At 35.2% G+C, this 120570-nt stretch overlaps 9 protein-coding genes, 1 long non-coding RNA gene and 1 pseudogene across 20 annotated transcripts; 7 read left to right on the top strand and 4 right to left on the bottom strand.

Moving 5' to 3' along the window:
• Positions 1 to 1057: 1057 nt before the first annotated feature.
• Positions 1058 to 2977, top strand: msl-2 (male-specific lethal 2). Of its 4 annotated transcripts, none has more exons than XM_066736903.1 (4): positions 1058 to 1754; positions 1830 to 1981; positions 2436 to 2633; positions 2702 to 2977. In XM_066736903.1, exons 1-4 carry the CDS (start codon positions 1175 to 1177, stop codon positions 2966 to 2968), a joined length of 1197 nt encoding a protein of 398 aa, XP_066593000.1. In that variant the 5' UTR covers positions 1058 to 1174; the 3' UTR covers positions 2969 to 2977. The 4 variants fall into 4 exon arrangements, with proteins under 4 accessions (XP_066593000.1, XP_066592997.1, XP_066592998.1 ...); XM_066736900.1 differs by having other exon boundaries at positions 1830 to 2062; XM_066736901.1 differs by having other exon boundaries at positions 1827 to 1981.
• A 1862-nt stretch (positions 2978 to 4839) lies between these two features.
• On the top strand, positions 4840 to 15512 carry LOC136779369 (uncharacterized). 4 transcript variants are annotated; one of them, XM_066736897.1, is made up of 7 exons: positions 6647 to 6977; positions 7095 to 7349; positions 7430 to 7622; positions 7704 to 7914; positions 8006 to 8148; positions 8246 to 10582; positions 10836 to 15512. In XM_066736897.1, the coding sequence occupies exons 1-7, from the start codon at positions 6655 to 6657 to the stop codon at positions 10887 to 10889; spliced, it is 3516 nt and encodes a 1171-aa protein (XP_066592994.1). In that variant the 5' UTR covers positions 6647 to 6654; the 3' UTR covers positions 10890 to 15512. The 4 variants fall into 4 exon arrangements, with proteins under 4 accessions (XP_066592991.1, XP_066592994.1, XP_066592992.1 ...); XM_066736895.1 differs by having other exon boundaries at positions 8246 to 11027; positions 11150 to 15507; XM_066736896.1 differs by having other exon boundaries at positions 8246 to 10707; positions 10836 to 10877.
• A 105-nt stretch (positions 15513 to 15617) lies between these two features.
• YME1L (ATP-dependent zinc metalloprotease YME1L) lies at positions 15618 to 19945 on the bottom strand. The gene is made up of 12 exons (XM_066736898.1): positions 19349 to 19945; positions 18985 to 19113; positions 18495 to 18905; positions 18193 to 18418; positions 17950 to 18044; positions 17640 to 17883; positions 17426 to 17558; positions 17110 to 17347; positions 16791 to 17030; positions 16564 to 16713; positions 16341 to 16493; positions 15618 to 16262 (listed from the first exon to the last, which is right to left on the bottom strand). Exons 1-12 carry the CDS (start codon positions 19373 to 19375, stop codon positions 16080 to 16082), a joined length of 2229 nt encoding a protein of 742 aa, XP_066592995.1. The 5' UTR covers positions 19376 to 19945; the 3' UTR covers positions 15618 to 16079.
• A 2386-nt stretch (positions 19946 to 22331) lies between these two features.
• On the top strand, positions 22332 to 23651 carry LOC136779346 (uncharacterized). 2 transcript variants are annotated; one of them, XR_010823574.1, is made up of 4 exons: positions 22332 to 22437; positions 22588 to 22742; positions 22887 to 23043; positions 23444 to 23651. It is a non-coding gene; the product is annotated as an uncharacterized lncRNA (long non-coding RNA). The 2 variants fall into 2 exon arrangements; XR_010823573.1 differs by lacking the exon at positions 23444 to 23651 and having other exon boundaries at positions 22887 to 23308.
• Positions 23652 to 23821: 170 nt separating this feature from the next.
• LOC136779325 (uncharacterized) lies at positions 23822 to 26860 on the bottom strand. Of its 4 annotated transcripts, XM_066736860.1 has the most exons (8): positions 26769 to 26860; positions 26545 to 26591; positions 25536 to 26348; positions 25271 to 25440; positions 25079 to 25195; positions 24891 to 24984; positions 24606 to 24816; positions 23822 to 24535 (listed from the first exon to the last, which is right to left on the bottom strand). In XM_066736860.1, coding segments are annotated over exons 1-3 (636 nt in total). In that variant the 5' UTR covers positions 26771 to 26860; the 3' UTR covers positions 23822 to 24535; positions 24606 to 24816; positions 24891 to 24984; positions 25079 to 25195; positions 25271 to 25440; positions 25536 to 25761. The 4 variants fall into 4 exon arrangements, with proteins under 4 accessions (XP_066592957.1, XP_066592958.1, XP_066592956.1 ...); XM_066736861.1 differs by having other exon boundaries at positions 24891 to 25001; positions 25271 to 26348; XM_066736859.1 differs by having other exon boundaries at positions 25271 to 26348.
• A 2172-nt stretch (positions 26861 to 29032) lies between these two features.
• On the bottom strand, positions 29033 to 30670 carry LOC136779364 (putative nuclease HARBI1). Its single transcript, XM_066736890.1, has 5 exons — positions 30643 to 30670; positions 30325 to 30544; positions 29921 to 30207; positions 29279 to 29825; positions 29033 to 29174 (listed from the first exon to the last, which is right to left on the bottom strand). The coding sequence occupies exons 1-5, from the start codon at positions 30668 to 30670 to the stop codon at positions 29165 to 29167; spliced, it is 1092 nt and encodes a 363-aa protein (XP_066592987.1). The 3' UTR covers positions 29033 to 29164.
• Positions 30671 to 49121: 18451 nt separating this feature from the next.
• On the top strand, positions 49122 to 54552 carry LOC136779363 (uncharacterized). The gene is made up of 2 exons (XM_066736889.1): positions 49122 to 49263; positions 53957 to 54552. The coding sequence occupies exons 1-2, from the start codon at positions 49122 to 49124 to the stop codon at positions 54550 to 54552; spliced, it is 738 nt and encodes a 245-aa protein (XP_066592986.1).
• Positions 54553 to 55501: 949 nt separating this feature from the next.
• LOC136779362 (general transcription and DNA repair factor IIH helicase/translocase subunit XPB-like) lies at positions 55502 to 86345 on the top strand (annotated as a pseudogene).
• A 2032-nt stretch (positions 86346 to 88377) lies between these two features.
• Positions 88378 to 89322, top strand: LOC136779361 (uncharacterized). The gene has a single exon (XM_066736887.1). The coding sequence runs from the start codon at positions 88378 to 88380 to the stop codon at positions 89320 to 89322; it is 945 nt and encodes a 314-aa protein (XP_066592984.1).
• Positions 89323 to 105157: 15835 nt separating this feature from the next.
• Positions 105158 to 105693, top strand: LOC136779350 (uncharacterized). The gene is made up of 2 exons (XM_066736878.1): positions 105158 to 105393; positions 105460 to 105693. The coding sequence occupies exons 1-2, from the start codon at positions 105192 to 105194 to the stop codon at positions 105615 to 105617; spliced, it is 360 nt and encodes a 119-aa protein (XP_066592975.1). The 5' UTR covers positions 105158 to 105191; the 3' UTR covers positions 105618 to 105693.
• Positions 105694 to 115900: 10207 nt separating this feature from the next.
• LOC136779360 (uncharacterized) lies at positions 115901 to 117940 on the bottom strand. The gene has a single exon (XM_066736886.1). It carries the CDS (start codon positions 117938 to 117940, stop codon positions 115901 to 115903), a length of 2040 nt encoding a protein of 679 aa, XP_066592983.1.
• Positions 117941 to 120570: the final 2630 nt, after the last annotated feature.

The following is a 120570-nucleotide window of genomic DNA, read 5'->3' as shown; positions in this document are numbered from 1 at the left end:
TGGCCATGATGAGCAATCTCCCGACCCCGACCTCCCGTGGTATTGTCAATGGACGTTTATTTTCAGGGGTTAGATCTAGATCTCGGATCAGACTTACCGCAGTGTCGCAACTTACGAAAAAAAAATACTTTATCACCCTAGACTAATCCGGATCTAGTGAGGAGGCTTTCGCGAGAGTGAATCCGGATCCAGATTTAAGTAAAGTAATTAGGGCCTATCAGGTGTGGAAATTTTAGCTGTCATTAGTGGCATTATTCTAATCAACAAAAGTTAAATATTAAATTTCCAATTTGTTTTGCTAAAGATAAAGAAAGAAGTATAATAATCATTAATAATTTTCACTTTTTATATAATATATTAACTTTCTTACGTAATTTCTCTTAATAACATTTTATTTACAGATTAAACAATGAATTATATGAATTTATGGAATATTTTATTTGAAAATAATGAGGAGGAAGATAATAATACATCATCTTCCTCCTCATTATTTTCAAATAAAATATTCCATAAATTCATATAATTCATTGTTTAATCTGTAAATAAAATGTTATTAAGAGAAATTACGTAAGAAAGTTAATATATTATATAAAAAGTGAAAATTATTAATGATTATTATACTTCTTTCTTTATCTTTAACAAAACAAATTGGAAATTTAATATTTACCTTTTGTTGATTAGAATAATGTCACTAATGACAGCTAAAATTTCCACACCTGAATAGGCCCCAATTACTCTACTTAAATCTGGATCCGGATTCACTCTCGCGAAAGCCTCCTTACTAGATCCGGATTAGTCTAGGGTGATCTAGTTTTTTTTTCGTAAGTTGCGACACTGTGGTAAGTTTGATCCGAGATCTGGATCTAATCCCTGAAAATAAACGTCCAATATTTTCGCCAACAAACTATACAGCGTACGGACTTGGCAACGCTGTTTCTGCCGGTCATAGTATACACTTGGCAACGCTGGGTTTACCCTACTGGCAGTAGTACATACTGGCAAAGTGGCAAACCCCTCTATAGTATGTATATGTTGAATAAAACATGCCGGTGTTTTGTTTGTGTGCGAAGGTGGTGGTTATGGACGTTATGGTTCTGGTTTTGATCGCGGTATTGTTTATGTTTTAGTTTCTGGGAACGGATAAATTAATTTTAGTAGAGAAATTAGAAAAACAATGAATGCGACGAGCCTTTATGTATCGACATGCCGGCTGGTTTTGCAAGCAGATGTGGAGGACAGCAATTCATGGACGGACCTGTATAGGCTAGTTCCGTATTTACGGCAAAGTCTCAGCTGTACTGTGTGTTCAAATTTGTTAATAGAACCTCATACGCCGACAGAGACCAACTGTCAGCACCACGTCTGTCGGGGATGTCGAGGTGGCCGCAAAAAACTTAAGCCCTCTTGTGGATGGTGCAAGGATTATGAGAAATACGTAGAAAATGTTCAGCTTAGAATATTGTTGCAGTGTTATAAAAAGTTGTGCGAATATTTGACAAGCACTACCGTTTATCGCAGTTTGTTGCTTTCCGTGTCTTCCAGTGCAACAAGTAATGGTGCTCCTACTATTGGTGCTGCCAGTCTTATGGAGCTTATTCAGGAAGGTGCTGGTTTTAAAGATGAATTCAAGAGTAACGCAGGATTATCCAAATCTGCATATAGCATTTTGCCATGTGTTTATACCAGTACAACTTCTACTCAAACCCAGGGAAGTTCCGTTCCAATACCTGATAATGCTACTCAAACTATACCTGGTATAAATTGAACAATTTACAAGTTTTTGATTACTGTTTCTTGATTTTAATATATTTTAATATGTTGCTTAGAAGCTCCTACAATAAGAACCGTATCTAATGGGTCGTCAATCTATTCTGTCATGTATGCTGGATCTGGTAACAAAATAACTATTAAAAGGAAAGCAGCTGCAGTTGAAGATACAGAAGTTCGACAACTGGATACGGAAGGAAGCCAGCACAGCTCGGTAGGAGGGTTAAAATGCATTCCATCTTCCCACCTTAAATATGGGACTCCTACTGAAAAAAAATCTACAAAAAACAGCAAAGTAATTTCAATAGATATTCGGTTAATCCTATACCTTATAAAATGTTTGTATTACACTATAATTATCATTTAAATGTGTGTGCTAAACAATTTTCACCTTCGTTAATGCTACTTGTAAGGTATATTCGCTTTTAACTATCCATTTCATTAGAAAATTTTAATCAATATTTAATAGAACATACTAATACTTATAATTATTAACTACTAACATAGATTTAGAATGATCTATTTGGTCCCATAAAAAGATTAATGCAGTTGAACTTTATTATTGGAAATCAATTGTTTTTCTTATTATTTCTGCATTAATCTCTTGTATACTCTTATTTAAATATTTGATGAGTATTTAAGATAACATATTGCTTTGTTGTGATCAGTCCTCGGGAAATTTTAAAAAACCAAGGTCAAGCTCTGCTAGAAGCAAACGAAAAGGATGCAGATGCGGTAATGCTACAGCAATACCTGGCAAACTAACGTGCTGTGGTCAAAGATGTCCATGTTATGTAGAAAGTAAGCCATGTATCGAGTGTAGATGCAGAGGTTGCAGGAATCCGCATACAGCAGATGGACTCAAGGTAATTAACATTTAAGTATTATGTATAGACAGTTAATAATATATTAAACTCTTCCATACATTTTCTAGATTCGACCTCATATACCAGAACTTCATAATTTACAATTACAACTATCTACTCCGTTAGATTGTGATCCATTGAATTCAGATCCTCTTGAGGCTCAATGCCTGTCCACATCACCTACCACAATACAAGTACTGAATGTTTATTCAACTCCAAGATTAGATATAGACAACGTTCCGCAAAATTTGCCAGCTGCATTATTAGTGGGAGATGATGCAATGGTTAGTACAGAAAGCGAAGCTGAAGATAGTGATGTACAAATTGATGTGTGACAGCGCACATAAGTGGTATCCAAAGGTATCACATTAACCATGACAAATTCAGTAAACATCTGAAAAGTTTAAACGATTGTAATAATGTGCTATTAATTTTTAAAACTAAAGACTAATACTTACATGGAAAATGAGAATTACGCTATTCGATAGTTAGGTAGTAAACAATGATAGATAAATTATATTGAAAAAAGAACATACAAATTAAAGTGTAAACAATATTTTATTAACAATTAAAATTCTTTTATTTTTAAATAATAATTCTCATTTAACCAGTGCGTAATTGAGTAAGTTTTAAGTCCTTAACTTATGTTTTATCTTTTTATTGTTACCTAAAAATTATACATTCAAATTAAAACTTATATAATTGTTTTATGCAAAATTAATTAATACTAAAAGACAACAAGATTAATTCAACTTAAAAAAAAATTACAAGGAAGGAAGGAGTTGCGACATTTTAACATTATAGAATGATTCATAAGTTAACTTTTATCTTTTAACATTGCCCTTTGAAGCTCTTTTCTTTTATTGAGAAAGCATTAATTTTATTGGTTAGTAAGGGCACTTTTTGTATTTTCAAGAAGTAAATGCTTTTACACTAAAAATATTAATTTATATTATTATTTACAAAGAAAGTATCATTTTCAAATCATTGTTTGAAACCTGTTGAAGTAGAAGGAATAGGTTTCATTTTTCACTAACCTTATGAACATCAATTCATTATTTATATAGTATGTTGATAAAATTTTCGGGAATAGTATGTATATTTGCTTCTTTATTTTATAAAAGCTATTGTACATATATTCTTTTAAAAAGTGCAGATTTTCAAGTAATCTTAAAAGTTGTACTAAATAATTATCACATATGTCTAAAATATTTGACCAAACACATCTGTAAAAGACCAATATTTCTTACTTTATTTTGCTTGATCCAACATTGAACATAAAGACAAATTCCATGCATATACATTAATAATTGAAAGTTCTGCTGTAATAATAACATTTAATTTATTAAATTTATCCAATAGCTATTATAAAACTCAAACTTAAGTACAAAGTTATTACATTAATGGCGCACAGCCTTTACAATTAATTTAATCATGCAAAACTTTTGTACTCCATGAGATTTTTACTCTAATTTTATTTAATTATAAGCACCTTATAATTTATACATTTTTTATATTTTTAATATTTTTCAAAACTTTAATGTATCTTTTTGTTTTAAAATGCATCCAAGTGGCAATTAAAGGAAAATAATATTATTTACATAAAGGCATCTGAAAGACCAATGAATATAAAATCACAGACTATATCATTTAACTGAATTAAAAAATATGTGAAACTAAAATTAGTACCTAAACATAATATCTAAAGCTTATCTATTTTATGTATACATAAAATTGTATGCTTTACTACTGCCAAGAATTTAAGATCGATTAATTATTAACATGATAATAATAATTATGTTACTTTTAATAAAACAGTAGAAGATATAAAAATGTTGAATGAGAAAATGTAGCTGTTTTTGGCTTCAAATCGACTTTAGATATAGTTCTATTTAAAAGAAGGATTTGTAGTTTGAATCAATCTAGTTATTCAATAAACAAATTTTGTTAGAAGTTTTGTAACGTTAAGGTCTAAGTGCAATAAAAAATTATTTATACAAGCATATTTTTCAAACATTAAAATACATAATTTTAAATAATATACTAGCGAGATGCATACAAAACATTCTTATATCTTCTAACAAAGCTTTGTATTTTTAGTCATTGTATTTGTGTATATATATGTTTGTATATAACATGTGTTGTCTACACTATATGATAAACATAAATATAAGAGAAATTACTTCTTGGGACCTAGAAATAGATTTAATTATAGTATATTCAATTCAAAGATTTTTAACAGCATCTTGTACAAATTTATTATTTCTTTTTATTAGTACTAATAAATTTTTTTACAATTAGGAAATTATTTTATTTACTAACATATATTGTTTAAGTGATTTTAAGATTTTTTAACTTCGCTTATATAGATTCACCATATAGAAATTCTGTAATGCAATTTGTTTAAGATAAGAACCACTTTTCAGCTCATTCAAAAATTTGTATACATATTTATTTATTATATTCTCTTGATTTTGCATTCAAAAATACTTGTACTATGTTAAACTCTAACAGAGAATGAAAAATATCAATGTTATAAGAGGTAATTTATTTTTAAATTAAATGATGTATATATATAAACAATAATTAATTTAAATATTATATTATAAGCATGAATTTATTTGATATGTATTAGTAGTCTTAAATCCATCTGTCTGGTGTAAGGCAGATCCAAGGAAATATAGTAGTTTCAGTGAAACACTGTTATATTTTATGTATGATGAAGTCTTGTTGGTCGAAGGATTATAAAATTTACATTATAAAAATAATCATAATGTTACACTGTAGTCCATCATGAATAATATAAAACACGTATTGTCAGTATACATACACAAGAAAAAAAAACAAATAAACCTATTTTATATACCAAGAATCTGTCTTAAATACAATTTTTTTAAATTAGGGACGATATAGTATTTCATTTAAAAAATTATAATTATTATAAAAGCAGTTTTAAATACTGAGACGTCTGAGACTACTGAGATAAGGAAAGAAGAATAAAAAGTCGATAGGAAAAAAAAATTATCATTGTAACTATTGTAAGAGAGAGGGAGAAAAATGATGAAAAAGTGGGAAAAGGGAGTAGAGTTATTTAATTAGTTTAAACAAACGACGAAATGGAGCAACAAGAAATGGCGGTAAATTAATAATGGGAAGCATTTGACCATTTGAACACACTGAACGGGTCTAACCTCAAAAGAGGGCAGCACGGGGGCAGTCTTGGTGGTCTTGTTTCTTGAGATAGACGGTCAAAACCGTCGAAATTGCAGGTGTTGAGATGAAATTTTCGACTGCCCAGGAGAAGGGAATTCTACAGTTTGATAGCGATTTTTGAGTCTGTCTCCTCTAAACCATATCTATATCTTTAGTTTCTCTAGAAGCTTGAAACTCTGAACGATTCAGTGTTCGAGAGAGAAAGAGAGAGAGAGAGAGAGAAGAGACGAGGCAGTACAAACTACAAAGCAGCGGGTGCAGAAGGGCCGATTAGCGCGCAAGAGCGGGTAAAACTTGGTAAAAGCGGGATCTCAACATTCTCAACACGTCAGGGCCGTTAGGGGACAGGGAAAGCCGGAGCCAGGACGATGTGCAAGTGAACAAAAATCACTTCCAGTAAGGATAAAGGCTAGAGTGAGTAAAGGAAAGTGCTTAGTGGTCAAGTGCGAAAAAAAATCGGATTATCCAGTTGAGAGAAATTTAAGAGAGTAACTCCTGGCTTCCTGGATTGAAGGATGTGCCCTAAATCGTTATGACAGATAAGCGCTGCAACTTTCAGCGGATTTTGGTGAACAGGTCGATTTGTATCGGTTGTTTGGCGCGACTCGCGCAACTCTAGAATGCCTTTGAGGCCAAAAGACCGGGATGCTAACTAGTAAACTGAGTAATTGAGTTAAAGAAAAAGAGAGAGAGAGAGAGAGAGAGAGAGAGAGAGAGAGAGTTAGAAAGTCCAGCTGACTGACTGAGCAAAATGGTAACGTGTTTAACGACTTGGCTTGGACAATAGAGAGCCTCGATAGGGCCTACCATGAGTACCGCTAATTATGAGTCTAAGCCCTGCGTCAGCAAAGCATCCTCGAGGCCGGTACAGACAACCGACGAGAGCACTTTTGACGGCAGGAAGATCAAAAGGGAAGAAAATGACATTTGTTTGGAAAATGGCAAGGAACCGACCAATACTGGCAATCAAACCAAGCAAATGCAGCGCCCGCCGTCTGGTCGACTCACCAACGGATTTCATGACGCTGACCTAGTCCAGGACATCCTGACAGCCAAGTTTACTTCACTCACCCATCATGCTTCTGCCCCCAAGCATGACAAGTTCAAACAGCTCATCGAAGATAGTATCAGGTTAGTTATTTTTCTACTCTCAATTTTGTGCTGCATTTAAAGTCTTTCTTCATATATATATTTTAATCTATACTTCAATATCTATTTGTACAACAAAATTGCTTGTCCATAATACAGCGAAGAATCAAGATTATGTGTCCATGAGATTTTTTCGCAAATCGAACAACTTAAAATAGAAGAGAAACTTCTATTGTACCTGAAACTTCCTTCATCATTGACCACTCTTGGAGGAACTAATGATCCTTTAAGGCAACCACTCAATCCTCTAGGAAATCGTTATGAAATTCATCAGACTATTATGTGGATTAAGACCCATTTGGAGGAGGATCCAGATGTTTCGTTACCAAAACAAGAAGTCTATGATGAGTATAAGTATGATTGTTTATTTACAAAAACAAGTTTATGCAGTAGAATATTGATATATTAATTATGTTTTTAATGTTTTCTGTTAGTATGTACTGTATAAGAAATTCTATGAAGCCACTATCAACTGCTGATTTTGGAAAAGTTATGAAACAAGTTTACCCACGCGTGCGTCCTAGAAGACTTGGAACTCGCGGTAATTCGCGGTATTGTTATGCTGGCATGCGTAAACGGATGAAGTTGGAGCCTCCAATATTGCCAGTCATAAGTGGAGTTCGCAGTGTAAATTTTATTTGTAATACTGAAAGTATGAGAAGAAAACAAAACATTAGTTTTTTAAACAAGCTAATGTTAAATTTTCAGGAGGAGGAAGAAGAAAATTTCACAGAGGAGATGCTAGGAGCAGCGTCCATGCTAATAAGAGAATGGGCAGAAAAGCTGTTAGGGGTAAAATTTTCAACACTGAGTGCCTTAGCACGTCATCTAGTAGACAACCTTTATGTTGATAAACGCTCTCTGGCTGCAGTCTGTATTTTATGTGCTTCGGGTAAACTTAATACTTATACAGATAAAGGTTAGTATATATTATTCAACTTATTAAATTCTCTGATTAATTAACTTTATCTTATCCCACAAGACTGATTTTATCCATTAAAAACTTTCAGAACTACCTCTAAATAAAACTGATACTCTGGCAGCTGCTAAGTCTGCAAAATTAAGAGAGGCACAGCTGCAATTACAGCGCAAATTACAACAACGCGAACATATAAAAGACCAAAAACATCGTTGCTTGGATACTATTGTTCAGGTAAGCTTAAGGCATTCAACTTAGAAATAATAATTAAGAAAGAACAGTTGGCAGAGGAAAAGAAACCTTATGATAAATGTTTAATCATTCATTGCAGAATCAAAGTAAAGAGAAAAATGTAGATACCAATGGAGGAGCAAACAAGGGTAGTAAGAAAGCAAGGTCTAATCGGTCACCTCAAGGTACAAATGCTTCAGCTGAACAGGCTACTGTTACCAAGATTAGCTTACCTGTTGCTATTACCGGCCGGCAGAAGAAGATCATTAGATCTATTAGCCAGCCTTCTAATGAATTCTCCCCAGAATCAAACTGTGATACTATATTAGTACAATCGAACGATGGTGTGCCGAGTAATAGCGCTTCAATATTGACAACGACGACGGCTACAACGACATTGACGTCGACGCCAACAGAAACTGTGATGACAACAGGAACAATGATGACGACGACGACGATGACTGCGACGACGACGACGACGACGACGACGGCAACGACGACGACGGCAACGACGACGACGGCTACGACGACGACGACAAATTGCAACGCGCAGAAAGTTGACGTAAAGTTAAAGAATTCCAGAAAGCGTGCCAATTCGAACGTACCGACAGAGACGTCCCAGTCGAGTCCGGAGAAGCAAACGAAACTTATCGATTCGCAGGTTCAAGAAAGCGTAGAGCATTCCAATGCGTTGTTGGCTAAGAAGCTCTCAAGCACGCAACGTCCCGGGAAGATATCGGTGATACTAGCTAGTAACCTAAAACCTAACAAGTGCAAAACCACCGAGGCTGCTCGAAATCAGCCTACCAAAAGCTGTGATATTAAGTCGTCAATATGCTCTGGGAATTGCGCAACGATGAATGGCTGCTCGCACTCGACCGACTCTTCCACAACGTATACAGGTTCAGTGGGTCCTACCACTTTGACCAAAAATCAAATAGAACTACTAGGAACAAACTCGAAAAACGAAAAACTTTGCACTATTGATACCGATGCATTTGATGATTACTTGAATGGTGGTAATAACTCCCAGGAGCAGGAGGAAGAATTGTTACAGTATTTTCAGCAAAGTAGCTCGTCCAGTTCGGACGTCGAAGCGAGTATTATTTCAGCGGAGCCCGACCACGTGTCCAGATCGGACAAGGTTTCGCAGCTTAGGTTAATATTGCAACAAAATTTGAAATCGAGCACGATACATCAGCCAATAGAGCTTATTCCGACCGCGATAATTAGGCAAAACATTATGGTGGATAAACGAGAGGTACCCCCAAAGCATACTCTGATAACACCGACCTTGGTCAACCATCACAATCAATCCAGTACAAGACGACGGGTCAGCTTTGAGACAAATGTCGTTGAGCATTCTCAAGACTCTGCTGGTACAAGTGCGACGAACACCATTCCCCAGAGTCCGAACACACGCCGAAGGATATTCAATTTCACACCTATATCTCCAGGTCCTCACTCACCGATCAATGGTCGTGCATCTAAATGCAACTCTGCGAACGCAAGCCCCTTCGTTTCACCTCGCAATACGCCGGTTCCACGATCTAGGAGCAATCTACAGGCTGGTTGTTCAAGATCCAGAATATCTCAGAAGGTATTGTCTCGTTCGATGTCGTGCAGCGTCCCTGTGTTCACCAGCAAGAACGACACGTTTGTCGTTCCTATCAGCAGCCATGATGTCATTAGACACATTTCCATGCAGCAATCCCAGTTGACATCCACTAAATCGTCGGAGGTCCAAGTTGGTACCAACTCGACTCCAATTCCCGTTGTCCACAAACAAGAGGAGACCACGCAGTGTCCTTCTTTCTTATCGTCGGATCTTACCCCTCAGAAGCAGCTGCTCATCAATTATCCAAGTCAGGAGAATTTACAGGAGATCAAGAACGTATATCAGAAGAATCAACCGACGGATCAGGAAATTAGCGAACTCTTTCACGGTAATAAGAGTTTCGTCAACGATCCGCTGTTCTATCGTTCGCAGTCTGTTCCACTTCATAGAATGGTCAACCCTGCGCTGATGTCACCCATATCCACGCAGCAATCTTTGACGAACTATCAAAGTCAGAGCTTTAATCCGTCAGCGGGAAGCTCCGTTGCACCGACGCCTGTACCCAGTGAATTCAATGATTTTGGAACGATAGGACAGTCTGAGGGCTCCTTCTTGCTAGACGACGTAGGCTCCAACTTCATAACGGAGGATCAGTCATTCTTGATGGGCGACAAGGAGATGACGCCTGAAAATATAACGAATATATTGAACATCTTGAGAGAGGGGGGTCCGGAGAGCTTACAAATTTTGCCGAATCAACCATCCGACGGTAACCACTTAATAGAAAGTGATGTAATGCCGTTGGAGGTGCTACCAAGTTCCAATTTAAACCTTTCCGAGGATACTATGATAGATCCAAATACGGTATTGGACACCTCGGTGAGTGGAACTTTGCAAAAGATCATTCAGTCTCGTTCTTATCCAAATACGCCGTTGCCAATGCCGTTGTCCACTACGACTAACACGTATACAGCCGCTTACACCGAAGACAGTAATGGCTCAAGGTCGTATCCTTCAACCCCTCTTCACACGGTTCAGCCCAGAGATGTTTATCGGGAGAGCAATGAGCCCATGCTATCCAGTCCTACCTTGAATTCGCTTAACTTGAACAACGATGTTGTAAATGTTACAGCTTCGAGTAGCATGTGTAGGAATGTTACCGATTTACTGGAGACCAGCTTTTTAGGAGAGGCCGATGGGGAGACGGACGAATTGGATCCTCTCGGTAATTTTGACGGCCTGCAAGACGTGGACTCATTAACACCGCTGTTCAATGAAGTAACCGAGCCTAATCGTTGAGGATCCTTATCGTATTTCGGCAAAGGTAATTTTTATCATTCGGTTATCTTTAATGTTATACCAAAGCTCGATTATACGTATATATGCTGTATCTGCACCGCCCTAATGCTTCATTAACTACTTGCAGTTTTTATTTTTTTATCACAGTTGTACACTATCATTGGCCAGTCTCAGTTCAATATTGTCAAAAGTGAATACAAATTTGCTTTAAACAAGTTTCTTCGTACACTTTATATCATATAAATTTTTTAAGAAACTATTAAATACAGCGCAAAGTATCTGCAAACTTAATTGTGCGTGCATACGCGCGCGCTCACAAATGGGGAAATAATATGATTGTTGTACATATCGATTATTTCATTTTGTAGATTAACAAATGAACAAAACATCTGTAAACTGCCAATTGTATTTTCTTTGCAGTTAAGGGCTTTTCATAATGCATAATATAAGGAATGAAATATTAAACATAAGACTATCAGATCCATTGGACTTGTAGAATTATTTTTAACCAATATGACATACTTATGTTTAATAATCTATTCCTTATGTTTTTCATTGTGTAGAGTCTTTTACGGCTCATTTTACAAAGCAGTATGAAAACTGTTATGTAAAAAAAGATTTTTACCTACGTATATATAAATAATTGTAAATAGTTATAAACACATATATATGAAATTATATATCGTGAAAATTAATAATTACAAAAATTGAATTGTTCAGAGAAATAACTTCTAAGATATAAAATAGCGTTGGAAATTACAGAATTGTAATTTTGAATTATTTAAATTTATCTAATTGTGAAATTGGTTTACAGAAATATCATTATTTATGTTTCAAAACTATGCGTATAAAAATAATCTATACTTCATCTATATCGGATTAAAGTTGTAGAGGTCAGGAAAAATTGTTATTAATAAAAGAAAATTTTGCAAGAAAGAAACAATCGAATTAACGCCGAAAAATGATTCGACGAAAATTAAATAAATAAAATACGTGGTACAAAACTTTATACAATCGAAAATTGTTGGCTATTACGTCTTGAAGTTTCATATTGCTTTGCATTTTACTAGAAGTACTACATTACATTAAGGACAAGCCTCTAACAGTGTAAAAGATTCTTTATTACGAAATCCAAGTTGTTGCACGAACGTCGGCATCTATTTTTCTACAACCATCAGATAGAGTTTTATAAATTGGATAGTTACTTACTCAAGTTTTTATTTACAAATTTGTTAAAGTTTAGCTTTTAAAGCAGCGAAAAATATTTGCAAAATTCTAAGTTTTCAATTATGAACTGTTATCCATTGTATAAAGAGTTTTATGATTTATCAAATGTTTATTCTTTTACAAAGACTATATTCAGAAATTAATCGGCAGTATTGACAACCGTTAATATATGAGAATAGTTACATGGTATGTGCAATAATGTCGATCAAAATCGTAATGTAGTCAAAGCTTTCTTGAGATTTCGTTATGTGAAAAGTGAAATTTTGAAAGAAAGTAAAAGTAAACAATTATAGCTGAGAAGTTCTAAAAGTTTAAAGTTAAGGTAATCTATGTTTTGAAAAATATTATCATGCCAGCACTTCAATCAACAATTATTTTTGTAAAACCATACGAAACTTTTCAAAAATTCTACTCTCAACACAATAATATAAAAAGAAATACAATTTTCTCAACGCATAAAAATCTTTTACAGTGCATCAAATTTTATATACGTGAGTTTTTAATTCCAGACTGGCATTAGAGTGATTATAGAAGAAAGCAGATTTGTAGGGGGATGTCTCCTAGTACTAAACACTTAAGCAATGCAATTAATGTATGCCCTTTCGTTAATTTGATAAAACAATAGCGTTTCGCGACATACATATGTATTACTCTCCTGCTTTATCCCTACTATGTAGGCAATTTTTCGTTTTTACTTATTTATACGGAGATACTGTATGTGTCCGGTACTAGAGGCCGTCCGGCGTTAGGGGACTTCTCTCTACATAGAAATTCAAAGATTTGAATGAATTCGTTAAATTATATTCCTTTCTTTGTCTAAATGGTGCTGCGCTACAATACAAGTGTTGACACTTAGTTGTTAGGCAACGTAAAATAATACACTTAAAAAAAAAATGGTTTTAAGCAAAGCAAAAGTGTAATAAGAGGTGTAAACAGTACATTATTATTAGAAGTAATATGTCATATTAATGCATAAAGCAATTTAATAGTCTTAAATTTAAAAGTTTGCTTTATGACTCTACTTTGTAAGAAAACTTGACACATTTTGACCAATTATTGAATATCGTGAAAAATTTCAGTAAATCATTAGTTATAAGTAAATAACATAAACAGTTATATTATTACTCAATATTATACGCACAAAAAGTTTACATAGTAGGAATTGTGTGATGTATTCGCGTATTCAGAATTAAACCAATGCTTTCTAATAAATTTAGATTATTATCTAGATACAGTTATCAATGTATAATTTTGTAAATGTATAAATTATTAGTACGCTGAACTTAAATTATAGCATATTAATAGTCTTTTTTATAATAGGTTATTTAGACATTTCCTAAAATGTACTTTAACTAGCGTTAAATACAGGGTGTCCCACGAACGATGGCCATGACAAAACCATCGAGTAGGGTATGAAATTCTAAGTAAAAAAGTTCTAAAAACTTTTTTCCTAGCACTTTTGGTTAAAAAGTTATTTGCAATTAAAGATTATCGATGACAGTAGCTTTTCTTAAAAAGGAAGATTGTTTGATTGTTTTGATCGCATTGTAAGACCAGAAATGCTAAGATTCTGTAAATTAAAATACTAAGAAAAAAACAAAGCCAAACATCCACTTGAGACTATTGTAATGGTGTGTTTATTATGTTTTGAATGTTTTTACGGCGCTCGCACTCAAAACTGCCGATCGGCCTTCAACCACTCCAATAAGTTCAAGTGGATGTTTGGCATTGTGTTTTTCTTAGTATTCTAATTCACAGAATCTCTTAGCATTTTTGGCCTTAAAATGCAACCAAAACAATCTTCCTCTTTAAGAAAGGCTACTTTAATCGATAATCTTTAATTGCAAATAACTTTTTAACCAAGGGTGCTAGGAAAAAAGTTTTTACAACTTTTTTACTTAGATTTTGGTCCCCTATCCGATGGTATTGGCAAGGCCATCGTTCGTGGGACACCCTTAATTATAGTTTAAATCCTACCTTTGGGAAAAGATTTCTAATAATTTTGTTACAAAATTAGCCATGTGGAAATAGTTAAGTATGAGATGGTAAATCGTGTATACTTAAGAATTCTTTTCTATTAAAATAGATACTTGTATCTAGATATGAAATAGCATTGGGAATTTTTTTAAAAATTCAAAGATCAGATAGATAATAATGACTGATAAATACGTAGTTGAAATGAATGGTCCCGTGCAATGTCCAAAATATGTCTCGTGTGTAATAGTCAGAGAAAAATGAAATAGAAAAATAGAGAAGATTATTTACAAGTATCAATAGAAATGCATGAAATAGATCAGTGAGATAAACGCAACAATACATATATACGAAACTATTATTGTTATAATAGCTTTAAAAAATAGACGTTATAATTATACAAAAATCAATCCAATTTCATTAGGAACCTATAATAAGGAAGCTTACACGTTGCATTATTATTTAATAATATCATTTATAATTACTTGCACTTAGCATTCCATATTGATTTCTTTGTTAATAGAATTGTTTCTGATTATTTGTTAAAATTTTTGAAGAAAACTCGATTTTGTGGCAGTAAAAAGAAAGTTTCATTATTGATCTCTCTCTCTCTCTCTCTCTCTCTCTCTCTCTCTGCTTCTTACAATCATATTTTCTTGCCATGGCCAATTGATTCAATTTCTTGTTATTAGAATTATCATTGTAACTTGTATTTCATATGAAAGGCAAAAATAATTGTAAGGTATAATTATTTAGAACCATCTGTCATATTTGCTATTATTTGTATAGATTCGATTTGTCCCCTAGAGAGAATTTTTTATTCTTTCTGTATTATTAAACGTACATTAATTAATACGAAGGGAATATGGTTTCTCTTTGTATGTGTAATTACCACCGACGTATCTTTTTACTTTGTAAATAAAAATCATTTCCAAAAAAAATCTAGATTACGGTTTTCTCTCTTATCTCTACCTGTGATAAAAATGATGGCTTCCTTGTTTTATGCTACATTCGACAGGTTGCCAAATTCTTTATTAGAGTGTTTTGAAAATCGAGAAACTTCTGTTTCTTCATTACTTACTTTTTAGACAAAAAATTCATTCAGTTATATATTCTATAATGTCAAATATCAGTTAGTGATAGCGAACTGTGATAATTTTGTGGATTAGGTTTTATTTTATACCTAATATTTTATATTGAAAAGAACAATTATATCTATTTAGATATTTATAGTTTAATTATATATTATTACAGTTTCCGAAAAAGCAGTAGTTTGCATTAATGACTGAAATAATTTTTTGAATTCTTCATAAAAATAAAATTGTAGACCGATTGTGAATGAAATCATATACGTTATTTATTTTCATTATTCAAAAGTATTACTAACAAATAATTTTTTTCTATCGCAGATAAATTACAAGTTGATATAAGTTTAGTATATACATTTATAATTTTTTATATGATTTATAACTATATAACGATCAATAAATTGATGGTATAGTTTTCCCTGAAATTATTATCGTTTTTTAAAATCCTCCCATATTTTAAAATTTTTTGTATTGTAGAAAAACATTATTCAGCTAAAATAAAACTGCACACTCATAAATATGTGTATGGACATATAGGTATGTTGAATTTTTATTTATCGCGCTTTCTCAATGAAATCATCTCATATGTTGTAACCCATGTCGTTTAATAAATAATTTAAGTTTAGCTAGCAATTAAATAAAAAAAAAATTATGCAAGTCTTTCCTATTCTTCAATTATTTATGTTTAAGTATTTTGAAATACAGAAGGAATATTAAGAAATTAAACCAAGGTTTTGTTTTTTTTGCTAGCTTTAGTAACCATCGTTAGCTGAATATCAGTCAGGTAATTACAATACATTGGTTGACGGTGCTTCTATAACAGGTTCCGAGTCATTACGAATATCTTTCCCATTTAATACAGCTTTAATTTCTTCTGCACTTAATGTTTCATATTTAAGTAAAGCATCGGCTAATAATTTAAGTTCTTTAGAATGAGTTTTCAATAATGCTTTCGAGCGTTCGTACGCTTCCTGAAAGGTAAATAATCATAAATGCAAAGGTATCAAAGATAATATCTTCAAAAATGAATAAAATTAATATTCACAAACCTGCAAGATGCGTTTTACTTCCGTATCTATTTGCTCTCTATAATGAGGGCTATAATCATTTTTAAAGTTTTCAGATTCCTTGTACACCCTAAATCCTGTTTTTTCAGACATTCCCCAACGCTTGACCATATTTTCAGCAATGTTCGTTGCATTCTGTGTTATAATCATATCATTAGAATCGATTATTAGATTTAAAAGTTCATTTTAAAAGAATAAAAGTTACTTGGAAGTCACTGTAAGCACCAGCCGTAACCTTGTCTGCGCCAAAGGTTAACTCTTCAGCTGCACGGCCTCCCATCATTACATCCAAAGTAGCCAATATTTCACTTCTCGTATATTCGGAAATACTCTCTTTTTTCATAAGGAAAGCAGTCTAAAAACAACAAATGATTTTATTATTTTCATATCAGTTTGGTTTGAATTTATTGCAATTATAATTAATGAACCTACATGTCCGCCTGTTTGACCACGGGGTATAATCGTTGCTTTATGTACAAGATGAGATAATTTTGTAAAATGAGCAACTAAAGTGTGACCTCCTTCGTGGTATGCTGTAATTCTCCTGCTTTCTTCATCTGAAAGTTTTCTTTTCTCAGGACCCATTTTTACTTTATCTCCTGCAAACTCCAAATGCTCCATTGTGACATAATCATTACCCACTATCGCTGCTCGTAAAGCAGCCTGGTTAACCTATACATAAATGATTTATGTTATCAGTATTTCTTTAATAAAAATACTATACAAATTAATAAAATCATTACAAACATACCATATTTTCAATATCTGCTCCAGTAAATCCAGTTGAGGTTCGAGCTAATATATCGATATCAATATCGCGTGCAACAATTTTTGATAAATACAATTGAAAAATTTCTTTACGTCCAGCATAATCTGGCGCATCAACGAAAACATGTACATCAAAACGACCAGGTCGCACAATTGCTTTATCTAAATCGTTATGTCTATTTGTAGCACCCAAAACAATAACCCCCTCATTTTGATGAAATCTACAATGAGTTTGTTACTATTTAATATAAAATACTATAATATATTAGTATATTGATAAGAAAACGTCTAAAATATACCCATCCATTTCAGTCAATAATTGATTAACAGTTTGGTTAGCATATGGATGAAGGAAGGAATTTGTACGCATTGATCCAACAGAATCAATTTCATCTATAAAAATAACACATGGTGCCTTTTCTTTAGCTGATTCTGTAAAGTAAAATAAAAATACATTGATATAATCTAAATAGGGAAAAACAAGTTTCCTGATGGGTAGTAAAAAAACCTTACTAAACAGCTCTCGAACTCTACGTGCCCCTTGACCTACTAAAACTTCATCAAATTCAGGTCCCGCTGAATGAAAAAATGGAACACCTGCTTCACCAGCGACTGCTCTTGCTAATAAAGTTTTCCCTGTTCCAGGTGGGCCAACCAGTAACACACCTTTTGGTAATTTTGCTCCCAATGATGTAAATTTTTCAGGATTCTTTAAGAATTCTACTATTTCCTTCAGCTCTATTTTAGCACTATCTACCTACAAGAATTACCAAATTGTATAAAATATTAAATTAAAATTATTTAAAACTCAACTTTGACTTACTCCTTTAATATCATCGAAAGTTGCATTCACTTCTTCTGGATCAATCTCATGTTTATTTGGAAATGTAATTTTAAATACACTGCTAGGAGCATTAACTAAATTTTCACATAAAAATAAAAATTATATGCAGAATTTTTTATAACAGATATAAATGGAAAAAACGTTTTAAATTTGAATAATTACATTGCATAAGATACCTATTATTTAAAAAATGTCTTTTACAATATTAATATATATACATACCAAAATAGAAAATAAGTCCCAGTGAAGCTCCAAAAATTAAAAATTGAATAAATTTAATTACAAGTGGACGTTTTATCTTTCTTTGTAATCCAGCTTCATATCCTTCTACAAAGGCAGTCATAATTTTAGTTTTCTCATTTGCTGTCGTGTTAGAGTTTTGTAACAAGTTAGTAATTTTCTCAACATCTGCTTCTTTAGTTTCTGATAGTATACTTGATTTAGTAATCTGCAGAATTATTTATTGTTTCAATATTCGGTATTTATTAAAATCTTAAAATATAGCTAAACTTCCTAAAAGTTACCGTGGAAGATGAATTATCTTTGAACCATTCTTTAAGACGTGTAATCATTGTTGGATTCCTTTCTGATTCCATTTTTATGTTATGTGCTGTTTTAAAATATCTTTCATGTTTGCTAGAGAGTGATTGTATCTTACCATGCTTACTGTGAAATGCCCTACATTGCTGTTTATTTAAAAGAAATATTGCTGGTAAAACAAGAGGTCTTGTTAATTCAGAGCAAGGAAAGTCTCTTTTGTTTTTAGAAAAACTCCAATGAGATACAAAAGATGTTTTCCATTTATTGGTTTTTTGAATTTTACATAAGGGTTCAATTAAACCAGGCTTGAATGTAATCCATAGCTCTTGATTTCTCATCTGCAATTTATTTATATTTATCCCACATGTCACAAACTCTGTGCTGTTACTAGCCAACTGAAATATGAAACAAAACTAATAAGCTATAACTACTCAATATATGTTAAAAATGTATCACTTAATCATTCATTATTACCTCTGTAGGATATATATCACACAGATCATCTGTACTACTTGAAGTAGTTTTGTTTCTCTTATTTTTTAATACAGCTTGCGATGGCTTTGAGCCAACTGCTGATGTAAATTGTGCTAGATGATAAAGCACCTAAAAGTTGAATTAATCATCGAAATAAATATATTAATAACAGCTTAACAAAAATGTAATTATACATATATAAAAAAACATACAAAATAAGATTGTGTTCAATATAGAGAATACTTAAAAAATATTTAGCATCATTTAATACTTTTTTATAAAGAGTTAAAATTAATTTTAATATCTTTTGATATCATAAAAATTCTGCAATACAAATAAGAACAGTATTACAACTCAGACTAACCTGATTATGAAACTGAAGAGTAATCATTATATGTTCTTGATGCAATAAATTATTTAAATTGTAATTTTGATAAGAATAAGAAATATAAGAAAAGTAACAGATGATTAAAATATGTGTGAATTTACTAATTAGTTTATGACATTATTACAATGGAGGCGAGAGAGAATTAGTTTCATCACAGCACAGAAAACGGAAATGTCTCTCAAACTTAACTTCCGTATCAGAATTTGTCTCTTATTGCTTTATTTTCATGTGTTTCATAATTCATACCTTTTAACTTGATTCTAAATAACTTTTCCCCGCCCTGTTCAATTATTGTTTAAGATTTCTAATTTTGTATAAGAATTTAAAGTGAAAGCGGAGATTGTTAGGAAATTATTATAGACAGCAATATTTCATAACAAAAATGGTTGGCTATTAATCAACAGGGGGGTTTTTCAATATTATTATATAAAATTGACGTAAGATTTAAAAATGAAGCTGGGGAGAGATTAACTATAATACACTTTTATTTGTTTGGTAGTTATATATTTTTTAAAAACAATTTCAAAAAAGGTCCAATCTTCATTATCGACACAACTTTATGCATTCGCCCGGCGGTCGTCCAGTCACTACTACGGTCAGAGATGAAACGGGAGATTGCTCATGCGAGGTCCCGAGGCAATCCCTACCGGTAGGCGGCGCTGGTGTTGGCAAACGCGCGTGTCTCAGGTCCATCTAACCCCTAACGCAATCTATCGGAAGAGACCACGAAGCACGAGCGTTAAGCTTAGAATAGGGTAAAACATATATGCATTGTTGCCAGAAAGCGGAATAAAGAGAGAGCGGAGATATTTTCTCGGACCTCTCTGTCTTTCTCGCTGTTAGTTTCTAGCAGAAGAGTCGAGGCAAAATCTTTCCGTTTCGCTTTGCCGAAAATCTACCAATATTCGATGTCATTTATATTTGCAGGCCAATGCCTTTATACATGATTTTTTCAGCATATTTATTTATCAGCATTGACTTATTTAAATCAATAATAAATTAAGGAAATGCGTATTTGATATATAATAATTATTTTAACTATAATTTCATCGTTATATTTCGCTTATTTCCGTAAAATCTGAATTTCTTTAGTTTATTATTGATTATTGTAAGTCAATGGCCATTAAAAAAAATTTAATCTTAAAAAAAAAAAGAAAAGTACCGTTCAGGAATCGAACCCGGACCCACAAATCGCCACGCGATTACCTTACCGCCTAGACCACGAGGCTTCTTCAGTGCACCGTAAACAGATAGTCTTTTTAAGGCCTTGAAATCTTCTTTTAAACCATATAAATAAACGAGCAACCGACAGCTTTATTCATTATTATTCTATCATAATGGTACACAAATTAAAGAATAATTATATAATGTAGATTTTCAAAAGCTTTTCCAATAACCAAGAACGGAAACTGCGAGCGTTGATTATTTATCTTCGTTCTTGGCTATTGGAAAAGCTTTTGAAAACTATTCAAAATATAAATATTCCTTAATTTGTGTACCATTATGACAGAATAATAATGAATAAAGCTGTCGGTTGCTCGTTTATTTATATGGTTTAAAAGAAGATTTCAAGCCCTTAAAAAGACTATCTGTTTACGGTGCACTGAAGAAGCCTCGTGGTCTAGGCGGTAAGGTAATCGCGTGGCGATTTGTGGGTCCGGGTTCGATTTCTAAACGGTACTTTTCTTTTTTTTTTTAAGATTAAATTTTTTTTAATGGCCATTGACTTACAATAATCAATAATAAACTAAAGAAATTCAGATTTTACGGAAATAAGCGAAATATAACGATGAAATTATAGTTAAAATAATTATTATATATCAAATACGCATTTCCTTAATTTATTATTGATTTAAATAAGTCAATGCTGATAAATAAATATGCTGAAAAAATCATGTATAAAGGCATTGGCCTGCAAATATAAATGACATCGAATATTGGTAGATTTTCGGCAAAGCGAAACGGAAAGATTTTGCCTCGACTCTTCTGCTAGAAGCTAACAGCGAGAAAGACAGAGAGGTCCGAGAAAATATCTCCGCTCTCTCTTTATTCCGCTTTCTGGCAACAATGCATATATGTTTTACCCTATTCTAAGCTTAACGCTCGTGCTTCGTGGTCTCTTCCGATAGATGGCGTTAGGGGTTAGATGGACCTGAGGCCGGTATTCATAGTCGTTACTTATATTTAAATCTGACTTAAAGTATCGATTGTCCTTTTTCACCTAACAGTAATAGAAAAAGATAACCTATGCTTAAGTCGGTCTTAAATATAAGTAACGACTATGAATACCGGCCTGAGACACGCGTTTGCCAACACCAGCGCCGCCTATCGGTAGGGATTGCCTCGGGACCTCGCATGAGCAATCTCCCGTTTCATCTCTGCTACGGTTAACGGTAGTACCGAAAGTACTACACTTGGCAACCTTGGTTCTAACAAACATCAGCGCCGCCTACCGGCAAGGATTATTTTAGGACCCTGCCATGAGCAATCTCCCGTTTCATCTCTGACAATACCACGCAATACTTTGTAATGCTAGAGCCCAAGTCTGACTTAAGTTGGTATAGTCCCCGTCACATTAAGGGCCTCCGCACACAGTTTCCGTAGCTACATTACGTTACGTTAAGGCAACTACAATAATAGTTGCAAAAATTCTTTATAAATATAAAAATATCACCTCAGACCTGTTTATTACAAGCATCCTGCCTCAAAAAACTTAACTTTAGCAATCTTTTGTGTGCGCTAAGCTAAGATTAAGTTTAATCCTGCCTTAACGTAACGTAATGTAGCTACGGAAACGGTGTGCGGAGGCCCTAACTATACCAACTTAAGTCTGACTTGGGACGCTTACGTTCAATGATCTGTTCGGGTTACGGTTCAGTCTAGTCACAGTGAGGCAACTGAAGAAAATTCCCTAGATGGATCAGATTTAGTGAGGAGGCTTCCGCGAGTGAACCAGATCTGATCTGGTTAAGGGAATACAGCAAGAATCTAATCAAACAAATACTGTCAATACCGTGGACCCTAATTTACAAAAATAAGCGGGCGGGATTAAAATTATCAGACAAGTAAGTTAACGGACATAAATGACGTAAAACTATAAAATTTACTAGCAATTAAAATAAAGGAAGAATTGTAAATATTATCAACAATTTATATTTCTTGGATAATATATTCTTATTATAGCTGTTTGACTAATTATCAATTTATATTTACAGGTTAAACAAAAGAATGGATTATTTAAATATTTGGAGCCTGTTATTTGAAGATGACGATGAAGAAGATAATCTCTTTTTATTACCTTCTACTAGAGAGAGTCATAGAAGGATTGAAAATTATGTTCCAGATATGATGCTTAATTATTCTTTGACAGGTAATTGTGATCATTCTTAACTATCTGTGTATACCCTGTATGATTTAATTATGTCAGCTAGTATTTTGTAAAAAATATTATGAATAATATTTTTAGGAATTATGATTTGCTTTTATATATTTTGAGACTATAATATTTTTGCAGACTTTAAATCACATTTCCGACTATCCAAAGTGACGTTTGAAATGTTATTGGAGAAAATAGGTCCATGCCTAATGCAAACAATTAATGGGCCATAAATTCTACCATTTAAACAACTTGCTATTACGCTATGGATATTGGGAAATCAAGAAGTATATAGGTATATTCTCTAATTTTAATCCTTGTTAGCATGAAGAATTCTTTCACTATTGTTTTGAACTTCCATTTTATTACCATAATAAAAAGAATTCTATCATCAATATTTTAAGAATTACGAATTTTTCTAAGATATTTGCAACTCTAGAAAGAATTTATTTTCTCTTTCATAAAAAGGACATCAAGCCAAATTCTTTGTGCTAGCTAGGATTGCACGATATCTTTTTGCATTCATTTGTAAGACTATGTACTGCGTGTAAAATATACAGTTCTTAAGAGTTAACCTATAATGTACATTATTTATTTATTTAAATTGTAGAAGTATTTCGAAATACAATATAATAAATAATAATAATACCTCAATCATTAATTATGTTGAATATTACCAACATACTCCGTTACAGATCTGTTTCTGATAGATTTAACTTGGCTAAAAGTAAAATTTGGAAATGCGTCTTCAATGTGGCATATGTTTTGCAAAATTACAAAACAGAATACATAAAATGGCCAGATCAACATCACTCAATGCGGAATATAGAAAAGTTTGCAGAAATAAGCAATTTCCCTGGCATAATGGGTGCTATAGATGGATGTCATGTGCAAATAAGTGCTCCCATTGACCATGCTAATAGCTACATTAATCGAAAAGGCTTTCATTCAATAGTCCTCCAAGGAATCTGTGATCCTAATAGGAAATTTATTGATGTTTTTACAGGCTATTGTGGTAGCGTTCATGACGCACGAATTTGGCAGCTTAGCAAAATTAAACGTGCTATAGACAATAGTCCACAACAATTTTTTCCTGAGAATACTCATTTATTAGGGGATTCTGCGTACCCACTGTCCAAAACTCTTCTCATTCCATATAGAGATAATGGGCATCTAAATGAAGTTCAAGTTAATTATAATAGAAAACTATCTGCTATAAGAATGGTGATAGAACGAACGTATGGTCTACTGAAAGCTAGATTCAGGAAATTGAAATATGTGTATATGTACGACACAGATATGATCCCTCTTATTATTTTAACTTGCTGCATATTGCATAACATTTGTATAGATAATGAAAAGGAACAATTCGATCCAACTGTAAATGACGAAGACGATTATAATGTAGAAATCGATAACAAATTTGTGGATGCTTTTGTGGATGGAGAAGAAAAAAGAGAGGTAATAGCCCACTTACTTTTTTAATATGCGAGAATATATTAATATTTCTTACATAGATTTGAACTCTCAAAAATTGTATGAGTTAAATTTACATATAAATATATTGTACAACCAGACATTCAACGCGATAGTGTATACGTTGAGTTTTACTTATTGACATTGTATATAACATTCCAGATGAAATAAAACAAGTTATGTAAATAAAATATTATCACTCAGTATAGGTTTTAAATAAGTACTTCCAAATTATATTGTTATAAGATTTGCGTTAAACGTGGCTGGGTTAGTAGCAACAGCATAATTTGTTTTTTGTTTGTGTTCCAATCCTAAAAAGGAAAAATAATGTATAAGATTGCTGAAACAAATGAATCATTTAATTTAACTGTTTTATACTACCTTGATTTATTATGTTGAAACATATTTATTTTAATCTAACTTGTTTATCAGCTACTTTTAATATCATCAAACTTAAATATACATTATTATGCTCACAGAACAAGAGTCATAATCTAGTTTTCAGGATGGTTCACAAGATGACATCTGTGCCTTGGTAGTAGGCAAAGGTGTTTCGTAACATCTTGTAACAACATTTAGATGCCACTGTTATCTACAGTAGATACAAAATATGTTTAATGTATAATGTTTTTAATACATATCTTGAACAGCAAAAGAATTTCTTACCTGCACTTTATACGGTCAGTCTTTTAATAGGTTTATCTCATTGCGTTAGGTCAGTTTTAATTAATATTTAGCTGCAATTTATAATTCTTTGTTGCTAGAATTTGATTAATCCTAATTTATTATATTGGGACGTATTTATTCTATTGAAACTTGTCTAATACAATATCACGAAACTTTATTATACTTACAAAGCAAGAGCCATAATTTGGTTGTTGTGAAGTTACGCAAGATAACATTTGTGCCTTTGTGATCAACTGAGATTCATCAAACCTTTTGCAATAATATTTAGATGCCACTTATGTCTTCTACAAATAGAAAAAGTTTATTAATATACTATAACCTATTTAATACACACCTTGAGCAATTATACAGTCTTTTACCTGCACCATATACAGTAAGTCTCTCATAAAGGCTTATATCTTTGAATATGATAGTTTTGCAAAAATCATATTTTTTTAACAAAATTTTAAAACAGTAGAAAGTAGAACGATGGTTTGACCTTTGACATGGGGCTAACATCTTCTCTGTTTAGAACAAAAACATAGGCCTCCTAAAAAATAATGCATGCTGTCAAATGGTGTTGGCCAACAATTAATTAATTTTTTCTAGTATGAAGAATCTGAAAATTTAATCGCTTAAAATAACCTGTCGTTAATCCATGTCCAATTAATGTTCCAATGAATTAAAATATCCACAATTGTTTTGTCAAAAAATATTAATAAATTAGTGTTTATGTACATATAGTTAAAAGTTCAAAATTTTTCGATAAAGGCAGTTAGTATAAATTAATGTTTAAAAATGATAAAAATTTGTAGATAATTATAATGAGCTTTCTAAACACAACATTATGCATACATATAGTCATTTTTATTTATTTAAAATGCTGTTTCATAATACTTAAAAATTCTTTTTTTAATTCCATATTTTCTTGATGATGCCTTTCTCTTTGCTCATAAATGTTGTCAATTGTTTTTTTGACAGTTTTAATTGACGTTCGTCTTCTTATGCTTCTCCTATCACCCACTTTCGAACAACAAGCATTATTATTAAATTCACTAGTTACTATTTCTGTAACAGGGTCATCTGTATTACTTATTTCTGTTACTTGTGGCCTCACTATGGAATCAGAAATACTATATGCTATTGATAAAGGGGTTACTTCAGGCATCGTATACATAATTTCATCTATTATTTCAAAATGCTCCCAATTTTCTCTGCTACCAGCACCAGTTCTGTTGCTATTGTCCTTAATATGCTTATACTTCTTTTTTAAATTTCTCCATTTTGTTGAAAATTGCTCCCAGTTTACTAAATATCCTTTGTTCACTAAATCTGCAGCTATTTCATCCCAAAATTTTTTTTGAAGCTGGTTCTTGTCATGTATGGTTGTTTTATGTTTGTGTAAGTTCTCTAACAACAATTTTGTACTCTGACTTGTCCAGGAATGTCTAGTCTGATCTGTTTAAGGTAAAAAAGTTAAATTGGTTTAGTATTTGGTTTTTAACTACGTGATATACTAGTGAAATTAAGTAGAAATTATACAACAAGCAAATATTTTTCATTCTAGGTATTCCCTTTTTGTAGCAGCAAACATAAACTTAATTATTATTTTTCATATTTCATGAATTTCCTACATTTAAAAGAGATAACATACCTACATATTTATTATGCGTTTGATATTGATTCATCTTTAAATAAATCCTGAAAAACAAGAAATAATATCAAACACAAAATACGTTTTCATCAATAAACAAAAGTTAAATTTATGACTTTAAATAATTCTCATTTTTCCATAAATTGTATTTTTTAAATGATAAATGAAACAGCAAAGAGAGAAAAGATAATACAAATTATAAAAAAAAATTATAATTTGCTTACATTTATATTAGTTTCTTGAATATTTCTGCTCTTATTACGTCTGTGTAGTCCCAACTGAAACCCCTTAACCAGATCAGATCTGGTTCACTCGCGGAAGCCTCCTCACTAAATCTGATCCATCTAGGGAATTTTCTTCAGTTGCCTTACTGTGACTAGACTGAACCGTAACCCGAACAGACCACTGAACGTAAGCGTCCTTGGTCTCTCTAGCCTAGGGTCAATTCGACCAAGTAGGCTTAACTTAAGTCTGACTTAACTAGTGGTACCAACGTGTGCAAGATTTTAATATTTTTGAGGATATAGGTTGGCAACCATGGATTTTTAATTTTACTATTATCTTCACACCATTTGTGTATTTTTTAGAAGAGCGTTTGCGGTGGGCATAAATTTTTGAATTTTATAATAATTTTAGAAGAATTGTAAGTCAATTTTGAATATATTATACACAATTATATGTCCATTTTATATTATATATATTATAGATTCTTATTATAGTTTTTAGATATGACTAATCCATATTCAGTAAGAAATGCCAATTATACCGCTGATGAAAAGATAGCCTTTACAGAAATTATTAAAAAATATTCTAACATTATAGAAAATAAAACTACGGATAAATTTGGACTAAGTGATAAAGGAAAGGCATGGAATGAAGTTGAGAAAGAATTTAGTTTAATAACTTGCAAAATTGAAACGCAAGAGAAGTTAAAGAAGTTATGGAAGAATCTAAAAGCTACCGCCAGAAAAAAATTTGCAGATTTAAAAAGGAACACATATATGACTGGTAATGAGTTAATAGAAGTGATTGTTGTACTCATGCCTTTTTTATAATTAATTAGTTAACTAATGTTATCCAACTGTGAGCTATTTTTAGGTGGTGGAGCTTATAATGGGAAGCCGGATGTATTGATGGAAAAGGTACATGAAATAATAGGATTATCTATCGATGGTTTAATAAATCCTTTTGACTCTGATTTCTATTATGGTCAAAGCACACCAAATAATGTATTCTCTGAAAATGAGGAAAATAATGACCCAGATGACCCTGATCCTGTATTTGAGGTAAATTGAAAGACATTCTAAATAGTAATATGTAGAATAGGATTAGAAGTAAAGATTGAATGATAATTAAAAACAATTTCTCAGCTCACTCGGAGTAGTCTAATGAATGCTACTTATTGAAATCATATAAGTGTGAGTTCTTTATTGTGTATAGTTTACTACAGATTTTATTCAGCTATTAAAATAAATATAGTATCAATTTTATCTTTCTTATTTAACCTAAATATCAATTGTGTAACTCACTTATGTACAGTTAAAATAAATTCCTTCATTAAAGTGTTTAGTAAAAGAGACCCTATAAATTTTGCCACCTTGTCTTATTGATTTTTTATTGACAAATGAGAAAACAATATAAGCACTTTGTTTATATTTTAATTTGCAATAACAGACAACTATTTTTTATTATCTACAGCACTTGGTTGAAAATGAAGAAGTGAGAAGATGGGATCATTGGAATGCTGAAATGCTGCAAACACCATTAAGTGAACCATTGGCCAAAAATATTGCTGCTAATAAATCAACAGAAAAAACAAATGCTCCTAATGTATGCTCACAGAAGAAACATCAAAATCATGACCAGGATGTATATACAGTTTTAATGAAAAGCAAATTGGAGCTAGTAAATTTAATGAAGAAGCACTTTATTGAAAAGGAGAAATTGGATAAAAAAATTCTTGAAACGCAACTAAGAAAAGAAATCTTACAGGTAGAAATTTTAGAAAAGCAATTAAAGAAAAGCAATTAAGATCCAGTATATGTTTTCAAGATATATTGCCTCTCATATAAAAATGTGATGATACTTGTGATAATGTTTTGATTTAGTTTTATCATTTTTGAATTTGTATTGATAATATACTTCAAGTACAATGTTTATAATATGAAGCCTATGTTGTATTTAAGAACGGAAAGTTATAAATTTACTAGTCATAATATTTAATAATTTAAAAATTATTAAATTATAATTTCTAAATAAAATTGTTATTTAGTTTAAATTGTTAGACTTTATAAAAAGAATATCTATATAGTTATATAAAGCTGCATGTATGTACCTTAAAGTCTATTCATGTTAAATACATTTCCAAAGTTTAATAAATAATACTGATATGAAAGTAAACTAATTACTACATTACTGTCGTATCAGAATGTAGTAAACATTATTAATAATTTTTAAATTAAAAATAAAATGTTTGTAAACCGAAGAAAGCTAAATTTGTTTTTAAGATGGCCACTAATATTGTTTCTTTTGTTAAAATCCTCAGTTAAGCATACAAAAACAATGAGATTGACCAAATTACACCCTATATTTAACAATTTTATATCTATATGCAGGATCTCTATAAAAGCCTGAAAGAAAGATACATTATTTAATGTAGAATTTGCTTAATACTTTAAATAATCGAATTAATTATACATGAATTCTGAAAAATAAAGAAGAGAATGGTATTTACTTTCGAAAATAATTTTCAATTAAATATGTTCGCTCGTTTGTGTGTAGATTTTCCTCTAGGTCTCTGATAAGATTATTATATCTCTCGGAATTATAATTCTCTACTGTTGCTGATAATCTGGATACATTATGTAAAACGGCACAAGCCATTATTAATGTTAACGTTTTCTGCGGTGTTCGGAAACGTGATCCTATTGACAGTACTGGGAAACTTCTTTGAAATATTCCAAAGCATCTTTCAACCATACAACGTGACCGTATAAGTGCTTCATTATATAAAACTTCCGCTGGCCTTTGCGGATTTTGTAGCGGTGTTAATAAGTACGGCAAACAAGGGTAACCGGAATCACCTAATAATAATCCATTCCCAAACATATTATTTTCAAACTGCGCTTTAATTCTGGAATTGTCGAATATGGTAGAATCATGCGTTGATCCGGGCCAACGAGCAACCAAATCTATGAATTCTAGTCTCGAGTTCACAATTGCCTGTACATTTATTGAAAAGTATCCTTTTCTGTTACGAAATAATTCGCTATTTTCTCCACCTAAAATTAAAATAAAGACATTCTGTTTAGTTTAATATTACTCCTATATTATATAAGTATATAATTATTTATAGAAACAATAGTATTTCTTTTACCAAAAGATTTAATTCGAACGTGAAAACAATCAATGGCACCTATTACGCGAATAAACCCAGAAATGTTAAAATTGCCTTGTTGAATTTTAGAAATTTCATCAGAATTAGATGGGAATTTAATAAATTCTGTACTTAAAGAAGCAATTGCTTCTGATACTTTGTGGACAAATAACTGTGCGCTAGTTTCGCTAATTCCACAGTAGTCAGCTACAGAAAGGAAAAATGAACCAGTGGCGTAAAAACGTAGAACCACAAGAAGTTGAATAACTGGTGGTATCGCATAATTTCTGAAAAGATACAAATTTTATAATAAAACTTACATATACATAATATCATTACAGCTACATAAAATAAATTAAAAGCTACTCCTGTTAATGTTTAATCTTATAAAACTTTTAATTCACCTGTCTGTTCCATGAATTAATCTTTGTTCGATTTTTTGTAATATCATAATAAAATTATCTTTTGATAAATGGAACCTTCTTCTAAAATTTGTATCATCATAAAGCTTAAACCAATTCATCCTTTGCTGGATGATTCTTGGTCTTCGGTACTCTATTCGACCGTTAATTCTTTGTTCATTTTCATTTCTTTCATCTCTAAGCAACCATTCTATAATATCCTCTATAAAATTAAAAGCAGAAAATATGGTGAAAATAAGGTTAATGGAATTTAAACATGTGTAACCTTAATTGTAATGTTTTTATCATTTGTATATTTACCATTCCTTATTGAATATTGATTATCCATATCTGAAAACTATAATACGTATTAACAATACATTAAATGTAAAATAGAAACATAATTTTGTATGGTATATTCAAAATTGACTTACAATTCTTCAAAAATTTAAGTAAACCGCCAAACGCTCTTCTAAAAAATACACAAATGGTGTGAAGATAATAGTAAAATTAAAAATCCATGGTTGCCAACTTATATCTTCAAAAATATTATATTTTTGCACACGTTGGTACCACTAGTTAAGTCAGACTTAAGTTAAGCCTACTTGGTCGAATTAACCCCTAGGGCCAATGTAACAGTCCAAAAGCAGGCAAGTCTCATGTACAACTTGGCAGACAAAAATCTGAATGCGGAAATTTAAGTTGGTAGCGGCCAAACGTGACGTTATTTTTGAAAGAGTAAGTTTTGGTAAAACGGGTAGTACAATGCGACTTTGACAGGTCTCCGTGCCAACTTCCAGCCGTGCTTTGTTGAAATGAGTGTAAAATTATAACAATAACCTTAAACAATGTGTTGTAATGTGCGGTTATAAATTAATAAATAAGGAAAAAAGTATTATAAAAGAAAGGTATATGAAATAAATTTATTTACTTTATTATAGTGTTGAATATATATATATATATATATGTATGTGTATTTTACCATCTGACAGATTTATACTACATGTATATATTGTAAAAAATAAATTTTAATATTATATCAACCTAGTATTATAATCTTTTTAATAGCGTAAATTCAATGGATTATTTAACCCACTCAGTTCTTGCTCTTAGTGTAAACTCAACGACATTTGTATTATAAGTGTTGTTTGGGCCACAAACAATTCTAGCTACATATTGAAAAGAATATCTTTTCCATCAATTATGAATACAATGACAATTAGATATTGCACTTTATAAGTCGTTCAATATAAAGCAGGAAAAAACTAATTTCTCTGAAGATATCAGATCCTTAATAATTAATTATATAGACAGATATAAGTTTTACAATAGTTACTATATATACACCAGTGAAAGGGAAAACTGATCTTATCGATTTTAAGGTTACGACTAATGCAACTGTGTTTCAGAAACTTCTTGCACATATAACCATATTGCTACATGTTTCTCCATAAACCTTCTGCACAAAAACTATCACTGCCATCAAATATACACCAATACTCTTAATAACAAATTCGCAAAGGCATAAAACTCAGGAATTGGATATTTTAATGTTTCAGAGCTGCATAGATAGCATTACTTTATATGTGCATATCTATTTGTAATAATAGTTTTAACCTACACAGTATATATTACAAGTAATTTTTCTATTTCTTCAACAGTCAGTGTTAACTGTAGTATCTCACAAAGCTTTTTCCAAGCTTCTTCATAGGTCCTTATGCTTTTCTTGTACATAATAAGTCTCTTCTGATCCAAAGAAATTACTGCAATTAATGAAACAATATTAGTAAAATAAATAGTAGGATCCCTTTTAAAATATTTTAGTAATTTAGCAAAAAAATACTAATATAAAATGAAAATAGCATAAGTTTACCAAACGACAAGTCCACTTCTTCTAAGAATATTAAAAACACATTTAGCATAAAAAAATTATTTTAAACAATGTTTAAACTTGAATCTATAAGTGTCCAAGTCATGCAGTAGACTGCTCAACATATAGGCGCGTTGCGCAACATAACAATATCAACGCAGAAAAAGCCAAATCAGCAACTTGAACAAAATATCTGTAAGAGAAATAATATTGATTGCATATTGTATGTAGTAGTTGAAGAAAATACAATGTAATTATATTATACCTCTTCTTTTTGGTAAAGAATGATAAAATTATAATAATGACCTAATGTCAGTTAAATAATTTAAATATGAACGACATATAAAACGAAGATCACCGTACTCTTTACTTATACCAATCTGAAGACAATAATGCATATGTATTAATTGATATATATTGCACATATATATACATCGTATATGTAAGTTGTATGTTTTTACCTTGAAAATACAATTTCGATTAAAAATTTACGGTCATCGTCGGTTGGAGATGCGTAGACCTCTTCAATATCGAAGTATCTTTGCATACCATTTTTACTTTTCTTTTTATCTCGGCGTGTGATGTTATATAAAATAGCAGTCGCTATAATAACATTAATTGTTCGCACAGGTGTTTTAAATCGCGATCCAATGGTGAGCACTGAGAACATACGGCCCCAAATTCCGAAACATCTCTCCACCTAAAAATCAAAAGTGCACTAATCATAACAATTAATTCTAATGAGAAAATAAAATATTTGTATGTGTGTTTGTATTGTTACATTTATTATATATTTACCATACAACGAGTTCTAATATGAGCCTCATTGTAAAGTATTTCTGCCGGTGTTGTCGGGTTAGCCAAAGGTGTTATCAGATATTTTCCGTTAGGGTAACCACGATCTCCCAAGATTACACAATTTTTTAATTCCATATTATCTAAGCGTTGCTTCAAACGACTGTGTTCAAAAATTGTGGAATCATGGGTAGATCCCGGCTACCTAACAACGATATCTAGGATTTCTAAATCGCTATTAACTAAACACTGCGTGTTGATACTAAAAAATCCCTTTCTATTACGCCAAAGTTCGGCGTCATCACCTCCTATATATAGACAACATGAATAAATAAATACAAAATGTAATGATACTGAATATAACTTTTTAAAAACTCAAACTTTATATTATTACCATATGATTCTATACAAATGTGCACGCAGTCGATAGCTCCTGCAACCCGTATCATTCCGGAAATATAAAAATTGTTTTTTGCATTTTCCATTATTTCCAAATCGCTTTGAGGTAACTTAACATATCTTTTTAACAGGTCTGCTATTGCAAATGATACGCGATGCACTATAGTTTGTGCTGTTTTCGTACACATGCCAGAAAAATCACCTATCATTTGTAAAAAGCAGCCTGTTGCGTAAAATCGTAATGTGGCTAGTAGTTGTATTACAGGTGGAACAGCATTATTTCTAGAAAGAAAAAATAAATACGTTTACTTTTATCATTGTCGAAACAAATATACGAGAAATAAAAACAGATTACAATTCTCTTTGAACAATTTTCGATTCAATTTGAAGCAAAACTTCTTGGAATTGAGTCTTGTTTAGACGAAAACGATATCGAAACTCTTCATCATTTAAAAATAACAAATGATTATGTCGTATATACACACGGTAAAGTCTTCGTCTCGCAATTTCATTATTTGCCATTCTATCTTCGTCCATATTTCTCAAGGGTTTTAACTGCAATATAAATTATATCACGGCGCTTGAAAGTTTCAGAACCAACGTAATAAAATTGAAAAACTTAAAATCCTTATTTATGGACACCGTGTACACCATAACAAAAACGAAGCAAAAGTTTGTATAATGTATATGTGTATTTTCAGCACTGGTGCTATCTATAATTAATTTTTATAAACTTTCAAATTTAGTTTTCCTAACATAGATTGTGTTATTCATTCTCACCTCGCTATCATTGGGTTATGTTGCACGATATTCAAAAAAAGGCCATCGTTGTTTCAAAATGAACAGAGACGAGCGTGAAATATTTTTAAACGTGATAATGAAATATTTTAAGACGATAGAAAATAAAAGAACTGATGGAACCACTCGTGCAGATAAAGAAAAAGCGTGGATTAAAATAAAGAAGGAATTAAACAATTTACTTCCAACAAAATGGTCCAAATTGTGCCCTCAAAGCGCATGGAAAAATTGTAAAGCAAAGGCGAGGAAGTATAAATCAAAGCGAATGTCAGAGCTTTATAAAACTGGTAATAAAATATACTATGTATTTACTATTTTTCATATTATTTGTTTGTAAAATAATAATTTCTATTCAGGAGGTGGCATATCTGAAGCTCCAGTAGTAGACGAATTTTTAGAAAAAATAAGCTCGCTATTAGGCAAATCTGCGGTGGGTATATCACACAGCCGTGATAGCGATTGTCTTCCATCGACGGCCATATATTCTACTGTAGGGCAGCTGTTAGAGACTGAGATAAATCAAGAGGATGTAGATGACCCTCAACCTATTATTGATGTATTAATAATACCAGAGATGAAACGGGAGATTGCTCATGCGAGGTCCCGAGGCAATCCCTACCGGTAGGCGGCGCTGGTGTTGGCAAACGCGTGTCTCAGGTCCATCTAACCCCTAACGCCATCTATCGGAAGAGACCACGAAGCACGAGCGTTAAGCTTAGAATAGGGTAAAACATATATGCATTGTTGCCAGAAAGCAGAATAAAGAGAGAGCGGAGATATTTTCTCGGACCTCTCTGTCTTTCTCGCTGTTAGCTTCTAGCAGAAGAGTCGAGGCAAAATCTTTCCGTTTCGCTTTGCCGAAAATCTACCAATATTCGATGTCATTTATATTTGCAGGCCAATGCCTTTATACATGATTTTTTCAGCATATTTATTTATCAGCATTGACTTATTTAAATCAATAATAAATTAAGGAAATGCGTATTTGATATATAATAATTATTTTAACTATAATTTCATCGTTATATTTCGCCTATTTCCGTAAAATCTGCATTTCTTTAGTTTATTATTGATTATTGTAAGTCAATGGCAATTTAAAAAAATTTAATCTTAAAAAAAAAAGAAAAGTACCGATCAGGAATCGAACCCGGACCCACGAATCGCCACGCGATTACCTTACCTCTTAGACCACGAGGCTTCTTCAGTGCACCGTAAACAGATAGTCTTTTTAAGGGCTTGAAATCTTCTATTGAACCATATAAATAAACGAAGAACCGACATCTTTATTCATTATTATTCTATCATAATGGTACACAAATTAAAGAATAATTATATAATGTAGATTTTCAAAAGCTTTTCCAATAACCAAGAACGGAAACTGCGAGCGTTGATTATTTATCTTCGTTCTTGGCTATTGGAAAAGCTTTTGAAAACTATTCAAAATATAATTATTCCTTAATTTGTGTACCATTATGACAGAATAATAATGAATAAAGCTGTCGGTTGCTCGTTTATTTATATGGTTTAAAAGAAGATTTCAAGCCCTTAAAAAGACTATCTGTTTACGGTGCACTGAAGAAGCCTCGTGGTCTAGGCGGTAAGGTAATAGCGTGGCGATTTGTGGGTCCGGGTTCGATTCCTGAACGGTACTTTTCTTTTTTTTTTTAAGATTAAATTTTTTTTAATGGCCATTGACTTACAATAATCAATAATAAACTAAAGAAATTCAGATTTTACGGAAATAAGCAAAATATAACGATGAAATTATAGTTAAAATAATTATTATATATCAAATACGCATTTCCTTAATTTATTATTGATTTAAATAAATCAATGCTGATAAATAAATATGCTGAAAAAATCATGTATAAAGGCATTGGCCTGCAAATATAAATGACATCGAATATTGGTAGATTTTCGGCAAAGCGAAACGGAAAGATTTTGCCTCGACTCTTCTGCTAGAAGCTAACAGCGAGAAAGACAGAGAGGTCCGAGAAAATATCTCCGCTCTCTCTTTATTCCGCTTTCTGGCAACAATGCATATATGTTTTACCCTATTCTAAGCTTAACGCTCGTGCTTCGTGGTCTCTTCCGATAGATGGCGTTAGGGGTTAGATGGACCTGAGACACGCGTTTGCCAACACCAGCGCCGCCTACCGGTAGGGATTGCCTCGGGACCTCGCATGAGCAATCTCCCGTTTCATCTCTGATAATACATCCTAATTCATATAGGTATATATGTTCCCGTAAAATATTTAAATCTCGTATTCCATTTTAGAATCTGGTAAACGAGGGAAACATTTCCAACTGGGGACATGGCGAGGGTCCAAATCTTTTAAGGCAGCCAATAAATGCATCACTGCAAAATTTTATGAGCCAAGGAAGAGAAGCGCTAAATGAAAATAATACACAAGCTAGAAGGGATGTAGATCAAACGGGAGCGAAATATAATATTCTAATAGAGAAGCAAATTGAAGCGCAAGAAATAAAAATTCGATTATACAAATTAAAAATTGAAATTGCCGAAGAAAAACTTAAAAATTTAAAGAGATTCAGGTGAAAAAACTTTTCGTTTTAAATTTAAGCAGACGCGTTTTATTTAAATTCTTCTATATATAGTTAACACTTTTATTCTGTTCACAGATCATAGACGTGTTATATTACTGTTGTAATCAGAATAAAATGAGATACATATATATATAATATGCATAAGAGATTATTCATGCTCTAAATGTATCAGATTTAAAATATACATATATATTCAACACTATAATAAAGTAGATAAATTTATTTCACATAACTTTCTTTTTTAATACTTTTTTCCTTATTTATTAATTTATAGCCGCACATTACAACACATTGTTTAAGGTTATTGTTATAATTTTACACTCATTTCAACAAAGCACGGCTGGAAGTTGGCACGGAGACCTGTCAAAGTCGCATTGTACTACCCGTTTTACCAAAACTTACTCTTTCAAAAATAACGTCACGTTTGGCTGCTACCAACTTAAATTTCCGCATTCAGATTTTTGTCCGCCAAGTTGTACATGAGACTTGCCTGCTTTTGGACTGTTACGTGTTACATTGGCCCCTAGAGTCCCTAGAATACAGAGTCTGGCGAACGCGTAGACTTCCTTTGATTGGATGAAGCTGAAAGCCCCTAAAAATGGCGGAAAAAGGCGGAAAATTTAATTTATAGTATGTAGACAAGAAATAAACAATTTTCATTAATCTTTTACGTAGTTTTTAAACACATGCATTTATTACATAAAAAAGGTAAATATAATATTATTTTATTACACAATGCATAGTCATAGTTTTGCTTTTATAATTTTTATTAGACAACTCTCTTCGTTTACAAGATATGCGAACTCGAAATATTATAAAACGTTTCATAATTACAGTAGGTATCTTATGATAGACTTTGTAAGGTTATTCCCGTCGGTGCGAGGGGCCACTCACACTACGGGTTTTCCCATTACCTTCGCCCGTCCTTTTCTATCGGTATCAGGGCGCCAGTTGGTCAGTTGGGTGGCCAACAACCCTACGTTATCAATTGGGTCCTTCGACCCCATTCTCTATGCATCTTATACGGCCCTGCGGCCATGCATATGGACGGTAGCGGTAGCCAGGGTTGCTCAGTATGCTAGGTCGTGGAGAGAGGGGAGGGTTCCTTACGGAAGTCCGAGCCTCGCAGACCTGCCTGCTGAGGGGCATACATTTCTCCCTCACCACCCACACACAGGTGGTGGTGAGGAGTGCGGGAACATGCGGTATCAATTGCCAAAGCATAGCGTTTTGCCAGGAGCGGACCACCACGGAGGCAATGTTCACGGCCCGTCCAGCCATAGCGCAAGCCTATGGGATTACGGAGGGCACCGGGACACATTCCAACGGGCTAACTACGCCCCTGCGCACCCCACCATGCATTGGCCGGTATCGAGTCGTGACGTACGTGCAGGCTGGCCTATAGCACACGCCTCACGTACGCGAACCGACCCATGGCTGCCTGAGTGCCGCGTCGCGCGCTCACCAGCACGCACGGACACGTCAGCACAGTCCCATGGTCGCGTTCCGACTGCCTGCTATGGCAGTCTGCGCACGACATTCGCGCAGCCTGCTTGACGCGCGTAACCAGCGTTCAAGCCAGACTCGATGTTCTATTTCCCCTCCTCGTGGGGACTTATAGACACTGTCATTGTTTTAGGACTCCCCGAGGCCGCTTCTCCTTATCTCAGGTTGCCTGGGTTGGTTGGCATGGCCCTGCCTTACTTCTCAGGACAACCTGGACATCGTTTACTGGAGCGCCGATCTTTTCATCCGGGCCTCTGCCTGTCAACGGGGTCTATCCTTGACGTTAGCTATAATCCACTCGTGAGCCTAACTCACGAGTCGGTAACGTAGGGATTGATAATATCCACTGTTCGGTAGCTTTTATGTTCTTTATTCGGTATCTCGTATACGTAACGGGGAACTTCGTTACAACTTTCATAGTACCACAAGAAATTCCACTCATTTTATTCATATAAAATTGTAAAAAATTACATTTATTATTTTGAAAATATGAAATGTATTTACGAATAATTACTTCCATTTTATAAAAATATTCAAAAGTCTCATTATTTACAAAAAACAGAGAATTCTGATTAAACCGTTTTAGGCTCACAAATTTCGAATATTTTTGGTTTGGATTGTAGCTGTTTGATTCTACAGAATTTAAACAATCTCGACATGTTTTATTACATCTTGAAATGCTATTAATGATATAACCGGCTATATTATATAAAACATTTAACTCTATGTTATCCATACATATATTTTCTTTTGGGATAAAATGATCGAAATTTTGTACTTCATTATTAATTTGCTTCTTAATTGGATTTTTTAGGAAATCACATATCATCTCACCATCATCTTTTTCGTAATTAGAAGTACGTACTGATTTAAAATATTTAGAAAGCAATTAATATATATTTAAAACTATGTTTAAATTGTAGCGCATTAGGCACAGCTTGTTTTACTCGCACTGCAGAAAATAGATTTTCCACACAATCTTGGGTCAGTGAAGACAGACTGGGTCTAAAATGCTTCCCCACTCTGCCTCCATAGACTCACTAACACGTAGAGCTATTGAATCGTCCGTGAGAGTACCCCACTACTGACTCTTCGAACGTTGCACGCATACCATCACTGCAGTACGTGCATGTTTCGGTGTCCTTCGTATAGCTCCGGTATATTTCGAGTACAAGAGAGAGCGGTATACTTTTCTCGGATCTCTCTTTCTCGCGCTCCTTCTTCGCTCATTTAGCCAACGAGCTTAAATGAGAGAAGCCGAGCTAGCCGAAGGAAATTAAGAAATGTCTTTTTCGCGGCCAGCTATGATAAAAGCTGAATACGCTAAATGTGAATGTATTAAGATAAAATATTTATAAGTAGCCGTTAACTTATTAAATTTTATAATAAATAAGGAAATGCGATGATATTACGTAACATTGATCAATTGTCTTAAGACTCATATGTTACGTATTATTGTTAAAAATATTTTATTTTCTTAATTTATTATCTAATCTAGTAGGTTAATGGCAATAAAAAAAAATCATGACGAAAAAAAAATTAAAAAAGTTTGCATGAGTCTGCGGGAATCGAACCCGAGCCCGCGTAAGTAGGAAGCAAGCACCTTACCATCTGCGCTACGGAACGTATCTATTAACTCTGAAGCTTAGTGGCCTGATAGAGCAATGGAAGCTTTCTCTATGAAATTCAATTTACAGAATAAAATATCAATTATAATCGTATATATATATATTTATTTCGTATGTCTTTTCCTAATGAAATAAAATATTTCTTTGCGTATTTCTAATCATTAATCACTTTAACAGCTGTAGCTTTAAAAAAAGACTCCAACATTACGAAGAATATTTTTGATGGCTGTGTAATTAAAAATAAGTAACCCAAGATTTGTATTTGGGATCTCTGTTGTACTTACTCAATATGTAAGTTATATATTCTGATAGCCTTTTAATGCAGTATATATGCTATATAAATACTTTGTTTGGCTACATCGTTTCATTTCTGTCAGTCATGCGCGTTTACTTGTCAAGAACGATGAATCATTTTTCTATATATGAGCTATTTCAAAATAAATTGATTGCAATAGAAATAATAAATTAAATCCCAAATACACAATCATGGGTTACTTATTTTTAATTCCACAGCAATCAAAAATATTCTTCGTATTGTTGGAGTGGCTTTTTGAAGCTACAGCTGTTAAAGTGATTAATGATTAGAAATATGCAAAAGAAATATTTTATTTCATTAGGAAAAGACATACGAAATAAATATATATACGATTATAATTGATATTTTATTCTGTAAATTGAATTTCATAGAGAAAGCTTCCATTGCTCTATCAGGCCACTAATCAGAGTTAACAAACACGTTCCGTAGCGCAGATGGTAAGGCGCTTGCTTCCTACTTACGCGGGCTCGGGTTCAATTCCCGCAGACTCATGCAAATTTTTTTAATTTTTTTTTTCGTCATGATTTTTTTTTATTGCCATTAACCTACTAGATTAGATAATAAATTAAGAAAATAAAATATTTTTAACAATAATACGTAACATATGAGTCTTAAGACAATTGACCAATGTTACGTAATATCATCGCATTTCTTTATTTATTATAAAATTTAATAAGTTAACGGCTACTTATAAATATTTTATCTTAATACATTCACATTTAGCGTATTCAGCTTTTATCATAGCTGGCCGCGAAAAAGACATTTCTTAATTTCCTTCGGCTAGCTCGGCTTCTCTCGTTTAAGCTCGTTGGCTAAATGAGCGAAGAAGGAGCACGAGAAAGAGAGGTCCGAGAAAAGTATACCGCTTTCTCTCGTACTCGAAATATACCGGAGCTATACGAAGGAGACCCAAACATGCACGTACTGCAGTATGGTATGCGTGCAACGTTCGAGGAAGCAGAAGTGGGGTGCTCTCACGGATGCTTCAGTAGCTCTACGTGTTAGTGAGCCTATGGAGGCAGAGTGGGGAAGCATTTTAGACCCAGTCTGGCTTCACTGTCTTGGGTAAGTCTACCAGCTAAAATATATTCATATTTGCGATGTTTAATTAAATAATTACTAAATTCAATAATTGATTTAGTAGTAACAATAATGCCTCTTTGGATGGGTTTAAATGTTGGCTTAGCACCAATCTCTATCTTTTTAAAAAGTTCAATGATAGCTTCCAAAAATTTAATATTTTCATTATATTTTATTAATCCCTTTTTATTACTAGTTTTTCCTAGAGCAATTTTTGGATTCCTTGCTGTTACTAAAGTAAACCACTTGGACATTATTTCAATAAATCCCGCCGTCGTATTTAGCTCTACTTTATCCCTTTCTTGTGCATAAAACTTCATTGCTTTACTAACATCTGTACTCCAAATTTTTGTTGCTGCACTAACCTTCATTTTATTGAAGGTGCTGCATTGAAAAGAATCACTATTAAGTTTAGGTGTTAATTTTAATTGAAAATTCTCTTGGATATCTATTAATTCTTGTAAATGTTGACATTTTACCATGGAGCAAGATAAATTATATGCATCAACAAATTCAGAAGGCAGTTTAATTATTTTGTTATTAATCAATCAAAATATTAAGTTTTTTAAAAGATGCGGAGCATCTGCTAAAAAATACAATTTCCTATCCTTATTTAAAGGATGAGATATAGAATTCATAAATTCTCCTGTCTTAGTATTGCCAATATCACCAAAAGCTCGCCACATATTTAAATTGACGGGTCCCATATCTGTTGTGATGCTGTGTAAAAGTAGACCTATTTCTTCAACTCTCTGAATAATTTCATAAATAATAGACTTTAAAGTTCTACCATCTAAACTTTCTGGTGTAAAATGATATGCAACAGGTATCTTCCACCTTATAAAAATTCCTCCCAATATAAAAACTAATGCATGCTTAGCTTCTTTTATTTGTCCTAAGCCAGATGCAAAAAGAAATGAATAGATTAGTGTATAAAAGTTAATAACATAATTATAAAGAGTGCAGCACATCCATGGTGTGAAAATATTTAAGTTAAACACTACATAAATACAAAAGATAGAAAAACATAAGAATTAGGTATATAAAAAATTTACACAATTATACAGGGTGTAACGAAACGACCGCATTTTCTCGTAACTGGAGGTTCGGGGTGACAAACTGAGTGCACGTGTAAAATTTCGTTCGAATCGTTCAAGGTGTTTAAAAGTTATTTACATTTAAAAATCACCCTTTTTCGGTCCTTTTCGAACCACTTTGATTGCACAATGGAAAGTGAAAAAACAATTAATGAACACCCCAATTAAAATGTAAAAGTTATCGATCGCACGCGATAATACTTTTGCTATTTATTCCATTAATCTGGCTATCAGATTAATTTTAAAAATAGCAAAATCCTTTTTTTTACATTTCCAATTCAATTCAGTACAATTATCATTGACTGAATTTATGGAAAGAGCGAGAAGACGCAATGAAAAGGAAAGTATCAAAAACTAAGATGTCGCGCGAACGCACTGATAATTTAATAGGAAACGCATGAGGGCATTCTCTTTCTACTAACAAAGCTAAAGAGAATGATTCAAAATCAATACATTGATGATAGAGAAAACTAAACTTACCCATTTAATGTTCTCCAAGTTCTTTTACATCAAAGTTTTTAAGAAAGCTTTAAACTGGCTCCTCGATAATTTCCAGAAAGCACACTATCACTGATTTTGCATTTAAAAACTCGCGAATTTAAGCAATTTAGGTATTAACCTACGTTTCTTCAAAACACCGGTTAATTTGACACTTTTGAACTGTTAGAAGTATGCTGAAGAGAAAGAGAGAGAGAGAGAGAGAGACACAGAGAGGAGAAATAATAAGTAATTCGTTTCGACTACTCTTAATCAGCCTACTTCAAACAGTTCAAAAGTGTCAAATTAACCAGTGTTTTGAAGAAACGTAGGTTAATACCTAAATTGCTTAAATTCGCGAGTTTTTAAATGCAAAATCAGTGATAGTGTGCTTTCTGGAAATCATCGAGGAGCCAGTTTAAAGCTTTCTTAAAAACTTTGATGTAAAAGAACTTGGAGAACATTAAATGGGTAAGTTTAGTTTTCTCTTTCATCAATGTATTGATTTTGAATCATTCTCTTTAGCTTCGTTAGTAGAAAGAGAATGCCCTCATGCGTTTCCTATTAAATTATCAGTGCGTTCGCGCGACATCTTAGTTTTTGATACTTTCCTTTTCATTGCGTCTTCTCGCTCTTTCCATAAATTCAGTCAATGATAATTGTACTGAATTGAATTGGAAATGTGAAAAAAAGGATTTTGCTATTTTTAAAATTAATCTGATAGCCAGATTAATGGAATAAATAGCAAAAGTATTATCGCGTGCGATCGATAACTTTTACATTATAATTGGGGTGTTCATCAATTGTTTTTTCACTTTCCATTGTGCAATCAAAGTCGTTCGAAAAGGACCAAAAAAGGGTGATTTTTAAATGTAAATAACTTTTAAACCTCTTGAACGATTCGAACGAAATTTTACACGTGCACTCAGTTTGTAACCCCGAACCTCCAGTTACGAGAAAATGCGGTCGTTTCGTTACACCCTGTATAATTAACACTATGGACGTGTATATAACACAATTAATAAAATTAGCATAATTCATTGCTAATGCACACAAAATAGGGTATTATATATTTTTTAATCTTTTACCAAATTTATCTGGCAGCGTTGAAAGACCATAATGTGTCATAGTAGTTGGATCAATTTGCTGTTCTTCCCTAATGCTCATTTCGTCAATAGCAGGCATGCAATCTCTTTCACAGTCATCACTAACTTCATTTACTCGCTTTTTTAATATTTCAAATACTTCTGAAATGATACCTGGCTCTAATTTTAGATTTTCGCATTTTTGCCTAAGCGTCCGTTCCGAAGGTAGAGGAATACCTTGTTTTATTAATTCTGCATATCCAGAACTACCACATGATACTTTTAACCTTAATGCTTTACTAATAGTATTTTCTGACCACTTAAAACCACGTGCAGATTTTCTATGTAAAATATTTGACTGATCTTCATTTAAAATAGTGCATTTATTCCGGTTTTGTTTTAAATCATTATTTTCTTTTCTTAACTTTTTATTTTCATAAGTAAGTCTTTTAACTTTCTTTAGCAATAAGATTTTTGAGTTTACCAATTTATTTATTACTTTATTAGCATTTTGTATGCTTTTGGAATCATGTGATAAAGAAACGTAACCAGAAATTGTTTCTGGCAAAACTGTACAAGGTTCGTTCAAAATTAAATCTCCTACTGCTTCAACTTCAGAGTTTTCTTGTAATACCATACAAGACTCAGTTGCACTTGGATTTCTTGCTGCTCTTATTTCAGTATGAACATGAAAATTTTGATTATTTTCTTTCTTAAAAATTGTGGGAATGACAGTACTCCTTAATTTTCTCTTGCCGTCAATTCTTACTTTTTCCCACATTTCAGCAGCAAAATGATCCTATTAAAAATATTAATTGTAACTTTAATTGAATTCAATCATTTTAGTAGTAAACTATAATAATAGACTTACATTGCATACGTAGTGATGCTTTGAATAATCTAAATCGCTTCTGTTTATGTTAATAAGCCATTGATGTCTTCTTTCTGATTCTTTAGGAATACAATGCATTGAGTGCCCAGTTTTAAATGAGTTACCGCATTTTTTTATACAGCAGTGGGGGATTTTATATTAAAATGAGAATAGCAACACAATAACATTAGTCACATATTAGTATTTATGTATATGTATGGTTTGCAAAGGTTTTTAATCATTTTTAAACCTTCCTTATCAAGCTTCTGTGTTTGTAAAAAATGAAATAAAATTAATGTTTTTATTTTATATCGTATTTAATTTAGCATAACCAATTTAGGAAACATTAAAACATTCAAGTCTACACGTAATTTTTATGTAAATTTAAAAAATAAATTATATTTATACATAATTTATTATATATGAATATATATATATATCAGTTTTATAAATTTAGTAATAGATTAAATAATTTTGAAATTTATTTATTTACGTTTGTTAAATTTTATAAAATTTTAATAAAAAATGTTAGCTTCTTCCACTGTAATGTATCAAATTTTTAACAAATAGATTACCTGATTACTTCATTTAGGTATGCTCTAAAACGTATTGTGATTATTAACCTTGGTCGTATCCGAACAACCTATTTCACAACAAAAAAGAACGGCCATTTTTAGGGCAGTTCGCCAGACTCTGTATTCTAGGGACTCTACTCTAGCCTACTTTGTCGAATTGACCCTAAGAGAAATAAGAGGTTATCTGGGGAATTCTGGTCGGCACCGTCAAATTTTAGAACGGTTATTCCTTTGACGTCAAAAGAGTTTTCAAAAGCCAAATTAACCTGTATTTTGAAAAAATACAGAAGAATAAATACTTTTAAAAGATAAGTAAGAGGAAAGAAATAAAGGATTTTAGTAAATAAATGAAGAAAAAACATCAGATGAGTATATTAGTTAATACGAAATGTTGAAATAATTGTAAATTAATAAGAAATATACTATGTGGTTGTTTTATTTCTGTTACAGATTAAATCCTATTCTGATGAGTTTAAATTACAGGAAAGGAATATTTATGGATCAATGAATAAAAAAGGACTAGTTTATGAAACATTTCTATGTGTGACATCGTCATCCAAATACTTGTAACCATATATTATGACAAGGATTTAAGGTATAGTTTTTTGTATTTAGTCTATAAATCATATTCAATCCAATAAAAAGAATTATTTTGTTTTCTATTTTGATAACATAATAGTATACATTCATTATAATTTCTCTGTATGGAAAGAAGTAGATATAGTTTTAGTTTTTCTACTGATTTTAGTAATCTCTGTTTTTTTTTATTTTTTTAAATTAAAGTGCGTGAGGAAATGCTGTTACGCATACCCTGGCCTTTCCAGACCAAGGTTATGTGGAAAGACCCCATTAAAGGTCAAGACTCCCCTTGGGGCAGTGGTAATTTGGTTGTCTTGAAAAAGACAACCGCAACCAAGCCGCCACCCTTGGGTATACCCACTAAAACCTCCTGCACTACAAGACTATATAAAGGATAGCTAAGAGGACCACAATGCAGTGACTGAAGCTAATACCGAATCGCATAACCATTGGAATTGATTACTTCATTCAAACGGTTTGGAACAGACTGCACAAGGTTAGCACATATATGTGGTTGAGTCAACAACTCCTCCCACATTCTTTTTACATGAGACTTAAGTGCCTCCTTTGTCCTCTCATTTTCAGGCCTCCAACGTTTGACCATGATGCCCCAGATATTTTCTATTACGTTAAAATTTGGAGATTTGGATGGCCAGTCAATTCTTTCAACCTCTGGGTTCTCTACAAACCATAATTTGGTCAATTTCGAGGTGTGCACACTTGAATTGTCCTGGACAAACTTGATTATTGGCATCTGCTGCGCTAGATACCTTCTTCTTACGCTTGGAAGCTTGCAATTTTCCAGGAGGTTTGTGTATATAGTCGAATTCATTTTGGTGTCCATTTCATATAGTTCTCCTAATCCGTGTGTCGACATCCACCCCCAAATGCAACAGTAATTCTGTTGCTTCGATTAGTTGGCAGAGTATATTTATTGTCAAACCTTGTGTAATCTGGACGCCAAACATGTATTCTTCCATCCTCAGATGACTGAAACACTTTTTCGTCAGTCCAGATTACATCATTCCAGTACTCTTCTGGTTTGCTTAGGTGCTCTAATGCAAACCCTATCCTTTGTTGCCTATGGTCATCAGTAGTGGGATTCTGTAACTCTTAGCGACAACTTTCGGTATCGTTAAGTCCAGTTACCGACAGAAATCGCTAAGTGCGATTCTGTAACTCAGAGTCAGCGATGATTGTCGCTTGTAATATCGGTACTGTCGGTAACCTACCGAATCCTACCGAATTTTCCTTTTTAAAAAAACTCAGTTCAATCTTAGTTAAGCGACGGAGTTACGAAAAATTGAAGTTAATATAAATTGTACTAAACCGAATCATTCAGCTGAGAATTGATATTTCACTGAATTTTTTATTGAAAGGAAAACTAATAATATCGTTATAACTTAACAACGACCGAGATAGAAGTCGCTAGAGGTTCAACGGTACTAATATAAAATTTATCCGACGAATAACTTTAATAAACCTTTGCTTTTCCTTGGACTCATTCCATCAAAAACTCACACTGCTCGTAATAAAAAATATATATCACATTAACTATTATATTGTGAGTGTTTTTGGCCTCAAGTGGGTCGTTCCCCTTAACGACAGGTGTCGGTATCGCTAACTACCGACAGTTATCGCTTGCGCTAACGAATGAGCGATTCTGTAAGTTTAACTTTACGACAATAGTCGGTACAACTCATGTTTGTACGATAACGATAAAATTCGTTAAGTTTCTAGGGAAGTTGGTAATGTTGGTGTATTTAATACCAACTGAAATAGGAATTTTTGTGTTATTTGACTAGATCAATTTTGACTATAGCAATTCTTACTATAGCAGAATTATCATATTTTATTAAAAAGAAGTATTAAAACGTAAGTATATTTTAATTAAAATAAGTATTAAAAATTAATGTTTTAACATTTTTTTGAATCAGGCAATGTACAGTTAGTGCCTGTGTGCTATAGTTAAATAACACAATTAATTCTATATTTTAGAGAAAACCTCTGCATATATATATATAGTTATTTTTAAATATAAAAATTGGAAAAATATTAAATTTTATTTCCTACGATTTTTACTGTAAGCCTTAATTTATAAAGAATATTTATTGTAAGTACTTTTTTGTGATTTCTAAACATTAATTTAAGAAATATTTGTGATATTTATTATATTTACTTTCTCGGTAAACTTCTACCGACGCCTATCACGGTCGTCGTTAAGTTAACGATAGAATTCGTTAGCGACCGACATTTTTAACGACAATTATCGAAAACTTTGTGTTACAGAATCGCTCTTAGCGATATCTCTCGGTAACTCGATTCAATTACCGAAAGTTGTCGGTAACTAGTTTCTGAATCCATATAGACGGAAGTTACAGAATCGCTCTTTTCGTTACTGCAAGCGACAACTATCGGTAGTTCGCGATACCGACAATCATCGCTGTGAAGTTACAGAATCCCAGCACAGACAGCTTTATTTTATGAGCTGCATGATGGCAGTGGACACCAGATTCATGCAATCTTCTACGAACAGTCATTGGTGATGCGTTAAGATGCAATTCCTGTACAATTCTAGCCGAAGGTTGGAATGGGTCTGTATTCATGGCACTAACTATTTGCCTGTTATCTTCTTCTGTGGTAATTCTAGGCCTTTTGTTGTTTATCCTCTTATCACTAAGACCTTGAATTCCTTCCTCTCCGAACTTCTTGATCCATCGGTATAAAGTGGATCTATGCACTTGTAACTCTGCAGCAATATCCTCTGAAGACTTCCCTGCCTTCCACATCCCTATAGCCATTCCTGTTTCAATTAATTTATCATTATCACTTGACATTTCTCAGTTTCACTTTTCAAAGAAACACAAAACTTTTCAATGTTAAGCAATAAAACAAATGCCAACAGACAAATGAAAACTGGCAAAGTTGGCATTTGTTTTATTGCTTAAACATTGAAAAGTGTTTTGTTTCTTTGAAAAGCAAAACTGAGAAATGTTAGGTATCAACGATAAATTAGTTAAAAGAGGAATGGTTATTGGGATATGGAAGAGAGAAAAATGTTCAAAAGATATTGCTATAGAGCTTTAGATACATAGATCCACTATTAATCGATGGATTAAGAAGTTTGGAAAAGAAGGAGTTCAAACTCTAAATGATATGAGGACACACAACAAAACGCTTAGAGTTACAGCAGAAGAGGAAAACAGGCAAAACGTTAATGCCATAAATAAAGATCCGTCCCAGTCTTCAACTAAATATTTTTATGAATTACAGCTGAATGTATCTGAAATGACTGTACGTAGAGGGCTGCATAATGCTGGCATATACTGCCATCACGCAGCAAACAAAATAAAATTGACTGCTCAACATAGGCAGCAAAGGATTTGTTTTGTGCTAGAATATATGAGCAAAGCGAAAGGATTTTGAGATGCCATCTGGATTGACGAAAAGGTTTTCTAGCCTTCTGAAGTTGGAAATTTCAGAAACTCTATGCAATTTGTTTCGCATTGAATATTAAAAATGATCGAAGAAAATAGTTATGTGACTTGCAGATTTAAAACAGTTGTAATTTTTTTAGAGTTGTTTAAAGATAGATACTATTAAAATATGTAATTATATGTATAGAATTTGGATAAGGAAGAAATAAAAATAATATCTTAATTAAATTAGCTTTAATTTATAATAATTACAACCAAACCACAATCGTATATCATTATTAATTTATAATAAAATTTCTTTATATATACAGCAATTTCTTATACATTCACTATTATAATTACATCACTATTAATGAATGACTGGGCCACACAGAAATGCATCATAAATTAGTCCTCGTTATTCATTGGTCCATAAATATTCCTTTCCTTAAACTCATCAGGATAGGATTTAATCTGTAACAGAAATAAAAAAACCACAAAGTATATTTCTTATTAATTTACAATTACTTCAACATTTCCTATTAACTAATATACTCATCTGATGTTTTTTCTTCATTTATTTACTAAAATCCTTTATTTCTTTCCTCTTACTTATTTTTTAAAAGTATTTATTCTTCTGTATTTTTTCAAAATACAGGTTAATTTGGCTTTTGACAGCTCTTTTGACGTCAAAGGGATAACCGTTCTAAAATTTGACGGTGCCGACCAGAATTCCCCAGATAACCCCTTACCTCTCTTATCCCCACTGCCCTTCGCCTATCGCAAGATTATTGAGCAATAGTGTATTGTAGAGTGTAGATCGATCGTTATTATGCTTTGCAGCAGTGAAGCCAGTGCTGGGATTCTGTAACTTCCCAGTGATGATTATCGGTATCGCTAACTACCGATAGTTGTCGCTTGCAGTAACGGATCGTCGACGGATTTTTCTCCCCACCATGCCATTCGCTGCGCACGTGTTACGTCCTGATGAAGGCTGCCTGGTTGGATCTTCTTTGTCCCTCTGGGGGTGCGTTCTCATGGACGTAAACTCACGATTTTGCCCTCTTTAGGTAAAGAGGTTTGTTGATATTTTGTAGGTTCAGGATACCGTCTTTCTCACTATGCGTGATAGGAATCGGAATGGTAGCTGATTGATGAGATTTGTTGAAAGTTTTATGCTGATTTATTATTTGCTCGTACAATGATTTTTACACTGGTTGGTAATGCGAATATTACTAACTAATAGTAAATTCAGTAATTGACTTTAGCTGAACTCCGCGGTTCGAAAGCGCTAAACTTATTCTCCGAAGATTGAATTCCGTCGTCACGAAATTACAAGCAGAGCTAAGAGTACGAGATTCTAAACACAGGAGCAACAACTAACGTATATACGAACAGACGAAGCAACATAAATTGAGCGAAAAGTAGAGAGAATAGAGAGCATTTAAGGGTTGTCCAGGGTTTTTAAAGGAGCATCCCTTATCTGAGAGGAAAAGAAGGGGTCCAGCGTCGCTTCTCTGGACCAATCGAATCTTGGTTTTTGGAAAGTGTCGCTCCGTTGTCATGGAGATTTTGGAACTAGGAGTAGGGAAGGCTAAGAGATGTTTTCTGGACTGAGAGTAACTTGCTTGCGTCACGGGGAGATTTTTGAGGATGTTACGTAGTTGGGAAAAGGGAAACTCGCGGATAACTCATTTGCGCTGCAGATGGGTTTTCCTAATATTTAAAAAGGACGAAAAAAAGATAAGGGTTGTAGTTTTATTGCTTTGTTTGTGACGATTCAGGTAGAAAAAGGATGTTAAGACGCTTCCTATATAACGGAGGTTTCCTCTTTATATATAAAATAATATTCTAAATGAGATCTAAAATCTAGTGGATTCAATGTCTACCAGCCATTATTAATAATTATTGTGAGTAACGTATGGGCTCATAGGTGGTGCTGTTGCGGCTTAAGCCAGCACGTAACACACGCGCGCCGCTCTCTCACAGAAAACTGCTGCTAGGTCCGTGAGGCTTCCCTAATCGTAGCACTTACACTATTCCACCGGTATGTACGTAGATGTATCGGTCTCTTTTGACAAGCTTCGGTAGGACTCGGGAGTGAGAAGGAGCGTGATGTTGATTCTCGGACCTCTCTCTCACTCAATGCTACGTTTATCCTCAACGACTCGAGGGTCACTGTAATGTGAAGAAATTCAAGGCTAGAAACCTCAGAATTTGAAGAGAAAAAGGCAGTAATCGTTCTAGATAGACGGCTATTGCATGTAACAATGATAAATTATCACATAATTTATCTAATTTTTCTCCAGAGTGTATTCATTTCGAGCTCCCGAACATGGAAATTGCTTTTTTTTCTTCAAATTCTGAGGTTTCAAGCCCTGAATTTCTTTACGTTACAGTGAACCTTAGCAAAACAAAATTCTTTTCCTAATGTTTCGGTAAAAGTTAAATTATCGAAGGTCCCAGCCCGAAATTAAAACTTTCCTAAATAAGTTTTTAATTATATAACATGCTTATATGTAGCCATTAACTTATTAGATTTGATAATTAATACAAAAAATGCATTCTTATAATATCAAATGAGTTGAGGTATAATAAGCTCAATGTTTATGCATTAATCTGTTTACAAATGCATTTTTATTTATTATTGAGTTTAATAAATTAATGGTTATTAAAAAAATAAATACCTTGTAATGAAAAAAATATTAATCTGCACTATTAATCGAACCCGAGCCCACCGCGTGACAATCTGCTACCTTACCGCCTGCACTACAAGGCTCACTTAATGTTACAAAGGCAAAACAGCCTTTTGAATAGTTACTACAATTCTTTTATTAACTCGTCATAAACGATCAAGAATTAGCTGCAATAATAAATACATTTATTTAAACAGTATTATTACATATGACTTATTATATTTTTCAATTTGAAGCATACATTTTACATGAAGATACAATAGTTTAAGGTTATCCATGCAGTACCTTAACCCTTAGGTGGCCGGGATTTGAACAATGAAAATAGTAACAAAAAACTATTTAATATTACTTCTCAGATTTAAATGTAAAAACTAAAAAATATATATGTATGTAGTCATGACGTCATATGGCGTCATAACGGCCGCCTAAAGGTTAAATAGAAAACCCTATTCATATGCACCACTGTCATAAATTATTCAATTACACGAAACATAATATTGTTTAATTTATTCGTGATCCATTTATTTCTGTACAGTTGATAAACCAAAATTCGACCGATAACTTTTTAAGGGGATCCATGACCGAGCAATATATTTCAATCAAGAAAATCTAAACCATTGAAGATATGATATTCTTACTAAATAGCAAAATTACTTTATTCTGTATATTTAGGGACGCTACAGAGTCAGTTCTTAAAAAATCGTAAAAAAAGAAAAAGAAAAAAATTTTAAACAATATTTTTTTCCTTTAAATAATTTGGAAAAGCTAGACTATAGTGCCCTCAAGCAAATGTCAATGAGTACTTGCCTGCCAATGTGAAGAAAATACTCTTAAAAATTTGGAAGGTATTCTTGACTGACTAATTTAACTCTTACATGAAAACATTAAATTTTTTCTAATCCCATAAGAAAAAGAAGGTTTTAGCACCCTTATGCGCAATAAACTAAATATTTTTGCTAATGGGGAAATTGTTTATTCCCTATATTTTATATTTTCTCAATTCAAGCTCCGTCTCGATCTTGGATCCTTTTAAAATTAAACACGGTCGACAGGTCGGGTAAAGACGATCAGTCAAAATAATGTATTTTTATGACTAGAAAAATACATGTTTTATTAAAAGGTGATCAAAACGTCTACTTTAAAGGTACGAAATAAAACAGGCATAATATGTGCCGCGCAACGATAAGCTAAAACAACGTATGCGTGAGAGAGCGAGAGCGTACGATGATTATAGCGCGGAAAAAGAATAATATATATTAGCAGCTGATTAAAATTTGTTTACGTTTCAAACGTTGGAAAGTAGTCAAACGCAGTTATTAGTAAGGATGATAATGCTTTCTTCGCTTATCACTTTGAAAAATATTAAGCTGGGAAATTTGATAAAGGATGAGATTCCTATTTTTTTAGACATTGTATTAACCCTAATGATTTTTTTTTAATGCTTTCCGCTATTTTAGATTTACGTTAATTTATTAAGTAAAAGAAATGCAGAATACAGAAGAGTTTCATTAGAATTTAATAAAAAAAAAGTACAGGATACATCTAATACAGAAATAATCGTTCGATTAACCTCTTGTTTAGGCTCATTCTCATCTTAAAAATAAAAGCAATGTATTGATAATCGTTTTAAAAATGTCTAATTAATAATATAAAAATTAGAATTTTTGATTGATAATTCAAATACAAGTATATAATGGTTTGTCACATTCGGTCGGTTTATTGCCTTCAGTTTATTGCTTGGGACTTAGTGTTAGAGTAGGTAAGTCACGCGACGTGGAAAAGTATTTTTCACCAACTAACTTAAGGGGGTATCCTGTTTTAGAACGTTCAAAAAATCGATTTTTTTTTATTGCTTAAATCTATTCCTTATATGTATAAGAACATATATCCGAAGTTATAGAGTCGGATTCGCAGTATTTCCGAAGATACAGCACTAAACGCAGCGGGGCATCGAGCAAGTGCCAGTGCTCGGTCAGACTGAAACGCGCGCGCTCCTCCCCTCGTCATCGTCTTGCATCCTTCAAACATTCTGCTCGATTGATTGACGAAAAAGTAGAGGAACATATTCGTCCAATCTACGAAGAACTTTCGAATGACGATCTCATGACGCAATGCTTAGGTGGACACACGCAAAATTCGAACGAATCGTTCAACTCCACTGTCTGGCGCATAATTCTGAAACATCTCAATTCTGGTAAAAAAAACGTAGAAATTGCTGCGTATATGGCTGCAGGAATGTTCAATGAAGGATATTCAGCAGTTCTGCATACCATGCAATTACTCAATTTGAAAATTGGCGAGCAATGTAAAATGTTTGCGGATAATGTCGACATACAACGGATTGAACGAGAAAGACGACGTTCGTCTCTTTCCAGTAAGGAAGCTCGTACGGCCCGTAGACTTGAACAACTTCAACAAAATGAGTTCCACGAGGAAGCTGAAGGTCTATTGTATGGCGCAGGAATTGCTGATTAGCGAATTATTGCCGTGAGTAGTCGAAAATTAACATTTTTCCAGTTCATAAACTTTAAAGCGCTTTTTCTCGAGTTTTCGTTTTTCCACTTTTTTTAAACTGGCGGGCGTGTTTGCAAAAAACATAAATAAGCTATCGTAACGATCCGAAGTTTTTTAGCTTCAGTTTTATCTACTCTTCTATATGAACCAAAAAGGTTTTTGGAAATAAATTTCTAAAAGACTTTTTCAGCACATTGAAGAGACTTTTTTTTCTCGTAAAAAGCACTTTTTGCTTCAAATTCGGAAAAAATTTCAAATTTCACAATTTCTTCGGATTTTTCTTGGTTCAAATAGAAAATACATGTATGAAAATGAAATATTTTTTTGGCTTTCTGTTTCAGATCAAAATTAAGAGCTCTATCACTCCCGCCAACAGAAGACTCGGATTACGGATTGCCCAACAAATGTGTCTAATAATCGGCTGTATTTTGATATTTTTCTTTAAAAAAATTTTTTTATAATGTTCAATTATATACTAAAATATTCCTAAAAGTTCGCAGGAGTTGGTTATTTTTTTCTATCTTAAAAAAATTCCCTAAAAAACGGTTTTTTAGGCCTTCCAAAGCAGGATACCCCCTTAAGCCTTTTTAATTTTTGTTTACGTTTCGGAAGGACTCCATTTCCCAGAGTGTACAGAGTACTAGGTGTATGTCTTTCATAGGAGTCCCCGTGCCCACTTCTCCTCGTCTCAAGCCTCCAAGTTGCTTAGCACAACCCTGCCTTGTGCACTTGGTAGGCTTGGCTATTTTAAATAGAGCGCCGGTTTTTTCATCCGGTCTTCTAGATAGCTGATGGTCCGGGGATTATCCTAGACGTTAGCTTTCACCCACTCGGAAACCTATGTTCCGAGTCGGTAATTTAGGGTTTGAAATAACCACTACTAATCGTTAGCTTTTCTTTAATATTCTTTATGAACGGTATCTCGATAGGTAAGGAGAGAATCTCGTTACAAAGTTAACATTTAATTACCAGATGACTTGAAATTTTTACCCGATAGTATTATTGAATTTACTAAACTATGTACATTATTATTTGGTAAAGTATGTATAACTCATTAAGCTGCTTAAAATGTATATAGATAAAAATGAATAGTTTATTTACTTATTCTTTAATTCAGGTCAAGCTTGTATTAAAACACTACAAGTACTTTGTTGAGTCTCCCTATCCAGACGTACTTCAAAGGTTATTGAAAAACCCTGTTATTCAAGAATGCAGATTAAAAAAGATTATACATGAAACATATAAGGATGATGTTGTTACGTCCGCTCATATTAAACGTAAATATTTTAAAGTAAGTACATTGTAAAAACAATTTGCTTAATTAAAACATAGCTATATATAAGACATCATTTCATGGTTTACAGTTTGGTGTCAGACTAATGCCAAATGCTCCAACAGTTTCTTTTTTTTCCTGGAAAAATGTAAGCACCAGAAGGTACTACTCAACTTACAGAGGAATCAGCTACAGTTCCAGAGGATATTACTACACTTTTATAATAAAATAGATACCCATACAGCACACTTGACTAAAAGTTATCCTATAGACATCTTTTAGTCATCCAATTGACTAAAAGACACCTAAAGGATGTCTTTAAGTCATTTGGTACTGTATGCGTAAACAAGATGATGCGCAAATCAAGACTGTTTGTTTTGAAGTAAATCAAGAGAAAATTGAAGTAATACAAAAGAGAAATGTATAGAATTGGAGCATCGTTTACTAGCAGGGTATGATTTTCGAATTGATACTGTTAATCCTAACAACAATTTTGATTTAAAACCATCAGCAGTTTTAAGGCCTTATCAGGAGAAAAATTTGAGAAAGATGTTTGGCAATGGTCGAGTAATATCTGGGTGTAATAGTGTTACCATGTGGTATTGGAAAAAATTTTGTAGGAATCATAGCTTGCTGTACAGTAAGAAAAAGAGCTTTGGTTTTATGCAACTCCGGAGTATCAGTTAAGCAATGGAAACAGCAATTTGAAATGTAGTCAACTGCTGATGACTCCCTATACAGCAGACTTGACTAAAAGTGGTCTTATAGACCTCTTTTAGTCATCCAATTGACTAATAGACACCTAAAGGATGTCTTTAAGTCATTTGGTACTGTATGCGTAAACAAGATGATGCGCAAATCAAGACTGTTTGTTTTGAAGTAAATCAAGAGAAAATTGAAGTAATACAAAAGAGAAATGTATAGAATTGGAGCATCGTTTACTAGCAGGGTATGATTTTCGAATTGATACTGTTAATCCTAACAACAATTTTGATTTAAAACCATCAGCAGTTTTAAGGCCTTATCAGGAGAAAAATTTGAGAAAGATGTTTGGCAATGGTCGAGTAATATCTGGGTGTAATAGTGTTACCATGTGGTATTGGAAAAAATTTTGTAGGAATCATAGCTTGCTGTACAGTAAGAAAAAGAGCTTTGGTTTTATGCAACTCCGGAGTATCAGTTAAGCAATGGAAACAGCAATTTGAAATGTAGTCAACTGCTGATGACTCCCTATACAGCACACTTGACTAAAAGTGGTCTTATAGACATCTTTTACTCATCTAATTGACTAAAAGACACAAAAAAGATGTCTTTAAGCCACTAGGTGCTTTATGGGTCGATGATATGTCGGTTTACTAGCGAAGCAAAAAATAAGCCAATGTGGGTTGTGGTATTTTAGTTACAACATATTCCATGATCACACATACACAAAAACGTTCTCGGGAGGCTGAATAAATTGTGAAATGGTTGCAGGAACAGGAATGGGTTATTATGGTCTTGAATAAAGTGCATACGATTCTTGCTTGTAGGAATCTGAGGCTGTGATGGCGAAATATATAAAGTTTCGTTAAGACAGAAATATTAGTTTTTACTGTTTATTACTATTCTGCTCAATCACTGTCAATTCGTGTTACATTTGATTTTAGATCTTTCCTATGGATTGCCACGATTATTATACACACAGTTTTTTATTCTTTTTCTAGCTTACAAGTCCGTTAAAACTACCCGACTAGAAATTATGTTAGGTATACCTAAAATCAAATTCGGTCGTATTTGGGAATTGATTGGGAAAATCTAAATTTGGAATGTCTAACCAGCACCTTACAAGAGCCAAATAACAATTGACTAGCAGTTAAACATGCTTCATTTTAACTTCGGCCATGGTTAGTAAAAACTAAAAATAACCGAAGTTTGGCATAACTAACTACCACCTATGGAGGTACGAAGTATCTAAGGAAAGGATAAGTGTGGGTTCATTATATAATGCAAATGAATATATAATATTGTTTATAGCTACATTTTGAAATTAACGATTTCAAAATCGAGATTCAACAATAGTATATTTTTATAATAATTAATAATCGATCCAGTATGAAAGCAGCTTTGTATGTTCAATGATAGATGTCGCACAATGTATATATTTTTTTGTTTTAACCCATTAACGTCCAAAATGTCAAAATTTCTTGCACGTTTTCAAAGTGATTTTTTCCTATGTAATTGGCGTTGAAAAAATTCTTGAACCACATATTCTGATGTAAAATTGCATGCTCTTTCAGAATCCGTTACCAGAATCATGATAAAACTCACAGGAAAAGAGATATGCTCGATTGAAACATAAAAAACACCTAAATTTTCGAAAAAAAAAAATTTTTAGGATTTTTTTTCGAAGTGTTACGGTGAAGATATCACCTTGCGACCGTGATCAAAGGTGATCATGGGAGTTGAAGTTTAACAGGGAATTTTTTTGTTGACCTTGAACCATCGCTTCTTTACAAAATGGCGAAAAAAACGAATTTTTTTTTCAATCTTCATCAACTTTTTTCTCGAAATCTATGGTCTTTAGAAAAAAATTCATAAAAACAAAAATGCCTTAGAATCGCTCGAGGAACATTCTCAAATTTTTTCAGAATTTTTTGAGACAATTTTTGATTTTCCGGGAATCTTGTGAAATGGAATTTTCAAAAATGTCTTCAAAAATTCTGAAAAAATTTTAGGATGTTTCTCGAGTGCTTCTAAGACATTTTTGTTCTTATGAATTTTTTTCTAAAGTCCATAGATTTTGAGAAAAAAATTGATAAAGTTGAAAAAATAAAAATTCGTTTCGGCCGATGTTTTGAAAACCTATTGGTAAAAAAACGTTCTGTCTACGAAAACTCGGAAAAATTTTTACAATATTGCTCGAATGATTCTAACTTATTTTCATTCTTTTTTCAAAGACTTATAGATTCCGACAAAAATTTCATCCTTTATTTCCATTTCATTTCGGCAGATAAGCGTAATATTTGGTCTCATGTATTCATGAATATTCGTCTTTTTTTGTTCTCTTCTTTCGTATTTTTGTACATACGGATGAGTGATAAATAAACGAAATCATTAAATTCATACATTATGTCGCGGAAACGTGTAAGATCTTTTGAATATGAATCAGATTCTTCAGATAGTGATTCAGAACGCAACGTATTGATTCCGGATCCTGACTATTCAGGTTCCGATGATTCTGGTTCCGATTTTGATTCAGATTGCGAACATGAAATACCCAATATCACTTACAATAAAGCTCGTGCAAATTATTCTGAAAAACAAGATAAACTTGAAAAAGGTCATGAATTCACTTGGATTGAGGGTGACAAGTTACACCCTGATTCTTGTGAAGATAAAGTATTATTGTGCGAATCGCAAAAAAAGAAAATACGTAGGAGCGAACCTTTTCAATTGTTTGAAACCTTTTTTTCTATTGAAATGAAAAAATATATTATTGATGCGTGTAAAGACAATGGTTATGATCTGAAATTGAAAGATCTTGATACTTTTATTGGAATAGTTATTTTTTCTACATTCAATCCCAGAAAATCACAGAGAGATTACTGGTCATCTGATCCGTATTTATCTAATGAAGTAGTTTCTTCTGCAATGTCTCGCCAACAATTTGAAATCACAAAATCTAAATTGAAGTTTTCAAAAAACAAAGACAAAGATTCAAATGATCGAGGATGGCGCGTTCGTTCTCTACTGAAACTTTTTCAAAATAACATCATGAAATTCGGAATATGGAGAACTGCTCTATCCGTTGATGAGATGATGGCCAAATCCTATGCAAAAACTGTTTTGAAACAATTTATTCGAGGAAAACCGATAAGATTTGGTTTGAAATTTTGGGGCTTGTGTACTTCGGACGGCTATCTACTGAATTTGGATCTTTATTGCGGCAAGAATTCTCAAATTGGAGATAAGTTATCTAAATGTGCTTTAGGTTCACGAGTAGTATTATATTTACTACAACCATTTTTTCAAATAATAAGTTATAACAAAATTGCTCAATTTCATCTGTACTTTGACAACTTCTTCACGAACATGGATTTGGTATTACATTTGAAGAAATTGCGTTTGAAATGCACTGGTACTATCAGAGATAATCGAGTAAAAGAAAAAAATGTGCTTGATAAGAAAGCTCCAAGAGGGACATATGTGGTGAAGCACGACGTAAACAGTGGCATAAATTTCATTACTATCATGGATTCGAAGCCCGTCTCAATAGCTTCAACTGCAGCAGGTGTCAATCCTCTATCTATTTCAAAAAGATACAGCGCAGAGACTAAATCTAAAATTGAAATACCTTTTCCGCAAGCTTTTCACCTATATAACAAATTCATGGGAGGTGTTGACCTGCATGACGGACATTGCAATGACATACTCCCAAGTATACGATCAAAAAAATGGACATGGGTAGTTTTTATGAGACTTATACAGGCGTCTATTACTAATTCTCTTGTAATTTTCAATGCTGCTAACGATGGAAAGAAAAAAGTTGGAATAAAAGAGTTCACTATTTCGATTGCCAAATACTACTTACAAAAAAGTAGTCGCAAAAGTAAAGCACATGGACGATCTAATAGTGACAAATTGAGGAATTGTTCGAATGGAAACTGTCCAATAAGAACAAGAATTTTCTGCAAAACATGTAATTTAAATATTTGCAATAAATGTTGGCTAAAAAAGCACACCTAAAAGTATGAATAAGTGAGAGGCAAGGGGACTCACGGGAAAAAAGCACCCCAAAGGAGACAGAATTTTACCACGTCCACGCCGTAGTCTCTGGGTAACGCTAAGAGTAAAAAAATCTTCCTAAAATTTGCACAGAAATCGTTTTTTACCAATAGGTTTTTAGAACATAGCGGCCGAAACGAATTTTTATTTTTTCAACTTTATCAATTTTTTTCTCGAAATCTATGGACTTTAGAAAAAAATTCATAAGAACAAAAATGTCTTAGAAGCACTCGAGAAACATCCTAAAATTTTTTCAGAATTTTTGGAGACATTTTTGAAAATTCTATTTCACAAGTTTTCCGGAAAATAAAAAATTGTCTCAAAAAATTCTGAAAAAATTTGAGAATGTTCCTCGAGCGATTCTAAGGCATTTTTGTTTTTATGAATTTTTTTCTAAAGACCATAGATTTCGAGAAAAAAGTTGATGAAGATTGAAAAAAAAAATTCGTTTTTTCCGCCATTTTGTAAAAAAGCGATGGTTCAAGGTCAACAAAAAAATTCCCTGTTAAACTTCAACTCCCATGATCACCTTTGATCACGGTCGCAAGGTGATATCTTCACCGTAACACTTCGAAAAAAAATCCTAAAAATTTTTTTTTTCGAAAATTTAGGTGTTTTTTATGTTTCAATCGAGCATATCTCTTTTCCTGTGAGTTTTATCATGATTCTGGTAACGGATTCTGAAAGAGCATGCAATTTTACATCAGAATATGTAGTTCAAGAATTTTTTCAACGCCAATTACATAGGAAAAAATCACTTTGAAAACGTGCAAGAAATTTTGACATTTTGGACGTTAATGGGTTAATATTACATCAAGTTTATACTTTTCATAACCATTACATTCATGACTCGTTTAACTGTTATATAGTGTAGCAAACGATTTCCTCCGTTCATTTCAATATATTTAAAAAAATGTCAGCAAATTTTAATAATTTCAAGGCTTCCGATCTTTTGCGTTTACGTCATTTTGAAAATTCACCGAATGAAGAGGAAAGTTCGGAAATTTCTGATAGTCTCAATAGTTATGATGTTTTATCATTTCAAATGGAATCACTACACAGGACAGAATCGACGAATCTTCAAAATGGAGAAGTAATAGCCAACAGTGATACAAGCGATTCTTATATTAATTTTGACGAAATCGAAAGAGAACAAATAGATTGCAGTGATAATAATGCAAATAGTTCCAATACATATTCTGCAGAGAAGATTGTAGAAAATGATAACGATATTGATGATATACGTAAGTGGGCCTTGGCCAATCCTCCAATACCCCACAGTCGTTTAGAAGTCTTATTACATATTCTGAGAAGAACTGCCTATCCGAATTTACCTAAATGTGCTAAAACATTTTTAAACACTACTTCAAATAAATATAATATAGAACATTTTTCAGATTCAGAAGCCTTTGTTTATTTTGGAATCCGAACTTACTTAAATTCATGTATTAATCCTTATATGCATAAGAATAATACAATAGAGTTATTATTTAATATTGATGGCACGTCACTATATACATCTAGCAATAAACAAATATGGCCTATTTTGTGTAAAATATTCCTTGATCCAGATATTTATGAAACATTTCCTGTAGCAATTTATTGTGGAGAGAAAAAGCCAGAAAACGTTGAAAAATATTTAGAGAAATTTGTATTTGATTTAAACGACTTGATGAGTAATGGATTTATTGTTAACAACAATAAATTGTTTAATGTCTGTATTAAAGCTTTCATTTGTGACACACCGGCACGTTCCTTTCTCAAATGTATCAAAGGACATGGTGGATATTTTGCTTGTGAAAGGTGCACGGTACGTGGTAAGCGATACAACAAACGTACAGTCTATATAACTGATGAAAGCTGTACACTAAGGACTAATGAGACGTTTCGCCTTCAAGAAAATCCTGAGCATCATATAGGGGTATCGCCACTAATAAATATTTATCCTCCAATTGATCTAGTACATCATTTTGTTCTAGATTCAATGCATATAATATATTTGGTAATAACGAAAAAGCTTTTGGAGCATTGGATTGATGGAAAAGTCAAAGAAGCTAAATTTAGTCAACAATTCAAAATGAGATTAACACAATTATTAGCAAAAATTAAAGTACCTGACGAATTTCAGAGGAGTACTAGATCTCTCACGGAATTCCATAAATTTAAAGCGACGGAGTTCAGTTTTCTGATACTTTACAGTGGACCTATTATTTTGAAAAAAATTCTACCTAAAGAGATGTACCAGCATTTTTTATTGTTGCATGTTGCTTGCCGAATTCTGCATTCAAAGGAATTAGCTGTTGATAATTATAAACGTGCAAAATATCTATTAACAGAATTTGTTAATATTGCACCTATTTTCTATAAAAAAGAATTTGTCACGGGTGCAATGCACAATCTTACTCACATAGCTGATGATGTAAAATATATGAACTGTACTTTACCAGAAATATCAGCATACGCTTTTGAGAATGCATTAGGCAAAATGAAGAAACTTGTGCGTAGTGGTAAATTGCCTTTAGCTGAACTATGTCGTAGATTGGGTGAAATTTCAAATCTTAAAAAAGAAAAAGCTCATGTGGACCCGGATATTGTTATTATTAGACAATTAAAACCTAATAATTTTAAAAAAATTATATTAAAAAAAATTAATTTTAAAGGAGTTATTTTGACAACATGCCTACCAAATAATGTCATATTACTAAAGAATAAGCGAATTATACAAATTAAACAAATGTATATACCTCCAGGGAAAAGTATCAATTCGATAACAATTATAGGAAAAATGTTGAAAAAGAAAAAACCTGCTTACAATTACCCATGTGACTCCGAAAATTTTGAAATGTGGAGTGTGACCGAAGACAGTGGAGTAAGCATAGAATGCAATACCTTTGACATTCATAAGAAAATGGTATATTTCGATTTTTCTCAAGAAAACAAAGTGGATATATATACTATGCCACTCTTGCATATGTAAAATAGTTTATCTGTATTTAGTAAAATGACATAGTGTTACCGGAAAAATGGGAATTCATTTTGAACAAATTGCCATCATTAGAAATAGCCTGTCGTATAAAAAATAATTGTAATAAAGAAGAACATCTTAAAAGTGCAATCTATGTTTGAACGTTGAAAAAAATTATATATGTATCACACGGTGCTGCCACACTTTACTACAATTAGTTACTAATAATAATTGGCTTTTGTTTTATTTTGTTAGGAAACGTTTTTTTCTATTTAACCAATTCGTATGAATCACTTTTCCAAGAGTTTTAATAAGAAGTCAAGGTTTGTACTGGACTGGATAAAGCCTGAAAATGCAAGGACATAATTGTAAAGCATTTACTAGTGAATATGGATATAGAATTATCGTATTTCTTAATAATAAACAAGTTAAAGAAACGGAGATTGTTCCAAGCATTTGGATATATTTTGACAATGAGGTTAATAAAATGAAATGCCATTTTATGCCAGCACCATATACTAAAAAAAATGTACAAATTCTGTCAACAATGGTAAGACAATGTAGTGAACCGTTAAATGATTGGCCGAACTATGATATTGAAATTAGAGGGAGAGCTAGTAATTACTTCATTTAATAATAACGTTCGTTAATTATTTAGTTTACATTTGTTATCGTACGAAAAAAAATTTCTGAAACCTATGAAGATGCAGAGAAGTTGATATCCGAACTGGAGTACAAAAGCTATGCATATTCAACCGAAAATGAGGATTCAGCCAAAAATAAGGCAGAAGAAGATAATCATTTTTTTAAAAATAATGTCTTAAAATGAAAAAATGTTTCGCAAATGTTGAATAAAATATATAAAGACTTTAATGAAAATGTTGAATCAGGTGAGGTTAGTCCATCATTTTCTAAAACCATCTTAATACTTTATATGTTGTCATTTTTTAGATGAAGATAATAATTTGGACGAAGATACAGATGATTTTATGGAAAAAATTGGTCCCAAGAGAATGAAAAGTAAATTATTTTCGTATTACACTAACTTCATTACTTACTATAATAAATTTATTTTTATATTTTTATAATATCTGTTTTTCTGTTAATAAGATCTTTATACATGCAATTAAATAGCAAGTTGCTTCATTATTTTCAAATTTTATTTGTAGAATCAGAAGGATTGTTAAAAATAAAGAACAGTAAAAAGAATATGTCGGATAGAAATTTCAATATTGGTTTATTGAATAGAAAAAGTAATAAAGACTCCTACGCAGTAGGAAACTCTTTTGAAAGAGTAAAAGGTTGGTTCTTATTCTATTTTACAATTATATGATATTTATTGTTCCATTTAGTTTACAACATCAGATGTTTTTGTTAATAAGCAATCTGCTCAAAATAATACTTCATTATTTATAAATAAACATTATTTTTAGAATCAATAGTAGCATCTACATTATCACAAATCTCGAGGGTCGATGTTAATGATGAGTCACCTATTAACTTTGCGGAAACTGAAACTAATTTTTTAAATCAAAGTGCAAGAGGTTATTACAGTACTATCAATTTTTTATTTGATTCTGAGATTATAAATATATTTTGATCATAGGAAATTGTTATTGTGAACATGGAAAAGAAATTAAATCAACAATTGAATCTGGAAGAAAGTTTTTGATCAATGTTCGTCCTTAAAACATCAAGTTGCGCAACTTACCATTTTAGTTAATGAATTAAAAGGAATGCTGAAAACCGGTAAAATGTACGCCAATATCGATAGTGACCTCGATTTAGAATTGTCAAATTATCCCTGCCAAACAGGAGAAAATTTTGACGAATTTGAAGGAAAATTATTGAAGGATAATAAATTTCGCTCATCGGTGGTAAATTCTCATCCTGTATTCTAACATAGTTTTTGCTTTACCTGTTATACACACTATTGCATTTTTATACTGGCTTACCGAACATTACTTACAGAAACAAAAAATACTTTTAATGACGAATAAAGAAGTATCTCTGGCTCATAATGCTGGAAGGATTTTGAGATTTTTTATTACTCGTGACTTAGCGTCTCATTTTAATCCGGTAAAGCCGAGTGAAAACAAAAAATATATTTTTAAAACCACGAATTTATATAAAATAATAAGAGGTGAAGTTATGTTTAATATTTAGAATATTATATCATTGTCTTTATATTTATGAAATGAATGTATCAAATTATTTCTTCGTTCTAGATGTGTTTATTAATGTATTTTCGAAGTCAAAAGCAGAGTTGTTACCAGAGCACAAGATTATGAAAGCAATAGCTGCGGTAATACACCACTCTAGAGATTGGAATGGAGGTCGTACAGCCCGCTTTCGTCACTGCTCACATCATACCGATTCTTTATGAAAATCATCCAATTACATAACTAGGGATTGAAATAATTAAATATCTGATTCCCTATTTTCGCTTTTAGTGAATTTATATTATCATTTCAAAAATAGAACTGTTGGTTACACCAAGGCAACATCTTTTCACTCTTCTTCAATAATATATGTGATTTCTACTCAATATACGTTATATGTATGTTTATACACATATATTAGTTCCGTATCTACTAATTATTACAACAATTTATTGTAATTCTTCTACTGTTAAAGAAACTGTAAATTGTAACCTATCGCGGATATTCACTAAGGGAAAGGCGAGTGAACGCCAGACAGGCACAATGCACACGGACTTTATGATTTAATACTTTTAAATTTTTGGGCGCCAGGCCTATTTTATTATAGACCAGTCCGCGGCCTTCCCGGCTTGAGTTCTCTTAGATTTGAGTCCTGCCCACGCATTTAACAAGTACAATTGTATTAGAGTAAATATTAAATTCCAACTTTTACTATCTATTATACAGTTCCTTTATATTCAAATTACAGTCCCCTCTCAAGCATACTACTTTACACTAATAAGGCTAGTTATAATCATTATATACATTTGAACATCTTACAACTTCCCATTTTAGGGATCACTAATAGATCCTTAACATTCATATAATTACTCTAGAGGCCTAATTTACATGAGGCTAAATTATAAAATTCTATACTAAGAGCTTAAAGAGACTGATTGTATGCTCAATGTCCTCCAGGACATTATAGTTAATTTAGACTGGTGGTTTAGCCTCATAAGAGTCCTAAAAGATTCTTCGCAGTCTATTTTCCTCTTCGCACTGCCCTTTTATCCTTTGGTAGGCACTGCGTAAGCCCTCCAATGCTCATTCCTCTGATGGGTATCCCTTTCGACTAATGCTCCTGTGGTATATTTTCCTTACTACTGACTGGCTTGTCAGTTAATACTATTTCTTATACTGGATTGTTTGCACATAATCTTTCAAGACCTGCTGGGAAGAATATTTGGGCTTCGCTTGCCCCAGGTACTTGACTTGTACCTCTCTTTTCCTTTGCCTGACAGGCTACGTAGCCTATTGCTGATGGGAGAGGGTCCCACTAGGTGATTATTTCCTATAGCATGCTAGCTAATTCACTGCCAGATTTCTCAATCATAATTCACCTTCACTAAATAGGCATCAGCAGCATGAATTCATATTTTACCATCTATATGGTTCACATGCTACTCTGCACCCCCAACAAAACCTCTCTGCCATCAGCAACAGCCCTCACCATGCCCCGCCAAGAGAAGAGGTTTTCTTATAAATTATGAAAAGCAAACAAGCCAAAGGAGTAATCCTGGCGCCTATAGGTTAGGTTATAAATACACGTGTTATCACTTACCTTGGCTTTTCTCCTTTATTTCTATTTATCCTTTTTTTTCCTTCTCTATTTCCTTTATTTTACCCCTTTGTCTCTTTCCTCTATTTATTCCTTGCCTGGACCTACTCGTGTCTAGGGTTTTCCAAAAAGTGCCACGAGGCAACGGGGTTCACCTCGCTCGAGTCCTGAAAAGAAGAAAGGCGCAGGCGCGCCCAGGGCCGGCGCAACTAGTTTTTCGCATCGATCCATTGATCGATTCAGGTCCGGGCCCACGCCCACTTGGGCCACCGCACTACTGGCAGCGCGGATTTCAAAATCTATGTAACCGATCGAAACCGTAGTTTTGTCCGGTTACAACTCCCCCTCACTAAAATCGACGTTAGGAGTGACTACAGGAAACGAAGGAGTATAAAACGGAATAATGCCCTTTATTCAAATAACCTTCTCCTTCGGCCCAGGGTTACGCAATACATACGGGACAATATAAAAAAAAAACTATAACGTAGGAATGATCCAGAATGAATGAGTAACATCCACTGTCCCTATGCGACGGTTCTAATAAGAACAAACAAACAAACAAAAATTAATGACGCGACGAGGCGGTCAACTACGCCTGAACTTTGGATTCTGGTTGTTGATGATTGGCCAAAGCCACCCTGAACGTTATTTCAGGGGTCGCAGTCGACGCGCCCAGGTGCTTTCAGCACTAATTCCGCTATCTCCGCCAGACTGAGATGGTACAGCTTCAATCGCTCGATCATTGGTCGAGTCCGGCTTATCAGAAGCATCCAATAACAGCCGCGCTTCCTCTTCACAAGTTAATCCAGTTTTAGCTACTTCCTGTCCCTCTATTTGATCGGGATACGATCCAATAAAAGGCTTCAGGTCTTTTATGTGCACCTTTGGATTGCAACGCGTCGCATCATCTTTGAGTTCATAAACAACAGGTGAAATAACACGCGCAATCTCATACGGGCCTACATAATTAGGAGCTAGTCTCGCACTGAATTTATCAATTCCAGACGATAGTACGTGGTTCCTTCGCCACACTAAATCGCCTTGAGAATAGATTACCTCGCGTTTGCCTTGATCATAATAACGGGCTTGTTTCGCACTTGCCTTTTCCATTTGAGTTTGTACTAAGTCCCGTAGTAAATCTAAACGCTTGACACGATCGTACCACGTGGCTAATTCAGTTTTGACAATTTTTACAGGGCCGTCCTCGCTGCGCTTGGCGCTGGGTTTCGCCACTAGTTCCCTTCCTAGGTTAACGAAAGCGGGGGACTCCCCTGTCTAACTATGGAAAGAACTATTAATAGCGAACTGAAATTGGTGGAGATGCTGGTCCCAGGTACGATGATCTTTGCCCACATATGCCGAAATCATTCCTTTTATGACCCGATTCACTCTCTCCACCGGGTTGGCTTGAGGGTGATAAGGTGGCAGTGTAATTTGACGAATACCAGGATCTTCTAAACACTGTTTAAGAGTTTTGTTTAAAAATTCGGTTCCATTGTATGTCAAGAGTATATCTGGCGCACCCCAACGATAAATAACCCTATGTTCCAACGCTCTGGCGATTGAAACGCCATCCGCTTTTCGCAACGCTTGGATCTCCACCCATCGACTAAAATTGTCTAAGAAAACCACTATATATTTACACTGCGACTTACTAGGAGGTAGAGGACCCATGACGTCGGCAGATACCACTGTCCAAGGACGTTCATAAACCCTATTTCCCATAAGTCCGCATGGTCCAACTTGTGAAACTTTGTTTTGTTGACACACTACACAAGAACGCACATAGTTTCGCACATCACGGTGTAGTCCCGGCCAATACACATTCACTAATAAACGGTTGATAGTCTTTTCTGCTCCCAAGTGTGCAGCTGACGGGTCGTCGTGCGCCTTTACCATAGCCTGCCTTCGCTTGGACTCAGGCAACACCAGTTTCCAACTGTCCTGATCAACTCCAATGATTTCATGCTGAGCATTTGGCCTATGACAGTAGAGTCGTCCTCCCTCTACCCGCCAATCCGGATAGGTTTTAGGGTGTTTCTTGATGTTGATGATACGCCTAGTGTACCATTCATCCTTGGGCTCATCTACAGTAGCCATTGCTTCTTGAGAATCATTACACTTGTCCAGTTGATCTTCCCACACACGAGACAAGGCATCCGGGACGTAATTAAGAGCTCCCTTACGGTGCACTATGGTATATTTATGTGCTTGTAAGGAAAGCGCCCATCGGGCCAATCTACCTGCTGGATCCTTGAGGTGATGGAGCCACTTTAAGCTGCTGTGATCCGTCACTACAGTAAACTCGTATCCCTCTAGATAGGGGCGTAGTTTCTTGATCGCCCAAACAACAGCCAGGCACTCTTTCTCCGTGACTGTATATTTGCGTTCGGCAGCACTTAATACTCGATTTATGTACACAACGGGGTGTTCCTCACCTTCGACTTCCTGTACCAACACCGCTCCTATCGCGAAATCACTCGCATCAGTCTGTACCATAAACGGTTTGGTAAAATCTGGACGTGCCAACACTGGTGCATTACATAAAGCTTCCTTCAGCCTCCGAAATGACTCGTCCTGCTGCTCGCCCCAGGTCCATTTTACGTTCTTCTTTAGCAGGGTTACCAGCGGAATCTTGTCCTTAGAAGCATCTGGAAGGAATTTTGCATACCATCCGATCATACCTAGAAAACGTCTCAATTGTTTCAGATTACTAGGAGGCGGATATTCCAGTATTGGTCGCACTTTCTCTTGGTCGGTTGACAATCCATTTTTACTAATCACGTACCCGAGAAACGGAACCTCGCTACGGCAAAACTTGCTTTTCTCCCAATTGATTTCCAAATTGGCCCGCTGAATGATAGTCACTACTTTCTGAAGCCACTCCATGTGCTCCTTAAATGTTTTTGTGATTATGATCACATCATCCAAATATGCAAACGCTACTGGATCCAGTTCAGGCCCTATCAGTCGGTCCATTAGGCGTTGAAATGTCGCAGGCGCGTTGGTCAAGCCAAACGGCATACGCCTAAATTGATATAATCCTTTTCCTGGGACAATGAAGGCCGTAATTTCCTTACTTCCATCCTCTAATTCCACCTGAAAATAGGCCTGGCTCAAGTCTATGGTTGATATATACCTTGCTGACCGTAGTTTGTCTAGGATGGTTTCTATATGAGGAATAGGATATGCGTCTTTCTTCGTTACCGCATTTACTGCACGAAAGTCCACGCAAAACCTGTGTTTCCCATTGGGTTTGGGTACAATCACGGGACAGCTTGCCCAGGCACTTTCTGAAAGTTCTATTATCTCATTCGTCAACATTTTATCTACCTCATGATGGACTGCCTCATACAATTTGGGCGAAATACGCCTGGCTCGTTGTCGAATTGGTCGACTATCCAATAGTTCGATCCTATGTTTCACCAATGGCGTGATCCGGGGCACCTCTTGAATTGGAGTGGCGTGAGTCATTTTGAATCCCTCGACGACATCTTGTTGAGTTTCTGTTAACTCTTCCAAAGCCGCGCAGTCGGACTCCATGCCATACTCCATCCTCTGTGGCCTAGGCCCTATGAAAGAGTGCCAAGATCCATTCTTTGTCCTCCATCTAAAATGCTGCAAATCTATCCGTAAGCCGAATTGACGGATAAAATCCATTCCTAAAATGCAATCGTAGTCGAGACACGGGGCAACACGTATTTGTAGAGTCCGCTGTAAATTATCAATACTTAAGACCCACCACACGCTCCCAGTCACCTCACTCAAGCTACCGTCTCCCAGCCTCATCTGCCCACCATTCACTCGGTCTAGGCAGTGTTCAAGGGAGGACAGTAACTTCGCAACGACATACGATCTCGCTGCACCAGTATCTACCAACGCTTTCAAGTTCTTACCGCACACGCTTAACCAAATATAAGGTCGAACCGAAATGTGAGATTCTTTAGGTTTCTCTTTCGCATCAGGCGCAATTTCGGCGACTATTCTTAGACTACTTAAAGGCTCACTTAGCATACCGGGTAATACATACGGGCTCGCAGATCCCTGTTCGAGATACAAAGTCTCATTTTCCGCATCTAGGCTGATGGCAAATTTCCTAAAAAAATCTACTCCTAGCACGCAATTTGTGTTAAGGGAAGGAGCGATTAATACATTGAGCTCCGCCGACTTATTGTTCAGAGTCCAAAACAATGGAACTTCCTTAACAATTTCTCGCGACTGGCCATCAGCCACTTTGACTGCCGCTGTTACCGCATTGCCCGCGCGAGGAGAGAGCAGCCGCGCAGCGCTCGCACCAACAAAGGTACGCTCGGCGCCTGTGTCGATCAGGCCATACATTTCTTGGCCAACCAGCGACAGGCGGACATAACCTCTCCTATCCTGTTCCGGAACCTCCCCTGGAACCACCTTGGGACAATGTATCTTTATTACTTGTACTGGATTTACTGCTTGTTCACCTTCCCTATAAGTATCTTCCTGGAGTGTTGGTTGAACTTTGGTAGAATCTGAAACTGGTGGTGATAATCTTGGGCCTTCGTTATTTAATTCTGAGGCGGAGATGACCCCTGGCTCTCGCCTCGCCTCGAGTTTCCCGCTGCTACTTGGCTATTTGCGTTCTGCTCCGTAGGTCCCGATGCATTGCGGTTCCGCCGGGGTTGTTGGCATGAATTCTTCCAGTGTCCCACTTGTCCACAATTGTAGCAGGGCCTCTGACCTCTGTTTCCTAAGCCTGAACCTCCACCTCGAAAAGAACTCGTTTTCCCGCGTACGAAAGGCGCCTGCAGCACAATGAATTGGGGCTGCGTTGAAGCGGGAATTTGGATTACTTGTGCTCCCTCTGCTAGCGAAGGTGGCAGTTTAGTTTCCAATCGTACTCCCGTCCCCGGTTTCTCTTCCGTCGCCGCTACTTCCACTTCCTTCTTGGAGGTATAACTCTCAGGCTGTTTCTTCTTAGTCTTGGAAGCCTTTTTCTGCTTGTCCACCTTTCCACCCGATCCTTCTTCGGTGGCCGATTCCGTCGTCACTGCAGCACATCTATTTCCAGTTTTCTCTCCGCCGTGGTACACCGCACTAGGCACAGGCACGCGATCAACCTGAGTTTTACCTTTTCGCCGTCGCTCTTTGGCCCAATGATCCTCCAATTCCTGGCCCAAGTCAATAAGTTCTTCGTAAGAGGCAAATTGGCTCCGCAGAAGTCTGTTGGTATACGCCGATCGCAAATTTTCATAAACTAGATCCAGGCGTCGACGCTCTTTCAGTGGGGGTTGTAGGTAGGAGAAGATGGTTTCCATGTTTTCCAAAAATTCCACTATATTTTCCCCATCTGCTTGCATCCTTCCCTTGGCCTGATCTAGTATCTTCCTACGGTACTCCTGTGTTTGGAAACTCTTTTTAAACTTTTCCAAGAAGTCCTTCCATGATCGGGCCTGGCAACCAACAAGGCGATACCATTTCTCGGCCTGATCTTTAAGCACTACTGGCAACGCATGAAGCAGATGATGACGACTAATTCCCGATCCATTCTGACAACGTTCCAATCGCTCGATGAATGCGTCGGCACTTTCTTTTTGTTCATTACTATATGAAATATGCCATTTGTGGAGAGCGTCTACCGCCTTTGACCTGGAACTTCTAGTTCTTGAGTTTGAACTTTGTCGGTCAGACCTAGCAGTGCTGTGTCTCCTCCTTCGATGATTGTCCTGGTTATGCCATTTTGCTCTCAGATCAGCTGATCGGTTATCATCATTTCGATCTTCCCCCTCACTGGACTGTGAGTAATCCCGTGGCGAATTACGTCGCCCATTTGTCGTACGGAGTAAGGGATAATCGCTACTGTTACTGTCGTCACTATCTGTGTTGTCTCGTTGGCAAAAAGACTTCTTATAGATCTGCTTACTCCTCCTCGATGATACTGCTTGGCGGTCATGTCGATTTCTTTGGCGATCATCTCTCTTCTTTTCTCGCCCTATATCCTGCGAGAGAGCATCCGTAAAGTCCTCGGAGTCGGCTGATTCTGTACTAAAATGAGTATTCATTTTTCTACTGCTTGGCTCACGCCATTTCCTTGGCGAATTTCCTTTACCAGGCTGTCGTTGGCCTCTACAATCCAAGGCAGGAACTCTGGTCGAATGATGCAGAGGCGCTGGATTAATAGGTAATTTCTTCACAGTCCCTGTATATCGTGATCTCGTCGGGGACACCCTATCCTGCTCCAGTCTCAATACCGATAGGCGCGTCGCCTCTTCTAGTTCGTGTCTCTCACGCGCTTCAAAAGATCGACGTTTAAACTCGTCCACGGCATGCCTTGCCACCTCTGCAATTTCTTCTTCTAAACTGGCCCTGTTCTCCACTAATGGAATTGAAACTTCCCTCAAGGTTTGGATCTGTATAGGCGGATTTTGTCCTGGAAGATGTGCAGGCGCAATTGGTAGCCTATAAGGATCAGGCCAAGTTCCCACTACCTGTGAAATCTTCTGCAGATTGGAATTAATGGCAAAGGCCGTTGCCACCTCACTAGGAGAAACCCTGCTTGGAGCAGCGGTAGTGATACAACCGATGACAGACGTAGAGAGTCGTACTCCAGCTGAAGGCGAAGCCATTGTTGTGATGACTGTGGTCACAGCCCTTGACGAACTCAGTACTGTACCGCCTAGGAAGTTTAAGGAATCATTTCCTAATGTCATTCCTGTAGGTGCAGGCATCGCTGGTCCGGCTGCCTCTTCTCCAGCTTCTTCTTCTCTTGGTGTATCCACTATCTGCTCTTCGTCTTTCCTTGGTTCCCATTTTGCCGCTGTTGAGCCCCATTCCTGGCGAATCCTGAATCGAGTGAGCCGATCCCTCAGTTTCTGGACCTTACCTTCTGTTGTTAACCGTTGGCTACGCATCTGAGATATTAATTGTCCGTAAGGTAATTCTGCTACCTCCTGAGACAATCTCTCCCAGGCCGCACGCGAGTCACTAAGCGACCGAGCTCTCTCCTCACGCCCAACACTATTAGGTGAATGTATCATAACGCTAAGTCGACAATTATACGCCTTATTTTCCTAAAACACTACGTTCTAATAGGGAAAAAGGAATCGATTCTTTATTTAGATCTTACAATTTTCTATTAAGTAACCTAAAACAAGAAACGATTACCCGCACAGCGTCTCTTGTAGCCTACCTTAGTCCGTTTTGGGTAAGTGCTTCTGTAAAGAAAACTTTCTTAACCTACTACAAGCCACTTACTTCCCACAAAAAGCATAGGGTTATGTCATTCATGTGCAATATTTAGAAGCAGTGTTATGGGTAGCAATTAGCGGACACCATCAATTCACTTAGCGCATTACACTAACTAATCTTTGTTAAATTTTCATGCTAAGGTTAGCAGTAAATGCGTTGCAATCCAAAGTGTTCAGACAAATCTCATATTGACAATAAGCAAAAGACATTCAATCAAGTACCATCCCAACCTGGCAAGGATCAATTATTATACATTTTCGACTTTGGGAATTATTTATTCTAATAATTCTTTTCCTAAATAAACAGTGTTGAATGCCAACATCGTTTATTCATTAGGTCGTTCAAGGCCACTTTGGTCTCTCTTTGAATCAGGCCATACATTACTATTTACAATTTCTTATTATGGCCTCATTCAATCCACAAATGTATAATAACGACAGTTTTCAAGGGTATTTCAATGTGCAAAGAATCCAGTATACAACTTATACTATTATTCGCGCTTTACAGCAGCAAATAATATCTCTGTCTATTTCAACAAGACATTTATATCACTCAAACAAATTTCTAATTTTTTTACCAGCCAGTCAGTTTTCAGAGCTTCCTTGTACTTCTTCCCCTGTTATTTTAATGCGTGGGCCCCACGTTGGGCGCCATTTGTAACCTATCGCGGATATTCACTAAGGGAAAGGCGAGTGAACGCCAGACAGGCACAATGCACACGGACTTTATGATTTAATACTTTTAAATTTTTGGGCGCCAGGCCTATTTTATTATAGACCAGTCCGCGGCCTTCCCGGCTTGAGTTCTCTTAGATTTGAGTCCTGCCCACGCATTTAACAAGTACAATTGTATTAGAGTAAATATTAAATTCCAACTTTTACTATCTATTATACAGTTCCTTTATATTCAAATTACAGTCCCCTCTCAAGCATACTACTTTACACTAATAAGGCTAGTTATAATCATTATATACATTTGAACATCTTACAACTTCCCATTTTAGGGATCACTAATAGATCCTTAACATTCATATAATTACTCTAGAGGCCTAATTTACATGAGGCTAAATTATAAAATTCTATACTAAGAGCTTAAAGAGACTGATTGTATGCTCAATGTCCTCCAGGACATTATAGTTAATTTAGACTGGTGGTTTAGCCTCATAAGAGTCCTAAAAGATTCTTCGCAGTCTATTTTCCTCTTCGCACTGCCCTTTTATCCTTTGGTAGGCACTGCGTAAGCCCTCCAATGCTCATTCCTCTGATGGGTATCCCTTTCGACTAATGCTCCTGTGGTATATTTTCCTTACTACTGACTGGCTTGTCAGTTAATACTATTTCTTATACTGGATTGTTTGCACATAATCTTTCAAGACCTGCTGGGAAGAATATTTGGGCTTCGCTTGCCCCAGGTACTTGACTTGTACCTCTCTTTTCCTTTGCCTGACAGGCTACGTAGCCTATTGCTGATGGGAGAGGGTCCCACTAGGTGATTATTTCCTATAGCATGCTAGCTAATTCACTGCCAGATTTCTCAATCATAATTCACCTTCACTAAATAGGCATCAGCAGCATGAATTCATATTTTACCATCTATATGGTTCACATGCTACTCTGCACCCCCAACAAAACCTCTCTGCCATCAGCAACAGCCCTCACCATGCCCCGCCAAGAGAAGAGGTTTTCTTATAAATTATGAAAAGCAAACAAGCCAAAGGAGTAATCCTGGCGCCTATAGGTTAGGTTATAAATACACGTGTTATCACTTACCTTGGCTTTTCTCCTTTATTTCTATTTATCCTTTTTTTTTCCTTCTCTATTTCCTTTATTTTACCCCTTTGTCTCTTTCCTCTATTTATTCCTTGCCTGGACCTACTCGTGTCTAGGGTTTTCCAAAAAGTGCCACGAGGCAACGGGGTTCACCTCGCTCGAGTCCTGAAAAGAAGAAAGGCGCAGGCGCGCCCAGGGCCGGCGCAACTAGTTTTTCGCATCGATCCATTGATCGATTCAGGTCCGGGCCCACGCCCACTTGGGCCACCGCACTACTGGCGGCGCGGAAATCAAAATCTATGTAACCGATCGAAACCGTAGTTTTGTCCGGTTACAAAATATAATTAATTAAGAATCACAAAAATACCACATATTTTTTAGCAATAATTTTTTCTAAAATAAAATGTTTAGGGCTAGTCCTACCAAACTTCTATTAAGCTAATTATAATTAAGTAGTGGTACCAACCAATGCAGAAACTGAAAATTTTTGAGTTTAGATGTTGGCTATTCGAGAGATTGTAAACTTCGATTAATTTCACGCAGCTTTGTGAAGTTTGAAGTAGTGTGGCGGCAATTTGTAGCTTGATATAAACAGTATGTGTATTAGATGCTTTGACAATTTATTTTTAATTGAACATTCAAATAACCACTTGGTATAGTGATAAATAAGCTTTTTATGTTATTGCATAATTTATTAAAAATTTATTTCAATATAGTAAATATTCATTTGAGATTTAACCTATTATATTGATTAACAGAAAAGGCATAAAAACATATACTATAGTTATCTTCAATTAAATTTTTGTGTGAAACACACATTAACATAATTTTTGCACTTTAATATTGACAGGTAATTATACCGAAAAAATAAATATCTTCCTTGCATTAAGTAGTGTTGAAATATTTCAAAATGCAAAAAATTATTACATATGTGATAAATTAATCATGTACTGAAATATTTCATATAGAGCATGCAGAATCTTGAACAAACTTCTTTAGAATGGTTGTTGAACGATACATTTTCTGATGAAGATGAGGAAAACATTTTATTTCATCGACGAAAATCCAGAATAATTAAAAACAGGATTAACTGGTTCGAACTTCTTAATAATAATGACTTTATACGAAGACTACGTTTATCAAAAGATGACTTTATTTTAGTCCTTGATAAAATAAAACACAAATTGTATTATAACACAGAAAGGTAATAATTTTCAATATAATTGTTTAAATATTATCTATACATTATTCCTGCGCTGTTCTACATATCGAGTGTGTGAGTACGAATAATCAGACACATGCAATAAAGAGCTTCATGCTAATTTTAACACTTTATATACGTTAATTGATATAATTATGTTTTAATTTTAAATGGAAACTTTCAGAAATAATTCAATTCCACCGCACATTCAACTGCTCCTAACGCTAAGAATTTTAGCTACGGGCTCTTTTATTATTGCAGTAGCCGATTTTTGTATGGTTAGTAAAAGTAGTGCTCATAAATTAATTCCAAATGTATTTATTGCAATTGCTGAATTACGTGAGCAATTTATAAAGTTTTCTGATGAAACTGATACTATACTACTCACTGAAAAAAATAATTTTCATTTAGCTGCTTTTCCCCGAGTAATAGGTGCAATAGATTGTATACATGTGAGAATTAGATCTTATGGTAATAAAAATACGTTATTCTTACACATTTTTCCTCAAACACTATTAATTTAATTTAATATGTGTATGCATTTCTTAATTTCAGGTGGAGATAACAGTGAGCTCTACAGAAATAGAAAGGATTTTTTCTCTATTAATGTACACGCCATCGTAAATTCTTAATTAGAATTTTTAGATGTAGTAGCACGTTGGCCTGGAGCAAGCCATGATGCAACTATATTCGACAACTGTAGGATTAAAGCACGGTTTGAAAGAGGAGATTTTGGCTGTGGCACTTTACTGGGCGATTCAGGGTATCTAATCTTCCGTACTTACTCATACCCCTCTTGAATCCTGTTACACCAGGAGAAATTTTATATAATGAGTCTCATATACGAATTCGAACAATGGTGGAGAGATGTTTTGGGGTATTTGTTAGAATATTTCCAATACTATCAATGGGATCCCGACTTTGGTCACTTAAAATAACTCTGCCAATGATAACTGCATGTGCTGTTTTACATAATATCATACGAATGTCAAAAAATGTAGAACAGTTCACTCCGGATCTATATAATAATATTAATCAGCAATTCAATATTAACTTACAACATGACCAGAGAGGATATATAATTGCAAACTATTTTGAAGGACTAGTGTAATTGTAAACTAATAAAGCTGTAATTGCATCTAATAAAATATCTTATGTTAATTATTCTCTGAATTATATATAAGATTAAAACAATTTTTACATGTTTTTAAACAGCATTAATGTTATATTAAGATATTTTTAAACTTAGTTAGAATATATAGTTAATTAGCGAAATAAAGGCTTGCAAAATATCCCGAAAATTGTTATTGACAGCTAAAAAGTTAAAAATATACAGGGTGTGTGATTTAAGATGGCCAACCGGGGAAATTTGGAAAGAGGAGGGGATTTGAAGGCGAAAATCCTAATACATTTTTTTTCTATCACCCTTAGTTTAGGAGTAATTAATTATTGAAATTATTAAACTGGGCCGGCCGCTGATTGGCCGAGATTCGGGGGGACGTCTTATTGCTATTTAAAAGTCCAATAATACACGCGTGTCTGTTTCGAGTGGCTCAACGTGTGCGTGTGTGATTTGATGTAGTATTAGTCGAGCGTCGAGCGTCGAGTGAAAAAAACAAGTCAGACGTAAACAAACCTGAGCGTTCGGCTGACAAAAATTTTAACTTGCGCAATTTGCGTACAACTTTTTTATAATTACTATAAATGAATTGTATACATTTTTACGATGAAAATGAGTCCAAACGCGGTATAATTACGACCAATTTGAAGTTTAATTGAATAAACTAATGAAAGATTAGAGCTACTAAAAAATAGTCGCATTTATGGCGTTTTTGAACTCATTTTCATCTTAATAACGTATACAAGTCATTAATAATAATTTCAAAATAGTTTCACGTGAATTTTACTAGTTAAAATTGTTGTACGTACGATTACATATTTTTGTTCGTTTACGGTATTGACAGGATCGCTCTGAGCACGGTCACCATGGCAATACCTAAAGATATGATACCGAAGGGAAATCTGGAATAATTATAATTTCATGATTTTATCAAATTCAAAATCGCGCCTAGCATAAACGAATCCTATTAATTTCAACCCAGCCCAGATGTTAATATGGGACAAGAACTAATGATTTGTTTATTTATCTACTACTATCATTTCCCCACCACCTTGCGGTAGATAGCGCGGTGCGTTTTTTTTAAAGTGGTTTCCCCAGGAGGCCTAATCCACTATTATCATTTAGTGACGCAGGTGCTCGATGTGCCATCCATTCTGCTCAACGCAGAGTTTGGCTCGATCGACGATTCCTCTCGTTGCCCTGCTCACCATGTCCGGCGTGATGGTATTGAAGGCCGCTATGATTGACTCGCGTACTTCTTCTTGGTTACCTTCACGCCGGTGTTCGACCAAATCTTTCACATGCCCCCATAAGAAATAATCCAGCGGATTAAGATCGGGAGACCATGCCGGCCACGCGATTGGCCCCCCACGGCCTATCCATCTATCTGGGAAACGCATGTTTAATATATGACGCACAGTTGTTCGAAAATGTGCAGGTGCTCCATCGTGTTGGAAAATTAACTTTTCCCGCACGAGAAGTGGCACATCTTCCAAAAGCAAGTTTAGCTCTTGTTCTAAAAACTGTGCGTAAATTTCCCCGTTGAGTCTTGGCGGAAGAAAATACGGACCGATCTATGCGATACAAAATATACCATTTAGAACAATTAAACTAAAAGTTAAAGGTTTTCTTACGTATGATTTTATTCCCGACTAGACCAGCCCATACATTGATCGACCACTGATACTGAAATGCACCTTGACGCATAGCAAGGAAATTCACTTCACGCCAAACTACGCGGTTCTTAGAATTAAACATTTTATTTGGAGTAAAAGTACTCAACAGGCCAAAGGGTTCGGTGCCGGAAATTTAGACCTTTGCTGCATAGTACGAGTCATCCTTTTTTTTTCTTCAGAAATCTTATTACGTCGGCTATTGAGTAGTAATTAAATTTGTACAACTAAAAATATCTCTTAGCAATAATATATCTGGGCTGAATTGTCTCTGGAAGTAGTTGTTGTACCTGTGTAAAATGATATGAATGCAAACTAATCCGTTTTAGGATTCCGCGCACTGTGCATTGCGTACAATTATTCCCCCTCATTACTCTACTGATTGCCTCCTTCATTCAAGAGAAAAAAATATTCTCCTCCAACTTCGCCGTCGCATTTCGGGCATTAAAGGTTTCTCGTTTTCTATGCACTAAATACGTATTTCTCAAATGCGTGTTATCAGTCTGGAAATTAACATCTTGATGGGTGACGTCGATTAGGGAAACGTGTAGAATTCAGTCTTTCTGCAGCACTTGCATTTCATCTGACATGCCGAATGCAATTATAATATCAGTCAATTCTACGTTAGAGAAGTTCATTTTTACCAAAAATCATACATAACTGTCTTTGGTAACGACGAAGCAAGCTCTTCGAGTTTTAGAAACAACTCGGTTAAAAACGTAAACATTATGCACACAAAAGATCTTCTGAGTAAAATAGAAGATGTGCGCGCAACATGTTTACATTTTTTATGTGCATAATGTTTACGTTTTTAACCAAATCATTGCTAAAGCTCAAACCTTTCTTCATCGTTAGCAAAGGCAGTAGTGTTTGATTTTCGGTAAAAATGAGTTTCTCAAACGCAGAATTATGTGATATCATAATTACATTCGGCATGGCCGATGAAAATGCAAGTGCCGCGGAAAGACTATATGCTACACGTTTCCCTAATCGACGTCACCCATCAAGACGTGTAATTTCGCGGTTGGTTACGCGTTTTCGAGAAAATGCGTGCTTAGTGCATCAAACACGGGAAAGGTGCAATGCGCGAAATGTGACGGTGGAATTGGAGGAGGAGATTTTGGACCTCTTTTTGAAAAAAGGGGGTACAATTAGAAGCGTAATGCAGGAAACAAATAGTACGCAACACACAGTGCGTGAAGTTTTAAAGCGAAATGGTTTGCGCCCATACCACTTTACGCGGGTACAGCAGCTACTTCCGAAGGACTATGTAGCCCCAATATATTTTTGTGAAGGTATGTTTAGTTGTACAAATTGAACTATTATTGAATAGCCATTTTCTACTAACATTCTCTGAAAAAATAGGATTACTCGCACAATGCCGAAGAGATCCGAGTTTCCCAGACCGAATTCTTTGGAGCGATGAGTCAACTTTTACGCCGAATGGAATGTTCAATTCCAAGAACCACGTGCTTTGGCGTGAAGAGAATCCCCATGCAATGCGGCAAGGTGCTTTTCAATACCGGTGGTCGATCAATGTATGGGCTGGTCTAGTCGGGAATAAAATCGTACGTAAGAAAACCTTTAACTTTTAGTTTAATTATTCTAAATGGTATATTTTGTATCGCATAGATCGGTCCGTATTTTCTTCCGCCAAGACTCAACGGGGAAATTTACGCACAGTTTTTAGAACAAGAGCTAAACTTGCTTTTGGAAGATGTGCCACTTCTCGTGCGGGAAAAGTTAATTTTCCAACACGATGGAGCACCTGCACATTTTCGAACAACTGTGCGTCATATATTAAACATGCGTTTCCCAGATAGATGGATAGGCCGTGGGGGGGCCAATCGCGTGGCCGGCAAGGTCTCCCGATCTTAATCCGCTGGATTATTTCTTATGGGGGCATGTGAAAGATTTGGTCGAACACCGGCGTGAAGGTAACCAAGAAGAAGTACGCGAGTCAATCATAGCGGCCTTCAATACCATCACGCCGGACATGGTGAGCAGGGCAACGAGAGGAATCGTCGATCGAGCCAAACTCTGCGTTGAGCAGAATGGATGGCACATCGAGTACCTGCGTCACTAAATGATAATAGTGGATTAGGCCTCCTGGGGAAACCACTTTAAAAAAAACGCACCGCGCTATCTACCGCAAGGTGGTGGGGAAATGATAGTAGTAGATAAATAAACAAATCATTAGTTCTTGTCCCATATTAACATCTGGGCTGGGTTGAAATTAATAGGATTCGTTTATGCTAGGCGCGATTTTGAATTTGATAAAATCATGAAATTATAATTATTCCAGATTTCCCTTCGGTATCATATCTTTAGGTATTGCCATGGTGACCGTGCTCAGAGCGATCCTGTCAATACCGTAAACGAACAAAAATATGTAATTGTACGTACAACAATTTTAACTAGTAAAATTCACGTGAAACTATTTTGAAATTATTATTAATGACTTGTATACGTTATTAAGATGAAAATGAGTTCAAAAACGCCATAAATGCGACTATTTTTTAGTAGCTCTAATCTTTCATTAGTTTATTCAATTAAACTTCAAATTGGTCGTAATTATACCGCGTTTGGACTCATTTTCATCGTAAAAATGTATACAATTCATTTATAGTAATTATAAAAAAGTTGTACGCAAATTGCGCAAGTTAAAATTTTTGTCAGCCGAACGCTCAGGTTTGTTTACGTCTGACTTGTTTTTTTCACTCGACGCTCGACGCTCGACTAATACTACATCAAATCACATACGCACACGTTGAGCCACTCGAAACAGACACGCGTGTATTATTGGACTTTTAAATAGCAATAAGACGTCCCCCCGAATCTCGGCCAATCAGCGGCCGGCCCAGTTTAATAATTTCAATAATTAATTACTCCTAAACTAAGGGTGATAGAAAAAAAATGTATTAGGATTTTCGCCTTCAAATCCCCTCCTCTTTCCAAATTTCCCCGGTTGGCTACCTTAAATCACACACCCTGTAGAAAAATTATTTCAAAATATAAATAAGATTTATTAGTGTACGAAACATAATAATATATCGTTAGAAACGTGACAATCAAATTATTAATTATAACAAGCATACGTCGAATCAAAATGAAAAACCGTTTATCAATTGATTATTTTTACTGTAACATAAATATATAAACGAAATTTTTAATTAACTTTATGGCATATATTTTATTTAAAGTTAAATCTTCCATAGAAGTGTAAAATATAAAAACATCAGACAGTACATAACGTAATATAACATTTTATCTAAAATAACCATGCAAAACGTGTTCTATAACATAACATTATATGTAAATTACGAAATGTCTATGCATGTGAAAAATGTTTCTTTACTAAATCAGTCTGCGGTGATTTTCAAATCTTTAAATAATACTAAAGAATCAACTATCATAGACAATACGTTTACAAAATTAAATATTCCTTTCACAGCCTCCGCTTAGTAACAATAAATAGATTTACTTTAGTAGGAATGTCTTATGAAATAAAAAAAACTTCTTCAACCCAAGATATGTAGCGGGGTGTCGAAGAGAATTGGTAACTAGATAGAAAATTGAAAACATTTAATATTGTTGTTAGCAATCATTAGTATATCTATTCATAATAATCAATTATATCTTTGTTAATATTTATTATCCTTTTGCTTTACCTTCGTTTAGTAATATTGAACCTATAAGCATGTTAAACATAAATTTATGAGCACCCTTTTTTAAAACATTCAAGCTAAAACGTAAAAATAAATATTAATTATAAGAAATATCAATAAATCGAAATGAAAATACTTACATGCATGGAATTATGCTCTTTTTCTAATTGCAGTAGTTCAACTATTAGTTTTTCTTTATGCAATTGGATTTGCAGAATTTCCTTCTCCAGTACAACTTTTTCTGACATATGCTCCTTCATTAAATTAGTTAAATCTATTTTGCTCTGAATCAAATTTATTTGCATATCACTTAAACTGATTTTCTTTTTATCCATTCTTCTATTTACATTAGAATCCGATGATGAACTCCCACCGATCGCATTGCTTAAAGGTGTACTCAACGGTGTTTTAAGTTTAGTAGGTTTCCAATTATTCCAAGATTCTATCTTTTCATTGTTTACCAGGTACTGCCAATAATGATTAAAAATATTTTTTATCACCAGTAGGAATGATTACTTATAGGTTTATTCTGTATGCAAACACATGTAAGATAATTCGATCACCTCAAAAACTGGGTCATCCAATGCATTTTCTAGATTTGTATTATAATTTTCGTCATTTTCATCTACAAAATTGGTGACAATTTCATTATTATTGGCATCTCCATCATAAGGATTCACGAGACCTTCTACAGATATACCTATTATCTCATGAATTTTGTCATAAAGTATATTCGGCTTTATATTACAAGTTCCACCACCTAGAAGTTACAAAATATTTTCCATATAATAATTTTCTGTAAATATAAGAAATATTTAAAATTTATGTTGGTTTATAATTACCTGTTAAGTAGGTTTGTTTTTTTAATGAAGAATAATGCTTTCTAGTTTCACCTTTCAAGTTATTCCACTGTACTTTTAAATGATCCATGCCCCTATTGCCACCTGAATGGACCTTAATGTTAAATTCCTCAGTAAGTTCAGTCCAAGCTTTTGCCTTATCCTTGCAACCAATATGATCGGTCTTTTTGCTTTCTATTATTGCGGCATGTTTCTTCACTAAATCTACCAATAAATTTTTTTCTTCCAATGACCAATTTCCAGTCCTCTTAAGCTGCTTATTCATTTCTGAAAAAATAAAATCTATGTTAATATAATATCATTATTCTGAAACATTTCAACATTACTTAATGCAAAGAAGATATTTATTTTTTCGGTATAATTACCTGTCAATATTAAAGTGCAAAAATTATGTTAATGTGTGTTTCACACAAAAATTTAATTGAAGATAACTATATATGTTGTTATGCCTTTTCTGTTAATCAATGTAATAGGTTCAATCTCAAATGAATATTTACTACATTGAAATAAATTTTTAATAAATTATGCAATAACATAAAAAGCTTATTTATCACTATACCAAGTGGTTATTTGAATGTTCAATTAAAAATAAATTGTCAAAGCATCTAATACACATACTGTCTATATCAAGCTACAAATTGCCGCCACACTACTTCAAACTTCACAAAGCTGCGTGAAATTAATCGAAGTTTACAATCTCTCGGATAGCCAACATCTAAACTCAAAAATTTTCAGTTTCTGCATTGGTTGGTACCACTACTTAATTATAATTAGCTTAATAGAAGTTTGGTAGGACTAGCCCTTATTTAGACAAACGGAAAGTTTAGGGACATTGCATAGCAATATAATAACAGTCAGATGAGAATGTGTATTCGTTTATATGCACACTATCAGCACAATCTATCGGTAAACTTTCGCACTTTTTAGGGTATACTTTATGTATATATATATACCATTACATATTGAAATTTTTTTATCATTGTATTTGCTACACATTACCTTTGCGTCTTACCTAATTACTATTAGGCTATGCTACACAGAACCTTCCCTGGCCCGAATTAGGTTTTCTAATTTTTACCTAAATAGGCAAGGCGTTAAACGCCTAATGCCATTCCCGTTAGGCTGCCGCGTTCGCACCTAGCGATAGAGTTAGGCAGCTTAACTACGACCTAATATTTGCCTAACGAAAATTTCTAGTCGGGTAATAGCATGGTCTCACCGGAAGCGCCGTGCTGCCCTCAATACATTCTATATACTTTTATGCGCGATTTTCAAACCTAAAAATTATTCTATCCAACACTGCAAGAATGTTCCGTCGAGTACTAACAATTGTCCAGTCCCATTGTAAATTAGGTTTAACGGCTATATTATTAAGAGAAGATGATAAAATTGCGGATCTAAACTTTCTAATCGAACCTAAGCTTGTAACGTTTAAAAATGCGAAGGGGGTAAATGAAGAATATATTTCTTTACTTGAATAAATGCGCCGATGTTCTTGTCATTAGTACGGCTATTATAGGTGGTAAAGAAAATTATCAAATGATAAAATGACCAAATGATATTTTCGCCAAAAAACGGTAACATGGAAGATGACCTAATAAGAATATCGCCTAAAAACGCTATATTCACATTGGTCAAAAGCCGGTATTACAGATTATTGATTAAATCGTCTGAATGTCTAAAATTGAGGAGCTGGCAACCAGTGAAGCCAGTAGTGGGATTCTATAACTCTTAGCCGTCTTAGCGACAACTTTCGGTATCGTTAAGTCCAGTTACCGGCAGAAATCGCTAAGTGCGATTCTGTAACACAGAGTCAGCGATGATTGTCGCTTGTATAATGTCGGTACTGTCGGTAACCTACCGAATCCTACCGAATAAACGTACCTTTCCTTTTTAAGAAAACTCTCAGTTCAATCTTAGTTAAGCGACGGAGTTACGAACAATTGAAGTTAATATAAATTGCACTAAACCGAATCATTCAGCTGAGAATTGATATTTCACTGAGTTTTTTATTGAAAGGAAAACTAATAATATCGTTATAACTTAACAACGACCGAGATAGATGTCGCTAGAGGTTCAACGGTACTAATATAAAATTTATCCGACGAATAACTTTAATAAACCTTTGCTTTTCCTTGGACGCATTCCACCAAAAACTCACACTGCTCGTAATAAAAAATATATATCACATTAACTATTATATTGTGAGTGTTTTTGGCCTCAAGTGGGTCATTCCCCTTAACGACAGGTGTCGGTATCGCTAACTACCGACAGTTATCGCTTGCGCTAACGAATGAGCGATTCTGTAACTTTAACTTTACGACAATAGTCGGTGCAACTCATGTTTGTACGATAACGATAAAATTCGTTAAGGTTCAAGGGAAGTTGGTAATGTTGGCGTATTTAATACCAACCGAAATAGGAATTTTTGTGTTACTTGACTATATCAATTTTGACTATAGCAAAATTATCATAATTTATTTAAAAGAAGTATTAAAACGTAAGTACATTTTAATTAAAATAAGTATTAAAAATTAATGTTTTAACATTTTTTTGAGTCAGGCAATGTACAGTTAGTGCCTGTGTGCTATAGTTAAATAATACAATTAATTCTATATTTTAGAGAAAACCCCTGCATATATATATATATATATATATGTAGTTATTTTTAAATATAAAAATTGGAAAAATATTAAATTTTATTTCCTACGATTTTTACTGTAAGCCTTAATTTATAAAGAAAATTGATTGTAAGTACTTTTTTGCGATTTCTAAATATTAATTTGAGAAATATTTGTGACATTTATTATACATACTTTCTCGGTAAATTTCTACCGACGCCTATCAAGGTCGTCGTTAATTTAACGATAGAATTCGGTAGCGACCGACATTTTTAACGACAATTATCGAAAACTTTGTGTTACAGAATCGCTCTTAGCAATATCTCTCGGTAACTCGATTCAATTACCGAAAGTTGTCGGGACCAGTTACTGAATCCATATAGACGGAAGTTACAGAATCGCTCTTTTTGTAGCGGCGCTCATAAACAATCATGGCGGCATCCAGTGTTATCACAATAGTAAACGTAAAACTGATCTTTATAAGTTGGCAACTCCGCTAATTGACAAGACTGCACTTAATATAGAATTAAGCAAACTGTACCTTACCAGTGCATATGCGCTAACTACTTATATGTATATGGCCTTGCAACATTTGAAACCCTATATAAATGGGGCTCCCCTCTATGACTCTCTCTCTAGCATGTTCTATAGTAGGACCGTTCCACGGTCCACTCCCGAGCAGTATTTTTGGAAGGCCTTTCTTAGTTAAAATAAAACGCTTAATTGGAAACAACTCAGAGTGAAACATTTATTCTTCCTGGTGTACATATTATCTACAAAGTGGTGACCCCGACGTGATCCGTTCGGATTACGTCCCTCGGCTAACACGTGAACCTTGGACCTCTTCTCGACATCATGGGAATCGACGGCTACAACTTACATCCGCGAAGTCATGCCGTTGGAATACTCGCCTCAACCTGGGGGAACAATGCAAAGCTCATTAATTGACATGAAGAATTTACCGATTCTACCATCAAATAATGGTGGAGAAGCACCGGTAGACGACTCCGCGCCTAACAATAATTTGCGGACTCAAATTCTTCGCCCTACGGGAAATGGAGAAGTTTCGGCAGTGTGGAGGCAACAGCTACCGGCCTTTATGTCTGAGGCTCCAGACATTTGGTTTCTCATCATCGAGGCGGAGTTCTCCGCAGCAAAGATACGGAGCGACGATACCAAATACCTAGCGGTGCTTAAGGCCTTGGATGGCGGCACTCTGAGGAGCCTAACTGATGTTCTCCGTCATCCACCTGAAAAGGGTAGATATGAAAATCTAAAAAGCATGATTTTAAACAAATTGGTGGAGCCCAGGTCAAAGCAGGTGGATAACCTCCTCAGGAACCCTACCTTAGGAGATAAGAAGCCATTTCAACTCCTGCGGGAAATGCGAGATTTGGCTAAAGGGGATATCGGGAAAGATATCTTACACCAGCTGTGGCTGGAACGATTGCCGGCTCACATTCGGCCTCATCTGCTGACTTCCAGCAATCTTGACCTTGACGGCGTTGTGGAGCTAGCAGATCGACTTCTCGATGTTTTCAGCTCGTCCTATACAGTGGCTGCAACAAGTGGAAGTACCTATAAGGAGGCGAGATTGGAGAAACGATTGGATGACATGCAAGCACTAATTCTCAATTGCATGCAAGAAATTAAAGAATTGAGGCTTACTCAGCGAACCTTTGACCCCGGTAACATGAAGCAGAAACATCGCTCAAGATCAAGGACACCTGCACGGAAGAAGCTATGCTACTACCATGAGCGCTTTGGGAAACAGGCGCAGAAATGTGCAGAACCCTGTCTGCTGCATGAATCCTTCAACAAGCAGCAGGAAAACTAAGTCAGCTGTCATCCCTGAAAACGAAAGATGACAGCAATATTAATCAGGTAGGCCAAGAAACGCGTCTACATGTACATGATAAGAAAACTCACCAAAGGTTCCTGGTAGACTCAGGATCGGTTATATCAATAATCCCCGTTGGTCCTCACAGAGAAGAAGCACGGCAGCAAGATCTTAAGTAGATAGGCTAGGATGGTTCTGGGACCGCGTGGCGAGGGGGTCGGGGTCCCGCGGGGGCAAGGGAAGTAGGGGAATTGCCCCCTCTCCTCGTGCGCGGTTGTGCGCATGCGCATCGTCCTCCCCCGACGTTAAACTCGTAGGGTTCACACGTGACCTCCCCCCCTCTAATGTTAAGCAGTGGACGCCTGAGAGAGAGAGAGAGAGAGAGAGAGAGAGAGAGAGAGAGAGATTCCAGCAGAATAGTAGGGTACACACGTGGTCCCCCTTACGTTTATCCGTACAAGAGAGAGAGCCCCCCATCCCCCTTACGTTAAGCCATACAAGAGAGAGAGAGAGAGTAGTGCGATGATGCGACCTCCCCCCTCTTACGTTAAGCAGTGTACGTCTAAGAGAGAGAGAGAGAATACTCGTAGAGAGCGATCCAGTGATCGCTCCCCCATATTTTTTTTTTTTTCGTAAGTTAGAAAAAAGGGAATCTTTTTTTTTTTAATTATAATTTATTGAAGTATTAAAAAGGTTTTATTTACAATGCTTTTTTTTTAGAAATTTTTTTTACATTCAATTGCATGATGTATATATTTATGACAAATGCTACACCACTCTGGTAGTGAACAATTGATGCGTAGGTGACCATATTTTGTACAATTTGTACACCAGTAATGTGGTGTGAGATCTATCTGAGGCTCCATTTGCGTAGCCTCAGTTCTTGTAGCAATGGACTCCGTTTGTGTGGCCATATTTTTCACCTGGGACATATTTGAGAAACATTTTGTTATTTTTTTTTTTTTTTTTTTTTTTTTTTGATATTGTAATAACTATTTTAACAAAGCAAATATACTTACAAAAATCACAAACTCTTCTTCTTCTTCTTCTTCTTCTTCTTCTTCCTCTTCTTCCACCATCTCCTCTTCTTCCACCATCTCCTCTTCTTCCTCCCTCTCCTCTAAAGCAATGGCTGGTAAAAAATAAAAGAAAAAAATTTTTTTTTCGTAATTCTTCGTTTTGAATAATAATAAAAAAAAAAAAATTGGTCAAATAGTGGGATTGTTAACAGTTTTCAAATATATGTGTCGTAAAATTCTTTTATGATTCTATTTATTGAAATAAACAATCTGTATGGATGGGTAGGGTTTTTTTCTTTAAAAGAAATTAAAATAAGTACTTACAGTTCATGTGCATATTATGATGAAGCATTGCTTCATATTCTTCAAAATAACGATTATGAGAATCGTTAATTCTTTTGATGTAATCAGACATCGATTCTGCTTGATTTTTATCCTCCTCCTCCTCTACTAGATTTATTGTCACTAAACAACGTTCACTTTCCATTTCTTTAATTTTCTACTTTACTATCCGCACTGATGAACGTTCGAGGACTGAATGCAGCCTCTGAAGAAATCCCGTCGAGAGAGAGAGAGAGAGAGAGAGAGAGTCTTTATCGTTTGTTTTCAATATGAAATTACATTAGAAGTCCATTCTTTCTTTCTTAAAGGATACACTATACCCTCCCCGTATATAGAGATATCCATATTCCCTATTGTGTTATACTGTGATAAACCTACAGGTCAATCACAATGGAAATTTATCGCAAGTAAGAAGAAAAAAAAAAATTACCCCTTCCATTATTTCTTTCTTAATTAAGAAGGATACACTATACCCTCTGAATAATCCCCGTATAGTGATATCCATAGATATTTTTTCCTATTGTGTTATACACCTATAGGTCAATCACAATGGAAATTCATCGCAAGAAGAAAAAACAAAAATTACCCCTTCCAAACATTGAAATTAAATACGCTTAACATACGATAATATCGTTTGCAAAGAAGTCAAGTGAACAGCAGAAGAAGAAGAAAAAGCTTCAGTCTATAAAACGTACTCTGCGAAGCAGTTACAGTAAAAAAGCTTCAGTCTGTAAAAACGTATTCTGCAAAGCGTTTGTGTCAGGTGTATTGAGAGAAAAGAGTTTAAACGAATTAAAAAGAAACTTGTTTGTTACAAAAAAAAAAAAAAAAAAAAAAAAGGTAAGGATATATTTTTTTCATAAAGATAAAAATGAATTTCATTTCAATTAGTACATGTATTATTTAATTGAGTTTTTAACTCTAATGAGACTAATTATTTTTTTTTTCATTTAGATAATAATGAATTTCAATAAAATTAATGAATTGGGAAGCGTAATTCCAAAGAATTTCGTTAAATTAAATAGCTTGACGGAAAATAAAGAGTATGATATTTTAGAAGTGGACAAAATTATGACAAAATATGGAATAAAAATAATTGTTAAGCTGTCAGTTGGAGATTGGATGTTCTTGCCTGGCAGAATGGCAAAATTGGCGGAGGATACGGAGCAGTTGCAGCAGTTACAAAATGCTGCAACAGCCAATAATTTAATAATGCTATACAAAGGAGGAAAATATCACAACATGGAATTTAAATCTAAAGTTTGATTGGTATTTTGTATTCAAAAATAATGAATAAATTTGATACTTATTTATTTAATAAAACAATGGTTTTCTTATTTCTAACTTACATTTCTAACAATATTCGTAAGAGGATTATATTGTACAATTTTATCGTGTATGATTAAACAGTAGGCTGTAGTATTATCCGGAATGATTTCCATACACTCGATCTCGAGTTTAACGTCGACCGTGCCGGTTTTTATGGACTCGTTCTGATGCGAGCAGTCGATGACGAAGAGCGGCCCGTACGTCAAAAAGTCCGTATAGTCGAGCATGGGTCTCCCGAGTTTCTCACCAGCGTAATAGGAGGTGAAAAACTTTACATACATGTCGTAGAGGACGGAGTAGCGGGATTTCGTGAAATCAGTGTCGAGACGATCGTACGGATAGGATTCGGAATTCAGATAGAGTTTGACATCGAGGACTTTGCAATGATTAAATCTCAGCACATCCTCGTGCTGATTACTCTTCTTGTTCGTTCTGAACGCCAGAATGACGTATCGCGGCTTCTCCAATTGCGTGGACGCTTTCACGGACCACGTGTGTCGCTGCGACTTGGGCAGAAGGGGATACTCGTAAAGTTCCCAGGCGCGAAAAGCGAGTGACAGACTCTTGTCCTGCTCGACGATACCGAGAAATTGGAGTTTCGTTATTTCGTTCAGGGTCACATGGGGTATTCTCCATTGCACTCGTAGCAGCTTGATCGACGAATCGGTGATTTTCACCGCCGAGTAAATGGCGTTTGTATCGTCGCGCGCGCGAATGAGAACGAGCTCGTGACGCGCGTTAACGACGACTCGCCGATAATCCTCGCAGAATCCCAGCAGCATTTTCAGGGGCACGCAAAAGCTGAAATTCTTAACAGCCGCCTCCTTTTTGAGCCGGTCTCTGGCCGTAGCGACGAACCATCCGGAATGACGTAGACTGACGCTCTCCTCGGTGCTCAGGGAAACGAGATTCTTCAGAGTGCTGGTAATACCGACGTTTCTGCATCGGTCGATCTCGATACCGTTCAATTCATAACGAATCTCGTCGAAGAGAAAAGCCGCGGAATTGCAGTCGAGCGTAACTGTATCGTCGTTGGTGGCGCTCGCGTCACGCGTACCCTCCACCAGCTGGCCCTCGACGTAGAGATAACTCTCGCACGGCAGGAGTATCAAATCTTGCTGCTGTATGGGAATGCGAATCTCGTCGCTGTTCGCCAACGAGGCGTTCGCATACGGATTGTAGGCATGCATCTCCATTTTCGTGATGCGATTGTCGTAGGTCAGCCGTGCGGTGACGTTCAAGGGATCTGCCATTGTTCCACTATGTACTACCTTCGCCCAATCTCTTCACGGTGAATCCCAATGATTGTAAAAATTCGATATTTCTTCTCGTTAGCAGGAAGCTCCTCTTGTCGCGATTTTCACTCCGAGCCGGTGTATTCGACTCCACGTAGGACGAACGACTAGCGAACGTTTCATCCAGTTTCACCGCTTTATAATCCTCGCTACTACTTTTGTAAATTAACATTTCTTAATGTGTAATCTTATGGTAATTTCTTCACGTCCAAAGTCTACGAGACGATCGTCCTGATCGAGGATACGTAACGTGAGACGGTCGATTACTCTAACGATGACCGGTAGATAAATGACGGTTTTCGGTGCCTCCGAGATTTTATAGCCCGGTGGTACGCTGGGAAAGAACTCGTGAATAATGTGTCGTGGTCTACCGTTGGTGTACGCACCACCCGCAATGTTGCACTCGATGCGTAGAATATTTGTTTTCACAATGTCCACGGTATCGTCGGATTCAGCCTGGACGTTCGGCTCGATCACGCGATTCGACGAGAAGCCCAGTAGCGAGCCAATGTTATTCGGTTTTCCAAAGTCAATCGAATATTTACAGAATATTTCACTCTTCAGTGTATTGTTATTCGCTCGTAGAAGAATGACGCTGTCAATGTTGTCTTTAATTTCATGTCTCGCAGAAATTTCAGACTGGAAAAATTCATTTATGGCACTCAACTCGTAACAGCCTCTGGGTATCGTCAGCACCTTATCGTTATCGTAGTAAAACTTATTATTCGTCTCGTCCACATTGGCTATCGAGTTGAACGTTTGCATGTCCACGAGACCGATCTCGTAGCGATCGTCTTGCAGATTGATGGGGGGAAAGAAATCTGAATTTAATACTGATTTACGATCCGATAATGTCACGGTGAAAGACATTTTTGTTTCAAAGTATCTGTTCTCGCAGGAATTTCACGCACAACTGACCGCAATTGCTTTTATCGTACGATTGATATCGATCATGATTGTAGTAGATTGTAACGTTAGGGCCAAAGTAACGCACACATTCTTTCGGCGGTTTCAAATTTCCGAAGGAATCAAAGTATAGGACGATGTCGTTACGCTTGACGTAGGCTACCCAGTGGGTACCAGGACCGCATTGATCGTCGAGATTCACGATCGCGCACTCGTTGCACCGCGGCCCGTCTAGCGGCAGAGATGTGCGCATAAAGACTCCACGGAAGTATGGTATGCGTCGGCAGATGAGTGCCAATTGTACGTTACTAGTAGGACCTGAATCCGGGAGAGCATCGCCACGACGAAATTTTCCCTCATTCATTTTCTTCCTCGACCGTTTTTTTGTCGTTTTTTTTTTGTTTTTTTTTTTCCACGGATACCCTCTCCGACGACTCGCTTGTACGGTTTCAGATAAAGACCTCTACCTCTCTCGCGCGACGCTTCCATCGCGCGATTGTGACGTTGCATTTCCCGCAATCGTTCTCTCTCAGCTTTTGCACGGTTTACAGCACTCGCTATACCCGATGCTCCACCTGCCAATGCTCCGACTGCACCTAGTAGTGGAAGTATAGGTATTATACCACCCCGTTTCCTCGGCATTCGAATTCTTCTCTTCCTCGTAATACCAATTTTTTTCTTGTTGTTGTTGTTCTTTTTTTTAGCCGCTACTGCTTTCTTCATCGCAACAATATTATGTAATCCCAAGCCAAGTTTACGCTTAGCATTCATCGATGCCCATACGGCTGCGGCGACCGCGCGTTCACCCAAGGTCGCGTCTCTTGCGTTAATACGTTCACGCGCTCTCCTCGCTAGCACTTTATCGGCCTGATGACGCTCCGGTAGATCCTCGTTGTGCCAATATGCTAAGTCGTGATCGAGGCAGGCCTCGTCCAGCGGATTTATACCACGATCGCCGCGCTCCAATCTTTCGCGAAGTCGAGTGCCGGGTCCGCAATAATTGTAACCGGGCACGTGCAGCTCAAATGACAATTTTTTCAAGACTTTATTGAAGAACGATCCAGACATTTAGAGCAACTGCTTCTCTTGCTGACAAACGTAACAGTCTTTTATCCGTCTCGGTGGTCCGTCGTGGTGAGTGGTATCAGGTAGATTGTAGTGTTGCAAACAATATTGATATTGCTGCACATCCGAGTCCGCGCGAATGTGCCGAGGTAATCTTTCCCACACACTCGCGATACTGTCTGGAAAGTACTCGAGCAATACGATCTTCGGTATGTGTTCGAGCTGATGATTCGTCAAGTTATGCAGGGAATCGACGACGACTAGCATGAACGCCATCGTAATGGCAACTGACCGAATAGTTCCGTGAATCGCGAAATATAAATGAACGATACGGCTGTTGCCGAAGGTCAATAGCGAGGATGCATTTCGTGAAGCACGTGCCGACTATTCGCGTGACAAATTTGGATGCTCACAATGCTACCGCGCAAATAAAAAAAAAACGTCACGGATCGCTATTACCATCTACGATACGCTGCATAGTTTGCGGTCCGTCGAATTGCGGTAAGACAAACGTGCTGCTGAGCCTCATAGAGAGTCCGCACGGTGTGAGATTCGAGAACCTGTACGTCTACTCGAAATCGCTGCAGCAACCGAAGTATCGATATCTGGAGCAGCTTCTGCAGGAAACGGAGGAAATCGGTTACTTTCAATTTTCCAACAATTGCGAGGTTGTGAACGTCGCGGATGCAAAGCCGAATTCCATTTTCATATTCGACGATGTGGCCAACGACAAGCAGGACAATATAAGGGACTACTTTTGCATGGGTAGACATTCCAACATCGATTGTTTCTACCTCTGTCAGACTTATGCGAAAATACCGAAGCATCTGATACGAGATAACGCAAACTTGCTAATAATATTTAAGCAGGATGGAACTAATCTGAAGCATATTTTCAACGATCACGTCAACAGTGATATGTCGTATGAGAAATTTCTCACATTGTGTTCGACCTGTTGGAGTCGCGATTACGGTTTCCTAGTAATAGACAAGGATAGCTCTCTGAGGAACGGTCGTTATCGCAAAGGTTTCAACGAGTACGCCACGATCGAGTGAACGGTCTTGTCAGGCCGGTAAGGTTTCGACCTTGCCGGTAAGGTTTCGGCCTTGTGAATGTCGATAATCATGCCGGTAAGGTTTCACGATCACGGCCTTGAGTGTCAGTTTGATACTGGAGCGCAGGCTGTTCGGATCACCGTGTCAGGTCGGTTAAAACCCGTGTCGGTTCGGGGAGAATACAGCATCGCAACAGGTCGGTTAAAAACCGTTCAATTCGGGGGAAAGCTGTTTTATACAGCATCGCGATGGATGAAAAATCGCTTCTGAAGAGGATCGCCAAGACGAGCGAGGTGATTCGCGACAAGCATCGTGCCTTGAAATCGGAGAAGGCGATAATGGAGAGCAGTTTGAACGAGACATTCAAGCCGATAGTCGAACCATTGAAGAAACTCGTTTCGCAAACGGAGGATAACACAAATAATAATAATAATAATAGTTCGTTTGTCAAATACAACGATAAATTGAAGAGGGGAGCCTACTTCACATCGACACCGCATAAACGAGCAAAGAATCTTAGTAGTAGTAATATTAGTGAAACTATTACGAATCCATTGGATTTCATGACCGACGACGACGACGACGAGTCTTCTATAACCGATCAACCGTCGCCCGATTCAAAAAAAAGTTTGCTAGAAAAATTAAATGTTGATGAAAAACAGGAACCAGGCTTGTTTCAACATGTCTTTCAACATATTAAATTACATCCGATCCCTGGCAAGTATATTAAATTACTTCTGACTGATAGGGAGAACTTGATTGATCATGCTTTTGGACCTCGTTATGAAGATGATCAACTGACGCTTGGTAAATGTAAATTTGAAATAAGTCATGAGGGAGATATTATTCTCGATAAGAAGTTATACACCGGTACAAGAGGTACTTATGAACTAATTTTCATGAGAGAACCCAATCGAGCCATTATAGAACCCGACGATTTGGAACGATACAAGAGTATTCTCAATCAAACTAAAGCGCATAAACTGTTAAACGATAGTCTAAAACAAATCAAAGGTAATAGAGGTGCAAAATATACAGAAATTATGAAACCATTGCTATTGGGAAAACCTATTTTACCACCTTATCGGTTACCATCAACATCACGCGCAAGAAAATCGTCAACTTCTGACGCGTCAACATCGGGCGCAAGTAAACCGTCTAGCGCAAGTAAACCGTCGGGCGCAAGTAAACCGTCAGGCGCAGCATCAACAGCATCGAAAAAAAGGGGTAAAGGACTAATGCGTGTCACCGAGGGACCAATCAACTACGTACATTGGAACGATCCGAATGAATTGATCGAACGTTTGAGACTTTTGATCGCGTCGGTGGCTGCCGGTAATACGAGTCATCACAACGAGATACAGTCGATAATCGAGGAGTTGCGCGAGGAGGATCTCATCGTATAAAGAAAGTTGCACGTTACACTCTTACCTCAGTGTAATATCAACGTCTTTCGGTAGTACGAGGTAAAAAAAAAAAAAATTAAATGTCTGATTCCTGCTGTTGTGAAATTTGCATTTGTTTAACATACATCGTAGAATGTTTACTCTCGACATTACGAGCCATCAAAAAGAGGAATAATAGCGAGGAAAAAGAGACTGATTTTTGAAATACAAAGTAGTGCATTTGAAATGTCGATAAATAAATTTGGAATTGGACTGGATGGTGAGAGTAGGAAACACGAACCCAATTTAGAGCATTTACTGCTTGAATTCAAGCAATATCTGACAATGGCATTGAATACACATAATGAACAATTTGAGAAAAAGATGGACCAAATTTTTCAAACAATTTGCGAAAAATTGGATGATAAAGTGAGTAAAAGAGATCTGGAAAGAGCAATACTTAGCAACACTTTTCATTAGGAATTTCGAAAAAAAAAAAAAAAAAAATGAGCAAAGAAAAGATACAGTTGGTGGAGGAGCTCCACGCACCGGCGAGGATAAATTTTCCACGCAGAAGAGTCATCGTGCGCGGCTTCGACGATCTCTGGCAGGCCGATCTTGTTGATATGCGCAATTACGTCGATGCGGGTCACCAGTACATTCTCACTGTAATCGATACCCTCTCAAAATACGCTTGGGCGGTGGCATTGAAGACCAAGAGCGGCGGAGAAGTGACGACGGCAATGACGAGAATCCTACTGAAGGACGGCAGATGTCCGAAAAATTTACAGACCGACAACGGCAAGGAGTTTTACAACAGTGACTTTCGGGCGTTGATGAGGAAACGCGGGATAAATCACTACTCGACCTACAGCGTGATGAAAGCGTCGATAGTCGAGCGCTGGAATCGTACGTTGAAGACGGAAATGTGGAAACGATTTACGTTGAACGGTAATTACAAGTGGCGCGCTATGCTGCAAGAGTTGGTGGACGCGTACAATGCGCGAAAGCATCGTACCACGGGAATGCGTCCCGTGGATGTGAAACCCGAGCATGCAGATAAGCTACTCAAGACAGTATACAGTAACATCAAGGTCGCAGGTCGTGCCAAGTTCAAAGTCGGCGATTTCGTACGAATCAGTAAATACAAGCAGATGTTCGCCAAAGGCTACACGCCAAATTGGACGACCGAAATATTCGAGGTGGCGAAAGTGCAGAGTACCAATCCCGCTACGTATCTCCTCAAGGATTCCAGGGGCACGCAACTGTTGGGTGGATTTTACGAATACGAGCTTTCGAAAACCATCAATCCCGATGTGTATCTGGTGGAGAGAGTATTGCGCAGAAAGGGCGAAAAAGTGTTCGTTAAGTGGCTGGGATTCGACAGTACGCACAATTCCTGGATAAATAAGAGCAATGTTTTATAAAAACTTTTATTAAGATGTATCAAAATATAGAATAAATACATAAATAACTAAATAAAGCGAATAAATAAAAACAATAAATAAATTATAATTTTAGACTATAATGTCCCCAGGGTAGAGTCGCCGTGGTGTCGGGTGTAACGAAACGCTTGTCGTCGTACGGACTGAGGGCGACCTTCCGCTGACTGATCGAGAAAACTCGGTGCAGCTTCGATCTTATTAAATTTTGACTGCGAGACTGTACGGTGAAATTGTTCAAACAATCCTTGTAGTCGTCAAATGTTATATTTCTATCGATAACGTAACCTTTGACACCTTTGGCTTTTTTGGTAATTCTCGCACAGTCCTGCACCTTGAAAGTATACATTTTTGCCCTCAGTCCTACGAACTCGGTCATGATACGACCATTGTTCTCGTCCTTCATCAGACCGGGTATCTTTTTGTTGACGCGTGGCAAGTCATACCGATTATCGTCAGGATAATCGCTGGTGTCGAATCGCGCGAGATCGCGTTTCATGACCGAGTAAACGTCGTCGCACTCGACACTGTATATCAGACTGTCCGTGTCGGTATACATCGCTCTACATTTACCGCCGAATGTAGGAAGCATATAGTCATAGTGAAATTCATACAAGCAAATTTTTGAAATATCTAAAATACTCATTCCCACGTAAATGGGTTTATCAAATTTCGCGGACAATTTCGATAATTGAATCGCGACCAAATTCTCCTTGAAAATCGCGAGACTGTGAAAATTCGGTTTGGAAATCAGGCTTTCCGCCCCGTATCTTCCCTCCCACTTGGTTGCGAGCCTCACGTCAACTCTATTCCTCACGTTCTCCATTGTTTTACCGAAAACCGCGTTGTTCATCAATTTGAAGAGATTCTTCTCAAATTCATTGGTGGACGCGGTGCGCAAACGCGTGTTCAGCTCGATGTAATCGCGTAGCCAGGTGGACTGTTGAAACTTTAAACCACGATGTATACGCTTCAGTACCAGTCCATTACGCATACATTGTTGCAGAGCGCGATAATGTATTACGTAACGGGTCTTATCGTTTAAAGTGGCCAGCAGCTTCTCCTGGCTAGCGCCCGGCGGTTTCTCGCGCACCATGCAGAACGGTAGGTCCGCGTGTTTGTCGTGAAGCTCGCGCGGATACTCCAAATCGACCTCCAAAATATAACCCTCGGGATGATCCGTGGGTATAGCGGAGACATCGAGATTGGCAGCGTCCTCGATCCATAGGAATCCATGGGTGGGCAGCGGCTGACACATTGCCCACCCATACAGATTGTTTACGTCGTAATACATGAGATATTTCGACGGTTCCGCCGGATCGTAGTCCCGCATGTACCGATTGTTGGCCCTCTCGTAACGATGGGAGCACTGACTCAAACCACCGCGTATACCGCGCTCTACGAACAGCAACATATCCACGTCCGTGAAAAGCTCCAGCCTGATTCCCGTATGCTTCAACATCGCGTCCCAGGTGAAGCCCGGTAGCGTATAATAATGGGCTGGATCCAACTCATAATTTAGCATGCAACTATCGCGAAAACTTTCGAAAACATCGGCCAACAATAGGACATCGGTCTTCAAGTACAGGTCACTGTACTCCCCAAGTGTGCGCATGTGGAATTTGGTCCATACCTCTACGGCATGATTGTATGCTTCCTCGCTGATATCGCTGTCGGTCAGTCTGTTGTGAAACGACTGGCGCGGTGGTAAAGCCGTCTCTTCCAATCTAGCCGCACTATCTACATAGTCGTAAGGAAAAATACCTTTCCTCGTAAGCAAGTCGAACTGCTCGACGCTCAATTCCGAAAATTGTGACCTCAAATTTGTCAGCTGAGATTCCGCCAAGTACGAGCTCAATTTGTTCAAACTGGAGGCCATAAATTTGAACGAATCGATAAATCTCAACTGTATATTATATTTTCGCAAATATTTGGTAAATGAAATGTATTTTTCCTTATGTACAGGCAGCAGATATACCGATCCCTCGTACAAATTAGCGATCGTCTCGAAGATAAAATGCGAATCATAGCCGGATAAATTGTGAAAAATTACTGGAATGACATGCGAATCTTTGAAATTTAAATTACAATTATTGTGAGCCGGTCCTCTGTATCTGCCGGTCAGATGATCGTGATCGCGAATTCGTAGTTGATTCGGAAGAAACGGCTTTTTGCATATATGACAATTGGGGTCATTATAGTGACGCAATTGTTCGCTAAGACTAAGATTATGCATGGGCACGATAGTACTTAGCGTCTCGCTCGCGATGCGCGCAATGTTCTCGAGCTCGCGTACGAACCATTCGATGCAGTCGGCACCCCGACGAGCGTCGTACCTCGAGAGTGACGCATCGCGAGCACTTTTTAAATAATAGCCTACACTAATAGGTTCATGTCTCTGATAAATATCACTACTACTACTACTACTGTTCGATTGTTCAACTTTCAATAATATGCACTCGAGATCCGCGTATACGACGAATGGCGCTCGTTCCCCATTTTTGATGTTCTTGAAGGAAACCCAGCGATCCTCGGCTTTGCTCGGCAACATCAAGCGGAGATTATCGTTGAGCTGCGCGCAATCCTGCTCGTGCGACTCGAGCCTCTCCACTGTGCGGAAGTAGTGGAGACATCTAAAAAATTTAATATAAAACATATGCAGTTATATTTGTATTTTTTCAGTATTATTATTATTATTAATACATACCGATCGCATACATAATGAGCATTTTCTCTCTTGGTGAATTGGCTTCGCACCAGTCTCGAGAGATTCCTTATGCACATAAAATGTGCAGCTCCCTGTTCATCGTTGACGAGAAGAAGATTAGCATGCCTCGATCTCTTCTTCTTCGTCACCTGAAGAGGCACAATTTTTGCGTCGCTATTTTGCTCTTCATTCTCCAAGGTGAAGATGTTCACCGACACGTCGTTATCCACCTCGAATTTCGGAATCTGTTTTAGCGTAGTCGGAAAGGTTAGGCTACCGACGTCTAAAACCGTCCGAAAATGTGGATAAGAGGACGTACGATTTGGATGAGCCGTAGGTTTCGCTGGATAGAGTGCCGCCGTCACGGACCACGCGAAACATGCATTATCACTGGTTTCTAAATTTATCAGAGCTTTCCTACTCGTGATAGCGGATGGCAGATTAATTTTACAACCCGCGTGCAACGGGTTAAAACGATTAATGTTAACTAGTAAATAATGAATTTTGTGCAAAGTCCATCCACTATCACGCTCTTGAAATTCACTTAATTTTTGTATAATAACGTCTAAAATGTTTTTCCTATACCAATCACTAAAATTATCAGTCTTATACAATGTAGCATTAGTCGTACTAATGTTTTTATCATCACTCTGGTCCTTAGAGATGAATTGTCCGTTAAATACACAATTAACCTTAACACTATTTGCACTAACAAATACCTTATCTATACGCGTACGCACTAATACTTCCGCGTCTACTAAAAAATCCTTAGGCTCTATATAATTACTATTAACTACCATGCCGCTGCATATTCGACTTCGAAACGCTGAATCAAGCTCCTCCCAGGTAAGTCCTTGTACGTCATTGCTACAACCAGCCCCTGATTTAATATAATTCAATTCTCTCTGCGCTCGTAGCAACAGACACTTTATACACGCGATTTCGGCGAAATTCTTCTGACGCGTTCCAACGGGTAAAGCTTGATCCGCGCTGCTCAATCGTCGAATATGCTCGCGACATTCCAGTACCCACGCGTCGTACTCATTCGCACTATTAATTGTAAAAAATTTTCTTCGCAATTCCGTCGACATTTTGTGTGTTTCTTAAAGAAATGACTATGTCATACGGTGAACAACAACAACAATAAATTAATAATTGCGAATGCGTCTCTCGCGAAGAGTAACGCTTATATATATCGAATAGAGAATGGAAGTAGGGGTATCTACACATCCCATTGTTTCGTCTGAGATGCATACTGACATTGATATACATTGTTTTTTTTTTTTTTCAGAAGTCTTTTATTCCTTTATATATTGATCATATACAGATTTCATATAGTAGACATTTTGCAGTGAACATATACCATAATGATTCATACACTTGGGTAACGGTGGTTCGAAATTTTTACTCCATCCAAGACTAAATTTACCCCACTCACACTCCTTCGCATTGTATATATTTTCTAAGTTGCAAATTTTTCTCAACCAATCATATTTCTCCCGTCCTTTCACGAAAATCCAATCCTCTCCCTCGTACGACGTTACATACTTTCTTATTACATCTTTATGCTTGTAATAAGGTGAATGACCGTCGGTCCAATTGAATCCATGTCGATTAAAATAAAGCCAACTTTAAAAAAGAAAAAATTATATACAAAACATTACATTTTTAAAAAAAAAATACTTACTCGTTCTGTTCTCTCTCGAGATCGCTCAACCAAGCTTCTTGAAATGGTGGTGAAAATACATTGTGATACACTTCATTATCACGCAACACCGCAAATTCTTTAACTATAAAACTCTTGTCGGTCAATACAAAACCTTGAAAATCAACGAATGTCGGTGTCATTATCGTCAGTCGCTCGATGCAATACTGAACGATCTTTTTTTTTTTTGTTACATTTAAGAAAGTTTAATGTTTTTTTTTAGGAGGGGATATTTTCTAAGAATTTTTTTCCCATTGTTAGTTTCTTCGGAAAAAAATATCTTCCAGAGATTAAGACTCCTTATCGAATGTATTTTTTTCCCATTGTTAGTTTCTTCGGAAAAAAAAAATATCTTCCAGAGATTAAGAAACAATGGACTCCTTATCGAATGTAACTTTATATTTTTAAAAAATCTTTCTCTCTCTACGGAGATATTTCTTCGGAGATGCTTCATTTCAGTTTTTATCTTCGTCGAGAATAGCGCAACAATGCATAGAATAACTCACATAATGGATATAGAAGGTTTCTTAGTTTATAAAAAAGAACTTAAATATAAAGATATAGCTATAATTGATTTAAAAAGTAATCAAATTTCTTACGCATCTTTTCGTTTGCGTGACAGTATGAAAAACCTTAGTGAAAAAGACAAAAAAACTGTGTGGTTTTTGCTAAATATGGTGCATGGTATAAAATACAGTGATACGGGATTCGAGAAATACGAGCAGGAGGATGTGGAAGATTTTATTAGAGGTTGCCTAACGTGCGAGAATCCCGTAGTAGCCTACAAGGGAGGGAACATTGAAAAAAATCTATTGAATAGGATGAATGTGGATAATATTAATTTAGAAGTGTATGGTTGCCCTAAGTTTAAGGATTTAATTGAATTATATGATTTTGAAAAAACACCGTGCAATTTACACGTTCGAGAGAAGAACTTGAACAATGAACGTATCCACTGCCCGTACGAGGAGGTGTCAGTTTTTGCCAAGTGGATACAATCAAAAATGTGACTCTTTAAAATTCATCGGAGGAATAAAGAGGGGAAAACAAGTCCTCGCAGCCTCATTCAATGTTACAACATCGTCGGTGACAGTAAGAAAAAATGAGCTGCGAAAAGTGTAAATTAATCATGATTCAAGAGGATATTGTTCCTCTTTCACCCACTCTTCCCAGAGAATTGACAGAGGAATACGTCAATCGAATTAACGATTTCTTCAATCGTTACTTCGAAGAGTATGAACGGAAACTGCACCATTATTTGCATAAAAACTGTAAGTATTTATTTAATATTTTTATATTTATTATTTGTTTGTATTTTTTTTTCTTCAAAAAATAAAGTGAAGAAAGACGAAGAGACTGAGGAAAAAGATATTGAGTCAAAGGAGACGAAGAAGGAAGAAGATAAAGAGGAGAAAAAAATAGAGGAGGAGGAGGAAAAAGATATTGAGTCGAAGAAGGAAGAAGAAGAAGATAAAGAGGAGAAAAAAATAGAGGAGGAGGAAGAATGTAAGTATTAACTTTATCTTTTTTACCTTTTCATAATTATTACCTGTTTGTATTTTTAAATTAAAGTGAAGAAAGACGAAGAGACCGGGGAAGATATTGAGTCAAAGGAGATGAAGAAGGAAGAAGAAAAAAATAAAGTGAAGAAAGACGAAGAGACTGAGGAAAAAGATATTGAGTCAAAGGAGACGAAGAAGGAAGAAGATAAAGAGGAGAAAAAAATAGAGGAGGAGGAGGAGGAAAAAGATATTGAGTCGAAGCAGACGAAGAAGGAAGAAGAAGATAAAGAGGAGAAAAAAATAGAGGAGGAAGAATGTAAGTATTAACTTTATCTTTTTTACCTTTTCATAATTATTACCTGTTTGTATTTTTAAATTAAAGTGAAGAAAGACGAAGAGAAACAGACCGGGGAAGATATTGAGTCAAAGGAGATGAAGAAGGAAGAGGAGAAAAAAATAGAGGAGGAGGAAAAAGATAATGTGTCAAAGCAGACTAAGAAGGAAGATGAATCACCAAATTTCTTTTTCTTTTATTATTAAATTTTTATAGAATAGTTTAAAAATTATTGTAGAAATATTATTAAAAATATATATTAATTTTATTTAAAAAACTACAACGATTGTTCAACTAGCAAACCCCTGCTCCTCAACCTTGAATTCACGTGAAAAACGTTATCATCCAAAGTATGGACGAGGTAGTAGAAGAGGAGGAGGAGGCTGTTAATAGCTATTGTGAAGTGGAGAAATCTAATACGTATTGATAGAGAAAATAATAATAATTATACATTTCGTATTGAGCTTACATCTCTACCATTCTCAGTCTACCGAGTTTGCTTGACGTGACAGTTTCAACAAGAAAAAAATGGGTGCAATTAAATTGTACAGATTAACTACTGAACAAAATATTGAACAAAATATTGAAAACATTCAGAATATGGATGAATTTGTGGAGGAAGAAGAAGAAGAAGTAGATTTGGAAGGAGATTGGGGTGAAGTGAATAACAACGCGTTGACCGCGATTGTCAGAATGTTGAGGAAGAAGCTTCAGCGGCAAAAATCAACATCAAATATTGATGATGATGATGATGATGATGATGATGATGATGATGAGGCTAATCTATTAGATTATAGTAGTGAAGTAGAGTGGGAGCCAGAAATTTGGGAATAAATTTCTCCAGAAAATATAATACGGTTCGACGAGGATAATGACGTTCTCCAGCTACTGTCGAATTCATTTACGGAAACCTCCAACAATCGGTAAGAATCGATGAAAAAAAAAAAAAACTATCAAGTGCTTGGATAAGTAGTATAATTTTTCCTAATTTTTTTTTTCTCGTAGATGATACCGCTCCTACTACTGCTACTCTCACTACCACTTCATTTTTATAATATTTTATTATTATTAAATTCAATTATAACTTTTTTTTTTTATGTATGTTATTAAAAATATATTTATAAATTTTAATTAAAATAACAAAAAAATATCGTTCATTTCACAACCTCAAAATTCTATTTCTCCTTCTCCTTCTATTATTATTATTATTATTAACGTTCGTCGTATCAGGTCTCTATTGAAATTCTCTTTGACTGCGTTCCGCTTCTCGGATAGGAGGCTAATATGTTTTGATAAAGAGTTAACTAATATGTATTGATAAAGAAAGGTATCTGACTAACTAAAATGTACGTGCGTAATCGGTCAGTTCATATTTCATTGGGAGATCGTTTTGCATCTGAGCGACTAGTGACGAAAAATCTTGAGATCATTTTAACGCTAACAACGACAGTGACAATGTTCCGTGCTACATCTAAAAAACGAGACATTTTTAAGGATAATCCTGATTTTGATGCCTTGATTGAAGTGCTTGTGGGGATAATAAGTGAAATAGAGGAACAAATAGAGGAAGAGGACGAAGATTTGTTGAGGAATCCGGAGGATATTCCTGAATTTAGCGCCTTGGTTGAAGAACTTGTGGAGATAATGGGTGAAATGGAGGAAACAGTGCAAGAGGAAGAAGATTTGATAGTAATTGTTGAAAAACTAGTGGAGCTCAGAAATCGAATACAAGAAGGGCTAGAGCAAGCGGAGCAAGAGCAGGAGGAGGAAGATGAGGAGGAGGAAAACGAAGAACAACATTAATTCAAATATGTTTTTGAAGAGAGAAATTTTGGAGGCTGCGCAATCTGAGACTTTCGTCACGGGGGAACACAAGTTACGAGCCTGAGGTACAACTTACTTCGTCACGGTGGAAGCAAGCAAATACATATATATCATCAGTCAATAATGTATTTCAATAAAGAGGGTTTTTTATGCCGAAAGGCTTTTTCCCTTCAATTTTTTTTTTTATTTAATTACCTCTCCATCAATCCATAACAATTTCCCTTTTTATTGAATAATAACAAAATGGGAATTATATCGCTCAAATACCTATAAAATTTTTATTAAGAAAAATATTTACATTTTAAAAATTCTTTATCCATAAGGTTTTTTTTTTTTTAAAAAATAACGGTACTCGCAAGCCAGCAACCATTTTCCAGTTATATTGCCTTGAGAGTCATTTTCACACCAATAGAACCCTTGAACACTGCTCCTAAATCTTTTCAAGTGTTTCAAATACGTCCCAACCACTTCTCTTTAGGTAAGGTCACGTAGGCTCCGCTCTTATTACAGAGCGGATGATAAGTATCTACGACGATGGACTATTCGCCTTAAAAGAAGTCGATCGCGAAACCTAATACGTATTGATAATTGAATATAAACTTCTCTCCGCATTGACAATGAGATGTAAACTTGATCTGAAGTGGAGAGAAGGCTAATATGTAAACTTGATCTGAAGTGGAGAGAAGGCTAATATGTATTGTTAAAGATGTATAAACTTCATCTGGAGTATAGAGAGAGAGAGAGAGAGAGAGAGAGAGAAAATTTGAACACGTAGAGGAGAGCATTCTTCAAATCAGTCTTCAGTGAACCATCATGAGTTCCACAAGGAAAGTTAGTTTACCGGACAAGAAAGTGACGCTGGAGGATCTAAAACATTCCTCCAAACCAGTGGCAATAGTGAGGCCAATTGTGAGGCAGCAGCAGCAGCAGTCAGTGCGAAGAGGGTATCGCACGATACCCGAACAGCAGCAGCCACTGCGGCGGCCACATTCGCTGCCCATAGCCCTGCGGATGCTGCATGCAGCGGAGCAGCCTGCAGCGGAGCAGTCTGCAGCGGAGCAACCTGCAGCGGAGCAGTCTGCAGCGGAGCAACCTGCAGTCTCGCGTAGGCTGTAATTAATATTACGTTTACCTAATATGTAGCCTATGTGAGCTGCTAGGTTGTGTGTGTGTGACAGGCAGTCCCCACCAAATCGGTAAGAGTTAATACAAAAAAATAATAATAATAAATATTAATAATAAATATAAATAATTTTTCTTTTTAATTATAGATGCTGTTGCTGTTTTTATTGCGGTACCTATATATATATATATTTCATATGTATTTCAATAAAGAGGGTTTTTTATGCCGAAAGGCTTTTTCCCTTAAATTTATGTTTTTTTTCTATTACATTACCTCTCCACCAATCCACTGTATCCCGTACTAGAAATATTGCAAAGAATCAGCTACAGAGGAACAAAGATGGAATCTCTCTCTCTCTCTCTCTCTTAGACGTACACTGCTTAACGTAAGAGGGGGGAGGTCGCATCATCGCACTACTCTCTCTCTCTCTCTTGTATGGCTTAACGTAAGGGGGATGGGGGGCTCTCTCTCTTGTACGGATAAACGTAAGGGGGACCACGTGTGTACCCTACTATTCTGCTGGAATCTCTCTCTCTCTCTCTCTCTCTCTCTCTCTCTCTCTCTCAGGCGTCCACTGCTTAACATTAGAGGGGGGGAGGTCACGTGTGAACCCTACGAGTTTAACGTCGGGGGAGGACGATGCGCATGCGCACAACCGCGCACGAGGAGAGGGGGCAATTCCCCTACTTCCCTTGCCCCCGCGGGACCCCGACCCCCTCGCCACGCGGTCCCAGAACCATCCTAGCCTATCTACTCACGCGATTTCGGCGAAATTCTTTTGACGCGTTCCAACGGGCAAAGCTCGATCAGCGTTGCTCAATCGTCGAATATGCTCGCGACATTCTCGTACCCATGCATCGTATTCGTTCGCGCTATTAATTGTAAAAAATTTTCTTCGCAATTCAGTAGACATTTTGTGTTTCTTAAAGAAAATTTTATGACTGTCATACGGTAGACAACAATAAATTAATAATTATGAATGCGTCTCTCGCGAAGCGTAACGCTTATATATATATCGAATAGAGAATGGAAGAAGGGTTATCTACACATCCCATTGATTCGTCCGAGATGCATACTGACATTGATATACATTGTTATCAATTTTTTTCTTTTCAGAATTCATTTATTTCTTTGATCATATACAGATTTCATATAGTAGACATTTTGCAGTGAACATATACCATAATAATTTATGCACTTTGGTAACGGTGGTTCAAAATTTTTACTCCATCTAAGACTAAATTTACCCCACTCACACTCCTTCACATTGTATATATTTTCTAAGTTGCAAATTTTTTTCAACCACTCATATTCCTCCAGTCCTTTCACGAAAATCCAACCTTCCTCGTATGACGTTACATACTTTCTTATTACATCTTTATACTTGTAATAAGGTGAATGACCGTCGGTCCAATTGAATCCATGTCGATTAAAATAAAGCCAACTATAAAAAGAAAAAAAACATTATATTTTTTATTGTTTAAAAAAAAAGTACTTACTCATTCTGTTCTCTCTCGAGATCGCTCAACCAAGCTTCTTGAAATGGTGGTGAAAATACATTGTGATACACTTCATTATTACGCAACACCGCAAACTCTTTAACTATAAAACTTTTGTCGGTCAATACAAAACCTTGAAAATCAACGAATGTCGGTGTCATTATCGTCGTCAGTCGCTCGATGCAATACTGAATGATCTTTTTTTTTTATCGCATTTAAAAAATTTCTTTTCCCCCTCCATCAGGGGAACAAATATGCTAAACGTATTAAAATTCAATGTTTTTTTCCCCCATTGTGATTGTTACCTATATTTTAATCACAGTATACTACAAAAGGAAAAAAAAAAATATCTTACGGAGATTATGCAGAGGGTATATCTTTCTTTGATTAGGAAAGAATGGACTCCTTATCAAATGTAACTTTATATTTTAAAGAAACGATAAAAATTCTTCCTCTCTAAGGGAATTGCTTCGGAGCTTCATTTCAGTTTTGTTTTGTTTCTTCGTCGAGAATAGCGCGAGCGCAACAATGCATAGAATAACTCACATAATGGATATAGAAGGTTTCTTAGTTTATAAAAAAGAACTTAAATATAAAGATATAGCTACAATTGATTTAAAAAGCAACCAAATTTCTTACGCATCTTTTCGTTTGCGTGACACTATTAACAACCTTAGTGAGAAAGACAAAAAAACCGTGTGGTATTTGCTCAATATGGTGTATGGCATAAAATACAGTGATACGGGATTCGAGAAATACGAGCAGGAGGATGTTGAAGATTTTATCAGGGACTGCTTAACCTGCGAGAATCCCGTAGTAGCCTACAAGGGAGGGAATATTGAAAAAAATATATTGAATAGAATGAATGTGGAAAATATCAATTTAGAAGTGTATGGTTGTCCTAAGTTTAAGGATTTAATTAAATTATATGATTTTGAAAAAACACCTTGTAATTTACATGTTCGAGAGACGAACTTGGACAATGAACGTATCCACTGTCCGTACGAGGAGGTGTCAGTTTTTGCCAAGTGGATAAAAGCAAATATGTGATTCTTTAAAAACTATTTAGAGAAATAAAGAGGAGAACACAAGTCCTCAAATCTTCATTCAATCTTATACCGTCGTCGGTGCTGCACACAGGAAAAAAAATGAGCTGCGAAAAGTGTAAATTAATCATGATTCAAGAGGATATTGTTCCTCTTTCACCCACTCTTCCCAGAGAATTGACAGAGGAATACGTCAATGGTTACTTCGAAGAGTATGAACGGAAACTGCATCTTTATTTGCATAAAAACTGTAAGTATTTATTTTTTACATTTTTTCATAATTATTGTTTTTTTTTAAATAAAGTGAAGAAAGACGAAGAGAAACAGGCTGAGGAAAAAGATATTGAGTCAAAACAGACGAAGAAGGAAGAGGAGAAAAAAGTAGAGGATGAAGAATGTAAGTATTTATTTTATCTTTTTTTACCTTTTCATAATTATTACCTGTTTGTATTTTTAAAATAAAGTGAAGAAAGACGAAGAGAAAGAGACTAGGGAAGATATTGAGTCAAAGGAGATGAAGAAGGAAGAAGAGGAAAAAAAATAGAGGTGGAGAAAGATATTGAGTCAAAGCAAACGAAGAAGGAAGAGGAGAAAAAAGTAGTGGAGAAGGAGGAGGAGGAGGAAAAAGATATTGCGTCAAAGCAGACTAAGAGAGAAGAAGAGGAACCACCACATTTCTTTTTCTTTTACTATTAAATTATTTTATCCAACAAATTGAAAAAATATCATTGTAAATTAACCTTTACTATTTCTTTTATCAAATAATTTGAAAAATATTATTGTAAATATACCTTTTACTAATTCATGTGGAGTTAACGGAAAGAAACCTAATATGTATTGAGAAATGGATATAAACTTCTCTCCGCATTGATAATAAGATGTAAACTGCATCCGAAGTGGAGAGAGAGAAAGCTAATATGTATTGATAAAGATATGTAAACTTCATCTGGAGTAAAGAGAGGAGAGCACTCTTCACTTTAGTCTTCAGTAAAACACCATGAGCTCCGGACGTAAAATTGTGCTACCACAAAAAAAGTTCACTATGTCGGACGTGGAGAAGTCCTCTGTGCCAGTGGCAGTAGTGAGACCATTTGTGCAGAATGAAGAGCAGCAGCAGCAGCAAGCAGTGCGAAGAGGGTATCGCACGATACCTGATCAGCAGCAGCCACTGCGGCGACCACATTCGCTGCCCGTAGCCCTGCAAATGCTGCCCGCAGCGGTGCAACCTGCAGCGGAACAACCGGCAGCGGAACAACCGGCAGCGGAGCAACCGGCAGCGGAGCAACCTGCAGTCTCGCGTAGGCAAATTACTATTACGTTTACGTAATATGCAGCCTATGTTAGCTGTGTGTGACAGGCAGTCACCACCAAATCGGTAAGAGTTAATAAAAGTCAAAGACTAATAAAAAAATATAATAAATATAAATATATAAATAATTTTTTTTAATTATAGAAGCTGTTGCTGTTTTTATTGGGAAGTCATCTGGAATAACCTGAAATATGCAGTCTACTCCATTAAAGTATACTGTTGCTAAGTGGCTGGGATTCGACAGGACGCACAATTCCTGGTTCATTTATATTTTTTTATAAGTAAATTTGTATTTCAATAAAGAGGGTTTTTTATGCCGAAGGCTTTTTCCCTTACATTGGTGTTTCTTCAGTTACCTCTCCACCATTCCACTGTACCCCGTAATATAAGTATTGCAAATAAAAAAAACAAAATATACAAATCATAACATAAAACCCTTGAAGATTTCCATTCAACCGACATCGGACGATGCTTCGACTGAGATATTCCAGGGGGATCTACAGCTTGAAAACTGTTCTGAATGTTTTCTGTAGGTAAGGTCACGGACCCAGAGAGCACAGAGACGACGAAAACACGTCTAAAAGACGTCAGACTATATTGAAAGACATCTTTCAGTTTGTGTAGGAAGTCGCCGAAAGGATGCCGAAAAGACGTCTTATGTCCCGACTTCTAACGTCTTAAAGACGTCAGATTTCTAGATACTTAAAGACGTCTTTTAGCTATAAATAAAAGATGTCTTTTAGCACTAAACGAAATGACGTCTTTTGGTAGTAAAGAATCTGACGTCTTTAAGTCATTACATATCATACGCAATTACGTGGTTTTTTTTTCAATAAAATCTACACAGATATTAAAAATTAAGTTTATATTTATTAAAGTTATTGATAATTATATTAAATTTCCCATATTATTTATAATTTGTATATATAGAGTATGTATAATGACTACATATATATAATATATTAGGAAATTTACGTAACAAAAGTGATAATATATAGTTATACAAATAAAATATCATGTAATTATTACTATACACAAAATTGAACAAAATAGCTGCTAATCCATAACGATCTATTTAAGTTTCACGAGCTTACTTCTGGTGGTACCTATATCGATCTCCAGCCCGTCGTAACCATTCCTTGCATACTGTTGCAATGCCATCTTGCAAAGCGCTTGCTGCATGGCTATTTAATATAGTCGCTAAAATAATAAATATTATTTTAACGAAGTTACATAATAATCTCTAAAAAATTCAAAATTTATATAAAATCTTAAATGTTCGACGAATAATGTGGATTATTCACGTGTACATATAATATACAAAAAGATAGATGAAAATGAAGTAATTTTGAAATTTTTCAACTCGCAAATACACAAATGTATTCTTTTTCACCCTATACGGCCTTGTTCATAAAAAATAAAATATATGTTTTGGAAATACTCACCCATCAGGATATTTACAAATGAAGTGGCCTTGATACCAGTTGTATTACGTTGGCCATCCCATGTTAGGCTCATAGCTAATTTATTTGTAGAAACTGGCTCATAACATTGTAAGCTAGTTTTTTATAATTTTTTCCCCCGATTAAAAGAATTTTTCGTTTCTGAAAAATAAAATATACACATATATGTCATTATCTACTTTTATATGTACTTGCCATCGAGATGCTACCGTGTCTCTTGATATGTACATATATATTTATATTAATTGATAAAAAGATGAAGTAATAAATCATGTACTCATAATAAATATACATACGGTCTGATCTCTCATATGGGCATTGTCGTTCAGATCCTCACAAAACTTTTCAAATTCTGCTTTTTCGTTAAATGGAAGTAACGGCAGCAAGCCCTCCTCCATTGCCATTGAATGTTCTAGATTGAACTGATTAATTATTATATCCGCTTTACGATGTAACGATATAAGCAGCCGCTCCACATTTGCAAGAGCTAAAATAATATGCAATGTGAGTTATAAATAATAATTTTGCAATCAATATTTTGAATATGTATTGCACTTACTACGATCATTAACTAGTGTCGAAGGGCCTGCAGTATTCTCAACTGGTTCAGATTCAGCAGTACAAGAAGCATTGAAATCAATGTTCAGAAAGAGAGGTTCTAAGGTATTGTCTCCGGCACTATATACAGGAGTAACCGCTTCTTCAGCTTCAACGAAAATGGTAGGTCCTTTCTTGAAGGACGTCATTTGTTTCTGTCTTTCAAAGTCCATGGTGGCAGTCGAATCATCTGAGTAATTGTTGAAAAGGAAGGAAAGGATGATGTGGAAAAAGATAAGAAGGGAAGTTTAAATGATTTGTTGACAATCTAAATAATTTACTTTGAGTGGCAGGAGTTCTAGACCCGGTATGACTTTGAGCGTCATGTACCTTCGACCTTTCACAGGTGCTTTCTGTAAAATTTATAAATTTGAATTATACTGACTCCTTTCAATGTTAAAGTTGAGCAACTCTTAAATACAATATATGAGGATTTATTAGATTTCATTAATTTGAATGAATTTTAAAGTAACCGTTGAAAGTAGCAAACAAGCTATATATATTGGCGATTTCTTATAAATTGCAAGAGGGAATATTTAAAAAACATTATATGGTGGTTATAAACTTTAAAAACTTTTCATTTGCATTAAACAAGCAGTTATGTATAAAACGAAGGAGTTACAAAAATGTAGTAATCATTAAAATGAAAAAATATATATAGTTTCTGAGTAGTCATACTACGTACAAAAATAAATCTTGCTTTTATTGTTAATCTACCCAACTATACAAAGTCATACATATATTTGTTATTAATGAAAACTAAATACTCAATCTCTTTTTACGTTTAAAAGATACAGACCACCTAAAAATTATATGTATATCAGAGTTATACTAAACGTACCATTCTGTGATATGCTCGGAACTGGATCATGTTGCTGTATATCAGGATTATCCGTGCAAACATAATTAGAAGGAGGGGGTGGGATTGATGATTTCGTTACTTCTGGATATAGAAAAAAGAGATGATTTCAATTAGGAGATAAAAGGAAAATCCGTGAAACACAAATATTAAGAAATATATCCCTATACCAGGCTATATAATTACTATTTTGACATTTACTTGAACGTTGTTTTTTCATTACACGACTCTCTGATTCCTCAGAAGAGTGTGATGATTCTTCAGAATCAAAGAACTTTGCATTTTTCTTCCTTCTTCTCTTTTGCGGCAAAGGATCAGAAATAAGTTCGTTTAATGTTGCCATTATACCTTCATCGGACGATATAAATTGAGAATGGCTTTCGGCTTTTCTAGCTATTTCATATGTAGCTATATTTACGGGTAAACAAATTAATAATAACATTCATTTCATGTTAGGTTTATACCATATTGTGTTACGGAATATTTACGGAAAGGTCCTAAGATGTGTTTGCAGGGTACTGATTGCCAGGAAGATTCAGGAAGGTCTTGCTTTTTAATTAATTTGGACGGATCTTTAATATGAGAAGGCCACATGCAGGATTTTTTATCTAAGGAGATCCAGGAGCTAGGAATAGCGCTACACCATTCATGCGCCACAGCTACGTAAAACATCTATGAAGAAAGGAAATTACATAAGGATGATAAAGGAGCAATTTAAAATTAGCCACTATTACTCTTAGCATTCGTATACAACAATTGTAGTACCTATTTAATGGTATGTATGTAGGAGAGGAAAAACGCAGAATTTATCGTTCCATGGAATGAGTATAGCTTTTGAAGCGATCTGATTAGTATTAACTATTAAAGGTTCTCCCAAGTCGTCAGTAACCACATATATGTTAGCATCTTTCGAGTTGAATGGATAATGAGGGAAACTATCATAATGTATAAATTCTTGGCCTATGACGACAGTTTCTCCATTTTTCTCTCCAATATGCCGTACAAGAAAAACTTTGTTGCTTTTCAAGTAACATATTCGGTCACACCTCTTCGCAGATGACAACGTAAAGTTTTCGAACATAATACACTCATAGAAATTGTACTCGTTAAATGATGTATGATTCATAAGCTTCTTTTTTAATGAAGGGTATTGTGGCAATTTTAAGTTACATTTTAATTGCGTTGCAGTATTCCCTTCGATAATTCTTCGATGTATTTGTTGAAGAGGCTTTTCGTACTTCCTTAATAATTTTTTCAGAGAATGCAAATGATTTTCAAATGGAAAAGAGCTAAATGTATCTAGAGGCCCAAAACGCAACGAATCATCACTAATATAAATTAGATTATGAACAGTATATATCATATGTTCTTTGCCGTAAATATGTGGAAATTGTTGCACGAAATATCGTAGAAGATTTTTAGCATATGCGTTATATAGCTTATAATTTTCGTAATGAGTTAAGATTCTTATTGCACAATGAAAAGCAAGAAAATGTTTGAAGACGTCAATAGATAGATAATTCTCCATAACAATAGGACTTAAATAAAGCAGAAAAATCCATAACTCCGTTGCTTTCCATCGATCTAAATCTTTTAAGCTTGTCGGTGTCCTAACAAATTCCTGCGGTACCCACGGCTTCAGACTTTTTAAATGATGGGACAATTTTTCAGTTTCTTTCGAAGACAATCGAGTGCCCTTGTTTTTAGGACCAGACAACCATAATCGAAGCATTTTCTTCATTTGGCCCAAACAAATGAGATGCATATAGTCAAGAGGAAATGTGGTTACCATCGGCAATAGAATATTTTCAAAAGGGGATATACCTATATGATGCTCAGGGTTTTTACGCGAAGCAAAGTCTTCATCCGTACGTAGAGCGCAATTGTCTTCGATGAAAAGCATTTTGCGATATTCATAGTCACCTTCAACAACACACTTACTGCAACCAAAATAACCGTTGTGTCCCTTTGTGCATGTAACCAAGGCTCTTGCTGGAGAATCGCAAATGATTGAACGAATTTGAACAAAAAACCGATTACCATTAAAAGTAAATCCACTTGTGTTTAATTCTTTATATTCGTCAACGATAGGAATGAGAAAATGATTTTCTGCATTTGGTTTTTTGAATCCGTGAAATGCTCCAATTATAAACGGTATTTTTAATTGTATATGCACAATTTGAACTAATATCGGCCATAATTGACTCTTCGAACTCTTTGTAAGGGGTAATCCATCAATGTTAACGTTGATAAAAATCGTATCAGTTTGAATCATTTCATCCAATTGATACAGTTGATCCAATATTCCCTGTAATAATCCATAATGAAAGTAATCACCACCTGATCTTTTAGTTACGATTATAGTGCGAGGTGTTCTCATTAAACTTCTTCCATCCTTAGGCAAATCGTGATGTCCCTCTTCTCTCAGAATTTTTAGCAAGGACGTTAAAGTTTTGCCTTGAACATGATGTTTATCGGCCCATAAGATAAGTTTGGAACGTAATGTCAGGTGTTCTAATGAGCTTACACCTTTATAATTAATAGCAAGAACTGTATCGTCTACGTGTAAAAAATTATAAAGGAGTGAAGAGCTTGGAGTATTTACAGATATATCTTCAACATGAGGGCTACTATTTACAGAAAATATGTGATTACTGTCAGCTTCGAACAAGGGAGAACCTTTATGTTCAATATTATCTGCTAATATTCCTGCGCTACTTTGCCTTTCAGATCTTAAAATGTTTCCTTTACGGAGGCGTCGATTTTTCTGATGTTGAGATAAATCCGAAAATCTTTTAACCTTCGTCATCTTTGTGTCTGTTTTAATATGAAAATTACATAATTATATTCTTCAATAATATCTGTTTAGATTAGCAAGAAAGCAAAAGCAATATTTTTTTCATCTGTATCAATCAAAGTTTACTCTAACCAAATATGGTACGTAATATCGTAATTAATCAATGACTACATATAAAGATTAATTAATCAAATTTTGTAGAAAACTGTTAAAACAGATATAATAATATATGCAAGTACGCAGGTCTTTTCACATATATAATTAACCCTAGAAGTAAAAGCGTTCATGGTGAAAGGAAATAAGGCACGTGATTTATTCAACATCGACAGGAAGGAAGATATATAAAGAAGGAGAACCATACGCTGGTACACGCGTAGTGTATCGCTAACTCTCTCTTACTCCTAGGTACCTCTTTCCTCAAACAGTAGACAAATAACTTACTACCCTGATTTATTGATGGAAGAGGAAGACAGGAGATTAATAGAAATGAGTGAGTGTTAACGATGTGACAAGACTATAGTGTAAGCTCTCTCTCTTCTCTCTTTCTTTCATTCTCTCACTCGCTCCATCATTCACCAATTTCATCCTCTCTTTCATTCTCTCACTTGCTCCATCATTCACCATTTTCATCCTCTCTTTCATTCTCTCACTCGCTTCGTCATTCACCTCCATTCACCAATATCATCCTCTTTCGCTCTTTGTCATTCAATTTCATTCTCTCTTTCGTTTTCAATTATTCACCATCATTCAATCCGTCATTAAACTATTTCATTCTGCCTTCCGCAATCACTCATTATCTCTGGAATTTAACAATATCCTCTCTCTCTCTCTCTCTCTCTCTCACATGCACTCACTCACTCACTCACCCACTCACTCATTCACTCATTCACTCACTCTCTATCTCTCATTCACAGAAAAAGAAAGAGAGCTTAATTTACCAACGTATTGACCCACCGTACTCCCACACACTTCTATCAATCCTTGCCTCTTTCTTCCATCAAGAAACCGGAATAATAGGCAAGTTTGTTTACGTTTGAGGAGAGAGGTAACTAGGAGTGAGAGAGGATGAGCGATGCGCCATGTGTATAAATCAGCGTTCAGCTCTCCTTCTCCATGTCTTCCTCCTGTTAATATTTTATAAATCACGTGCCTCTATCCACACTATAAGCATATATTCTTCTTTGCTTTAAGGAATAAATTAAGTGAGTCAACCACTGTATATGGTGTTCCATTAAAAAAATTATTAATCGTATTGTAATCTCTAAAAATTGGACTTATGGGCAAAAAGTCTGTCGCAGTATACTCGGAATGTATACACAAATGGATTAAAAGAGTAAATAGAAAAAAAAAATCTTGTCCACCTTTATGAATCAACATATATAAAATTACAAGATTATTCAAATTATTATTCTCATTATCTATTTATCATGAACTAATAGTTCTTTACGTCATATTTATTATGTTTATTTTTTGTAATATTCTCTGTCTCTCATCACCTTAATTCCCATATTTAAATTTATTTTTTTAATCAACCAAATAAATAAACATGTATCACAAGCAAAGTTACTTTAAAATACATTTTAATGTAACTATTGCAAGCTTTCAAAAGTACTTCGTATAATTGTCTTTTTCAATCTCGCAAGTAATTGAATGGAGTTGTATAATTAAAATATTATAGTTAATTTATTTAAACACACTCATAGAAAACGATGATAGAAAGTAACAAAGGAAATTAGTATCATAAAAATGAAGAAATTGAAAAAAGTGGAAGGGAGAGGATTAAGATTTGTTATGGAATTTAAGGTGTATGGGAATATCAGGAATGCTGCATAGGTAAACAAAACAAAAATATTAACAATATATAAATACTACAAGTATAAATAGTAATAACATGAAAAATGGACCATAGCTAGAGAGTTGAAAATAACTAGATCTTATTTCAAATAATTTTTAGATTAATATTTAATTTAATACTTAAAGCCAAAACTTAAAACATATGGAAACATTATTTTTGCCATTCAAATGATTTATTACAAATTATATTTTGTATAATTTTTCGTTAAACAAATTCATTTTCAATAAACATACTGCAGTTTTTATGCAAATTCTATTATTTTTTAATAAACACTTGCTAATTGTATTTGTTAAAATTCCCATACAGCACCAAATGACTTAAAGACATTTTTTAGGCGTCTTTTAGTCAAGTGTGCTGTAAATGTATCAAATTATACCATAAAGCAATCACATTTTAACTCTCAATTTGCGGGAGGTCTAATTTTCAATGGAAAATTTGATTAAATCTAAGAAATAAATGGCTTACCTTGCAGATAAACTTTGACTTCCTTGAAATAAAATCGTGCGTTTAAGATAATCCAATATTCTCCAAACAATCTACAGGCCTCAAATATATAGGTAGCAAGAATGACACGCTGCAAAACAAGATTTAATAAAATAATTATTCATGTTGCACAATTGTCGCTATTTCTAAAAAAAAAGACATTAACACAGTGGCGAACCCTCAGGATACTCATACCATTATAATCCAAATTAAATGGATATCAAAACTAAATAGTTAAAAAAACCTGAAAAAATTTCCTGCTATTTCAAAAATATAACCCAAAATTAGAAAACGTGAGTTTATC

This window comes from Prorops nasuta, unplaced genomic scaffold (assembly GCF_024137725.1).
Source record: "Prorops nasuta isolate Cenicafe-Biocafe unplaced genomic scaffold, Cenicafe_Pnas_1.2 PNAS00016, whole genome shotgun sequence".
In the NCBI taxonomy this organism is placed as follows: domain Eukaryota; kingdom Metazoa; phylum Arthropoda; class Insecta; order Hymenoptera; family Bethylidae; genus Prorops; species Prorops nasuta.
This window is presented reverse-complemented; position numbering and strand designations above follow the sequence as displayed.

Bases quoted from the DNA above. Each gene is read 5' to 3' on its own strand.
- LOC136779364 (XM_066736890.1), bottom strand. From the start codon at position 30,670: ATGGATAATCAATATTCAATAAGGAATG. The intron at 30,545-30,642 runs GTAAATATACAA...TTAATTTTATAG, and splicing joins TCAATATTCAATAAGGAATG to AGGATATTATAGAATGGTTG. The intron at 29,826-29,920 runs GTAAAAGAAATA...TTTTAATTTTAG, and splicing joins CGTTCGAATTAAATCTTTTG to GTGGAGAAAATAGCGAATTA.
- LOC136779360 (XM_066736886.1), bottom strand. From the start codon at position 117,940: ATGACGAAGGTTAAAAGATTTTCGGATTTATCTCAACATCAGAAAAAT.
- LOC136779350 (XM_066736878.1), top strand. From the start codon at position 105,192: ATGAAGAAGGAAGAAGAAAAAAATAAAGTGAAGAAAGACGAAGAGACT. The intron at 105,394-105,459 runs GTAAGTATTAAC...TTTAAATTAAAG, and splicing joins AAAAATAGAGGAGGAAGAAT to TGAAGAAAGACGAAGAGAAA.
- LOC136779363 (XM_066736889.1), top strand. From the start codon at position 49,122: ATGAGGACACACAACAAAACGCTTAGAGTTACAGCAGAAGAGGAAAAC. The intron at 49,264-53,956 runs GTAGAGGGCTGC...TATATGTATAAG, and splicing joins TGTATCTGAAATGACTGTAC to AACATATATCCGAAGTTATA.
- LOC136779325 (XM_066736861.1), bottom strand. The intron at 26,349-26,544 runs GTATGTTATCTC...TACCTTAAACAG, and splicing joins AACGCATAATAAATATGTAG to ATCAGACTAGACATTCCTGG.
- LOC136779361 (XM_066736887.1), top strand. From the start codon at position 88,378: ATGCCGTTGGAATACTCGCCTCAACCTGGGGGAACAATGCAAAGCTCA.
- LOC136779369 (XM_066736895.1), top strand. From the start codon at position 6,655: ATGAGTACCGCTAATTATGAGTCTAAGCCCTGCGTCAGCAAAGCATCC. The intron at 6,978-7,094 runs GTTAGTTATTTT...TCCATAATACAG, and splicing joins CTCATCGAAGATAGTATCAG to CGAAGAATCAAGATTATGTG. The intron at 7,350-7,429 runs GTATGATTGTTT...GTTTTCTGTTAG, and splicing joins GAAGTCTATGATGAGTATAA to TATGTACTGTATAAGAAATT.
- YME1L (XM_066736898.1), bottom strand. From the start codon at position 19,375: ATGATTACTCTTCAGTTTCATAATCAG. The intron at 17,559-17,639 runs GTAAGGTTTTTT...TTTACTTTACAG, and splicing joins TAGAGTTCGAGAGCTGTTTA to AATCAGCTAAAGAAAAGGCA. The intron at 16,494-16,563 runs GTAACTTTTATT...ATTATAACACAG, and splicing joins GTGCTTACAGTGACTTCCAA to AATGCAACGAACATTGCTGA.
- msl-2 (XM_066736899.1), top strand. From the start codon at position 1,175: ATGAATGCGACGAGCCTTTATGTATCGACATGCCGGCTGGTTTTGCAA. The intron at 1,755-1,826 runs GTATAAATTGAA...TATGTTGCTTAG, and splicing joins TGCTACTCAAACTATACCTG to AAGCTCCTACAATAAGAACC. The intron at 2,634-2,701 runs GTAATTAACATT...TACATTTTCTAG, and splicing joins ATACAGCAGATGGACTCAAG to ATTCGACCTCATATACCAGA.